At 38.2% G+C, this 144,179-nt stretch overlaps 3 protein-coding genes across 3 annotated transcripts in view; 1 reads left to right on the top strand and 2 right to left on the bottom strand.

The window, feature by feature from the left end:
- Positions 1 to 46,991, bottom strand: part of LOC140227983 (unconventional myosin-XVIIIa-like) — a 200,681-nt gene extending 153,690 nt beyond the window's left edge. Inside the window, exons 1-3 of the mRNA XM_072308365.1 lie at positions 46,861 to 46,991; positions 41,664 to 42,906; positions 17,365 to 17,586 (exon numbers count right to left, since the gene is read on the bottom strand). Of these exons, the coding sequence (XP_072164466.1) occupies positions 17,365 to 17,586; positions 41,664 to 42,767 (1,326 nt within the window). The 5' untranslated portion in view covers positions 42,768 to 42,906; positions 46,861 to 46,991. The remainder of the gene's footprint in view (positions 1 to 17,364; positions 17,587 to 41,663; positions 42,907 to 46,860) is intronic.
- Positions 46,992 to 70,547: 23,556 nt separating this feature from the next.
- Positions 70,548 to 86,752, top strand: LOC140227073 (cytosolic arginine sensor for mTORC1 subunit 1-like). The gene is made up of 9 exons (XM_072307503.1): positions 70,548 to 70,806; positions 76,727 to 76,800; positions 77,885 to 78,081; positions 79,047 to 79,173; positions 79,702 to 79,834; positions 83,305 to 83,409; positions 83,985 to 84,067; positions 84,549 to 84,643; positions 86,172 to 86,752. The coding sequence occupies exons 1-9, from the start codon at positions 70,697 to 70,699 to the stop codon at positions 86,268 to 86,270; spliced, it is 1,023 nt and encodes a 340-aa protein (XP_072163604.1). The 5' UTR covers positions 70,548 to 70,696; the 3' UTR covers positions 86,271 to 86,752.
- A 13,481-nt stretch (positions 86,753 to 100,233) lies between these two features.
- LOC140227071 (hydroxyproline dehydrogenase-like) lies at positions 100,234 to 134,975 on the bottom strand. The gene is made up of 10 exons (XM_072307502.1): positions 134,519 to 134,975; positions 128,304 to 128,491; positions 123,198 to 123,333; positions 121,248 to 121,349; positions 118,185 to 118,259; positions 111,168 to 111,314; positions 108,858 to 108,987; positions 104,515 to 104,665; positions 102,948 to 103,036; positions 100,234 to 102,625 (listed from the first exon to the last, which is right to left on the bottom strand). The coding sequence occupies exons 1-10, from the start codon at positions 134,945 to 134,947 to the stop codon at positions 102,438 to 102,440; spliced, it is 1,635 nt and encodes a 544-aa protein (XP_072163603.1). The 5' UTR covers positions 134,948 to 134,975; the 3' UTR covers positions 100,234 to 102,437.
- Between the last annotated feature and the right edge of the window lie 9,204 nt (positions 134,976 to 144,179).

Below are 144,179 nucleotides of genomic sequence, written 5' to 3'. Positions count from 1 at the left end.
TCAAAACTCATTAGAAAAGAGACATAAAAAGCAGGCCTCTACAAAGAGTTATCTCCTAATGCACCTACCTACAGTAGTGTACTGAACTCTCAGCAACCTGCTGCCATCATCTCATGTAACGTGAAACAGATCGGTTAAAAGGCAGATCTTGATTAAAGCTATATGGTAAACAATGTTCAATCGGTGTTTAAGTACCATATGCACTATTATATTTCGCAGGATTTTTATTTTCGCGAATCTCATAAGTTGGGTGCTATTCGCGAATTTAACAACAAATGAAAATTTCAACTCTGATCCTGAGATGAATGTGATGTGCACATGTACATTTTTCCTCCCATTGCTGTACTCCACGATCAATAATTAAACCTCCAGCGAAATTGTCATTGCCCAATTTGGAAAAAAATTGGATAGGATAAATATATGGCATACCAAGTACAAATACTACTACTACTGTAAAAGGAGGAATATTCACATGCATTTTAATTTTGCAAATTTTGCGAGAGCTAATATCCGCGAAATTAAAATGCATGCGAACGTTCTTGTCTACACTATATGCATTGAATGTCAGAGGCAACTCGCGAATATTTCATGCCGCGAAAAAGGCCGTCGGCTCCAATTCGCAAAAATGTCATGCAGTGAAAATATTGTGTTTTACGGTATGTCGGACACTGCTGGTTTTATTTGGCTTGCATTCTGTCATACAATGAAAATGAAATGTGACATGACTATTTTTTGCACCATATTGGTGACACATATGTGTGTGATTATAAGCTAACAGTCTTTACATGCTTTGACAAAATGTCAGCTGCACACACAATACAAACAATCAAAGGGAGATTCCCATTTGTGAATACCTTATGACTATTTTTGGAAACAAAAATGTCTTGACTGTTTACCACCAGCCTAGCATATTCCATTTTGTAGACAAATATATCTAGAGTGTTCTCCACAGGCCTAGCACAATCTAGAATATTCTACATAACTGTGGCAAAACAGTCTGATTCAAGGACTTAAAAATCAAAGCTTTGCTACATACAGTTGTACTTCTAGACAAATCTTTTGACAAACAATCAATATCCCTCAACACAAACTAAATAACACATGTGTACTTTTCAGTGTATAATAGACAATTATTATTGATGACATTGCATTAAACCTCAATGTGCTTCAAAGGGTTAAACCGATGCCCAGGGTTTGGTAAGGTCATGACTGCAATTGATCTGTCTGGGTAATCTGGCATGATTAGCACAGAAGGCTAATAAAACTTCCTCTGCCATTGACTGGTAAATCAGATTGGTATGACACAATGGGTCATAATATGATATATCATGTCAATCAATCAGAAGCCTAATGCAACATTGAAGGACATGGCAAAACCTTTAAAAAAAAATCTTGGAAAACAGCTACAATAGGGCCGTTCACACACAAGGGAAAAAGTGAGATTTAAAAATCGATTTTCTTATCGCGATCAAAATTTCGAAATTTTTTCCTGTGTGGACAGAAAAATTTCACTAATTTTCGCGATCCTAATCACGATCCAACTTGCACTATTAGTGCGATTTTTCAGAATAATCGCAATTATTTTGCAAAGCATCGTGTGTGTGAGCACGATCGAGATTCGGAAATCGGTATTTTTAATTCCATCGTTCGTAGCGCGTGAACGTCAACATTACTGGGACTGCGGGGTCAGTCTTCGGTCATGCAAGTTTCACGCATGCGCAATTTGGCCACTGATCGTTCTTTCCTTGCTGCGAAGTGCGATTTTCCTTGTGTATGAACGGTCGAAAAAAAAAATTGAAATTTGGATCACGATTATAATTTCGATTTTCGTTGTGTGTGCACGGGCCTAATGTATGTGCACAAGAACCAGCATAGCTCTCACACAATTCTTAGACTATTGAAAAGGTGTTCAAAGTACATTCTTTTTACCTGTATCTGTGATAGTGTGAATAATGTTACTTGATCAACCGCACAATCCTCAACCCAAGGCAAAGTTCAAAAATATTTTCTCTATTTCTTCATTTCCTTCTTTAGTTCTTCAGTTCTTCATCTCAATGCTTCAATGTTTTTATTGATACACCTTTTCATTTATTTAGCTTCTCATTCTTTCATTTATTCATGTATTCACTCACCTGTAGTTTTCAGAGTTTGTTTTTTGATTGGTTAACTCATTTACTGAGTGGGGCCCATTTAACAGTGACGAGTACTGAAATATGGAATTAAAATCTTTAAAAAGCAACCATTCAAAGATACATACACAGGACACAGGGTATGATAAAGTTTGTCAACAGCAGGTACATAGTTAAGACTGTTTAGCATTCAATTGCTCTAATTGATGTACAGTCAACCTCATTTATGTCAAATCCACAGGGACTACAAAGAATATCCTTCAGCTTACAAAATAAAATCAACACTTGTTTAATGTAGTAATTCAGGGTAGAACTTTTTATTTGACTTAGCCAATTTTTTACTTGTGTGAGGTCGACATAGGCGAGGTTGATTGTATAATATTACAGAAGAGCATAGACTCCATAAAACGAAAAGGTTCAAAGTTCAAAGTAACGTCACCAAGGAAATATTTCACAAGTGGGAGACAAAACAGCCATAATGGCAGTTTCTAGTGCACTTGAATCAGCTGAGGGTATGCTGTATTCAAGCTGGGTCACTAAACCGTAATATACCATAAACACAATCTTCACACATTGATTGATGGTGTACTTGTATTTACACCGAGCACTGTAGAAAGCATGTGGTCTTTGTGAATGCCGCCTCATTTCACTGCATCTTGTGACATAACAAGACATCCTGCTAAGAGATTTGTGTGTATAATTTCTTTTTCACTACAGGCAGCAAATTCCTTCACAACTCATCATTACAGCTTGCTCCAGTGCAGCTGATCTTGCAGTGTGAACACATTCTTACACCAAATAGCAGCTCAGTCAGTGTACCTTGATCAAGGCATCATGAACAGCAGTTAGTTGTAACAAGGAGGTTTTATACTGTACATGGAGTTCCAACTGGCTGTAATTTATTCAAACGTTGTCAGATTTCTATTGATGTACAAAAGAATTCCACAGGTGCCATGTGCCTTTGATGATCAATGTTCCAAGCTGCCGTCTTGCTGAGCAATCTGGAGATTCATTTTGAACGTTATCATAATGTTGGCCATATTTTGCTTATCTATTTATTAAATGAAACGAAATTTCACTTAATAATAAAGCATGTAAAACAAAAGTCAATTCCGTTCAGAAATTTGCGCAAAAGTGTAAATCAGAGCTGTATTATGATAATAATTGTCAAGATGAGGAATTTGTGGAAATTTTGGATGAAGTAGAACAAATTATACATAGAATTAATCCCTCACACATATTGTTTGGAGGGGATTTAAATACTGATTTTTTTAGAAATTCTCCACATTCTGTTGTTTTGAAACAGTTCACTGACAATGTAGGTTTATCTATAGGGATTGATGTTGAGAATGCAATTGTTCCTTATACTTTTATTGGCAGGAGATCTAATTCACGAATTGATCATTTTTTAATTTCCTCTGCATTAACATCATCTATTATATCATGTCATATTATAGACAATCACTTAATATCAGACCATGTTCCAGTTGAATTGATTATTGATGTGGAGGTAATTTACAGTGATTACCGGTATGCGCATAGACCAAATGTACAGAAATTAGTATGGGAAAGAGCCTCAAATGAACATATTTTACAGTATAAAGCTACTCTGGATAATATGTTGGATAGGATTGTCTGTAATAAGGATGTGCTAACCTGCACAAATGTACATTGTATTGAGCACCTTGATAATGTAAACAGTTTATATCAGGATATCATTTCAGCATGTATTGATGCTTCTGAATTATGCATCCCCAAGTCTGGTCCAAGTAAGGACAGTCAGGCAAGTAGGAAATGCGAAAATATTCCTGGTTGGAGTGAATATGTTGAGCCCTTAAGACAGGAATCTCTTATGTGGCACCACCACTGGAAGGCATCTGGTTGCCCCCATGTTGGTGAGATTGCTGACCAGCATAGGTTGAGTAGGGCTAGATATCACAGAGCTGTTAGGAAGGTTATTAGAGACTCTGAATTGTTAAGAATGGAAAGTATGGGTGCTGCATTATGTGATAATAGGTATAGAGATTTATGGAAAGAGGTTAAGAAATTAAAGGGAAAAAATAATTTATGTGCTAATACAGTTGATGGTTTAAGTGGTGAGGAGAGTATTGCAGAGATTTTTAGTGCAAAGTATAATGGTCTTTATAATTCAGTACCATATGAGTCTCATGAGATTAAGGATATTTGTGAGGAAATTGATAAGAAATTAATGGTTGAGGGGTTAGAGAATATGGTAACTGTTAATCATGTTAGAGAGGGTATAGCAAAATTGAAAAGTGGTAAAAGTGGGGGCGATGAGGGTATGTATTCTGATCATGTTATAAACGGAACAAACTCTTTGATTGTTTGGTTGACATGTTTATTTAATTGTATGGTAGTTCATGGAGTCTGTCCGACCAGCATGTCATGGGGCACCATGGTTCCTATACCGAAGGATAAAAGAAAATCTTTGGCTTGTTCAGATAATTATAGAGCCGTTACTCTCAGCAGTATTATTGGAAAGGTATTTGATTGGGTGATTTTATTTTTGGAAAAAGATCATTTGAGAACCTCTGATATGCAATTTGGATTTAAAGAGCACTCATCAACAACTCAGTGCACATTTGTTATGTCTGAGGTTATCTCTTATTATAATTACAACAGAAGTGATGTATATGTCATGTTATTAGATGCATCTAAGGCATTTGATAGGGTGAATTATTCAGTACTTTTTAGAAAGCTGTTGCAAAGGAATATATCTCCAGCAATTTTGAGGGTGTTGGTGAGTTTATATATTAATCAAATGTTATATGTAAGATGGGGTTTAAAATGTTCAGATAGATTTTCTGTGCAGAATGGAGTAAAACAGGGTGGGGTATTATCCCCTGTATTGTTTTTGGTATATGTTGATGATTTGTTTTTAAGACTTCAGGAGAGTGGAATTGGATGTACAATGGGTGACAGTTATGCAGGCTGTCTGGGTTATGCAGATGATTTGTCACTATTAGCCCCAACAAAAAGGGGTTTACAAAAGTTGATAGATATATGTGAAAATTATGCTCAAGAACATGATATATTATTTAATGGTAAGAAGAGTCAGTTTTTGATTTTTAAGGGAAAAGGCAACCCATTTATAGATTGCCAAGTTTTAGTGAATGGTACTTCTGTCTCTAATATTCAAAGGGCTACTCATTTGGGACATTGTTTGAGTACTGTTGATCAGGAAAGTTGTGTACATGAAGCCATTGCTCAGTTTTGGAGAAGTTTTAACATTTTCAGATCGGATTTCGGACATATTTACTCATCTTTACAGTGTCAGCTTTTTAAGCAATATTGCTGTAGTTTTTATGGTTCACCTATTTGGTCTGTTTTGAGTAAGGGATTTAGTGATATTTGTATTGCATGGAGAAAGGCTCTGAGAAAGATATGGAAGATAAGTAATAGAACTCATTGTGATCTTGTGGCTGAATTATCTAATAGTGTTCCCCTTGAGCAAAAGCTCGTACAGATTTTTATGAGATTTCATAGCAAAGCACTTCATTTTGGTTCAAATTTGCTGAAATCTACCATTAGGGTTGCATGCCTAAATCCGAATTCTATTTTTTGTAGTAATGTGAAGGAGGCTGAGCGCCTTAATGTTGGGTATAACAATATCAGTTTAAATATAGACAGTGAGTTACAGTGTAAAGCCCAGTCAGTGAGGGATTTAGTAGACATTAGGGATGGGGTCAAACATTGTGATCTTTTTAATCGAACCGAATTATGTGAAATTATTGATTCTTTGTGTTTGACTTGAAACGTGATTTTTAAATCTGTCAATATTTTTTTTTGTCATGTTTATTTATTGTATATGTGATTTCTATGTTATTTGATTGCCTTTAATTGTGCGAATAAAAGATATATATATTATGTGAAAATGTTTAAAACTGTACTATCCTGGAAAGCTGGTTTTATCACTTTTCGACTTAATTTCCCCAAATGAAACTAACATATAATAATCTTCAAGTATAATTCTTTATTGATAATATATATATCAGATTAGTGCCCGCGTATGCCCAGTCGAGTAATTTTCATTTTCATTTTAGCATTTTCCCCTCAATTTCTGTTCGTGCATCCTCGTGTCTGTACCACCTAGCTTTTATAAGAAGGGATAGCGAAAAGTAATTACCATCACAAAGACATATCTTCCTTTGAAAGTAGCTGGTGATTATGCAATGAGACACGACTCAATTGTCTATGTATCGGCACGGCAGATCCTGTTTGGCACATGCTTCAAATATTTTTGAGCGGCGGCTTCGAACATAGATCAAAGGGAATAACTCTGTTGTTACTCCATCTCTTCAACCTCCTTGGTTGTAAGAACCTTTTTACATCTGTGCAGAAGAACAAATCTGCCAAGCTCAGAATACATTCTCATATTAAACCATGGCTTCTGGTAACCAGGCGCAGCATACAAAACCCTAGGAGAAACTACCCGGTACACTACTGGGAGGAAGACGATTAATTACCCCACAATGCATGATATAATGTACACATAGCTGTGGCACAGCGTTGTATGACCTCAGAACTTGAGGTCACTTGCTGAACGAATGTTTGCCCATGTCAAAGATGTATCAAGTAACATTAAAATGGCTAGTTGATTCAATTCCTACAACACAGTGCTTTATGGCACATCCACATACATTTGTTCTCACTGCTGTAAAGCAGAACGCTTGGCTCTCTTATGATTGTTCTCCATTGATTGCAATTGTGTCCATTGCATTACTACACATAAGAATTGCACATCAACAGCTGCGACTTTTTTTTTTTTTTTTTTTTTTTTTTTAAACTGGGCCCTGGGTGTGTTGAAAAAAAAAAATACATAGGCCTATATATATTTTTTTTTTTGAAAATTAGAGGGTTACAGTAACATAAACATTGTATACACTTTGTATCATGGTAGCACTCACATTATAAAAAAAAAGGTTACAAGTAATTTGGAACTTAATGAAAATTAATTGAATTATAAACTAGACTTTACCAAGGATTCTAGCATTTACTGCTTTTGGAAAATGATTTAATAAATGGTCCTGGAAAACAGGGCTGTCTGTATAGATAAGCCTTTATCACAGCCATTACGTAAGACTATTCTAGGACACACATGTCTTACTTGCACAATAGGGATTCATATGAAATACAATGTACAACTGTACATTACAGTCTCCTAATGAAATTGATACATTTACTAAAAAGAGTTACATGTAAGTTAGTAAGGGGGGAAAACAGCAAAAAAAAAAAAAAAAAAAGGCTTAAGTCAAGGCTAGCTGCATATCTCTACCACACCCCCCCCCCCCCTCCCTTTTAGTTGACACCTTCTGGTCTATGCATTCACACATGACTTGCTGTGTAGCACTAAGTGTGATTCAGTAGAGTGTGAAACACCATGCATCATTGTGGGATAACAGCATGACATGATGCTAAGCCCACTGTACCTACAAGTGGTATTTGTCTGCGATTACACTGCCTACCCTACTATAGGGAAGAAGGGAATGAGAAGCAGACAGGAACTGCTTTTCATGGCACTGCTGATATCATTGCCCATCTGAAGGATCTCTTCTTCAAGCTATGACAGAGCTATGTTGAGCTATGACTTGCCCAAGGTTCAGAGAAACATGGAGTTGAAATCCTGAGAAGCAATAATACATCATATTTTCATATTTATAACAATGCCCTGAATAAAAGCAGTCCACATCTGTTTTGAATATCAAATAGAATTGAATAAAATTTTACTTGGTCAATAATGATCTCCCTATAAGGTAACTAAAGCTACACAGGCCATAAATGTTTCCATTGCATCAGATGAGGGTCACTTCTCATGTTATGGAAGCCAAGCATTTACATTATATGTATTGAACATAATTTTGTACTGCATGCATATCAAAAGAGGGAAGTTAAGTACTATGGGACTGAAAGTAATTGCTAAATTCACTAATAAAATTTCAACCAATCAGAATCAAGGATTCATCAAATGAGGTTTACAATGCTAATGCTCAATAGCACTTCAGTCTCATCACTGCTTAATATGAAATGTGCTCCTTAACTTGCTTCTGGACAATGAAAACAAAAATGCCTTTAAAAAATGTGTGACCTCAACCTTGTATGCCCTTCTTCGTTTTTGGGGATATTTAACAAGATATTGGTGAATAGCAGATGTGAATATCTTAAAGGTCATATATCGCTTTGGGATCAGAAAATTTTGCATAGTTGAAAAATAATATCTGCGAACATTATGTATGAAATCTTGCAGTAATATACAGGTCACAGCGGTTGTATGTTTGTTTGTTTGTTTGTGTGTTTTTTTTAAAGAGAAACTAACCCCATTATCGCTCAAAAATATGCTCCCATTTTTAACTGCGAATGATGGCTGGATTTTTTTTTTTTTTTTTTTGGGGGGGGGTCCAAATAAATTCACTGGAAATCTATAATATTTATTCCCCTCCATCCTAAAGAAGTGTAAAGTTTTATTATTCGTGGAAAGGTTTGAATTACCTACAGTTGTACCTTTACCAATGTACTAACTTGTGAAAGGAAACTAGCTGTCAGTGTTAAACTTTAAAACTAAATTTTGTTGTTCTCTTCCAGAGAACAGAATAAATATTGTCTATCATAGAAGAAAGCATTTGGCCACTTGGTAAAGCACAATCAAGCATATCTATTCCACACCTTATATGCCTTAAACACATCTCCTAGATATGTTCTATTTGAGGATCATATTGCTTTTCAATACATCCCAGCATCAACCATTCATTCCACTGATCTGAAAGCTACATTAGATGCCTCTAGATCTATTTACATGACATGTGATGTCACAGCCATCCCAGTGATGTTATATGAAGCATGTGACCTATGTGTCAACTCAACACCACACTGTAATCTTACATACATTGTAAAGACATTTGTGTGTACCACACCTCAGAGCAACATCGAAAGAAATCAGCAGTGATCATGTGGTAATTTATGAGTAATAATGTCACGACCATCGATTAATGCACAAAACTTAGTCTTCTGTATATGATGTGGAATGTCCAAAATATAGGCAAGAGATCATGGAGGCAAAATAATATTGCTAGATATCGCATTTGGGGAAAATCATCATTCTTCTTTTTTTTTTTTTAGGTGATCCGAGTATCCTCTCGGATCACCTTCTGTATCTGTACGGATTCTTTCTTTTTTTTCTTTATTTCTCCCCAAAAGTTGTGTAGAGGTTAGCTCAGAAAGTGCATTGCCTATGAATGTCAAACTTATACCATATATGTATCGTGTCTTAAAGACGGCAATCGAACTAAAATCAAAGTGATCAGTCGACCGTGACGTCACCATGACGTCATTATATGAAAACACATTTTCATTCATATCTCATTATTGGAATGGATTTTTTCAATGAAATTTACGTCACATAAAGTTCAATTAAAGGGAATTCTACTCATCTTTTCGAAATTCATCCCATCGTTAAAAACGTGCGCGTACGCGCGCGTTGAAATATTTGTATGCTCCAATCGAGCTCAAAATTTTTTTGCACACGTTTCAGACCATTTGGAGCATTTTTTGAAAAATTGAAAAAATCGGACGGACGCGTACGCGCACGCGCATATACGCACGCACAGCTCATATGCAATTGAAATTTCCAGTTTTTTCACTTTGATCGGATGTCTGAAATGTCAAGAAATATTTCTACCAAGTTTCAAGTCAATCCGACTCAATATGACGTCATATGGGCCCGTCAAAGTTGAAATTCCGCGCGCGCGTCAATGGCGATATACAGTGCAACAATGCCAAAAAACTGCCAATTTTAAATCCGATTTTACTCGTCAGGATGGACGGTGACCCCCCATTTTCTTTACATATTCTGAAAGCTGATGAGTTGTACATGTCATTTCATGGGTTGGCAATGCTGGAAAATGATTAAAATATATGAAATTTCTTAATAAAGTTAAAAAAGTAAATTTTCAAAATGACGTCATCAAATTTCAAGTTTATTCAAGCATATCTCACTTATTCTTTAGTTGATTTTCGTCCAAATTTCAATATGTTGTAGCTTATTAAATGGGCTTTCAGATATATAATAACAACAATTTGATTGGATGACGGCATCACCTCGTAACAAGGGATTAAAAGTAACATTGTTAAATTTGACCAGTTTACGTGTTATCTCTATGGGAGTGCAGTTTTTCTGGAAATGAAAACTGACATGACTATCTTTATCGAGCACTAGCTCACTTATGCTTCGGTGAATTTCTCCCATATTTTAGTATGTTGTAGCTGAGACTTTGGGCTATCGTAAGTGTGCCCTTCGTTTTTTCATACGGAGTCGGCATCATGCCCAAAAACTTGGTTGAAATTAAAGCTTATCTTCCATGTATTTTCATATTCCTTTCTTTCTGCAACTTTCTTTGCAATAACTCAAGAAAAACAAGCTCTATCAGCCCAATATTTTGCACATGTTTAGTTTATGTCACGTACATTATTTCATAAAATAACAACTACTTGATCGGGCACCTTCTTGGGTATGTAAATTAGGGTCAAAGGTCAAAAATGTTTCATCCTGTATCTTGGTGAATACATGTCTTATCTTTCCCATATTTTGCATACGTAAAGACCATGTTACAAGAATCATTTCACAAAATAACCACTTTTTGCTCAGACGCCATCTTGTCTGTGCAAAGTAGGGTCAAAGGTCATATGTACTTCTTTCTTTATCTTCATTATGACTTGTTATCTCTGGAATTTTTCTAGATGTGAAAATTGACATGATTGTCTTTATCTACGACTAGCTCACTTACCCTTCGGTGAATTTCTTCCAGATTTTAGTATGTTGTAGCCAATTTAATACTCTTTAAGTTCTATTTATCAAAAATTTAATCGGATGATGTCTTCACCTCGTGAAAATGGATATAATGTAACCTTGTCAAATTTAACCAGTTTACGTGTTATCTCTATGGGAGGGAATTTTTCTGGAAATGAAAATTGACATGACGGTCTTTATCGAGCACTAGCTCACTTACTCTTCGGTGAATTTCTCCCAGATTTTAGTATGTTGTAGCTGAGACTTTGAGCTGTCGTCAAGGTTCGCTCTATTTTTTCATACGACGCCGAGATCACGTCAAAAAACTTGGTTGAAATCAAACTTATCTTCGATGTATTGAGATATTTCTTTCTTTCTGCAACTTTCTCTGCAATAACTCAAGAAAAACACCCCCTATCATCCCCATATTTTGCACATGTTTAGTTCATGTCACGTACATTATTTCATAAAATAACAACTACTTGATCAGACGTCATCTTGGGTATGTAAATTAGGGTCAAAAGTCATAAATGTATCATCTTGTATCTTGGTGAATACATGTCTTATCTTTCCCATATTTTGCACACGTAAAGACCATGTTACAAGGATCATTTCACAAAATAACCACTTTTTGCTCAGATGCCATCTTGGCTGTGCAAAGTGGGGTCAAAGGTCATAATATGTACTTCTTTCTTTATCTTCGTTATGACGTGTTATCTCTATGGGAGGGAATTTTTGTAGATGTGAAAATTGACATGATTGTCTTTATCGAGCACTAGCTCACTTATGCTTCGGTGAATTTCTCCCAGATTTTAATATGTTGTAGCTGAGACTTTGGGCTATCGAAAGTGTGCCCTTCATTTTTCATACGATGTCGGGATCACGTCAAAAAACGTGGTTGAAATTAAAGCTTATCTTCGATGTATTGAGATACTTCTTTCTTTCTGCAACTTTCTTTGCAATAACTGAAAAAAAAACAGACCTTCTCACCCCCATATTTTGCACATGTTTAGTTCATGTCACGTACATTATTTCATAAAATAACAACTACTTGCTCAGACGTCATCTTGGGTATGTAAATTAGGGTCAAAGGTCATAAATGTATCATCCTGTATCTTGGTGAATACATGTCCTACCTTTCCCATATTTTGCACACGTAAAGACCATGTTACAAGGATCATTTCACAAAATAACCACTTTTTGCTCAGATGCCATCTTGTCTGTGCAAATTGGGTTCAAAGGTCAAATATACTTCATTCTGTATTTTCGTTAGTGTATACGGAATTGTGTACCATAGATGTCAGGTCTGACTACCTTTTCTAAATGAGAATCCAAACATCACACGGCCAATGTCCACTAAACACAGATGAAACCGGTATGGTCATGCCTATTGGGATCAGGAAACTCAAATCGTTGATTTACGAACAGATCGGATCACCTAATTTGTCAGTGTTGACAAATTCCAAGTCTAGTTTTTTTTTACTTTTCTCACATGATGTGCTTATTCCATCATGGGGGGGGGGGGGGGGGAAATAAAATCAGCTGAAAGTAAATAGCTGCATGAAAGGCTAATACCAGATTTTTTTTGGTTTGTGTGGCCGGCCAACAAATTTCATGGTCCAACTGATTTGTGGCTTATAAGCAAATATTTGCACTCCTGCGGAACCATTTCAAAGGAAATGGAATTTGTGGAAAAGATGGCTAAATAATGGGACTACCTTTGTGGACTTTTTATTCTGATGTACGTATAGGCAAAAAAACAAAAAAACAAAAAAAAACTTTAAAAGAGAAGGAATGTCCCTGGGTTCAATGTACTTTGACATCCTGCTAAGCAGGGGAGCAGAAATCTGAAAGATCTCAGGCAGTGTTGTATCAACATTACACAGCGGATGAGATAAATAATGCTGCCATGTTCTGCTGTATCTCCTCTTCAATGAGGTTAACCTTCAACCCACAATTTCATTTCTCTTCTGTTTTCTTGAGAATGCAAAAATTGTGATTAAATACCATAAATTTATGATACCTATTACATCAATATATCAATAAGGCTTTGCCCCTGTAACCCAAGAGTTGACAAAGGCCACATAAACATTGTGGGGTTGTGTGTAATCCTTTCACCACAAATAAGCAAATACTGTAGACTGCCTGCATTCCATTTGCTCCCACAATTACCATCCCACACAATACCTGGCATTTCTACACACAACTCACTGATATTAGTATAGTCCATGCCTGCTTCACACACAGCAGGCAAAATGAAGAAGACCAAAAAATGAATGTGACCACAAAATCACAATCTAGCATCTGACCAGGATGTCCAATATTAGGCACAGAAATATGAACCTGGCAGATACTTTTATTCAGCATATTATCTTGCACACACATCATATGGGACACAACTGAACTTTACACAGATTTATGTTGGCAGTTAGTCAGCAATACTGGTATTCCCTCTAAAGTGAGACTTCTACAAGCTAATATGTGAATAGATTTGGCAAAATATTGAAAAAAAATACTCTGCATTTAACAAGGCATTTGTAGATTGTTGTTGGATGCTAGAACACTTTCCACAGAATTTATAAAAATGGTACTCCTACAAATTGTATTGACATCACTGTCGGAATCACACAAACTTGTACAATTTTATGAACTTTTACCACATTACAGAGCTTTGTCAGTATCACTTTAATATAATATATTATAGACTCTATCATAATGGTATCTTCTTTACCCCCCTGAAAAATTACAATTCCTTTTACACACACATAGTATTCAACACATGTTGTGTAATGAAATTACAGAAATGTCTTATCATTTAATTCACTGAATACAGATTCTTGGAAGATTTTGACCAAACAGAAACTACCGGTAGGTAATAAAATACGCATAGCCAAGCCAATATCTGCAGCATTATTGCTACAGTCTCTGAATTGAAGAATGCAGCGATTCCCTCTGTCTGCCAGCAAATACGTACAACACCGTCCCTTTAAAATTGTAATCTAGGTAGCGGCCATGTCCAGAAGCTTGGACACACATTGGGGAGCCCTAGCGCACGCACATGGCCTCGGCCAACCAATTCACATGTCGGCCAAATTGAATGAGACAGCTTCCGCTGAGCAGACTGGGTGTTATTTTCAGACTATCCACTGGAGTTCTGTCAACAGCCACCGAACATGGCTGATAATATCAAACCCTGGCTCTCTCTCAATGGAAGGAGATTGAAGATAAACCTTTGAAGAGTCTTTTTGATACTTTATACAAGTGAAATTTGAAATTCTTGATCATTTTCTCCATCGATTCCTCTCCTCTGTGATTTATAATTTTGTCACTGGCATTGTTTAACATAAATTGCATTGCCTTAAACTGAAATAAAAGATTGTATATTTTTTTTAGTTTGATTTCATAACGTGATCAATGCATGCAAAATTTTTCGGGTATGGGAGCAGAGAAAATTTGTTGATGTTTATCTTTTGACAAAAATAGTGGTATCTACGTATAGATGTAATAGAAAGGTGCTCCCACCTCCCTGGTTGTAATTATATCATTGAGTACTATCATTACTTATATTGCATGCAGTATGGTTGTATTGTCACCCACAAGAATTTTGCAAACATTGTGCAGGGTGGTAAGTTATTGTGATATTAAAAGGAGTTATATGATATCAAAAAGGAGAGTTAACTGTGGAACCCAAAAAACAAAACAACTAAAAAGTCTTTTTGATACAAAATAAACACATCATGATAACTACTGTAGTGTGCTATGGTTTCTCACACTTCCTCCATGGATAGCCAAATGTCTTTCAGTCATTTCACAATGGAGTTTCTGCTTTCCAATACAGATTTATTGTAGAATGATATAATAGAAGTCAATGTTTTTTTAATTTAATTCAATTACACTTTATACACTTTATGTATATCCTCCGTAGATCATACAAGATGATAATCTTTTTCTCATATTCTTCTCGGAAAGGGCAGCGACATCTCTGCATTGGAAGCATATTACTCAAGTTCTGTGAGAACTCAATTGGCGGTCAGAAAAAGAAAACTAAGAAATACCTGTATACTACATTATCACAACTTTGTGAATAACCCAGCTTTACAGAGAGGCTGGTGTCCACTCCAAAATTGTAGAGTGATCTTAATGCATGAAATATCCAAGCATATTCTCTCGATGTCTATTCCAGGTATCTCCTGTTCTATGGTAAATACATCAGGGCTGCTGCTGCTTGCAGTGATTCAAAAACGTGTTCCCTTGTACTAACACTGCCTTCGCAGACTGGCGCTCCTTGCAGTCATGCTGTTCCGCCGCTCTTACTGGCCCACTAGCAAATTGAACGTGTCGAGAGTGTGCTAAATAGATCACGAGACTCTCTCATACTCATCTCTTGTGTATTTCTCTCTCTGGCCTCATCATTTATAGGTAGTCTAGAGTACCATGTATAGGCTAGGCACTCATACTGATCCTTAGCACCTAAACAGTGTCGTTCTATCACTTCTCCTTTCGGTGTGAGTATTCTCTAAGCACACTTTTATGTGCTTTTATACCCTATAGAGGCTGTTTAACATAAAAAGATGCTGTTGAAATGCTAGATATAGGCCCTACCGCTTTGCTTCTTTGTAATTCCAAAGAAACAACAAAGAAATGCTGTACGTTTTTTTTTTCCGTATCTTTGAGTGCCTGAAAGGCATCGTCAGACACCATCAGGGTTTGAGAGAGATCTAAAGAATAATGCCGTTCAAATTCAAGACGGCCTTTGTCCCCATGAAAGTCAATCGAAGTCTACAAAAAATTGGAAACCTTCTGTACGGCATAGGAGTGCTTGTGAATGCATGCTCTATACAATGCATTAGAGCTTGTATACAGATCAACTGATAGAGGTGCTGTCAAAATTCCTGATACTGAAGTGATAGTTCAGGATGGAATTGCTGATATTGTTACAAATGTAAATGGATGTCATGGATTTATGGTCAATAATGCACTACAAGTCACCATAAACAGTTTGCATTACGAGCACAGCGATATAATTCATCCTTAGTGAACCACTTAACATGGTCTAGTCATCAGATGATTATAATACAAATGTTTGGCAATTTGGGTCACAAAGAATGTACACTGTATGACCGTACTTATGAGAGCTTGGCAATGTCTATGATCATCCATCCAACAGTCCAGCCAATACTTGTCAAATTCTACAATAGGGACATTCACATTTACAATGAAATATCACGGTATTTGGAGAAGTATTTTGTATTGTGAATGCAAATACCTCGCGAAATACTGCACAAACTACCTCATAAAATACCATGTTACTTAGAGTGGTAATCCGAAGTTCGCAAAGATTAAACATGTAACATTTAAGTGTGAATCCTGTCATAAAGTACCACCCTTCAGACAGTGGTGTATTCTTCATGTGACCAGACACATTTCCCTGTCTTTTCAATGTGGGAGGGGGAAAGTATAACATGGAGATGTGCAGTCCTTATCTCAGAGAAGTAAATTTTCGGGCCAAAAATACGTTATTTTGGCAATGAGAACAGTGACAACTATTCACCACGTATCTATGACCACGGTAATTCCAATATGAATGAATGCAATGCCTCCCCCCTCTTCTGACTCTAACAGACAATACACATACTATACACTGTAGGGAGTATGTTTGTTTGATACTAAATGTATGCAATGAAGTCAAACAGTGTTTTGTACGCAATCTGGGTTAATGAAGCCACAGCACCATTCCACCTTTTTTTGCTGTTTTTTTTTTGTTTTTTGTTTTTTATCACTGTACCTCATGTTAGCATTAACACGAAATTCTCAGAAAATGACATCATAATTGTTCACACAGTGCCGTAAACTGCCAATTACCGAATGACTGCATGTGAGCCAATAAGATCATTGCCAACTTAGGTTGGCTTACCCTTATTCCAGCTCACCACACATGCAAATAGAGAGCTAAGAGTCTGGCATTTTGGAGGAAAAATGGCCATTCTTTTTGAAACCATGAATCTGGTCACTTAAAGGTATTATTTACCACTGGGAGCAGTGATTTAAAAAATGTTCGAGTTAACACATTTGACAGAATGTGCAGGCCAGTTGTATCACAAAACATCCTTCCGTACAAAAATTTTGCAGTAAAGTCTAAAATATAAGAAGATATCACTATTTTTCTCACTAAACCATAATTGTAGACAGTGTATTCTAGAAACAATTTGATAATAACTATTGTTCACATTTTATATCTAATAATACTTAACGTTTATTATACTGATTAACATTTTTGCATTGGTTATTTCTATCCCTAACTCACATTTTAGAACTATTTTTGAAGCACTAAAACTGGATTTTTGTTAAATCTGCAAATGGTAAGTAATGCCTTTAAAGTAATGATTTGTGGGACCAATGATACGAGAGTTTGAGCCCAATCCAACGGTCACTCACCTTTTCCACATCAGTTTCTTCCACCTCCAACACCTCCTCACTGAGGTCCAGCTTGACCTTGACTTTGCCATCACCGGTCAGTTGGCTACCCTCCTCTGTCGACTCGCCAGAGGGAGTCACTGCCAGCCGCTTGGCTGCTGAGAACCCTCCACGGTGCACCAGCCATACCCGCTCTGCCTGCAGCCACGCCCGCTCCTGGTCCAGCTGCTCATCGGTCTTGGCCTGGAGTAAGGAAGCAGACATTAAAGGGTTTTAACATACTGACCAGAGCAAATACAAGTGGTCACTATGATTTGACCTGAGATGGACACATAGATCATACCACATTAACTACTATACACCGTGAATGTTGTCATACATCTTGCATTCCAATCAAAAGACAGATCTACCAAACAAAAGTTTTCATGTGACAATGTATAAGAAAGGTGTCCACCCAACGAAAGTTCTTATGTGATGTACAGAGGTTTGGAAGAGAAACAAGAAGTGTAAGGATTCTACACAATCAGCAAGCTTTTGTGGACTTTGCGGAGCAGAGAGAGAACCACTTACACATCTTCATAGCATATTCATCTCTAAATTCTCTACAGTTCTAAATATCAGTGGGATAACTCTATCGATAGGGGAGCTGTCAGTCTGCTCCGAAAAGCCAAAGCAGACACACTCAGACAGGGTGTCAAAAACTCACATACCCAGTAATGCTCATCCAGCATTTAAATGAAATGTCTTCAGAACAGAGTTTCAGAGCCACAGTGGATACTGTCCACAGAAGTCCCACATGAATCTTCAATGTGTGAAACTCAAATGACCATAAGGCTGCCATCTTGCTGCCTTGATTAACCCACTGAAGACTTCAGTCCTCTAGAATACTTGGACAGCTGTCTATCCAAGTATTCTTGGGGACTTGAACAAAATCAGCTCGTCCTCAATGGGTTAAGACCTCAAAATGCCCTTGTTCCCCTAACATGGTCATGGTCTACAGCTACCAACCTATTATACTGATAAAAGACCATATTGATACACAGTTGAAAAAAAAAAACAATTTTTTTTTTCAACATTTATAAATTTATCTAAATAATTGATTTACAAAGTATGTACATTAAAAGTACGTAAAAACACACTGATTATTCTATGTTTCAAGTAATCGTCGTCGCAGCATACTCTGTTAGAGCTTAGCTTCCCTTACGGCAGCATGGTAGAAACATCTATTTCGAGTAATAGCCATGATAAAAGTCATAGGCATATAATGTACACGGATAGGATTCATACTCACAACCTCCTGACTGCTAGACAGGCATCATATCTACTAGCAGGAGCTCGACTATCTTGCTTTCGCTTGATAGCAAGTGATGGTTTTGATCCCTGATAGCAGTGGGTACTGCTTATCTATTCAATTCAAAGATTTTTCACTATAAGTTGATTAAATTGAAACTGATTGAAAAATTGCTTTTCAAAACAACTTAGACACAAGAATCATTAATTTGATTCATATGTTGGTTAAAAAACAGAAAATTGTACATAATGCATGACATGTAAAATCAATTCTTAGAACAAAACTTTTTTTTTTCATTTTGATTATTGCTATAGGAGAAGACAAGTGAACAATGATTTGTGACCCATCATCAATGTTGTTAAGTTGTGAAGCTAATGTATAATGCTCATCGACAAAAGTAAAGTTAATCCTGTCATAGCGTATGGCAGGACTTTCATGTAAGATATCGATGGCATTTTATGACCGTGGTCCAGAGAGGGTTAGAAAGAACGATCAATCTATCACGTCCATTCAAACCATGCTCCTCCCTGCACCCCTTCATGTGCAATCAATACCCCGATTCTAGGCCAGCCATTCCCAGTCGATCATCACTTGCTTTACATTGTAAATGCATCGTGCATGTGTGCACATCATTAGGTATGTCCTAGATGCAGCGGCTGGCACATATAAAGTACAAATGAGTAGAAGATTGATCTCAGGCATGTCCCCATCGGGTCACGGGAATAACGCTATCCTCTCATAGGAACCTCTCATCCTAACCTTCAGACAAAACACCATCCTCTCTCTTTGAGGAAATATACTGTAACTACTAAACTAGGGAAAAACAAGAAAAAATACTGTAGAAATAAGAAATATGTGTAGCTCTTTTATGTTGTAAACATTCGAACATTTAAATGCATAAAACAGTATTTTTCCCATACATCAATATGATAGATGACGACCGCAAAATATGACACGATGCTAATCAACATCATTACTGTATGCGCTTTGCAGTCTGGTTTCAATCCTTTTGTGGATAAATTCAAAAGGATACTGGCAGGTATCTTCAGAAATGGAGTCTTAGACAACAAACAGATCATATCTAGCAAGGTACAAGTGAGAATGCAAAATGTGATGTTGTACATTCTCTTTGCAAGAATCGAGGAAGAAAATTGTCAAGGATGTACCAGTACAACAAAATAGGTTTATAACGAGGTGAAATTGTTTTAAGATGTAAAAAGACCTGAAACATGGCTGTCCTCATGAACATGGCTCTTCTTCTAGCTCTTCCCAAGGATATCCTCCACTATAATTTCTAGGACAGACTGATATTACTAAGACTCCTGCAGAGCTCTCCGGAAAATAGTGAACTGTGAGGCTAGGACTGAGTGAAACACAAGGTGGGTCACTCATTGCTGTTTTAATCTACATATTGCACAGTAGATGGTTTAACACTCCCTGGGCTATTGCCTCACACTGTCATTGACTCTGTGCAGCACCAGGTGGCCACTGGTAGTAATGGGGTTACTTCCAGTGTGTCGTCTTCTACTTATCAATGGAAGGGGAGGAATTTGAGGAAATGAGGAGTAAGCTGTATGCTGCAGTCATTGAATGAGGATGGAGAGCGAAATCAGCTTAGAGGGGTAAATACCAAACCCCTCTGAACAAATCAGAAACAAAGCGAGAACAGGAGGAAGAAATGAGATTCAACTCTGGTCATTCTGTTTGCTGTGACAGGTTGCTTGATGCATGGGTTTGGCAGTCCAAAAGTTCTACACATCACTTCCAAGTGTCTACACAACTGATACAGCAAGTCACAACTCCTAGACAACTGAAGGATGCTAACTCTTAATTCAGCTTCAATGATGTACCGAGCACTTTATAATACTGTAGTAAGTGATATTTTCTTTTTGTCCAGCACAAAGTGTACTCTGTAAGACTGTATGTGAATTAACATATAATGGTTCATCCAATGTGTATTTTGTGGTGGATGTGCAGTTCTTTAAATACAGTAGCAATTTCATGCTTCTTGGAAAAAAAAAAATTTGTATTTATATGTTCCCATGTCATGACAGCCTGATAAAATTGCTGAATATACCATGTGCAATAACATACATGTACATGAAGGCAACGTTGAGGTCTCTAATATCTAAACATGTTTATACTTTGTAATTCATACAGAAGAGAGTTATAAAATATAAAACTTTTGATGTTTGCACAATCATAAAGTTTCATACTTAACCACCAAGCCATCTTGTTTGTGGTCTTCTCAGCTTTAATTTTAGAATATCATTACATGGAATTATCACTTTGAGCTTTGTTAAACACAAGAGATGTGGCACAGTGTGAATTCTTACATATCATAAGTAATATCTAGTCAGCTTGAAACCAAAACATGTATATAATCACGGGGGATACATTTGTATAGCGTTTCGCATCTCTGTCGAAATCACGCAGAAGCATGCATTCTTACATGAGACTCAGTCTCCCGTCGCTTGGCTTGTCTTCGGGCGTGTACCTTGGCTGCGCGAGTGTTTGTGGCGTACGTGGCAACGGCGCCCCCAACACCAAGCCGCACCTTCAGACTCGTACCACTGGAAATCATGCTGGCTGCTCAGAAGACGGTCAAAACTTTTTGTCGATTGTCCTATCCAATCAGAATGTGTCTTGTCAGTTATTTCTGCTTCTCTAACGTGCAAAGACTAGCTCTATTTTTTTTTTAAGTGGTTACCAAAGTGCACTGCAGTGATCAAAGTAGCAAAATGTCATCACATTGTTCCTTCACTGTCATTTGGAGCAAATTACATAAAATATCTCCATCCGTGTTGTTCCACAAAGACCTCTATGCTTGGACCAAATAGTCCCAGGAAACTCCACTTCTCCAGTACTGGTATCCAGAGGTCTTTTCTCATTGTATCACCAAGAACAACTTCAGAAGCACTCTATGCCTCAAAACCATACTACTAATCTTCCACATAGAGCCTCCAACACAGAGCCTGCTAAAAAAGCTTCATTCATTTACTCCACATTATTGGCATTAGCAGCAATCATGCAAGGCATATAGAATGTTGTTACAATATGCCGGTAAGGGTCACTGGACTGAGCAATTACTATTAGGCTGTTAATCATTTACAACCATCAGCAAATTAATTAACAATGTGATTGAGCTTCAAAAGGTGCCAGAGAGTCAAAATTGTATCGATACTGTTCTTCTCCAGTCTGAACACATGACTAAAAGATACCATCACAAGTCATTTTTATCTCCACAAACTGAACAGTTTAAGGAGCAGTGCATCGCTATGGAAACAAGTTACCTATCATTTCTTCTTTCATCTTTGTAGCCTTAAAAAAGGGGTATAATTTATACATCAAAAGTGTTTTGTCAACTATTCACCACATGGGGAGGGGGTGCCAATGCTGTTAATTAATCAACAGACTGTAAACCAAAGAATTTATAATACAGCTACAATGTACAATGTTTATTGCAAGGGCCATATGTTACAATGTGAAAATGCCACTGATATTGTTCTCTTTGACATTTCTTTAATCACTTCAGTTGCAAATACTGTAACTATATACATGTACAATATCAAACATACTATATTCAGTGAGAGTAACAAATGTTTGCCTCTAGATAGATAGTTGCTGAGCTGGGAGGAGATTTTTTTTTGACCTGGTATAGAACTGTCACCTCCTCTTACTGACAAAACTGCTCAATTCCTCTTGACTGAATCTCCTCTGTGTCTTCTAGCATTTTTTCCAGCCTTCAAAAAACAGAACAGGTGCATTGAGTCAGCTGAGCCTCATGTTTATGTGAAAGAGAAAGAGGGAAAGAGGAAAAGAGAGCTACGCTGTGTCATTACCATGGCAACATGTATACATTTGGGCAAGGGGAGAAATCGGAAGAGGAAAAATACACAAGTGATGCGTATGGGAGGAATATCGGTATCGACGCCTAGCAGTCCAGTGGGGGTGTTAAATGATCACTCAAATGCAAATCTATGCGGGTACCAAGGACGAAGACGGAGATGTTAACAGAGGGGGATTCTGGGAGCTGCAGAAGATTGAAGGAGGCTTAGGAAGGGAAAAAAACTCCAGTCTGAATTCACTTAAAAGACATCACGATTCTACACTTATCGATCCGTTTCTCAGCTAAAATTGAAATGGAGATTTGTTTGTGGATTCAAGGCAATGCAATATTGTAGATTATTACGAGATACAATGTAGTTTCATTGGCACTGTTTCTTGTGCTGTGGTTTTCAGAGCTGTTGACTGTGAAGTCTAAAACTGCAAATATTGCTACACTCAGCAACACTATCAGTGTGCTGATGTGATACGGAAGAATATGGCTGACAAAGACTAAGCACAAACACAACAACACAAAGGAAATAAAAGGCAATTGTGCCTCTGGATATATATCTTTTTATCCCTCTGGGCTCCACAAGACTAAGAATACACAAATTCCCTTCACAGGAAAAGCAAATGTCCATATTACTCCAATGCCACGAGCTGCATCAAAGTTTGAGGATTGTATTCCATTCTGAATTACACCAATGCCTTTCAAACGAGCACATCGAACCTCCGCACATCCATGGAGTGTAATTTCCTATTCGGCATGTGTGTGCTGCACTCATACGGCCTGTGCAGATACCAAGACAAGTGAAGAGGTAAGATCCATCCAGGAATATGCAAGAGAAAGAGGACCAGGAGGCTGTCCCTCCCTTAGGAACCACATCCTCAGCAAATGCATGATATCCAGTTATTCTTCCCTGTGTAGTTGTAGGACTGCAGATTCGCATGGATATTGTTCAATCCCGTAGACCGATGACGCTGCTTTTTATTCCCAGCGTACAGTGTATGCGCACTTCTCCTTCCAAAACATTTTCCACCAGTCCAACATCCAAGAGAATGCATCCATGCAAATGTCAGGAGAGGCACATCCTCCTGCTCATTATACACACATTGTATGGTAGCTGTACATACAGGGACTGATGAAGAGGCTTAGAAGGGTGCAGGCATCCGGGCGTGACAGCAGGGTACAAGAATTCCTTCCTCCGGACGTCAAGCAGGGAATGACTGATGGAGACAGGGGGGCTAGCTAATGATGCCCACACCTTAACAATGCTGTCAGTGGTGATGATTTCCTACCATGAATGTAACATTTCACTCCGTTGTCACCCCATCACACAATGACTTTACATGTCAAGACAAATGAGCCTCACACAATGTTTTTGCTTGATGCTCCTCCTATTACAATTGTAGTTGCTGTACAAACAGTATGGTAATTGAGATGAATCCCAATCATAGGAGTGACACAGCGAGTCAAACAAAGCAAGCGAGATTCTCCCATCAAGGCGTGTGCTATCGCATACATCCATCTGTGCTCGCAAATGAAAGCTAATGAACAAAGTAAGGTGTATGCCAGCACATTGCTAGCATTGTCCTCGTTGCCAATGCCGAGATGCTGGGACTCCTCGCTCGGCTCGGGGGCAGTCATTCTTCCGCGTCGTGAATAATTGAGAGTGACATGCTTTCATTACTGGTGCTCCAGACTGATTCCTCCTCGGACTATCATCTTTCATTCATTCGGTCAGGTCTACTAACCATCTCAATTGGTAGGAAGTAGTCATACCACCCCCTTTGTGCCACCAAGCTCAAATAAATTTGACGAAGATAATCGTAACTCATCGTACGACATCTTGTGATCTTACTTGCATTTTAGGGTCAAGAGAAATTTATACTGGTGACAAACTAAATGTTGAGGGAAATATCTAGTAGATGATCTGATACAATGTCATGATGCATGCAGTTCCCATGCTTCTACAAATGCGAAGATACAACAATGAAAGCTAAGAAAGGCAGGTACAGGTACACAGTAGCCCGGATGCCTTCCCAAGCAAGGTAATCACAGGCAAATATGCCCTCAACATGCCCCATGCCTTACTATGTCAACTGAATTCCTGGCAGGTGCAGCTTAAAAGCACCAAGCAAAGGCCAAAAGACAGGAAAGAATGTATAATGTCAGCATCAGTTTGCTGCCATGGCAACAACATCATCAAAATTTAGTCTGCAGCAGAATCCTGCTAAAATGCTAAGATGGTAAGAGAGCTGCTTTTAGACCAAACGGGCAATACACTTCACAAGTAATCTCACTTCCCTGCATGCTATAATACCATACAAATGTAAGTGAACAATCCTGCCTCTCCTCTGATAGAGATGCTTGATGGTTTAGGGTTTAATGAATCCCAATCAAGGAACTCATTTGCCTCATTTCCATCTTCCCCCTTTCCCAGGCATCCTATCCCACTGGCTACATCACTGCGGAAGACATCGTACATGCCAGGTGAAACACGAGAGGGGCTTGGATATTCGGGCAATGCTCAGTGCGGGCAGATACCAGCACTGAGTAAATGATGATGGAGTAGGTATCAGTTGGAAAAACCCGGTCGGTGGAGGTTAATTCCAGGACTCCACACGAGCCAGTCAAGGGGTAAGGAAGCCTTCTTGGTCCAGGGGAAAGATAATCAAAACATAGTGATTGAAATGTTTGCCACAAGATATGATATCTATCACTGATCTGATGTTAGGAGGAAGTTGTCAGACAGGTAAACATAAAGACAAGCAAGTAAAAAACTGTAGCCAAAATGAACTTAATTGGGATATGACAAAAGGGAAAATTATAGGCATGTTAGGTATACATGTAAAAAAGAGGAATGGAGTTCAGAAGAAAAAGAATGGACCAGATATAGAATTTCCTTTTCAAGTCAACTACTTTCAAATCAATTCCATGAAGGGAGGAAAGAGATATATTCCGTTATAATCATGCTAAAAGAGTTTCATTAACTTCATAACTTGGAGACAATAGTCAATGATATCACCATGCACAGGTTGACAGGGACCTTTAACAAATAACCAAAAACATACAGTAATACTACTGGATACTACAACTGTACATACATGTTTACATACAGTGTACTCTACATAGTTTAGACATACTGTAGATAAGAGCATGTAGGATGCAGCCCTGACTAAGCTTTAATGAGGGCAATCTTTTTCAGTCATAAATGCACTCATGTCAGTAATTTTATCACCTGTGTAGATCTCTTCAGTGGTCTTCTTACCTAAACTATACCTGCAACTTTGGTTTATGTTTCCTGTCGAACTTTACTTACATAAAATATCATAAGCAATAAAAATAGTTTTATAATGATACTCCTGCACATGGCTTAAGAATGTCACATGTTAGCTCTTTGGTTTAAAAGCAAAACAAAAAAAGTTGTGGCAATTCATGATTGTATAAAACAAAAGAATGCAAATAATACATGTGAGTAGCATACAATACTTGGTCTCTTAGCAATATCACGGCATCATTCTTTCTTGCTACACCTGCATCTGATGTGAATACTATTCAACATTATGCAGATGACAAAACAACTTACATTCTGATGTTCAAAAATAAATGCAATCCACAAAGACTAACTAACCTTACGTCCTACCCTAGTATGAATGTATCTGTGTATCTTGCACTCATTAATGGTTTTCTTACTTGACTTCCTTCTATTCAGAGTTTTTGAAAAGTGTGTTGGAAAATGAAAACCAACCTAAAAACCATCTACAGCATTCACTTTTCTTATTGAGATACCATGATAAATGCCTTTGCATCCTCTATGTCTAATACTGAGAAGTGAGAAAGAAAAAAAAAGTAGAAAAACCTAATAACTTCAAATGACGCTTCTTATTTCCATCAACACATCTTGATAGGTCGCCAGCCTAGAATATTAATATCAGGGAGGCGGTTAGGTAATGGCTAGCACACAAAAAACCTTCACGCTCTGGTAAGATGAACGTGATTCCATATGGGCATTAGTGAGAAGCTACTGGGTATAAAGACACACTCAATATCCTGTTACTAAAGGTTTCTCTTTTTTTTTTTTTCTAATGGCTTCTAATTTGATAAACATATCATATATCAGGACTTCACTGTAGTCACTGATACAGGAAGCCAGCTGGACAAATTGGAAGCTGTAAGTAACTTTCCGAGTGACCTCTTTGTCGTAAGGTACATGCATGTTTTTTTGTCTTCTAGCTCACTGAAATCTGGTTATCTTCTCATACAAGCACAGCAGTGAATAAACTTTACCATAAGTTATAATTACAAACTCATGTGTACCACCGCCGTACCTTCTTATGATACTTTGTTCTGCAGCACATGCATTGTAAAACATTGTATGGGGTATTGAATACAACATTGTAGGCTTGTGGCAAAGAAAAAAAAAAAAGCAGTTGCTGTAGAAACCAAATGCCAATAAGTCAATATGTGTGCATAGTGATGTATTGTGTACAGATTAACCCACTAGCTATACATAAGAAAACTACATGTATGTGCCTACAGGGAATGAATGATTTTGGAGTCAATGACTTAACCATCAATCTCCTCCTACCCCCCCCCCCCTTCCACCTCCCCCACCTCCCCCTCCTTTCCTACTTTACTCCCAGCATTATTACAAGGAGTGAATAACAGGTTAATGAAGCCTTAATTTAGAAAGGTCAAGGGCAGAAACTGGCTGTCAGGATGGGCTGTGGGTAAGGTGTGGGTGGATGATTCAAAGAAGACGCTCAGAGATAGTGTTCGTTCACCGTGTCAAGATTTCTGTGAACAGAAACAACTCTGCTGGTATGCAGACAAACAGTCTATTGCTGATGAAGTGACAAGATATGATCAGCAATATCTGAAAAAGTATAGGTAGGCAAAGGTTGTCAAACAAGGACCTTATACTGGAAAGGGGTTTCCCCCAGAATATGACACTAAGGTCCAGAATATGACACTAAGGTCATAATCTCAAGTGGTTGCCGATGATTAACATTGTTACACTTGTTTTAATTTGTTTCATTCTGATATCACATCATTGTCCTGTCAAAACCTGTATGACATGAAGGAAGAGGAAGTTGTTTTAAACAGAAATTTTATAGTTCCTTAAATATTTGTCCTGGCAATATTTTGAGGCTACAAATGAAAGGCAAAAAGAAGAGCTACTTGTAAGTTCAAAATTATTCACGAGTCATTTTAAACTGTACAATTGCACAGGACTCTGTAAAACTGAACTAAGCAAACATGTACGGTGCACACGATAGCATTTTTTCTGGTCAATCATCATGGGTTATTGCCCATATAAGGAAGCGTATGAAGAATCTGAATTCCATCGTTCTACCCCCACTATGGCTCAGTGCAGTGATTTATGTAAGAGACAACTGTCAAACAACATAGCTGGGACTAAACAACTTGGTTTGGAAACAAAACAAAACAAAACAAAATGGTTTAGACTGCTAGCCCAAACCGCCTCCCTTATCTTGTCACTACTGACTCATCTGGGTCATCAAACTATTTGGGAAAAAACAGAAAGAAAGGGGGGTGGGGAGAGAGAGAGAGAGAGATTGGTTCTTCAAGTGTCACTGTCACTCTGCATCACTTACAGGAACAGTCAACCTACAATGTACAGACTGTACCACTGTACAATGTACAGTAAGAAGGGTATAAATTTGCATCTTGTATGAACAAAGGGAAAGTACATCTTGCAGTATGCTTTATACAGAACTTTGTGAGAGCATCAAGTATCATCTAAATCACACTCCACACTTGCATGATTATTTGAAAGCACCTTGAAATAGTTGTCTGGGTCGTGTAATCAAGTTGTCATTTGCACGACACTGTTGATTTTATGCAAGCACGAAATTTCCCTTATTTTGCATTCTTTCTATATGAAATACATTGTACATGCATCCCCCACATTATCTATCTTTTTACTCTGTGCTCTATAAATAAATTCATAAGGCTTCTGAACCTTAACTATCTTTCAATTAAAAAAACAAACACACACACACACACAATTTCATTTAACTTACAAAATCACACCGTCTTTTCATCCCTAGCCTTATAAGGCAGGTGTCTAAAAAGAAGTGCCCTCACAAATAATTGAAACCAAGGCTCAAAGCATGAAAGAATTGGTTGTATGTAATTTGTGATGAGGTAAATAATCCCTCATGCAGTTTCAATGCGTATGGACATTGTGCAATGGAAGGACCTTTACTCTGACACAAGAGATCTGGTTGTACACCTTTACTGCATACATGTAAACTGCATTGCTTTACCAATGTCTACAGTACATGTCCACTTCATGCACACACAGCCCCTTTATGGCAAAGCGTGAGTAATGAGTTTTGCATTTTCTTTAACTAATGAACAATGTACCGTCAGCACGTGAATATATTTTGGAATACTGAAATATGTAAAAAAATACACTTCATCCACAAATTTATAAGGAAGTTCTCGAAAACTGTCCCTGTGTGAAATATTCACTGCAAGTAATAATACAATGTAAACTTTGTGCCACTGCAGGTGCACAAAGCATTCAAACATAGAACCTGGTATAGGAGCCATGATATACATTGTACAAGCTAAGTTAATCTCAAGACTACACATACTGTATTAAACCTCTTATCATACAGGAGGCATCAACAACCTGGTCCTGAAGAGTGCAGGTGAGGTCAAATGAAAAAAATGGACCCAAACAGAGGTTATCCAGGGTCACATCAGCAATCAGAGGTCATATCAGGTCACACACCAATCACAGGTCATCCCAGGTCATAAAACTGTTATGACACTAATTGGAGGACCTGCAATTCAGATAAGCCAGAATCCCTGGCCCAAGGCAGTAGGTACAGTTTACAGTTGTACTGATTGACTCACCAGCCAATGTTTCAAATGAGCAATACTTGACAAGAATAGCTGTCATTCTTTGCCACAGCAGACAAAACTCAGTTTGAAGTGGTTTAGATTTGTAGGGGAAAAACACCATGTGACAAGAATAGTGAGGCAAACAATGATTTTTTTTTTAATCAATTCATGTGACTCCCTCTTACCCTGTATATAAACAGGGAAATTTGCATACTGTTCAGTAGATCTCTTTTCAATGACCTGTACTTTGTATGTACAAGGCCATGATAGTTGTTTTAATACAAAATTGTAGGTACCTGTACTTTTCCTTTGATACGGTATATAATTCTATAAGTCTTCAATGATTTCAAGACATGATAGAGAAATATAAGGTAGGCCTACATGTATCACGGTATGAGCAAAGAAGTTGTCATACAGTGTAACTCCCTGGTATAATGTATTTTAAGCAATGTTTTGTACACATTGTGTAGGTTATCTATTTGCAAGACAGTATTATGCTCAGTGGCTTGTACACTGTACAGACTGTACATGGGAAGGAGAAAATACCTGATTTCACTAGGCTGATTACAGACATGCTCGTCAGTACACATGTACTGTGTACATCAGCAATCAACAGCTCTGGGGGGTGGGGAGAGCTGGAGGAACTAGCAATAACAACCCTGTCTTCCATGATTGGATCATGGTAGCTGCTTTGTCTCTCTCCCCCGATGTGACTTTTATCGCATGGTGCTGATGGATAATTTTCAGCCCCTTTGGGGTTACTGCAACATGGAAAAGTGTATCTCACCTGGAATGCAAAACAACTTTACTTTTATATACCCCACATTCCCTCCAGCAAAAACAAAGAAAAGAAATTCAAACACACACACACAAAGACAAAGAAAAACCAAAGACCTAAACTAAACTAAAACAAACAAAACAAAAAAGGACAGTAATGAGAAAACAGGAAGAACACTAAAATAAGAAAATAATTTATGAATATCAGTTTTCTTTTTTTTTTTAAAACCAAGAACTCCTGCACATGAAATAGTAACTCCATAAATGCAGAGTAAACACATTTATGGCTTTCCGCTTAATTCTTCATGTCATCACATGACAATTAAAATGGCACAGGATATACGCTGAATTCAGGCAAGTTAAAAAGTTGACCATCTACATGTATCTGGTAATAAATACTGTACTATCTTAATCTATTAGAAGTGTGCATATCCATCTATCACTCCAAATCTACTTGTAAAGATCATGCTTTGCTTAAAGGGACTGTACAGTACTGGTTGAGGTGGGGATTCATGTTTTGAACATTCCTAAGTGAGATAATGAAAAGCCTCTTATGAAATATGAAAGGGCATGTAATTTTAAGAAGGATTCAACGTTTATTTCAGGGTTCTCGCCAGGAATTTCTTCACGCTTGTCGGCATTTATGCGCGCTGTTCTGGGGGTGGGTACGGGAGGGGGGTTCCCCCTCCCTCGCGAAGCGCGGAAGCCTTCGCTAATGCTCAATACAACACAGATAAATCGCCGCTAAAATGCCACTGAATGCGACATTCTCACGGAGATGTAATGAACGTTGCGAGGGGCATATTCTCACAGAAACAGTGCAGAAACTCCATACCTTATGTTAGCGGCAGTTCCTAAATAATACCGGTAAATGAAAGAGAAGTAGGTGCCGATGGTGGAGGTTCCGATTTCTTTTAGGCCTTTCCTGTTTCACTGTTGCAATAATTAGCCGCCTCTGCATCGCAACAACGCGCGCCGTGTTGCTTTCTCGCCGTCTGCTCGACCACGTGGTAGGCCTATTGCATGCAGATGCGCGAGAAGCGATCGAGAACTTTCGGGACATCGTTGCACTTTCCTTTCTTGGTATACTGCGGTAGTTTGGCCGTGACATCAAAGAGATATCCTACAATTTTAAATGTAATGATGGTCATTATTCCGAAGGTTTGTTTAATCATAAAATGAAACGATTCATTACTGAGTACTTCGAAGGTTTGTAATCGAAAACAACAACAACACCAAAGGTCGGTACTACAGATGAATGTTCAAAATAAAACTGATTTCGTTCGAAGATTAACAAGCATTATTTCTTTATCATTTTCCGATCAACGAACCTTCAGAAAGGAATCTATCATCTATCATCGTTATTGTTTCAGAATAAAAAACCTTCAGAATAAGAAAACACTGTTTTGGGGCCGTTGTTGTATTCCGAAATTATACTGGCAGAACATTCAAAATAACAAAACTGATTTCGTTTGGATATAGACAAATATTTTCTCCTTTATAATTTTTCTATTAACGATCATTCAGAATCAAGAATGTAGAGTATTATTTTGCCATTATTCTGTCGGAGTAACGAACCCTGAGGGTAAGAAAACTATAACCGTTTTCATTTCTTCTTTATCGTTTTCCGATTAACGATCGTTCAGAATTAAGAATCTAAAGTATTATCGTTATTCTTTCGCAGTAACGAACCTTCAGAGTAAAAGAAAACTAACAGTTTTGGGGCCGTCGTTTTATTCTGAAATTTCACTGACGGAAACGTTCGAAATAACAAAACTGATTTCGTTGTGAAATGAACGGACATTTTTTAAAATCATTTTTGGATTAAAGAACCTTCAGAATAAGGAATATAGCATTGTTTTATCATTAATCTCTCGGAGTAACGAACCCTAAGAGTAAGAAAAGTGCAACTGTTTTTTTGGGCAGTTGTTTTATTCCAAATTTCACTGGCAAAACGTTCGAAATGACGCACTGATTTCGTTTTGAAATTTACGGACATTTTTCTTTATTCAATTTTCGGTTAATGAACCTTCAGAATAAAGAATCTACAATTTATTATTTCATCATAACTACTTCTGTCGGAATAACAGACCCTTAGAGTACGAAAACACGCTGTTTTGTGCCGTCGTTTTATTCCGAAATTTCACTGGCAGAACGTTCGAAATAACAAAACTGATTTCGTCGTGAAATGAACGGACATTTTTTCTTAATCATTTTTGGATTAACGAACCTTCAGAATAAAGAATCTAGCATCATTTTATCATTAATCTGTCGGAGTAACGAAAAAAAAAATGAACCTTGGTGGCGATAACTGATGCTGGTGTAGAGAAAAACAAAGACAGCTCGCTCTAAAGATGCTTCCTTCTTTCAGTTTATTTTCTCCCCAGTCATTCTTATCGGTCTCCTCCCATGAACCCCTGCCATGCACGGACGATGAACAAAACAAAATGTTACCGATGCTGCAATGAAAAAAAAAAGAAAAAAAAGAAAGAAACACGTCCTCGAAGCAAATTATCTACACTTTTCAAGTTGAAAATGTTGATGTTCGTAATGAAGAATAAAAAAAAAAAAAGCACGACCTCAAGCAGTGGGGAAACTTGATATCATGGCTTGTGGAAATTTCCACGAAAGCCAGGTGTCAGATAAAGAATGTCGCGCGTACTGCCACCTTGCGTCAGTAGTCGTAAACAGCGTGTACATAGCATGTAAACCAACTGGGAATATTGATGAATGATCAGCCATTTATTTTCTGCCCATGAAGGCCCCCTAACCCACCTTTTAACAAACCAACCCAGAAGCACGTGGAGCATTACGTACGTTGAACTTGAAAGACCATCATGACAGAATTACTATAAATTTCGGCCCGGAGAAGGAAAATGGAATATTCACGAATGACGTTTACAAATCCATGGAAATTGAAAAGGCTGAAATGGAACGCATAACCCACTGAAACTACCAAAACCTAAGTAACAATTTGCATTTGCTTACTCCATCGCACGTTCTTTTTTCTTTTCTTTTTTTAAACGAAAAATGGAGTTAATTTTCTCTCTGCGGCAATGCTTTGAACGCATCTAATTTTGCATCATTGCCGATGGCCAGCTTCCTAAAGAATTGATACGAATCCTTTCAAATATACGAAACAAAGTCTAAAAATCCTGGATCCTGGCGGTGAATTTCGATGGTATTATAAATCCTGCTCACTATCAAAATTTAATCATCAATAGTTCCTTGCGCCATTTTACCAACCAACTGTAACTGTTCCTGAAAATTTCATCCTAATCTGTTCCCAAATTTTGACTTATTTTGCGAATAGAGAGACAGACAGGCAGACAAACTAACAAACCAAAGCAGCCAAAAAAAAACAAAAAAAAAAACAACAACCTTTGGCGGAGGGGGGCATGCATTTCATATCGTTTGTTTTTGCGTAACCCGACAACAAGCGTGACAACAAGCGAGCACGTGTCAGCCTTCCTCGGCCTCCTTCGGCCTCCGACCCTCTCTTTCCGTCCTCTCTCTCCCTCTCACAATACACTGTACCGTTGTACACGCAGGCAGTGGCCGGCTGGGTGCTTGTGCATGTGTGTGTGGATCCCAAATCAGAGCGCATGTGAGTGAGCAAGTGTGTGATGTGGTGTGTATCAGCTAGTACGTCGCTCTGTTGTGTTGAGCCGCGTTGTTGTGATCGGTGCGGTGACTGCGTAGATAAATTTTTGCGCTTGTATAAGTATGTAAACTGCTGCTGCTTTCAACATCTAGCATCTTTTCTAGCCAGATAATAAAGACTGAAAAAGGCGAGAAATTGGTCCGAACTTAGCTCGTCAAGCAAGTTACCCTTGTCGGCAAGTTCACGCGTGGTGTTACCCTTGTCGGCAAGTTTTACCCTTGTCGGCAATTGCTTCTTCAAACCGCACGCTTGTCGGGGCCGACAAGGGTGATATACGCTGGCGAGATCCCTGTATTTGATGAAAATTGGTTTTCAAATGGCCGAGATATCCAAAAAAGTGCTAATAATAAAAGGCGACATGCCACAACTTTATTAGGATCTCTTTGTTTCACCTTGTTTTTGGATATCTCAGCCATTTCAAAACCGATTTTCATCGAATAAACGTTTGATACCCCTTAGAACTGCATGCTCTTTGACATCTCATAGAGTGGTTTCTGAATATCCCGCAAAACGTTAAAAGCTAAATCCTCACCTCGACCAGAACTGTACACACCCTTTAAATCATACCAGGTGTAGCTTTTAAAAAGTACAACTGTACGATTCATCTAGATCTAGCCACCTACCTACCAAATGCATACGAATACAACTCTGTCTCTTGCATCTTTCTTGTAAAATTGCTGAGGAAAATCAAAGCTACAGTGCTGTAGTCATCCTGGTATTGGAGTTGTATATTTTTTCACCGTTACCATCATATTACTTTCCTACCCTACACAGCTTCACTGCTATTTGATGAAGCATTAGTTTCCTCTGGATGTTGCGCATAAGCTTGCCTCTTTAACATATATGAAGGTCAAAAGAGAATGCACACCTGCAATATTCCATGCATCATTAAGTCAAGTCAATAAAACCTTTCCGTTCTACAGCACACATTTTGTACGTGCATGTATTCATACAATGTACACTATTGAGCCTGTGCCGTGTTAGCAGTGGAGGAATCCCCATGTCCTCATAATGGAAGTCAATATTATTCTACAGTGAACCCAGAGAAAGAGAACAAGCCCTGTATCACACAGGACACAATGAACCCCTATGGCCAATATGCATCATCACTGATGTCACCTTAGAGGTAGGCCTACATAGTATAGCAGATAGCACTATCAAACATTGTGCCTGTTTCAAACTAACATTCAGGAATTATTGCAAAAGAAGATAAATCCTCCAGTGTGCACAAGCAACAAAACTATAATTTTTTTACCCAAACTCTTCATTCAGACCTTTATCGCTCTTATACAGTACTTGGATAGCGACATCTTGTATTAAGTACAGTACGAGAAGAGCTGGTCCTTTAAAAATATAACTTGTGTAAAAACAAGTAATCCTGGTATGTGCTTTCTGTTTTACTTGCAAGAACCAAAGAACAATTGCAGCTGTTGTTTGATACAGTGTACAATGTTCATGCCATGGAGTACTAAAAAACATTGTTTTATCTGTGTGGATGAAATGGGAACTACAGTACAGTACGACTGAACAAGTTTTCTTATGTGGATAAGATGGGCCACTACAGTACACGATGTACCTGTGTTTTGCATGTTGCAATAAAAAATGGTCTGTGTATGGATGGCTATTTTTTCTCTCTCAAAAAGTTGTACCATTCACGGCCACAAAAAATAGATTGCACACCATTACAATCATTACATTCAATGGCACCAGAATATTTCAGTGAGTCTTTGGTAAGGTACGCTCCCTCTCGTAATCTCAGATCAGCTCAGAAAAATCTTCTCCAATGTCCAGTCATCACAAAGTTTTATGGTGAATGATCTTTTCTAGCTCACACTGCTCCCACACTGTGGAACACTGTTCCATGTTATAAGCACAAACTGTGTACATTTCTCATATTTGACTGATTATAAAACTGGCTATGTAAATTGCAGTTTGCCTTTTGTTTTGTCCTTTTAATGAGCAGTACATGAAGGTCTCCTTTTACAATCACATAGTGCTACTGTGAATAACAGCACCGCTGATGGCAAATGTTGGTTGCTGTAGCTTTTTGTCTAATCTGGCCATCAATACAGAAAAAAAGGCAGGTCATTTCATTGGCATGCACTATATTGAATAGCCCCAAGGGGAGAGTGTTCAGAGCCTATTGATCAGACCCAGTGGGCTGTGGCAGGCAATACAACAAGACTCATCGAGGGGAAAAACTGCTCCACCGACAGGCGTACAAAGCGGGACCAGTTCTTGATACCAGTCCTAAAAATGTCCAGCCCTACATACTACATTTGTATGCATGCATTATGCAGCTATACACGTACAATGTAGCTGTGTGGAGTACCAGCTTCCACATTGGGCACATTGGGGCGTGAATTCTTTGAGGTATCACAGGAACCCATCCAGATCCTATGTGAATCACAATATCCTATCACACCTACATTGTACACTCCTCCATACAAGAAGCTGTCGAGCCAACAGTTGTGAGATATTCAACTGACATACTATCACTCTGAACTCTACATTAAAAGTGCAGCCCTAATCTCCAATTATCTTACAAACTCCTTATATTAAGTATGTTCGCACTGTCATGGCTACATGTCCAAAATGCAATACATGGCAGTACAAAATGTACTTGTCTCATAACAAGAACACATCATTTTAACTTCAGGTCACCAAATGAACAAACCCCTGATTTTCCTCCTTCAAAGAAGTGCTCTACAGTAAACACAGCTAAAATTGTTCTAAAAAGAAGAGGCAAATGAAGAATAATTTGACACCCTTACTCTTGTATTACCTCCTTACAAACCAATACAAATCTCCATGCAGTTAGGTTCTGAAACAGAAACTAATAAAAGTCTATTTTTTCATAATCTTATTTTTCTTATTGTATTAGTGCAGTTGCTGGATATAGGGCCTACAGCATGAATTGCAGCACCTGGTACACATGTACAGTACATGTAGATATACTGATGTGCTGATTGATACTTTGAAGGAAGATGTAGAGAATATCTGTCCAACATCTTCTTTTTTTTTTTGTATGTTCATAAAGCATACTATACCCACATTGGCCTGTAGACAACATTTTTTTTCTTTTCATTTGTTAAAAGACAGATGGTGAAAGCCATACTCATTGCATTATGCTTTAAAATCAATCCGTGGACCAACAACTTTGTTTATAAATGTGACGTACACTGTAGATAAAGCTCCTGATCATCTCTTGTGAGAATTAAAGGTCATTGCTTGTAATACCAAAAGCTGAAACAACATGAATGAGGTCATCATAAAACCCACAGCAGGACACAGAAAAGTCAAGCATAATAAGAAACAACACAAAAGCTGATGAACACCCACTGAATCATGGGGAGTATCATTGTAGTCTACACAATTTGCATCCTCTCATAAAATCAAAAATAACTTTATCGCATCACAAGGTTGCTTGCTTTTGATGTGTTTAGGCTGCCTTAAAGATAATATCCTGAGAACAAGGTTTTGTAAATAACTGCAGACACAGTTGTAGATAACAGCATTTCTTCTTCATAAATACCATGAAAAGATGCTTGAAAAAAGGTGATGAAGAGCTCTGTATGGGATACCTCAGTAACTGTCTATGTATAGTGCTGTTCTCATTGAAGTCAAAGCAATGTGTTTTGCAGGTGGTGATCCTGACTGCGGCCCAAATTTCGAAATTTTTAGAGTGAGAACAGAAATAATGCATTTCTCGCGAAATTTGGGTCTCAATCCCAATTGCACAAATTTGTGCTTTTTGCAAAAAGACATGAACTTGAAGTCATGCAGTGAGAACGCTGACTGTAAACAATTTTATATTGCACAGTATGTTGTACTGCATGTGTCATTCCTTGCTATTTTTACTGTGCTGTGGCAACATATCTTTTTAGTTGTTTTCATTTTCATTCTTTCCTTATGTTTCTTCTTTTTTTTGGGGGGGGGGGGCAGGTACATTGTACTGTTCATTGTACAAATGTGCTTGTAAATCACAGGAAATTTACAGTGGGATATTTTAGTTGCATACTTCCAAGCAACCAAGAAGAGTAAATTCATTCCAATACTTAAGTACCACTTATACACACAACTGTAGGTCAACTTTAGTACAAACACAAGCTCTCTGCAGCATGCTTGAACAGGGAATGATCATATTGCAAAGACAGAGAGTGATCAAAAGGTGAGTAAACATGCCCCATGGGTCAATCTGGTGGGGCTGTCTCCCTCATTGCCTGAAAGAAGACACAACCCCCTTGAACACAAATCTTTTATCTGCAAGCATTAGCACTAGCTCTGTGGCATTTGACACTTATGTGTCATTTAGCTGATTCACTCTGCGTATGTAGAAGATTTACTTTTCTTCCTTCTAACAGTCAAAATCGTAGAGTGAATCACCAAACATATCCTAGCTCATACTGGAAACTTTTGAAATGGGTGATTATACATTGTACAGCTCTTGTTTAGCCTAGTCATAGTCTTGTGAATATACAGGTACAGTATAAGATCTCCAGAGCACTGTCAAGTCACAACTGCTTTAGTGAAATTCTGTCAGATTTTCAAGAAATACAAACTGTTCAGTCTTGATACTCATGTACTATCTACAGCATATAAAATTGACTGATTTTCCACTTTTAAGTCAACTGCTGTACAAGTATGAACAAGTGTACAATAATGTAGAGTAAAATGTAGGAGGAAATATTTTTGTGAGCCATAAATATCAGTCAACTTGCAAAATTCGGGAAAGTAAAAACAGATAATGAACAACATAAAGCTGTATAGGTACAGTATTTTTACATCAGACTGTCTCCAAGTCAGAAAGTTTAAAATTAAGATTGCGCTCACTTCATCTCTTTACAATGCACTTTTCATTTCTGTCAACTGGTTTCAATACAAAATGTTGCTACTCTTGTAAGACATGTTTCCTACAGTAATACAAACCCTCCAGATCATTTTTCCCCCTTTAGATGCTTGCATACTGTCAACTGCTGACTTAGAATTACTGCAGATACAATGTATGGGGTGAGAGTCCCAAGTCTTGGGCATAGTGGTATACAATAAGCATGGACAATCACTCAAAGCAGACCCAAACATTGAGCCACACAATAGACTTGAGTTGTAAATGTACACTGCACAAAGGCAGATACAGTAGTGTACATTCCTATGGTCGAAAAGCCATACGAATCGAATGAGAACAGAACTTGGAGGTAACTGTATACAAATGTACACTGTACTTAATAACTGTGCTTCAAGTGTGTGCTTAACTGCTATTGTTCAAAATCTTCAGTAAACCCTTGCATAATCTATCATTACTGTGGCATTTACAGGTAACCACTGCTCAGTATTTGCTAGGGTGACCAAATACTTACAATGTAACTGAAGAAAAGCAGATCAGGCCATGTCTCAATGCAAGAAGCTTTTGTACTTTGAACATGTGTATGTATGTATTTAAAGTCCAGTGATTTGATACTGAAAGAGCTGAGGCCATGAAGGTAGTACATTTTTGTAAGCAATGCTATGCAGTGCAATACATTGTACAATATGCTTACAAGTACACATACCTGTACACTGTACACTACAAAGTACAAAATGTACAGGTGTACAATGTAGTTACTAGTTCCAGTAATTTGATAAATATGCATCACTCTGAATGCATTATTGTAGTGTAACCCACAACAGGACACTATCAGAATGCTCTTCTAAATCCTCTGATTTACCACGCTGATTACATGTACAGTATTGTAAGTCTCATACTACAGCTGCTATTATCTGGCAAAGTTTGGCAGTTCATTTTGTTCTGAGATACAATCATGTACAGGAAATTCATACTACATTAATATCTAAAAGGGAAGCCTATCTACGGCTGTATGTCTTACAAATTTCTGCAAATTCCTACAAGGGTTTCTTACAGTTAAAAAAAAAAAATGTGCATTGATAGTTTCTATCGTTACTTCATAGAATTCATATAGCAATAACACTGATGTTCAAAGAGAAGAAATTTGACAATTTCCTGATTCTACTGAAATTGAAATTGTGTGAGCAAGTTATGCACTGTATGTGAGTTGAAGGGTCTCAATATCACCAAGCCCCTTTACACTGCAAAACGTAACAGGCTCAAGCAAGACTTACAGCTGTAGGCCTACACTATGAAAGTGTCAGTACACTGGATAATAATGAAGTACACTGTAACTGTCTTTTAGTTTTGACAAGCAATAAAGACTGATAGCTTCACATCCTGATTTCATCAACTGATAGAAAACTTCCCAGTTATGATTCTGATCACAGTCACAGATCAGGAAAGAAATGGAATTGGCCAGGTATATAAACATACATTGTAATGTAAAAAGCTGTTAATGATTGTACAGCTGATCTGAAAGTATGAGTCTCTGTATCATACTGTGTTACAGTGTATATCAATGTGTTTTATTCAGTGCATCCTATGTATTAGTTACTACAGAGTAGATCATATGGACATTACATCAACACTTTTTGAGAAAGTAATGCTCCATATTCATAGCTCACAAGGTGTACACATTGCGCAACACAGATTGACTCCGGAACAAAATATACAGTACAATTTGTACATTGTATGTTTAATAGCCATTGCCCACTTGAACAAAATTCAGGGGACTTTCATACAAGAAATAGATGCTGCAAGTTCACAAAGGGCACAGATGAGCTGAAAATTCCTTTTCTTTCATGGAAACTACTGCACCGTATCTCCCATGAATGAACACTACACCCTTTAGTAAAGTTTGGTCATGTAGTGAATCTATGTGTCAAGAGTGTTTTCTGGCTTCAAGGAGAGGGCAGTGCACTTCAGAGAGCCGCCTTCCTCTCATCACTTCAACGGGACCGGAGCATTAATTTGCACTCGACATCCACCACTTCATTTGCCAGCCTAATTTGCTGACAGGTGTGAAAGTGAGTAATTACGGGTGACACTGGAGTAGCGTGCACGGTGCTACAAAGCTGCAGCCGTGGTCTCAAAGCTAACATGCAAGACTCACCAGACTTGCACGTCATTCAAATCATGAAACACAAGAGCAGGCTGCTCAAGCTTTGTCACTCATTCTGCACTGTCTTCTCCATTCACGTCATGTTGGCACTTTTCCCTTTTTCTCTCCAGTGAGCCCACTTTGATCATGAGTTGTGTACGTAACAGTACTTTCACAAATATTGCCAAGGACTACACTGATTCATGGTGAAATGTTTGAAATAAATGTTACTAGTAATCAAAATGAATAATAATCTCACACCTGTATGGATCAATTTTGGCACAAGTGACTGGGATATTCTTGGAATATTCAAAAATTCCAAAATATCATGTTCCCAGTCCCGAACCTTAATAATGCCTCCGGCACCACTTCGTGGCGGAGGCATAAAAACAGGAAAGCAATTCCTTTGTGGACATTTGGACATTCATAAAAAAATTAAAGCCATTCATAGGTACAGACTGCATGTATCAATTAGATTGTCTTATAATTTTCATTGTGTATACAATTTAAAAAAAGCTATTGAAAAATGAAATGTAGGGACTTGTAGAGAAAGCAATACACTGTTGCCTTTTATTGGCAACTCAAATGATACAACTGTACAAGAGTTACCGTATATCTCATCAAAAAAGTACAATGTAGTGGTCACATTGTATACTAAATTTTGATAAAGTAGAATGCTTTAAATCCTTTTCTCCCTTTTTGTAGGGTTTTATTGTTATGGTTTGTTTTGTAAAAACAACCCAATAAACTGTACCACACTATACGTACAACTGTACTCTTGTGTAAGAGTGAGAGTTGCTGTCCTTCATTGCTTTTTACTTTGGGTCAATAAGGAATACGGGCACTGACACGCCAAATACTTTTTTTTTTTTTTTTCAATTTGTTTCTTACCTTCCTGCCCCCTTTATGTCTGAGGCTGGCACTCCTGGCCAAGGAGCCCGTCTTCAGAAGTTGTTCCTCCAGGTGCACTTCAGAGCCGTCCATCCCTGAGCGCATACTCAGCTCAATCAACTCTGGGATGGGCTGCACCTTCAGTGTCACAGTGTCTCCAGACCCGCGGATCATCTCAATAATGCTATCTCTGGGTGTATTCTCTATGTTAACTCCATTAACTTCCACTAGACGGTCCCCGGGTAACAGTCCTGTGGCATTGTCGCGCTGCGTAGAGCTCGGCTCCGCAAAGTGCACCTGCCGACGCGAAATGGATCCGTTAGGGCCAGACCGCTCTTCAATGTTGGTCCTCCGCAGTGTGAATCCGAAGCCTCCGTTGGGCTGGCGGTTGAGTATGACATCTCTGGCACGTGGTGGTTTAGGAGGGGCCACTGCTGGGAGCTGCAGGTCCACATTGAAGGTCTTCTCACGAGGCGGCTCAGGGATCGGGTGTCGCATCTGGAAACCATGATCTCCATCAACTTCATCGGCAATTCTCTCGTTAAAAGCAGTATTCTGAGCCAACACCTCAGCATCGTTGACTTTAATGGCTACCTCGCTAACGGGAGTTTCCGATGCATTTCGCAGCGACGACTTCAATTTGAGTATGCCTTTTCCCTTGGATGATTTCCGTTTCTTTTCATATGATGGCTGCCTCTCATGCTTTGCTTCTTCAGTTATGTTTTCCAAGGGTGTGGTCACCGGGAAGATTCTCACATCCCCTGTGCTCCCCTTCTCAAACCCAGGGGTGGATGCACCACTTCCCTCACTGCCACTAGGGCTGGTCAGTGAGCCGTGCTGGTCAACACTCCTCTCGTTGACCCCAAGTTCTATCGCATGCTGCCCATTGCTCCGTTCCTCTGGCACGCTGTAGGATCTAATGGGCAGGTTGGCAGGCACAGAAGCCTTGCTGCGGGCGCTCGACTTCTTGCCCGAGAAGATACCGCGCTTGATGTCTTCAAGGCGAGTCAACTCATCCTGGGAGAGCTCCTTGCTCCTCTTCGAATCCTTCTTCTTCTTTTTAGGCTCTTCATCCTTTCGCTTCTTTCCCTTGAAACTGAACATTGTTAAGTACTGTTGGTCTCTCTCCTTCGCATACGATGCAATGTAAAAGTTCAGAAGGCTGAGGCTGTTATCAGGGCTTCATGGGTAGTCCATTCCACTCACTTGCAAATGTTCATCCAGTTCTCTTGTACCTTTCCACCTGTGCAGAAAAGTAATAAACATATCTATTAAATACACATCGCATTTTAGGTGAGGCACAAAATAAACAAAACTGTATGATTCAAAACACATTATTAAACATTGAATCCACATGCAAGGGGAGGGGGGACAAAGAATATTGCAGAAAAGAAACTGAAGAAGATTTCTTCTAATATATCACAGAAGGAAATCATACAAAGTAATGTGCCATTTATAAATGATTGTGGTGTGGAGATGATGAATCTACACAAAGAAAGATTAGGATTCTTACACTGTAAGTTTCTGGCAATTTTCTATGTTCTGCACAATATCAATAATCCATTTTGAGGGGGAAGGGCAATGTAGAAGATTGTTTTCTAGTTTGTCGCTGGTTTTGTGTCAGTCATGAATGAATGATTATTGTTAAGGAAATATTTCATGCCCCCGTTCAAGGAAGTTGCAGTGTACATAATATGACAGATTGCTGCACATTCATGTAATGTATGCCCAAGTGTAAATATCATATGTACTAGTACATTGCAGGTCACATCCTGTTTCACACACACAGTACACCTGATTAGGCAAAGGTGTGCATGGCATATGACATGAAGTTATACATCATGATTGGTAGGTAAATATCCAATGCTTTTTGGCTGACCGAAAGTAAAAAAAAAAATCAATGGAACAACTCCAGTAAACGGATGTCTCAGAGATGAGCAACACATTCTATCTTTCATTGGCATTTTGGAAAATAGCAAGAACATGATGGTGCAGCTAAAATTGGATGCACGCAAAGAGAAACCACTTTCTTTTTTTTCTTTTAACTTGGCCTTACTGTTAAACCAGAAATTTTTGCATGTATCAAACTTTCATGAATTTTCTAAGGAGCCAAGACTCCTAAAAGTAAAATGCATGCAAAAGTTCTGCATTGCATTGAATGCCAACTAATGCTGTTACATGCCATTATGATTGGCAATTCTTTGAAAGTTTAACTGCTGCATAGACCGTTGGCTTCAATTCCCAAAAGTTTCATCTGCACTGGGGCAGCCACAAAAACACAAGATTCACCTACCAATTGTGATGGCATGCACAAATTGCATTAGAATTTCCCGTACAGTGCAGGAGTAATATTGTGTGTATCCACTATCACACCACTAGGCGAAAGTGATCTATAAACCAGTCCCTACACTGTAATCATGTCCGCTATACCACGCTAGCTCAGATGCCAGTGAAGTTTTGTACTTCCTCATAAGTTATTTTCAAACATGTACAAAATAAACTCACTGTAAATATTTCACACCCTACAACAAACAGTACCCAACCGTAGCACGGGTGGATTTACTTGATATCCTTTTTGCCAAAATGTAATCTGGTCACATCTAGTCAAGCCAATTTATGCTACTTTTGTCTGTCAATTTTGTGAAATTACATATACTTGCCTCACAGTCTGCAGCAGAGAACAGTTTTGAAATCTGATTTTTATGAAATTCGAGTTCTTTTGCGAGCTGTTTAAGACAGCCATTTTCTACTGCAGTCAAGCACACAATGCGAATTCTGCACACAAACAGGAGCTTGTCAAATGAGATTTGGGAAAATTTTCCAGCAGCTCTGGTTCGCAGCAGCTCTGGTTCGCAGCAGCCACATTTCACCAGCATGCTGAGCCAGAGCAGCTGTGTGTGCGCTTTACTGCATTCCGTGCATACACTGTACACATGCAAGCAGTGTCGAGCGTGCCACTCGATGAATACAGTATAGAGGAAAATCAGGACACATCGAGGGGTCAAAATGCTGTATTTTGCACAAATTTTAGCAGATTTCTATTTAAAAAGAGTTTAAATGTCTAAACAAGGCAAGTACAATAGGTTTGTAACTACATTTTGTAGATCTAGGTTCTATACTGAGCATAAATATATCTACCTGCAGAACTTTAGTTTTCTGGTAGTTTTGACTAGGGTCCAGATATCTAGGTCTACACAGTTGCATTTGTTTCTGAATCTGAGTCTCCTTTCATACATTTCGGTCAATCACTTGAATCACTTGAACTCAGTCACTTGAATTGAAAGCTCTGTGCTACACTCATCACAAGCAGTTGGTCATGGTAGACGTAGGTCCCTATACAGTGTACTCCCATTATAACGAACACCGTTATATATCCTTATAACAAAATTCTGGTTACAACGAAATTACAATTTAGGCCGCAACATAATCGGCTCTTTGTTTTTTATCGTTTATTTGCTTGGTTACACAAAATTTCTATTTAACGAAAGTAAACTGCCAGTCCCAGAGACTTCTTACAGAAGTCCACTGTAAGAATTTGAATATAATTTTACACACGTAGCAGCACAGCTGTTGGTAGGATTTACCACGTACAACAGCATAGCAGCACTGTAAAATCATTCTGAAATGTGTAAAAGTGCCAAAATAAAACTGCAAACAATTAACTTTTTCTCTCACTTTTTAGACTTGGTTCTACGTATTTTAGGTTTTGAAATGTTTAGGGTTAACACTGTAAGTTTGTGCGTGAGTGCCATCCAGTGACTGAAAATCATGAGAGTTCTAATATTAGAATCTATATCATGTTGATGAGATAGTGCAAAATTACTCTAGAGCCTTGCACAACGCGATATTTTTGAAGGTAAGTTAGTCAAATTCATAACATCATTTTGAACTTTGGCATTTACAGCATTGGGTTGAACCATTTAATGATGGGTATGTTTTGAAAAATGAGAGAAAATAAGGGTAGCAGCTCAACAGTGACAAAATGACTGTCTGATGACGACCCTATGAGAGTACTGGCGAATAATGGCGAACTGCATGTGTTGCGTGTGCATGTGCTGGATTGAGAAACTGAGCTACCAGGGAGGGCACGCACGCATGCAGGGCCGTGCGGGTCTGATGCAGTGTATTATTACACATGCAAGCTGCATGCTGGCGACTCATCACTACTGTAGTACAGGATCTAATGTCAATTACCACTTGGTCACCACTTGCATGTATTTCCTATGCACTCCCAGGTTGGCGAACTTACGACAGGCACTCTATTATAGTTCGCCGCCCATAGTGCGCCACATATTACATTGTATTAGCGCATGTGTTATACACACACTTCAATGTAGGATGCATTGTGCCAAGCATTGTGCATCATCGCGTAAAAATTGAAAAACTTTCATCTGCCACCTGAAATCCATTTAAAATCAGAAACATTCTCGCATTAAAAATGGTTTTGTCACCTGTTAAGTGTTACATACAATGTATGGTAAAATACAGGATTACAATCATTTGTGTTTTTATGGAGGAAAAAGGTCAATTAGGAATGTCTTTTGAGAACAATGAAAACCCGTTGCCCCAGCTGATCTCCGATCATGGTGCGCATTAGAACATGAGATGTGAATGTCTGGCGACTTTAGGTAGTGGCGACTTAATGGTAATCGACGTTACTGGTACTCTCGTGGGGTCGCCAGATGGACAATACCAAAAACGTACGTTTTCCCTCATAAATTTATGTGATATTTTCATCAAAAACTGTATGGAAGAGAAAGGTGAGAATTTTAATTTTAACATGACGAGATCGTCAAAGTAATGATTATAAATTTATTCCACAGAGACTGCATCTGGCTTCACAGTGTCAGTGATGCCCGGAGGAGAGCGATATTACCAAAATCATCAAAAAATAAAAGACTCCTCCGGAGCGATGGATCTTTCTGTCTACTCTGGACCGGGTTTAGCATGTTTAACTGCTGGTTCTTCTAGACACTAAAGATTTACACTGTGGAGTGGTGTTGACTGTTGTCCAGCAAATGAGTGATGCCACTCACTGTACACTACGTATAGAGTGAGATACGAGTACGACACCTGCCCAGACATTCTACTAGTCTACATCTCTGCCTGGAGTATGGAGTATACGCTCCGGGCAATACAACACTGCACTACGTTCTTCATGAAGTACACACGAAAACAACATGTTGACAGGTCTTACCAACGACTAAATTTGAGTCTGTATTTCCAGTCCAGCACTGCAGACGTTTTTATACTAACAAATGTGTTGTCGGTGCAGCTCAGAACAGCAGGAACATCAGGTAACGTTAGCAGACATGCACACCTTCGTATACATGACATGTCTGTGTGTATAACGGACAGTGCGCGAAAAGGGGCAGAAGTACCCCCCTACCTGTGTTTCGTACACTGTGTAAGAGTTCTGTGGTTTCGTACCCCGAATACAGTACCTCTGGCTCTCTTACACACACCCACTCAGATAAGCCCAATACGCTACGAAGTTCGTTCAGTCCGAACCCATCCGGCGTGTAACTGCTGTAGCATGCAATGCATTAGTCTGGCTTCCAGACCCTCTGCCCATACTATTTCGCCATCCATGATATTAACGCCCTCAACGTCGAAAACTAGTATAGTTTAAGTTGATTTTCTCGCGCTTCCAGACCCTCTGCCCATACTATTTCGCCATCCATGATATTAACGCCCTCAACGTCGAAAACTAGTATAGTTTAAGTTGATTTTCTCGCGCAGAGGGTCTGGAAGCATTCGTCTTGGAGTTAATGGATTCCGCCCGATTTTGGGCGGAATCCATAAATCTGTCAGCGCTCCCGTCCTCTGAAGCGCGAAATTCGAATTATCCTGCTCAGCGTGTTATCAGAGCCGGGTGGTGGGAGGACTCTCCCTACTACCTGTGTGTTGGCATTGCGGCGTGTGTGTACCAATGGTGTGGATGCTGTATACTGTACTATGCAGGATGAGGGTTATGGTATACATTCAGGGAGGCGTATATTCTACCTCTCTGCACACGAACATTCGGACTTTTTTGAGATCTAAAGTAAGGTCGGATGGAAGAATCGGCAATCGTAGACAGTGTGTACTCCATGATGTGTATTCCTAAAAGTTTTCGATGTTTTTGATTGTTACTCACGTTTTTTCCTGTTTACTACTATAGATGCGCACAATGGTCAAGTGAACTATGTTTCCAATAAAATTAAAGCAGACCATTTTGTGTCATTGTGTCTATCGACGAAATCAAAAATCACATAGGGAATAGGTGTCCAAGGAAGATTTTTTTTTGTTTGTTTCTTCATTTGTGCTGGGCTGTTTTTTTTTTTTCAACTAATGTAGGGCCTATAGTGCAATACAATCAGTAAAGTTAACAACTGCGAACCACATTTCCCTTCCTTCCTTTACAAAGTATCTCAATCACAGTATTTTAATGCATAACCATCTGAGTCGTTTTCTCGTTTCCACTACGTTGTCTAATGGATTTCTTTTGTAGGCTCCACTTGGGGAAAACCAGCAACATTTTTTTTAACCTTTTTTTTTAGTAGGCCTTATGAGTATGAATGTAAAAACCGGTCTAATTTGACTACTAGTATACTGAATCCTACAAATAAAGCAAAATTCACGGATCTTTGACCAATGAAAAAATACAAAATGGATGCATATTTTGATAGAAACTGGCAATTTCAGATACACATTTTTTTCTATATGTGATATTGAGTTCACTTCAATGATTTAATCTTAAAGGGTGTGTACAGTTCTGGTCGTGGTGAGGATATAGCTTTTAACGTTTTGCGAGATATTCAGAAACCTTCTAAGTTCTAAGGGGTATCAAAAGTTTATTCGATGAAAATCGGTTTTGAAATGGCCGAGATAACCAAAAACAAGGTGAAACAAAGAGATCCTAATAAAGCTGTGGCATGTCGCCTTTTATTATTAGCACTTTTTTGGGATATCTCAGCCATTTGAAAACCAATTTTCATCAAATAAACATTGAATCCTTCTTAAAATTACATGCTCTTTCATATTTCATAAGAGGCTTTTCATTATCTCACTTAGGAATGTTCAAAAGATGAATGCCCACCTCAACCAGTACTGTACAGTCCCTTTACGTGGAATGCAATCATCAGCTCAATGTAAATGAACATTATCTGAGGTCCCAAATCTTTCCGACATTCATCAATGTGCGAATTGGTGCTCAAATATCCAAATGAACAGCATCAACATGCAGTGAAGTATTTTAATATGTTGCTTTTTTTTTGGGGGGGGGGGGGAAGGGGGGATGGTTTGGGTTTTTTCAGAGAGAAACAAGTTAACAATTCATGTAGACATTATTGTTGTTGTTGTTGTTTTAAAGAACGAAAGAAGAGAGAGAGAAAATGGGGCCCTATACAAATAATTTGCCCCAGACAGCACTTAACAAAAAACAAACATTATAAATCTTAGAGAGATATAATTGTTGTTCTCATGATATCAATGATCATTTTCGACGAACAATGAAAACTCTAAAGAGGTTTCCCAAATCAGGTATCCGGAATTGTGAGTTTCAAGGGCATCTTTGTGGATGAAAAAATTGAGGCCCTCTAAAAAAGCAAAACAACAACAACAACAACAACAACAAAACCCTGCAAGTATAATAGACTTGATTGTGGCGATATTGATTGATGCACAACGCCTTCCGCTGTATTTGTTCGTATAACGTTAAACTCATACTTAAGAGTCAGAGCGATGAGATACATTACAAAAACACACACAATTTCTCCATCTGAAAAGCATAGTGCTTCCACATGCTCTGTAAAATATATTGATGACAAGCTATCATTATTGCGTAAGGCAGGCTAATATTCGGAGAAGAGCTATGATTCAATATGACCTGTGCACGGGAAAAATATTTTTAAAAAAAATTTATTCAAGCTAAAAGTATCTGAATTGGACATATTATATTCTTTAGATTTTTGTCAATGCTTTCATACGTATAATTCTCATTGTTATAATTCGTTACGTTCCGAACAAAGTTCGCTAATGCGAATGATTAAGTTTATTATTCCGAAAGTTTGTCAGTGCTAAAATGTAATAAGTTTCGTGAATCAAAAATTTATGATTAATCCCAAAATGAATGCAGAGTCGTAATTCTTCAGAAGGTTTGTTGATCAGATCATGTTTTTCGGAATGACGAACATTATTCAATATCATCAGATGATATTGAATAATGTTCCTTATTCCGAAAAAACTTAATTGGGTTCTTTATTCCAAAGTTTCGTTTATCCCAAAATGAATGAAGGGTCGTTATTCCAAAGGCGCGTCAATCTGGTGATGAAATAGGATTCGTAATTCCGAAAATAAAATATGTTTTATTTTTTCAGCGAAATGCGGTGTTGTTATTGTTAAGATACTATATAGAATATTACGCAATGAAATTTAAGGGAAGAGCACTGGAATACAATTGGAATTTTGGATTGCATTATTGATAGAAAACGAATATTTCCTCTTTTTCCTCCGTATCCCACCTTTCCCATATACTCTATAGCCAACATCGTCATCGGGATGAACCATTCTTTGCCACATTCACCATTCAATTATCGGAATCAGGAATGTAACAACATCAATATTTACAAAAGGTCACACAAGTGCTCGGTTTTTCCCACCTCCCTGGTTATACCACCTATATGGCCTACATGCTTACATCCTATAAGGTCCAAGGAGCATATCAACTAAAGACATGCATATGGTGAAGTGGAGAAGTTTGTCGTCGAGGGATTAAAAAGCAAAAATTACAGGATGGAGACCAAAATTAATAATTGGTTGTGGTGTGCCATCATAGTACCGAACTTATTTCTGTTCTCTACTTATCTACACTCAATTTTCATTTTGCATTGAATGAGGTAATAAAAGCAGCCAACTTGCGTTGCTTCTTATATATAGAAATAAAAAAAAAACAATTAATAGTCTTACGATGGGGTGATAATTGTCTCTAAACATATCATTTGCCATAAACTTGGCACCTGTTTCTTTTATAGAAAGTTTATTATGATTAACTAATATGGACGGGTCTCTGAGCATATGAAAAACAATGAAAAAAAAAGTACATGAGCATCTTTTGAGAATTTGAATTGAGGCAAAATATTCCACAAAACCGATACTTTCCTATATACAAGGGATAAATCTGCAATAAGCCGAAAAAATATATGAGTTACATGGACAAATCTATATCAAATGCTAGAGCTTGTCATATCTTAATTATGTGAATACAAAAACTGTAAGTCAGACTCTATTATTGTTTGTAACGTTTGGCCGTTAATTTTGTTGCATGATGACCTTGGGAAATGAAGTCTTTAAGCTGAAAATATCCAAAACCAAGCTGCAATGATAATTCATTATGATTGCACTGTATACGTCCACTTGATATATGCCAGCAATGAACCATGTTAATTGCGACTTAAACTAAATAATTAGTATTCTTTCTTGCATATATACCCATGGATGTTCTTACTAATCTTAGCAAAACAAAGCTTTTTAAGGGGGGGGGGCATAATTGCCCACTTGAAGCGCATCATGCTTCAAACAATGGCCTTCTGTCAAAGAAATATTCTTTTAATTATTTGTTTCATTATACATAACCACTTCAGACAAGGTTTTTATCATCAAGTGACTTTAGGAAAAATAAACTGGAAATGAATAGATGTGGCTCTTATCGCGCGTTCTTTTAAAAACTGGTCCCCCCTATAGATGCTATAAATGTTGCTAAATGAATGGATGCTGGAGCATATAGTGGTTAGAAGTGACCTTGTACGGCTATCAAGCGGGCTATTTCAAGGGATAGGAGTGGTGTATGAAGACATCTTATGTTGAGGGGCCACAATACCCCAGCTCACCTATACATGCAAGTGTACTTCATTTTTCTTGTGTGGGTTCATACATATCCCGATGTTATTATCTTGGTGATTATCATATGTGTGAGATGAAGAAATACTAGTAAACAATATCGTTGTATTTTTTAAGTTTAGTCAGTTGCCGCAATGTTTCCACGAGAGGGACACGATATTATGAAGACAAGAACTGATCGGAAGAGCACGTTGCTAATCATCTGTTTCTTTTTTATTCACTAGCTGCTATTAAGTTATAGAAAGAAGGGTCTGAACTGAACGTATTCATCAGCAAACACGAACATAAAAAATACATGTACATAGAATAATACATTATATATCACATGGGCCGCCCACCCACAACTCATCTCCACATACAAAGTTTTTACAAAAAATTTTGCGCAATACTCCGCTGCACTTTCTTTTTTCGACTTCATTTTTCGCTCTTTGGATGCCATGTGTCTTGGGCATGGTGTATAGCTCCGTGCATAGTGTGGATATAGTGACTTAAATAGGCCCTATCAGAAACAGGATTATCGCACCAGAAAACCTGCATGGAAATACTCCACGGACAGTGGATGCATGCATGTAATGTATATGGAGAGTGTCCTTGGGACCTCTGGGTGAGGATGCAGGGGTCACTAACGTGACCTCTTCCTTATTACGTAATGACTCGCTCACTGGGGGTAAATTTAGGCTCCTCCCACTTGAAGCGAATGTGCCCAGACCCTTTGCCTTCGGCAAAGGCGGCGACTTCGTCGCGGGGCGGCGACTTCGTCGCCGCGGAGTCCAGTTGGCAAAGGGTCTGGAAACCAGACTAGCAATGCATCAAAGAATCTCTTTGGCATTATGGTGGCGTGCGCCAGCAAGTGGCGATATTGGGGGAACGCACAGTAGCTAGCGATCGCTCGCGCGAGCGAACAGCAGAAGCACTAGCAGCACAGGGCTAGCTAGCCTAGGGTACTTTTCCCCGATCCCCACACCTTGTACCAGGCCACACACACACGTACACACACACACAGCTGGCTTGAGACGACGACGGGATATCCCCGAAAGCGGATCAGATACGACGGCCTTCCGTATTTTACTTGAGTGTGAAATTGAGACAAGTTACCGACACTGCTTGGGAGGATAGTTCGAATTGAAGAAGCTGAACGGTAATTATATCAGCTATTTTTGTAAGAAAATCGAGAGGCCATGCTACGCTGACCTCTGCTGAGCTCTGCTCTGCCGTACAACTTCACCAGCAGTAAATTACCTCCAAAGCTCTAGCTGTAGTCCCACCTATTGGTATTTCGTGTGCTGTTCGTTATTCCAAAGATTCGTTACCGACGGCCGACGATACCAGATTACCAGTAGACAATCTACAAGTAGGGCCTAACTTTAATCCGAAAATGCAATAAAAGGTTCGTTTATTCAAAACATGCACATTCTGTATGATTTACCTAAATGTTCGATAATTTGGACATTTGTGACATTACTTATTCCGAAGGTTTGACGGTTCCCGTGAATCCCAGTTTGTTAATCGTAAAATGTAACGTTAGACCCTCTCTAACGTAGTAACTAAACTTTACATCTTCATGATCTTATGAGTTATGGGCAATTGTGCATTTCACGCCCTATATTTTCGGGACCTCATTCGCCGTATGCAATGGTGATATCCCATGAGCCACCATGCACTGAGCGGCTGGCGAGCTTCTTTAGCTGTATGGAACGCCGTTTGACAAGTGATAAGGTCACTAAAAAAGCCCGCCTCACTCACTGCGCTTCTGCTGCGAAGCTGATCACATCGAACTGTGCGATCGCGATTTCGCGTGCCTTTGCTCTCCGGGGCAGGATTATGGAGCTTTACATAATGTTTCATCGCAGAAAATTGCCATGATTATGGGGCAAAGTGTGAGAAAGTTGGCAGTAGTCTGTGATACAATAGATTCCATTTGTGAATATCCTAGCTTGCGCCAGCTCACAACAGTTACGTGAATAATAGTTTACTGTATGCCTCCTTCATCCATCCCAATCCGACCCCATCACAAATCGCGCAAACCAACCACGCGGGCGAGGTTTGTGTGTGTGTGTGTGTGTGTCCATGTGGTGGCTGCCCGTAAATAGGTAGCTAGTCACACTTCGCACGGTGCCTGGTCGGGCTCGTTAAACGGTAAATGTGTAGACAAAATAAACACTAACAGACTGACGAATCGGGATAAGATTTTGGTTTTTTAATTACATTTCACAGAATAATTTCGCCAATGCCGCGAGTGGACATATTTCCTCTGCATGTAAGTTAATTAGTGATCCACTGCTACAGATATAAGCAGAATTCATTCATTTAAAATCATGATTGAAGCACGGAAGTTTACCACTCGTTGCGTTCCGTTGTGTGCCAATGCACAGCACCCTGTTTGTCTAGGGTCTGCTCGCGCTCGATCACGCCGTGCCACCGCGCAGGGAAGGGCGTTAGAGCAACCATGTGGCGTACCGTAAGTGCTTTCATCATGCACACACATGTTGACACATTCACACACACTGCATCCCTACGCGAAATCTCACACACATGCACACAGTACAGTGCCGGAAGACACGCTGTCGAACCCGCGGTGCCTGATAGGTACTCGAATTCGCACGCACTACTCGATTAGGGTAAAATCTCGCACCGATAGTATAGGGCCGTAAAGTGCACAATTAGTTATGTACCGTAGATATTCTATTTTAAATCAGTAATAAATATTAATATTCGATGATTAATCTGAAAATGAAAAAGGAAATGAAAGAAGGTGCATAAATTAGTCTTAGTTATCCTACTTAAATACTAGATTTCTACAAACCCAAGGCTTCGGAATTAAATTTTAAGGCTACCTTAATTTAACCGAGACTAGAATATTCTAGACTAGACATCTGGCCTATAATTTTATGTCATTCTGCATGATCAGACTGATGGTCAAACCACTGCACTGTCTTTCCCATCTTCTCTGACTTTGTCCTTTTGCTGTTTCTTTTCTGTGTCTTTTTTTTTCTGATTTCTGCCCATTTCTGTTCTACTTCTAACATCACATTTTGTTACTCCTGACCACCTCAGTGTATGATGCTTAGTCTAGTGTATGTACATGTAAATCTACACTCGCCACATTTATTTGTTATCATTATTTTTAGAGGGCTATTATTAGGTGATCCGAGTATCCTCTCGGATCACCTTCTGTTTTTGTACGGATTCTTTCTTCTTCTTCTTCTTTTTCTTCTTCTTTCTCCCCGAAAGTTGTGCATCGATTAGCTCAGAAAGTCCTCTTCCTATCAATTTCAAACTTATATCATATATATATCGTGTCCCAAAGACGACAGCGCAAGTAAAATCATAGTGATCCGTCGACCGTGACGTCACTATGACGTCATTATATGAAAACACATTTTCATGCATATCTCATTAATAGAATGGAATTCTTCAATGAAATTTACGTCACATATATTTCAACTCAAGCGGATTCTACTCATATTCTCAGAATTCATATTTATTTTAAAACGCGCGCGTACGCGCGCGTTGAAATATTTGTATGCTCAGATCGAGCTCAAATTTTTTTTGCACACGTTTCAGACCATTTAGAGCATTTTTTGAAAAATTGAAAAAATTTTACGGACGCGTACGCGCGCGCGCATATACGCACGCACAGCTCATATGCAATGAAAATTTCCCGTTTTTTCACACTTATCGCCTGCCTGAAATGTCAGGGAATATGTCTACCAAGTTTCAAGTCAATCCGACTCACTATGACGTCATACGGGCCCGTCAAAGTTGAAATTCCGCGCGCGCGTCAATGGCGATATACAGTGCAACAATGCCAAAAAACCGCCAATTTTAAATCCGATTTTACTCGTCAGGATGGACGGTGACCCCCCATTTTCTTTACATATTCTGAAAGCTGATGAGTTGTACATGTCATTTCATGGGTTGGCAATGCTGGAAAAATGATTAAAAGATATCAAATTTCTTAATAAAATAAAAAGAGCAAATTTTCAAAATGACGTCATCAAATTACAAGTTCACTCGAGCGTATCTCACTTATCCTTGGCCAATTTTCACCCAGATTTCAGTATGTTGCAGCTTACTAAATGCTCTTTCATTAATATAATAACAACATTTTGATTAGATGACGGCATCACCTCGTAATATTGGATTGAAAATAATCTTGTCAAATTTGACCAGTTTACGTGTTATCTTAATGGGAGTGCAGTTTTTCTGGAAATGAAAATTGACATGACTTTCTTTTTCGAGCACTAGCTCACCTATGCTTCGGTGAATTCCTCTAAGATTTTGATATGTTGTAGCTGAGACTTTGGGCTATCGTAATATGCCCTTCATTTCTTCATACGGTATCGGGATCACGTCCAAAAACTTGGTTGAAATCAAAGCCTATCTTCGATATATTTTCATATTTCTTTCTTTTTCCAACTTTCTTTGCAATAACTCAAGAAAAACATACTCTATCACCACCATATTTTGCACATGTTTAGTTCATGTCACGTACATTATTTCATAAAATAACAACTACTTCATCAGACGCCATCTTGGGTATGTAAATTAGGGTCAAAGGTCATAAATGTTTCATCCTGTATCTTGGTGAATACATGTTCTATCTTCCCCATATTTTGCACACGTAAAGACCGTGTTTCAAGGATCATTTCACAAAATAACCACTTTTTCCTCAGATGCCATCTTGTCTGTGCAGATCGGGGTCAAAGGTCATAATATTATGTACTTCTTTCTTTATCTTCGTTATGACGTGTTATCTCTATGGGAGGGAATTTTTCTAGATGTGAAAATTGACATGATTGTCTTTATCGAGCACTAGCTCACTTACCCTTCGGTGAATTTCTCCCAGATTTTAATATGTTGTAGCTGAGACTTTGCGCTATCGTACGTGTCCCCTTTGTTTTTTATATAATGTCGGGATCACGTCCAAAAAAGTGGTTGAAATTAAAGATTATCTTCGATGTATTTTCATATTTCTTTCTCTTTCCAATTTTCTTTGCAATAACTCAAGAAAAATAACCCCTATCAACCCCATATTTTGCACATGTTTAGTTAATGTTACGTACATTATTTCATAAAATAACAACTACTTGATCAGACACCATCTTGGGTATGTAAATTAGGGTCAAAGGTCATAAATGTTTCATCCTGTATCTTGGTGAATACATGTCTTATCTTTCCCATATGTTGCACACGCAAAGACCATGTTACAAGAATCATTTCACAAAATAACCACTTTTTGCTCAGATGCCATCTTGGGGGTGCAAAGTGGGGTCAAAGGTCAAATATACTTCATTCTGCATCTTTGATAGTGTATACGGAATTCGGTACCCAAGATGGCAGGTCTGACTCCCTTTTCAAAATGAGAATCCAAACATCACACGACCAATGTCCCTAATCTTAGGTTAAAACTCGAATCATTGATTTAAAAAAAAAAAATCGGATCACCTAATTTGTCAGTCTTGACAAATTCCGAGTCTAGTTGTTATTATCATTGTTATTATTATTGTTATTATTATTATTATTATTATTATTATTATTATTATTGTTATTATTATTATTATTATTATTATTATTATTATTATTATTATTGTTATTATTATTATTATTATTATTATTATTATTATTATTATTATTATTATTATTATAATTATTATTATTATTATTGCGAATGAACTGTAGTTCTCCAGTCGGGGATGCGGACAGGAAGAACTCTTAAACAAAAGAAGAACCATCTTCTAGTCTTTCTACATCTACTACCTTTGGAATAGCAAACTTCTTTTTTTTTTTTCATTTTCAGATTAGAGAATCTTTAGAATAGTGGTGCTGATATAATTTCTTATCTATGGAGATGCCTCAAATTCTGCAAAACCAAATTGCACCAAAATCTTGGGATATACTTGTTAGCTTATTTCCAATCACTTGTGTAAATTTGAACCAAATCAGTCATTAGGAAGCATTGATATCTACGTCCACTTTCATGTCGTTTTGATCTTTGCAAGCGATCGCTGTTTATGTACCTGCACAATCTGAAACTGAAGTTAGTCATCTAATATTATATAACAATTTTTTTCAAGTAACTGGGAGCAAAAGATCAGTGTAGAGTCAAAATGATTTATGGCAAGTTGAACGAAGTCTGCTGGGAAGTTCAGTTCCTAGATCACACAAAGCCCCGCACATACAGACAGAAGGACACACACACATACACATACACACATTTCTCAATAAGTGTGACTCCTAAAACTTGCCAAAATCATTGTAGGCTTAGTAGATTTTTAGCTCGCAAAGAGTGATTTCGTTTTGAGTGATGATATTGACATTTTTCAAGAACCACTTTGGTTCAGATTTACAGTACATGAATGATCAGAAATAGACTATTTGATATATCGTGTGATTTTAGTGCAATTTGGTTCAGTGGAATTTTAGAGATCTACATGGATACAAAAGTACATTAGCACCCGGAATAGAAAACCTTATTCTATTTCCCGATTCAGATTTACCAATTAACAAACCTTTAGAATGACAAATCTTGGCAAGAGTTTCTTTTTTGGAATTTTCTGGAAAGCAAACCAGAACTCTTAGAGTCTTAAAACACTCCACCACCTCTTGCCACATGTGCGTGCATGCAATCCTGCATAAGTTATAAGGGTAAGACAGTGTAGAGTTGGGGTGGCTGTATCAAAGGGAACTCTTTCCCAAATCTTAATTTTTATTTCATGTTCGGATTAACAACCTTTGGAATAACAAAATGTCACCAGTATTTCATTGCATAGTTTCCACATATACATGTGTGCATGCTCAGTAGTGGTACACAGAATAGATCTTGATCGATATGACTATAGCTTACAAGTAGGTCTCCATTTAATTTGTAAATTCAGTTCCCCTGAGGGAATGCCAGTAGTATGTTGCCCTCACGGTAATATAGGACCTGAATACTGTAGACTGTGCAGCCCTGATTTCTCAAAGTTTGTGAACTGGAAGTCTTATTCCCACCCCCCCCCCCCCAATTATTTGTATGCATGAACTGTAGCTCCCTTGAATTTGATTTAGAATTCTAGCAGTGTTGCATGAAAGCAGTTAAGCAAGAGCGACAAAGCGATGGCATGACAAGTCTTTTAGTTTCCCACCAGTTACAACAGTCTGAACGATATTAAGTCTTTTAACACAGAGTTTTTGAGGAAACTTTTAAGTTCAAGCATCTAGAATCCCTAATTTTTAATGGAGCTAACTGAGGATTTTCATTAACGTGTTTGAAGGATTTAATTTATCTTCAAAGTTGTATGATACCTTGATATTCTTGATACATATTGTACACTGGATAAAGAAAAAATGGATTATGTGCTGTTTAAGAATCAAGAATATGAAATATTTTTCCCCACACTAGAAAATATAAAACTGCCTAGTTTGTAAGCTGCTGTGTGTCCTATACCCAGGTACACTGTACATGTGACCAGAACAATTCTTATTTATAGAGGTTCATACATGTATGCTATTAAGATGGCCCGCCAACATTCAGACGGTCCTTGTTTCAGTGAAGATTATCAGATTTTTTTTTCAAGTATGTGCTAGCAATGTATTTTTATGCCTCCGCCACGAAGTGGTGCCGGAGGCATTATGTTTTCGGGTTGTCCGTCCGTACGTCCGTTTGTCCGTCCGTACGTCCGCTTTCATTTACGCGATAACTTGAGTAATATTTACTGGAATTTGAAATCGGCCAAAGGTCAAGGTCAAATCACGACATTGTATCCGTTTACGCGATAACTCAAGACTGGATAGAGCAAATTTCACCAAACTTTGTTGGAGGATGATGTATAATGGGACAATTACTTGATTAGTTTTTCAGTGAAATAGGACAGAGGTCAAAGGTCAAAGATCAAGGTCAAATCCTAAAATTTATCTGTTTACGTGATAACTCGAAACTGGATGAAGCAACTTTCACCAAACTTGGTCCAAGGATGATGTGTGATAGGACAATTAGTTGAGTAGATTTTATTGACATTGGCGAGAGGTCAAAGGTCAAACGGTCAAGGTCAAATGCTACAAATGTTGCAATTTCCCCCATATCTATGCAATGCCCAAAGGTATTTTTTTGAAACTTGGTGTGGACATGTACTACTGCGTAGAGATTCTCCAGAGAGAGCTTCATGTCATAAGGTCAAAGGTCAAAAGGTCAAAGGTTAGGTGAAAATGTTGCAATATCACTTTTCTCGCAAATGGTTCAATATATCTTCGTGGAACTTGGTACATACGCATGTACTGACTGGCAGGGATTATCTAGGGAATTTAGGGGTCATGGGTCAATAGTCAGGAGTCAAAGGTCAAGGTCATCTCCTCAAAATTTTACTATTTCCCTCATATACTAGTGTATGCAATGCTTGCATTATTAGTTTCAAAAATTAATACATGCATTACCTAATGGAGATTCTCTGGGAAATTTCCAGCCAGAAGGTCAAAGGTCAAAGGTTAAGGGTCAAAGGCCAGGTTTCAATGCCCCCCCCCCCCAAAAAAAAAAAAAAAATCAATTTTGTACCGTCATTACACTCTTTCTTCATACCTTGGAAATTACTCAATGCATAAACTTATAAAAAGGTCTGTCAGAATTCAAGTAAAAATTCTCAATTCCCCATATATGTGTACCTGCACTCTTAAAAAATTAAAGCAAACCCAGTTCAAGACATTTCTGACAAACCTGTCATTTCAATATTTTGCCAGTTATGTGAAACTGTCATGGGTCACACATTGTGAAGACATTGTACTATACGCCTATTGGGAGAATCATGCATTATGGCGTAGGCATCAGTTGCCATAGCGACATTTCTAGTTAATTTCTGTTTTCGTGAGTCTTTGAAATTACTCAAGTAGGTAAGTATCTTAGCATTTGAATGACTGTGAGTGTTAGGGACAAAAAAAAGTTTTTTTTCCTCAAGTGCTTTTGAATAACTTATACTTGACTATCATATCTAATGACTATTCTTTATTGAAAAACAACAATACACTATCATTAGAAAAGGTTATGTATTTTCCATCTGCAGATATATCTTTTATTTTCAATCCACAAATGTTTATTAACTTTGTAATGTCAGATATTCCCAAATCTTATTTCCTCAAATATTCTTCTATTGTCTTCATCTCTTTGCCTGCTTATTGATGTCAGATGCACAATAATTGATCCAAATATGCACGTACCAAGGCAGTCTAATCATTTGTAAAATATTGCAGACCCTCTCTGAGACTAACCAGTAGAGGGCAGCAGACATGTTAGGGATTACATACTTCAGAGCTCAGCAGAAGGAACAAGTGCAATTCTGCATTGTGAATGAGATTCCTGGTAGAGTTGGGTTAACGTCCTTAATCGGCCCCGAATTATAGAGCTCTGATAGATTTATAATGCTAATTTTGTGATGAAAATGTCTTCAATGCAGTGTATGTGTTGTTTCTGTGGAGTGCTTATAAATTGATGTTGTGTTACAATGTTCACTTCTCAGTATTTTGAAGTTCAAGAGAGAATATGCATAAGTGAACCAGTGTTATATTCCTGTAATATTGACTAATTGAATGTTATTACCAATATTGTAGGTAAACTTTATTTAAGTGTTCACACAAAAATGAAGTCTCCAATAACAGTTTACTTGCCTGTGCTTATCGCTAGGTCAAGTTGTTGCGTACACAAAATACAGTGTAGTTTGAGGGGCACTGTCATTTCAAGTACACAACATGCTGGGGGGGGGGGGGAGGGGTCTTGGTACCATTCGTCAATGCTACATATTATAGTTTCATATCTCTAGAAAGAATTCTCAAAAGGTAGCATGACCATGTGCACACAATTGACACAGATGAAGGGAACCGCAATATTCCTTCTTGAAAATTTCATTTTAGCTTGGCACATTTGTTAAACTACTGATTCATATGCCCATGAAACCTATTGTATATGAATATTTCATTTCATATCAGCATTTTTGTTTTAGGTCAACACACTACAAGCTTATGATACTTTTATATTACTGCTATACTCCAGATTACAACCCTCTGTTGTATTGCCTCTTCCATTTGCCTAGTCATCCTGACTCGTAATCTATTCACTTTTCACCAAGTGATATCCTCATAACTACTCAACAGTTTGTTACTGAAGTGGGTTATAGGACTACTGTGTGCTGAAGATGCTTCTAGTAGATCATTTTTTGTTTTGTTTTGGTCTTCTTCTTTTTTGTCACCACACCTGTCAGCATTTTTTTTTTTTTTTTTTTTTGGTGAACTCATGTCATAACTGCAACACTTCACTCGGTGCAATATATAAGCTTTAGTCTCTTTTGTGATTGCTGCAGGCAAAGGATTTTCCCTGACACTGTGTTCACTTACATCAGCTTTCCTCCAAGAGTTAGCGTTTCCTCAGAGTTACAGCTGTGTGCTCTGCCTTGAACTTGAGGTGAAAATGCCATTAGATCTTTCTAGTGATTGAATTCCTCCATTTAGACTCTAAATAGATTTGAATAAGATTTATTAGTGGAAAAATGAGCAAAGAAAATGGGATTCCATCGGGATTTGAACCCGAGACCTCTGGATGCTAGCCCGGTGCTCTACCAACTGAGCTATAGAAAGCCCTAGTACAGTGTTCGTCCCAGAAACCCTGAATTCTCAATTATGTACAATTGTATGTGGTCAGTTCAACCTGGTTTCAAGCTCACATATGCAGAAGTGAGCCTGTGATGGCAGCAAATGAGATGAATGGAGATCTATATAACAGATCTTTGAGGTTGGAGATCTTGGTGTGTTAACTCTCATGAAAGAGCATGCACAGCTATTTGCAGCTTGTAGATCTGTCGGTTTTAAAAGAATGAAAATTCCTCCATAGAAATGTGTATGAAGTACTCTACACTGTACATTAAACCACTTGAGGTATTTCAAAAGCAGAACAGTTTCTGTATGAGGAGGATCTCAATCTGCTGTGGCGGTATTGCTCAAGTGATTAGACCCTGATCACACTTAAAACACTAGCATCAACAGTGTGAACAGGGCCTTTAGTGAATGTGATTAAAGTGCATTGCCCTCACTCAGAGAGACATAGCACTGACAAGAGGGTCAAACGGATCACATCCTTACAGTCCCATGGTTTGGTTTACCCAAACAACTCATTAGACCACATTTATGACACCGCAAATTATTTTGGTGACACGTCCTTCCAGTGATTATGTTTGGCATAAACCGTAAACCAGGTAAAAGCAGAGTGTCAGACAGTGGCAAATAGGGACTGTAAATTACCCAGACTCTGGAAGAAGTGCTAGATTGGGGTAAACATCTCAAAGCACTGTCTAGTGATGTAAGGAGAATCTTGAAAGTAGCAGTTAAGACAGAGACCATTTGTGCTTGTGTTCATGATTTCAGTCAGACTCACAAGGGAGGGAAAATGAAGGAAGACTAGGTTGAGAATCCTGTGTGTAGATATTCGTTTTGAAGGTTTGAGTACTAAAGTGGTTTTTTTTTTTTTATAGAAAAGTAGCTCCTTTGAAACTGATCAATATTCATAGTCATATCTTTGTCATTCTTATTTTAGTCATACAGTAGAATGGCTCATATTAGTGCTTGCTTTATAAAGCTTATGTTTCTAAACTGGCATTGTCAAACTGCAGTGCTCTTTACACATGGACAATGATGGGTGCAGTTCGCATTTTAAAATCTGAGATTCAGTGAAAGATTGGTATTTCATGAAGTTAAGCTTTTAGTTTCAGAATGAATGTCAGTGTGAGTGACAAATGTCATCTTGATTTATATGCAGGATGCACATTGAGCCCATTGTATAAATTTGTGAAATAATGTTGTTTAGAGATCACTGTAATGACCAGGCATTATGCATGGTCATTATTGATTGAAAGCATGACAGATTGCAAACATTGGGATAGGAGAGAAAGTTGTCACTTAATTCAGGTCACTTGATGCATGTACCTACTTGTAGCTCTCTCTTTTATTGTTGCCACATGCTGGGTTTCATGTTGTCATGGGAAACCACAGAAGGATCTGTACCACTGTCCTCATTTTTGGATGGCAGTCCACACTGTGATTCTGTGTGTGCTGTTCAGCTGATGTGATTCCAATATGTGTTTCTGTATGCATGTAACATAATATTTTAGGTGAAATTCACTGAGAGTACGTGTAGGTTCCACCCAAAATTTAGAAAACAAAAACAATTAAACAAAATGGGACCTGCATACAATATAAGTGTTGTGAAATATTGTTGTGGGTTGTGTTGTGAAATAATGTTGTGGGTTTCTTAATTTGAACACATTGTGCAACTTTGTCAATGAAACTGGACAAATGATGTTCAAATGGCTGAAGAAAACTCTCAAACATGCAAAAGTTTTGAAACTTATGCTTTAGCTATCATATTTGTTATCTTTTGATAAATATCACCATATCACTTATATGACAATTTGTAGCTGAGGTTATAGATTTAATGTGGCAACATTGGTTAGCAATTGCTTAAGAGGGAATCAGGAAGACACTGAAAATAAAGCATTATAGAGAGGTACTGTGCCAAAGACATGCTTTGTGTATCATTTGAATGACACATGACCAGTGAAAATGAAACCTGCCACATTTTTTTTTCTTTGCATACAATGTTTATTTCAATGGATTTTTAAAATTAAGTTAAAGGTTGATAGTTGATTAGGAAGCTGTGAGTTTGAAGTTAAGTAGGTTATCAAATTTAGTATCAAAGGCTACCTCAATATACATGTAGACCAGTGTCTTAGTCATAAGACAAAATATCTTTTGCCTTGTATTTATTTGGTACTCTTCCATTTATGCACATACAGTTTGTATGACCCCAAATTAAGATTTTCTTGATTTTGTGTGGTATAGAATTGAACCTTTGTCTTCAGACATTGTGAAACTGCACAATCATACATTGTATACACCCATCTCAATGTCAAGTGACCAGGTATGTCAACTACAATATGGTTGTAGAACTTGAAATGTCTTCAGGGATCACAGCATGTGGTTCTAAGTTTTTAATTATAAAACAAACAAAACAGTGCAAGGCATTGGTATATTTTATGCATGTATAACAAATGTTTTTTACAATTAATACTAAAATGTAGGCATCTCAATCATAGGGTAGAAGTTTGCTTGTTTGGACTAGCTGACAGTGACATCACACTGGGTTTTAAGTCCAGTAAATTGTTTTGTTCTCATGATTCTGAAAACAAGTATCCAGGCATTTAAGGGACTTTGAAGATACATATAAATTCAACTGTGTTTTTGAATCAAAATTTTCAAATGAGGAATTACAGCATGTAAAGATTTCCAAGACTGTCATTAAACAAATTGCTTTCGTATGGGTTTCCTAGCAGAGCACTGTTGTAAGTAATAGTTGCTTCACTCATCAGTAGATAAAACTTGGACGATCACCCACACCGAGAATAGGATGTTGAACAGGATCCCACGTAGGCAAAACCAGTTGGTTCACTGCTTTCCAGAAATGAAGAAGCAAAATGTTAGTAATCGCAAGGTATTACACTGTGGCTCTGCAATTTACATGTAGTATGTATAAACAAGAATACTTGAGTGGCAACTTGCCATGGAACATATGGCAGTGATGTGATAGAAATGATTGTTACCCCTGGAGCTCTGGGTGAAAGGTTAGGTTTGGGAATTGTTTGTTTGTCTGCCTTTGAGCTTCATTACTTCATAAGTAATGGAAAGATTTTGATGAAAGTTTCAGGATATGTCTGTTCTGGTTAAAGGGAGAAGTGATAAGTTCTGGTGGTGATGCAGATCCAGGACTTGATATGAATGTACATTGATACTGAAGCAAGCATTAGCAAGACAAACAAGTCTTAATTGGATTTAAAAACAAACAAACAAACAAATGACTTTCAGTGAAACTGTAATATAAAAGAAATTAATCAGTGAACAAGTTGTGTCTGTGTTGTACTATTATACCAAATTGCATGAAGTATCTGCACAGAGTTGAATATATGTGATATGTGGCAATGTGTGTAAACAGTGAGAAAAGTGTCATAACACACCTAATTAGCATATTGTTTGATATATTCTATGTTGAGGTTAAGGTGTCATTTAAAAGAATTTGTGACTGTAGAGAATGGATGGAAAAGGTTTTGCAAGAGTTTGTTGAACCACATGATCAAAGTAGGTTGATATTCCAATAGAACCCAGAAAATTGTAAACAATGGCTTCTATGGTTGACAGAGGGCCTAGATTCTGCTCCATTTCCTGTTGTGTTGATGAGATAAGGCTGAGGTTCCGCTGGACGGGATGGAAGCAGGTACCTGCAAAAATATTGACTAGAGCAAGCGGTGAATCATTGAGAAATTGCTTAACCAAGATAAGAATTGTTGTGTTTATCTATTGAGGATCACCTTGCATGACCTTATAATAGGGCTATAACCCCTTAGATTAAAGTCACAACTCCATGAAACACTTGCAATTTTGAGTCTCAAAAATTTGCTCCGTATACCAGGGTCAAAGGAATTTTAATTTCATGTAGTTCCTAAGTAGACCGTGTGCTGAATTCATTTTGATATTTTATGCATAACTCACAAAGGAATCCCTGTGGCAAATGCAAAGCTACATGTAGACTGAGGTCCCCAGAGGCTTGCCTGACATGGTAGCAAAGTTAATGTGCCTGAGATGCACAGCCTGCCCATGGAAATCCATCAATAGTGTGCCATACAACATGAGAGTTGGGTACAGAACAGATGTACTTGATTGTGCTGTAGATTGTGGAGTACAAGAGCGAGATGTCATACACAGTAGTAGACCCTCATGATGATGTTGTGTATATTTTTTGTGATGGCCAAAATATGTATTGAAGATGTGTGACAGGTAGACTGGATTCCTGAAGAAATGATAAACTGAAACAGTTCCTTTGTGTACATCTTAACCCAAGGAATTTTGTGTAAAAGAAAATGGCTGAAAAAAAAAATGATTTCGTTGTCTGTGGTCAGCAAATAGGCAATGCTCATTATACTGCATATCCTACCATAGAGAAAGACATGATGGAACTGGATGAATTCAACAGAAATTACAAAATTTGCCAATGTTGGAAACAAAAAATAATAAATTGTAATCTTCTAGAATGTGTTGCCAAGTTAAGGATCGGTTTTAAATGTAGAGATTTAGGTGCTTTTGTTGATCCTGCAACTGAAATAAAGAGTAGTATGGTATGTGACCAAAATAGGGCTGAAATGAAAAAAAAAAAAGGTGTGAATTCTGTCTTAAGAAATCATAAAAGATGATAAAAAATAGAATGATAATAATAATAATAAAAATGATGATAATAATAATAATAATAATAATAATAATAATAATAATAACAATATTAATAATAATGATAATAATAATAATAATAAGAAGAAGAAGAAGAAGAAGAAGAAGAAGAAGAACCAGTAGTGCCTTTTCAAAATGCACTCAATAAAGGGCTGCGACAATTACAACAAAACACAAAAAATCAACTATATTAAATTTACTGAACTAAACAAAAGAGAAAAAAACAAGGCAAAACATGTAACAACTTTTTGATGTGATCACTTATAACCAGCTATACAGTATTATTAAGAATAAAAAATATGAGGATGTTTTGCTATTGGAACAAATGGGTTTTCAAAAGATACATATACATGTACATGCAATCACAAAAATGTGATTTTGGGTATTCTATGGGTTAACCCAATGTTACTGCTAGACTGAAAGCAGTGGGAAATCCGCCTCATACCCACATCACTTCAGATACTACACTCTCTCCACTTTGTACAAGTGACCTTGTGGGTATTGGTAACATGCATGTCTATGAGGATATTTCAAGGCATGAAACCGGTAATGTGCTGTAATGGGAACATTTCTAGGCATGACTCCAGTAATACCAGCCTGTATAAACTTAGCATATGATATCAAGAGTTTCGATTGGTGCATCGCAGGAAAGCTCCTTTGCACAGCTCTCATCATTTCTTGAGGAGATGTTCAAATTTATTGAGATAACACACTCTCATGGAAGAATACACTACACGTTCTGCAATTTCAATTTTTAGAAGGATACATTAAAAAACCCAAGTAGCTTGTGTCTTCCTTGTCCAACATCTTCTGTTGATTGCCCGTGGCATTGTTGGTTTTTGCCACCCAGTCTTTCTTGCATCATTAATTTTGATTATGGATGTTCATTTTAAAATGAGTACAGGAAGGAAAAAGGACCTACAAATGTATGACTTTATTGTTGTTTGATGTGCCTTGTGCTCTCCCAGTGAGCTGTGTGCAGCCAACTGTGAAGAATTAACCGAGTGTAAACTCTACCCCATCGAGAGCACAGCCTGTGGGCAAATAACTATACATCCATGTGTAAACACAGCAGACCTGGTAAACCAAAGAAAACTGTGAGGGAAAGACTGCTGAGTCACATGTGGACTGTAGGGCAAGGCTACGTGTGGGCATGCACGTCTTGAGCGGTGGTCGGCTGCCTGAACTCTGGCCATTGAAGGAGACCAGGCACCCAGTCAGCTGTATAGGACTGAGAAGGGACGGGTACATAAGAAGTAAGCTTGAATAGCAGTCTATAGTGGGACAAGCATTACTGTTCAGCAGGGTGTGAACACATCCCAGGCCTGGTGACATTTCTGCCTCCCCTGACCTTTTAGGCTGACTCGCTTTGGTTGCTGCGCGTTGCTGTGGCAGTACTGCAGAAACTTGATGCCTGCTCAACGTATGGATGCTCCTGGTGGTGTGATGTGTGAATCAATTGTCAACAGCTTGGTGCTGGTGTGAAAAGTGAAACTGAAGGAGGGCTGGAATCACCTTCAGTGTGTATGAAACATGTAGATTTGACTCGTCCAGGCAAAGGTGCCAGCCCCGGGAAGACAGAGCCAAGAATGATGCAATACTTATAAGCTACATGGGTGCATCAGTGTTGGTTGTTCATTCCTCTTACAACCCTCAGCAGTGAATGGAAAGAACTCTGGAAAGGCAGGATTTTTTTTTTTTTGCGAACAGTCCTGACATGGCTGTGGTGTTGTGATCATTCAGGCACTCATTCACAGGGTACCAGATCGGAGTCGCTGCCCAAGGAGCTGGGGATAACATTGGAGGGAACATTGTTTTGTGTTTGTTTGTTTTTTGTTTTTTGAAGTTGTGCCTCAGAGTGTGCTGCAAGGGCAACGCCTAAGAGTCGCCATCGTGTGAGTTGCAGTTCATGAACTTGTTTTTTCCAGGAACAGTTTGTACCTGTCATGCTGACATAATATCTTTTGCTGGTCTCGCTGGTGAAAATACAGGCAGTAATACACATTTTTATAGACATGATGTATGACCTATTCAGTCCTGAAAAAAAAAGCAAGGATAGACTTGCTGGTAATCATGTTAATGGTGTCTTGTAGTATGTCTGGAAATAATTTGAGCTGGTCTGTTATGCTACTTTACATGCAGTAATATGTACTGAATATGCCATACGTTTTTCGGTTGGAAGGGGGGGGGGGGGATGAGGGATGCTTGTGAGCCCTCTAATATCTGTGAAATACACAAAGAATCAAGATTTGCCCCAGCAGTAACATAATTGCCACGTACACCATAAGACTTTTGCTTTCACTGCTCTTTTTCTCATTCCATCACTCTGGTTGTTGATCCTGAATTTTCACGCAAATCAAATGTAAATGCTGTGATTCTTTATCATTGTTCTCATGAAACATAGATGAAATAAACAAAAATAAAACAACCTGTGAAATTGCCATGCCTGTCCCAATTCACACAATATTGAGCTTGCAAAAAAAATAAATAAAATAATAATAATAATAATAATAATAATAATAATGATAAAAATGAAAAGTGGCATAATTCACTATCTAGCTGGAGATGCTGTTAAAGTCCCTGTATTGTGGGGATTCGTGGAGTGGGTAAGTAGGCTAATTGGTTTGGGTATAAATGGAGAATTTACGTAGCGAATTGTAGACAGCGTTGTCAAAGATCTCTGTATGTGAGTACACACACTGCCAATGAATCTTGACTGGAGTCGACCATTATCAATGAGCATAGGCTTTGATGCACATATATAATATACAATTTGTGTATTCGTTGACTGGTGCTATTCATGGTTTTCCAATGTACCCAGGTGGGCATCAAATGAATCAGTTCATCCATGAACAACCACGCTAGAGTAATTATGGAGTAAATGACTAGACTCTGTATCCAGTCTTTATCTCAACAACTTTCATTGGCATTTAACAAAAAAGAAAAAATGTTGGGTTGATGGTGGAAGACGTGGTACTTGATCAATACACCAGCTTCTTGTCACTCAAGTTGTGAGTTTATGTGGTTATGACCACAAATAGGATATGGTGGTAAACAAGGAAGCAGACTGCATCTTGCCATGAGTGTTAATTACTTTGTTTGTTTTTTCTTAATCAACCATTGGTGCATTTCAAAGAAATATAAGGAATACTTTCCACATTCTCAATTCTATCTGTGTTCAAATAAATTCTCTGTACATGATTTCACAAGAAACCAGTCTATGAAGTTGCAGAAAAAGAACAAGCAAGTAGCTTGAGACAATAAAGGTATTGATCATACTGTGTTGTGTATCAGAAGCAAATATTCCCAATTCACTTTCTAAAACTAATGTCTGTGAGAGAAACTTTATGAGTACATGTAATTACTGTATGTTGTAAAAGCCTCTATTAGCAGCTAGTCAACAAAGCCAATATGATGATAGGATTCATGTGTAGTGTATGATCAGTCATACATGATAAGTTATTGATGATTTCATTTGAAGTATAAATATCGTAAATACCCAGAGTTACAACATGGGACTTGAATATGTCATCAAGTCAACAGCTGTCTAATGACAAGCTCTCGCATAAAAAAAAGAAGAAATGGCGAGAGAGAGAATATGTTATCTATGCAGTGCATATATATGCAAATGCATATGTACAGCTGTATGTGTTTGTGTGTGTGTGTGTGTGTGTTTTATGTCTGTCACATTTTCTGATTCGAGTCTTATTCTGGTCTTGTGGTTTTCTCCTACCAGGTTTGGTGCTGAGCTGCCCTTCTTGTGTTTCTGCTGAGGGGGGCAAGTGTGTGGTGGGACAGCAGTGCCCCCTCTGACCCCTACCCACCTCCAGTTTGGACTCGGCCACGCCCACCACCCCACCAAAGGTGGCGCCATGGAGCTCCACATCTTGGAGCATCGGCTTCGGGTCGCGACCGTCAAGCGGTCAGATCTGCTGCCCTTCATTGGTTCTTTGGTCAAGCTTGCACTTCTCCACGAACAGAGGTAAGAGTTAATTCCCCCCTGGAACCACCTGCCCCCTCCCCCCCCCCCCCCCAAAAAAAAAAAGATTTTATCGAGAACTTATCTATTATTTCATGTGATGGCAGTATCAGGCTCTTCAAAATCCTGATTATCGTACCAGTGCTTCCTGAAGGATTGAATCACAAAAGGCTGTATCGTATCTCCACTTGCAAGCATGTGCTCAAGATAAGATTGGAAAATACCTTTTCTGTGAACAAATAGTACCTCACAGTGGTATGCACGGGCTTAGTGTGTATTTGGACAAGTTTGTTTGCACGATATAACTTTGCTGCATTGCATTTCATGTGATGTCTGCATTCATACAAATATTCATGAAGGAAAAACAAAGATTTCAAAAATATGTGTGTTATTTTCATGAAACTGAACATGCTGATTTTGATTTCCTTAATCTATTTGTGAGCGTATTGACAAGAATTTTTCTGTACTGTAACTATAGTATACTTGCCGAAGAGATACAATCAGACCTGCACAACCAATGTTTTTCGTTGACTCTAATTATGAGCACAAATAAGTGAATAAAAAAGTCTGAAATGCTTGAAAATCAGGACAGGCAAAACCTTAATATGGCTTCACAGTGATGGCTGAGGGATCATCGTAATGTGCAAGTGTCACTGCATTGCATTGTAAACTGCTACTAAAGCCTCATAGGCCCGAATTCACGAAGGTGGTACAAATGAAACCATGGTTTAAACCATGGACAGAAACCATGGTTTAAACCATGGACAAAAACCATGGAGCGCCAAGTGCCGCATGGAATATTTCATTACAAAATCAGTCATTTCGTCGTTGAAATGAAATATTCCGTGCGACACTTGGCGCTCCATGGTTTTTGTCCATGGTTTAAACCACGGTTTCATTTGCACCACCTTCGTGAATTCGGGCCAAAGTGAACACAGTGGTACCAGTTGTGTATCAGGGAAGATGAAGAGGCAAACAATATCACACACCCATTCGTATGCAATTGCGATTATGCATGTGTCTGGAGCCGACGACCTTTTTTGAGGCACGAAATTTTCGCGAGTTGCTTCCAACATTCGATGCATATAGTGTAGACAAAAACTTTCACGTGCATTTTAATTTCACGAATCTTGGCTCTTGTGAAATTGAAATGCACGTGAATATTCCTCGTTTTACAGTAGGTAAAGAACCATGTTAATAGCATGTTGAATGTTTTCTGATGAGTTCCTTTGCATTGCATGACATGCTGTGGCATTTTCATGGCATCAGACTAAATCAGAACACCACATAGACTGTGTATGTAGTGTATTAAAAATCATGGATGTTTCTTTTCCTATATGTACAGTCCAGTAATAATGTCATTTAATTCCCGGGCTGCCTCCAATAAACCGTTTCGGGAATATGTATTCAAATTCTGTGCATGCTGTTGTCCACAAAAGTTGCCGTTAACCATTGCAAAGCTTTGCGTGCCCAACCTAGCAACAACTAAGTGATTCCAGATGAATGAAATTGTTTACTAGGCTGTAGAAAAATAAACATCCATGAATTGTCATGCATTACAGAAATATAAGTTCCTTAGGCAGGAATTTACTTAGCATTCTTAAGTTGTTGCTAGGTAGGGCAATCCTCCTGTAAGCTTTGTTGTTGTTAAGACAACCTTTAGTGAAATAGAATTTGAATTCTGGTACATGAAAGAAATGGCTACATCTGTGTCACAGGCTTTTGTATGGACATGGCATTGGTACAACTTTCAGGAATTTATGAAGTATTTTCAAAGAATACCAAAAAGAAAGAACCGAAGTGTAAATATTTCTCAGAAGTTCACCATAGCTGCATCCTAATCAATTCTGAGAAAGAACCATAAGTCAGATGTAGCATGCAATATTGAAATGCCACTTCCCATCCCGCTCATCCCAATTGCTGTTACCCTCAGCTGATACAATGTATGACTGTACGAAAAGATTGTTTGTTTTTGTTTTTGTAGGTCAGGTGCATTTCACTTCAGTCCAGCACCCCTTCCTGCAATTAAAGCAGAATGCGGGATGAAATCCTTGTTGCGTGGCAAGCAGCAACTAAAGTGCTTGATGCAGCTGTACAAAACAGATTCATAATTTGCCCCCAGACAACCAGCAGTAGGCATTGAACAATAGCAACCATGCATGTGTGCTGTATGATACAAGGAGCCCTTGAGTCTGTCCACAATAATATACAATGTGATGCATTCAACCATCAATTGAGGACTCTACAAGGGATATTCATGCTTTGAAATGTGTAAATTCCCTCAAAGAAAGGGAGAGTAGATTCATATTTGTGTCACTATCCATAATGGTAAATATTACATGTACATGTGTATTAAAGTTGTCGGCTCAATTCAGCTCTAGTATGTAGTATTAAAAAGGTTTCAGAATGGCAGGGGACTGTAAGAGTGATCATCAATCATATAGGCCTATTTGTAGCTCCCATTGTACTATAGCTAATATACTCTCAGTTGCTATTAAGTAATCATATCACACAGGTCTGTTGCCATCAAACTGTTTTCATTTTGAATACATGTATCTATAATGATTTTGCTAAACGTTCAGGTCGCTGGCGCAGGGCGGCTCGTGGGCAGAAATTTTTGGCAATTTTTCAGGAAATTTATGTATGGTAGCCTGTATCTTTTGGCAGAAAAAAAGAGAGAGGAAATTGCCTCCTTATTGGGAGCGTGGACTTGTTATTCAAACCATAAACGGGTGAGTTGATTAATCAATCAATAAATTGATGAAATGTTGATTTCATGAATCTAATTGGTGCATCATTAAATCTTGGAAAGAATTTTAAAATGAATGGCAGTGAATGTCTCCTTTCTGTGCGACTACTAGCACACACTGGGATGCGCATGTATTTTTTTTTTTTCTCGACCTGACTGTTTAGCAAAAGCCATCTATAACACTTTCCTACAACATGTACCAGGATATTTCTTAATGCCTGTCATGAATTTGTGCATGAGATGTTTCATTTCAAGCCAATGAGAGTATGAGCCTGGCTGTTAGGGTCTAGGAATTTGACACCAAACCTTGAACCGTCCCAGGGGCTCATATCCAGGGTCCCTGGGAGGTCAAAGGTCACTGGTGCTGCCTTCCCTCAAATCGTAAACATATTGAACAGCAGCCCCCAACAGAGCATAGACTGTCATACCATGGACCCTACCGTCCATGGTCATACAACACAGTGCAGTGTGTACACTGTGGTTTGCTCATGTACAATGTATGGTATATATGCAGTGTATTGTCTGCAAGATTATATGCTCTATAAATCTCTTTGAGGGGTCATAAGTGGAAGAAATGCAGCTGCTGCTATCACTGTGTCAACTGTATGATATACACAGATACACACATCATACACAAACAAAAACACACATGTGCATAGGCCCTACATGTTATTTTCTATTGACCAAATGTCCATAAAAATAGTAAATATATACTTTTAGCTAAGCACTGTTTATGAATGCAATGTTGAATATAGTGCCATAGTGTCCATACTTGTGGATAATATTGTGAAAAGAGAAACATTCACAGCAACAACAACAACAACAACAAAAAAAAACTTTTGTCAGCTAGAGCCAACATTTTTTGGTTTTTTTTTTTTTCACAACCTTGAGCTTTCACAAATTGCCACTGGCATTCAATGCATTGTGTAGAAAAAAAAAAAGAAGAAAAAAATCCCAAATCTTGGTTCCTTGCAAAATTTGTGAAAGTTTTATGCACGCAAAAATAGTTTGCCTTTATTTTCCACTTAGGTCTATACAGTATATTTTTGCCAATATTTACTCCCAGGTATTCATGATCTATCATTATCTCTCCCAGAAGATGATTTGTGGCCATATACACGTAGCCTGCTGGTATTATTACTGTTTTTGTTAAATCAGTATCCTTGCATTGAGACATGGTCTGCTGTATTATAAACAGAGATGACAGTTTTCATGTAGTGACTAATCTCAAAAGAGACTAAAGAGTTATTTTTGAGTGGAAAGAAAATCTGTAAAATCCACAAGGTCTTTAAACCCAATCCAGGGTCAAACCAAGGTTACAGGGGAATGTTATCTCCAGGTCAGTTGTATTATTACTTTTTTGATGGATCTTTGTTTTTCACAGCTTGATATACAACTGTACATGTGCAAGGGTTTATTCAGGAGTCATTTGATTTTTGTTATTCACTTTTTCCACACCTTGGTATTTCTTGTCTTGAGGCAACATCAAAACAAAAGGGATGATAATCATGAAACAAATATGTTTATCTAGCTTAAGAGAGAGAATCATGTTTCAAAATGCGTTTGGAATTTCATGTACAAATGTGGTTTTCAACGCGATTCTCAGGTGCTGCATTTATTTAACCGTCATATAATCACGATTTGAGGGCTGTCACTACGCAGCAACTTTGTGGGGTTTACTTTGTGGGGTCAACACGGGAAGTAGGTTCTAGGTCAACTGAGGTGCACGCGCTTATTTTTTACTCGTGCAAAAATATCCACTTTTACAGTATACTGAACTGTACATACTACTCCGGCAGGCTGTACATATCATATACATGTAGTTGCATGCTCTCTTTCCTGATTTGTTGTGCATTTATTGAACTTATTCCACATGCCAAGGATGAATGAATGAAATAAGCATGTCAGAGAAAGAGAATCAGCAGTATAAACAATGGCTATGAAAAAGAAGGGAAGAAAATTGAAAAGTGTGCACACCCTTTTCTCCACTTAGAAACAACTGGAAGTTGACCTGGGCAGTTTGAAGATATAAACACATTTCAAAACGGCGTTGCATTTATCTACTTGCAGAAAGGCAATGATGGTCTCAAACACGTTCTAAATCACCCTTTTTTTTTTGGGGGGGGGGGCGTTTCAAATTGACATTTCTAAATGTGATTGAAAACACGGTTGCATCTATCTATCACCTGAAAATGTCTCAAATATGTAATTGGGGTTGTGATTTTGCCTCAGGATATTACTAGAAGATATCTTAGCTACCTTTGGAATGATGAGATTTCTCAATGATGGTAACCTATTGATATACATGTAGTTGTGTGATGATATTTTGCAGTATTTGTCTGACTATATTTTCTGACAATACCAGATTCTTTTGTTTTGTTATGCTTTGTTTTGTAGGTTAAATACATGTATGTGTAAAATAAGCCTTGTCTATATTAATTTGTAAACAAACAATCAAGTAGGCAACTACATGTGGGAGTGAATAGTGGTAAACTCACAGTGATATGCACATTGGAGAAAGTAACCAATTTTTATTGACACTCAGAAAAAATGAAGACAGTAAAAATGTTACAAAACTACATTGATAGTTGATGGGCTAGGCATAAACAAGAAATGTATAGGACATATAGTACCACATGTATGATTAAGATATGTTATGATAGCTTTGTAACTCTCAATGGCTGATAGTTTGAATAAGGGTTTAATGTCACATTTTACAATATGTGTTTGAGTAGTATTTCATTCAAGAAGAGTGTGCATATTGATACATATCTGAAATGGCACCTTGGATTATGAAATGTGTGTAATCTTTTCATCTAAATTTCATCAGTAATTCATGATAGTAAAGAAATGAGCAGCCTTTCATTTCACAGAATAAAAATAAAAACCTTCACAACTGTGTTATCGTTTTTCTTTTTTTTTCCTCTTTTGCAAAATCATTCAATGAAAAGTGATTGAGAAATAGATGAATAGATAAATGTATACAGTGTATACATTGTCTATATAACGTACATGTTATATGCAATGTTTATGTCTACGTGAATACACTTGTGTATGTACATCATAAGTACCTGGTAGATGTACAATGTATAGCTACGCTTCTCCTATACTTCATGCATTCTTTTCTTACTTTATTTTACCATCTCTTTCCTTGTGTCAACATCTCTCCTCCAGTAAAAGCAAGTTCTTCAGCTGCACCCAGACCAGCCTGGAGTTCACCATCATCCTGGATGAGGAAGGCTTCAAAGGTCAGTTTGGGGATGCGAGAATAATTGATGGTGATTGCGCTGCTCTCCTCAGGGAAGTTGGCGAGGAGTGAGGAAGTATGTCGAATATATGATGTTTACAGAGAAAGCATGGAGCTACTAACTAGTAGCTCCATGGAGAAAGTGTCCTCAAGAGAACAATCGTGAGGTAGCCAATCATCCTGTCCAGGGACCCCGTTTCAGGACGTTTCGCAGTTTCTGAGTCTTATTGCTCTCCTGTGATTGGTTTGACTGATCAGGCGACTTTTACGAGATGCAGTCAAAATCATAGAAAGTGTTCCTGCTGTAAGGAAACTTGGGCCGTGCTGTATGGCTGTGCTCAACTGATTAATATGAGCAAACACATGGATCTACATGGTGGTATTTGACTCTTTTGTCTACCTTAGTCATACAAAAGTGAAAATCATATATTATGATGTTAACAGCTACTGTATTATTTGGGTCATACAGTTTGAACCTGGATAGTAATAGTATTGGTCAAATTTTGTTTTGGAACTAGGTTTGTTAGCAAACAGCCTTCTGTTTAGTGCCAAACATGAATGTTTTTATGAATAAATGAAAAGTGAAACAGTGGCAGGGGTGTCATTCTGTTGGTTTTTAGTGGTAATTAACAAATGAATACTAGGAAATTGAAGTCATAGAGGATTTCAGATTTGATTGCTATCAAATGAGTAATAAGAAATATCTAGTGTAGTTTCATGGCTGTCAGCCTCAAAATAGCAGTTTCGGTCTCATTTAGCTCTTCCGGCTTTCATGGACACATTTTGAACAAACAACTAATGCATATTGTTGAGACTATTTTTATGAAAAATTAACTCATCCATCCTTGCCTTCAAATAATTTCATTAAAGAACAGACTGGTACTGTAAAACCACTGGCATGTAGGGCATTGTGAGAAAAAAACAACTTTCATATGCATTTCACTTTCACATATTTTTTATTTTAGCTCCTTGTAAAATTCACAAAATTTTCATTCAGTAAAGATTTCTGGTTTTAAAGTACTTGAAATATACAAGTTAAGACTGAGATGTGTGTGTGTGTGTATCATGTTTGTATACCACTGCAGCGCTGCCGGAGCAGGCCCAGAATCTTGGCATGGTGATCCAACCCAGTACTTGGCTGGTCCTGGAGGCAGGAGCCGGCATTGGAGATGAAGACGAGGGCGTCGGCATGACGACGATAACCAGGAACATCATTGTACCGCTGGCCAACCAGCACCTGTCCATCTTTTGCCTGTCCACTTGCCAGACGGACTATGTATTGGTCAGTTGAGTTGGACCTCGCTGAATTGTATGTAGCATGCATGACTGTACGTGAAATAGAGAGAGCTATGAACAAGTACTGACTACAACCATGACCCAGTATTTGTGTTTAGATTGTGTTACCATTTTCAAAGTTCGCACACAAAATATACTGGCCTTACCAATCAGAAGTTCATGCACACTTTCGTAACAAAGATCGCTCAGGGACAAACGAAAGTTTGAGTGATATCTGAACTGACAGGTGACACATTCCTGTTGGTACTATAAAGTCATATGGATGAAATAAAGTGACAACAAAAAATGTGTGTCATCTGTGGTGGGTTCTGACTTTAGAGCCACATCCACACACAGGAACTATCAGTTTTTCATCGCTTTTTGCATCATGATGCAAATGCTGAGTTTACGACCATTAACATTCAGCAAGCAAAATTCTAAAAAAAAAAATATTTTGGCTGCGAAAAGAGGCACTTTGAATCTCCAAACAAACAAACAAGAAATGAAGGTTTCTTCATAGGCCATTCACACACACCACGCCATACAAATTATCATGAGAGTTTGAAAAAAAAAATGAAGCTGGACCGATTTTCTCATTGTGATGCATATCATGTGAGTTAGAAATTTTTTTGTGTGTCCACACACAAAAAAGATAATGGGTTTCACTTTGCAAAAATTGATTTAAGAAAGAAGCAAGCATTAATTTAGGGTGTGAACAGGACTACTGACTTACTGTAAAGCGAGGAATGTTTGCGTGCATTTTAATTATGTGAATTTCGAGAGCGCCAAGATTTGCGAAATTAAAATGCATGCAAAAAGTTCTTGTCTACACTATATGCATTGAATGTCAGTGGGAGTTTGCGAAAATTTCATGCCGCAAAAAAGGCCATCGGCTCCAATTCGAGAAAAATTCATGCCATGAATATATCATGTTTTACAGAACTCTTCTTCCTGCTATGTTTGTATGTGAAGGTAAAGGAAGAAGACCTTCAGTCTGTCATCCAGTGTCTGTCACCAGACTTCAGAGTCTACAGGGAGGTGGATGGGAACACAGAGCTAGTGACAGTCAACATGTCACACAACGGTGTCAATGAAGCAGGTAAAGTACACCTTGGGGATGTCATTCACTGTGTGGTACAGTAAATGATTGATATGATGTAATCAGAGCATTCGGTTTATGTCCCAAATTCTCTTGATTTGTTCAATCTGTTTGCTTCATACCGGGTACTCCATCTCCATGAACGTTACTACTTTCAAATGTACATATCTTTTTCTTTTCTTTTTTCAACACTGACGCTGTGAATTACAGTAACATTTTGCCTTGTTATCTCTTGGTACTTACCTATGCGTACAGCTTTGTTTTCATTCTTGCTGCAAGTCAAAATGCTTTGGCAGGAGTTCTTGCATAATTTAGTGTATCTCCTTTGCTTCTCCATATCTTACTTTTTCTTTCTGTCTGTTTGTCAATATCTATCATTCCACCTTTTTGTCTGTCTGCATTTAGAAAGACAAAGAGATGAAAATGTAGATCAGTATTAAATCGATACATTCTTACATACATCGATAGGTATATCTATGAATGTATTGTATGTGTCTAACATTGTGTGTTTTCTAAATCCCTCTACAGCTGAGGCGAAGCCAGCCACCATGTATCCTCTCCACTTTCCGTCCAACCACTTCCTGGTGACCAGCCTGCAGCCAGACGAGCTGCCCAAACTGACCAGTTGCCTGCTCCAGGTCCTCTTCTATCCTGAGACCTAGTGAGTTCCTCCTCCTCCTCCTCCTCCTCCTCCTCTTCATCCTCCTTTTCCTCCCCCTTTTCCTCTTCCAACCCCTCCTCTTCTTCTTCCTCCTCCAACTTCTCCTGTTCTTCCCCTTCTCCTCTTCTACCTCCTCACACCTCCTCCTCCTCCTCCACCTCCTCCTTCCTCCTCCTCCACCTCTTCCTCCTCCTCCTCCAACTTCTCCTTCTCCTCTTCCTCCTCCTTTGATTTTTCCTCCTCCCCTCCTCCCTCTCCACACCACCTCCTCCTCCTCCTCTTCCCCCTTCTCCACTTCTTCTTCTTCTCTTCCTCTTTCTCCTCCTCTGTCTCCTCCTCCTCTCTCTCTCCTCCTCTGTTGACTTTTCCTCCCCTCCTCTTCCCCTTCTTCCTCCTCTTCTTCCTCCTCTTCTTCCTCCTCCGACTTATCCTCCCTCCTTCCTCTTCCTCCTCCTCTTCCTCTTGTTCCTCCTCCTCTAAATCCTCCTCCTCCTCTACCTCCTCTTCTTCCTCCTCCCCTTCCTCTGACGATTCTGACAACAATTAGAACAACTCCAACTCCTAACTCGAACTCCCAGCCTTTGTCATTTTCTTGTTTGTAATTCTTATTTCACAGTCTTGTCAATTGGTTAAACCCCCAATGTGTTCTGCACAGGTGTCCACTAAACCCCTTGTCAATGAAAAGGGATTAAAAGATCCTCTTAACCCACTGAAGACTAGTCCCAAGTATATTTAGGCAGGTGTCTATGGGAAGTCGGTGTTGTAGAAAAATCAGCTTGTCCTCAGTGAGTTAATAATTACATCAGTGTGGCCTCTGTGTGTGACTTAAGTACAGTTGAACCTCTCGTATCCGGACAAGTCGGGACCGGGGGCTCATCCGGATAAGGGATTGGCCGGATACGGGAGACTCAATGCTTTATACATGAACATATACATACACATGTACTGATGTAGCCCATTGTAGTACCACATGTAGTAATGTGTATACTGCAACCTTTTCATTGTTACACTCAGTTAAACAATTGTTAAAAGAGACCCCAAAATAGAGGTTCGTGTTTGCAAGAATGAAATCATTTTCTTTTATAAATTCTTGGAATGATTTACCTAAATAATTATTAAGAAATGTATCAAGTAGATCTTGAAAATAAACCGTACTCGGCAAAGTCGACTGTAGGTCGCCATTGTTAGATTGAGTTGGGAATCCCTTTCCTCCCGTAATTATTTTAAAAAATCACGGCGAGATTGCGTCTGTATAATAGAGAGATCCGGATAAAGGGAGGCCGGATAAGAGAGGTTCAACTGTATTGTTGCAGGAGATAAGGTTTGCTTAATATATACAACATGTATATACAAGGCTCATTTCTTTGTTGCTTTATGAAGAGTGAATGAACAAAATGGCACTTCGGTGCCTCATCAAATTGTGGTTAATCACCAGAGACACTTTTAGGGTTATTTGACTCTTTGAACCTGGGGAAAAAAAAAGAAAAAGATTTTGCACCATTCTCTGATACCAACTAGACATACAAATCATACATTGACACAAATGTCCTTGAATGAAGGTATTCAAAGACTTGTATTGCACTTGAGGGTGGCTGAGTGATTTCATTTGAAAAAACCCTATTCATTGCAAAGGCAAGATTCTGTGCATGGCTTGATACCATGCATTGTTTCTTATTCATTCTTCTTAACACTGTACATTGAATACTTACATTCAGTTGGGTGAGACTCCTGTGTATACAAATTTTCTTTCAATGTTCTATCCCTGGAATGTGAATGTTTGTCCTTGAATGTAACTTGCAGTGTTATGCTGGAGAGGCAATTCTACGCTATATTTAACCCTAATCCCACCGGGTTTATTGAGGGACTTGAAACCACCGGGGGGGGGGGGGGGGGGGGGGGGGTTGCCTTTTTGGCCCCCCTTCAGATCTCGGTCGTTGATCGCAGATCCTCTCGAAAATTTGCACCAAGGTAGAGGCCACTGTATAGTTAGATTTTTCACATTTTAGTATATGTATTTTATATTGATTAATTTATGCTAATTTATGCAGAATATTTTTTGGGCCTATAAATAAAAAAATAAAGCTCCAAGACTTCTAATTTTTGATGAACATATTCTTTTCAATATCCTCAACAATAATGTTAAAGCAAAAATTCGGCTTCATAATTATTTCTTATGTATTTTATTGTTTATTGCATTTCTTATGTATTCCTTTGTTTTTTACTTTTTTTTGTTGTTACTTTTTCGTCAAAATTTGTCGCAAAAACTTTTAAAAGCATAATCAGGCTAAAATAAATCATTATCAGCCATTGAAAATAAAATTGTTTATTTTTATATGAATTAATTGCAAAAACACAATTTGCATTGGATTTGTACACAAAATCATGTTTTTGAGCAATTTTTGGGTCAACGAATTTCTTTCAAAGGGGCGTGGCTACAAAACGGTATGCCCGGGAGCGACAAATTTGGTCTCAAAAGTTGCGCGATACTTGAAAGAAAAAAGTCATAAAATATCGCGGCGAGAACATCACACGTTGCGGGATAATCATGCTAAACGTGGAGGGGGGGGGGGCCCTTGGTGGGAATAGGGTTAATGTTTAGCAACAGTATCAGGAGATTTGTGTGGGTTGTTTTATGGAGTCCTTCAGTATATTAGGCCAACACTTCTTTTCTTCTTTCTGCACAGACGTAGTCTCCATATTCTTCTTCATGTATGAAGTATTTTGAACTGCCAATAAGAAATTCATTTGATTTACTGTTTTGACAGATTCAACAGTGACCTGTCAGACATGGAAAGGAATCACAAAATAGCACTTCACATTCACCACCAGTTAAACATGATATGAAAGATATCACACAAGGCACAAATCTTGTTTTTGCCCTTAAAGAGCACATTTTCTTCAGGCCAAGACTCGTTATTAATGTGACTGACAGAGAATACAGTCAACCTTGTCAACGTAAAATCGAATCTATTTGGACTGAAGAAATACCTCTGACTGAGAGAAAATTTGTCTCAGCCTATTTACAAGTGGTCATGAATTAAGCTGATGGAGTAACTATTTCCCAGAATGATCCTTTGAAAACAAGACCCACTGAAACAAATATAAGAACAAGCAACCCTATTAAACAAAAATCAAGAGCACATTCCCTAATAACCCCACTCCAAACGTCAAGTGTCAAAATGGAAGGATGGAAAGTCCATTATTATACACAGGACAAAAATTTCACAACTTTCTGTGCAGTTTCAATGAAACTGTTGCTGTTTTGTTTTTGTTTTTTGTTTTTTGACATTGCTCTTTGTAGATACATTGTAGGCTTCTCTTTTATACCACTCGCTAAGTACTGACAGAGAAATGAAATCTTTTGGGAGAATGATTTTGTTCTGAATAGTGCATTAGGAGAGCATATGATAAACCAATTGTTGTATTCATTACTCTGACTGTTTTATATTTTTTTTTCTCTCTTTCTACAGTGACAGTATAGAGACGAGCCCGTCATCCAAGAAAGAGAAATTTGTGTCGTATTCTCTGATAGATGACAGAATATCATTGGTGCTAGATGGAGACTTACTGGACAGGTGGGTGCAAGGCATTACCCCTTCTCTTCCTTTTCCTCTTTAACCATAAGATTTTTAGCTACGTACTGTGGTAAATTTTAATTGATGGTACTGCTGTGAATGTTCAGCTCACTTTCATATTCTGACCTTTGATGGCCTTGAGTAGGAAGATTACCATGTGACACATACACGGTAGCAGCCTATGGTGTACGACTCAGTGTGTGTAGAGCGTCACTGACATGATGTCATGAAGAATATATACTATCAAGGAGTGCACCTCATCATCTTATCAAGCCTGCTGCTTTATTTGAAATGACAAGAGTCCATGTCAGTGTTGTTGATGATGTCATATTATCTTTGATAGTCTTACAATGTATATCAGTACCTCAATCTCTACAATGTTTATATGGGTTTTTTCCTAATGTGCGTGTGTCTGTGTATACTTGTATTTTGGTATGCATCGAGTTTATAAACTTGTGGTATCTATTAAGGCCTCTGCGTGTTTCTTACAGTAACTTGAACCTCTCTTTGTACATCACTTAAATACAAGCAATCAAATTGTGATGATTATCTCCTTTTCTTTTTCTTTTTCACAGGTTTCCAGATAATTGTATATGTGTAGATTCTTCCAAGGAGAGATGGAAAATGGTGAAAACTGGCGTTCAGAACCTTGGCTTTGGTAAGCCTGCTTTCATTGCTGGAGTGGATGTGTTTCATTGTGGTGAAGGGAAAAGTGTGTGCATGTGCATGTGTCTGTGTGTGTAAACAGTGGCTTTGAACAGGAAAATGTTTCAGTTTAAATTGACTGCTAGATAATAGCATTTATCCAGAATTCTGTTCCGGGACATGATATACTTGTATAGTGTACTTGTGTTAGCATGCTGTCAAAAAAGGAAATACAGAATATGTGTTTTTAAGTGACTGCAGGCGTGGAGTCTTGTACTGGAACGGAGAAGTGTACGCGCGTGCGTTTACATTCACATCGGGATCAGGGTCAATATTTTCGCGTGTCTTTAATTTCCTGAATAACACCTGACTCGTGAAATTTGCGAAAATAAAAACCTCGCGAAATATTCGGCGTATACAGTATTTGTATATTATGTGTATGGAGCAACATCTTGTGTGATGCATTTGGTGTTGTTGTCTTTTCTTTCTATCAGAGGAGAGCGGGATAGTGGCCCAGGTAGCCAAACCTCTTGCCAGCGAGGACATTCCTATCTTCTATCTCAGCACGTTTCTCACCGACCACACCCTGGTATGTTACTCTTTGGAGTGCAAAGGTGCCTGTAATGTCTTCCCCCTTCCCCCCCCCCCCCCCCCCCAGGGGTGTATCCAGGATTTTTTCTGGGGGGGTCGTGATCATAAATTTTTGGACCTTTTTGCAATGAAAGATAGAATGCAAAGAAAATACGGAAAGGCGCATGCGCACGCCTTCGAATGTCCCTGATAATACTAGCTATAGGCCACATACAGGAATATACTGTATATATATTTTTTTTTTTTTGGGGGGGGGGGAGGGGGCAAGAGTATGTTCAATATTTATGGAAAACACTGAAGCGAGGGAGCAGATGAGCAGGATGAGAGTGTGGCCCACATGACGGATATTTTTCATTTTTAGAACTGAAATTCAATAATCTGGTGCACTTTTTGGTGGGAAATACTTGGAAAATTGTTTATCAAAAAGCAAGAAATATATTCAAGAATAATCAAGGGGGCTGTCACCATTTTTTCCAATCTGTGTGCGTCTTCACTGTGTGCTAAGTCAGGGGAGATGGACAGAAGGGGAGGGTGTGGGAGGGAGTGTCCCCCTCTCACACAGGGAGCTTTTGCATTTTTAGAACTGGAATTCAACGATCTGGTGCATACTTTTGGGGTTAATATTCAATCAAAAAGTAAGAAAAATTAATATTTACAAGAACGATGTGAAGGGCTAAATTGTGGTGTCTGACACATTTTTCTTTACACCATGTCTGCATCCTTTCACTGTGTACTATGAAAGTCTATGGAGATGGACCGAAGGGGGAGGGTGTGGGCCTGCACAAAGGAGATTTTTCATTTTTTGAACTGAAATTGAACGATCTGGTGCACTCTTATTTGGGGAAAGGCCCTCAAAAAAAAAATTGTATTTTGCAAAAATGTGGACCTTCTGAAATTTTGGGGGGGTCGTACGACCCTCACGACCCCCCTTGCATACACCCATGCCCCCCCCCCCACCCCCACCCTTTCCATCCTTCTTTTACAGTGAACTTAGGAAATGGATATTTTCTTCATGTTGAAAGTTTTTCATTTCCACATCATACTGAAGGCAAGGTTTGTAAGTTCAAGTTAAAGATGAAATATATTGATATCAGAATTTAGATGATCTTAGTGTCGAGACTGAGACAGTTACATGTGTATTTATGTAGCACAAAAGATAGCAATCAGTGGAGAAAGGTATTCATAGGACTGCAAAGAATCATTCCCTTGATTTGTATGGTTTGATTGACAGCAGTCTAGTATTTATGAACACTGAAATCTCTTTGTGTGGCTTCATGTTTTGAATGGATGTATGTGACCAGTTTCTTGATGAAGTTTGTCTGTGCCTTGTCTAAGGGACAATAATATAAGGTACAATTTTGTATCTGCACAAAGGACTCAAAGAATAAATCTTGTCATTATAATTATGATAACAATATATTTATATAGGGCATTTTCTATGTACACGTTTAAATGCTGAAAGCATGGAATGCCATGACACTCTGTGACATGTTATTACAAGTGTCTGTTGGTATGTTCACTTACAGGTTCCAGAAGCAGAGTGGGAGAAGACGCTGTCTGTGCTGTCACAACGTCATCAAGGTGGCCCTGAGGAACATGATGACATTTCAATAGAAGATCCCTAGATTGGACAGAGGAAGAATCAAACTTAAAAGCACCATCACAGTATAAAGAGGAAGAGATAGGGAACAGTTGAGCGGAAGAAAGAAATGAGGGAGAAAGCTCACGGCTACAGTGTTTTTAGTCTTCCCTGACCTCTTACTGCCATCAAACTTCCTTGGACTCTTGGTGATCAGCCATTCCTACTCGATGCTTGTCCCTGAAGACGTTGAGTTGAAGGTTCTGATTGCATCTGACAGCTGACCTGGGGGACATGTACATCACTACTAATCTCTGTACTGGTGACATTTGGATTGGTTGGGCGTCCACAGGCATCGTTGGCTAAAATTGTACATGCTTGGGATTGGCCAGGTTACTCTTGACTTGAGGCTTCATTGCCATATTTTGTTTACCGTACTTGTATTTCATTATGTTGGACGATATGTTTGTCAGTTACCTGTAGACTCCATCACTGGTTCTATGGTCACATGATATAGTAGATACACGAGATGATACATGACTGTCTTGATTGAATTACAATATGAGTCAGTGCCACCCCCCCCCCCCCACCAAAAAAAGTAACAACAACATGATCAAAAATATATTGCCAAAGCATAGAATTGTTGTGATAGTAAATGGATATGTCCTGAGCTTTTGCTCCAAGAACCATTTTCTTCATTTTTTTAATGCATCCATAGAGAATTTCAGAGTGCAGTCATGGGCTGTGATCAAGACTATGGTGATGTAGTAGCCAATAGTAAACTGAACTTTGTGTGGAATGTTAGCTGGCTCACAGACTTAGAGCTAAACTCCATCTACCATCTGGTCATGATGAATTATTTTCTTAGAATGAAATGGAACCATGAAACATTGTTTTGGCTAATCATGAAGAATTACCATGTCTTCAAAAAAGAATGATATCTTATGGCATCGATAATCCTTCCAGAAATCACTTCAGCCTGGAGATATTTGCAGAGAGCGGAACTCCACAAGATTGAGAATAATACCACGTCAGAGCTTTTTTTCTTTCTTTTTTTAATACAAGAAGGTTTATAGTGTCTCGTGCAAAGAGAAGCTGCATATAAAAACAAAAAGCTCTGTTTACCCGAGGTAAGTCAGTTATCACACCTTTGCTGCTTCATGGAGCAGAAATCAGGTGGTTCACTTTATTTTTTGATTTTCTTCCCTGGCATCACTTTCTCATAATAGTACACATGACACACTGTTTTGAAAAAAAAAAAACATCACTAATTTCACATTAACATCTTGAAAGTTACATGACGTAAAGTTTTTTCCATCTATTTTGAAGCATCTTTTTTTTTTTTCTGATTATCATGCAGAGTACTTCTGGTTCTTTAATGTCTGAGTGTTTGCTGTTGAAATTATGTCTTTATTTATAATAGTATTTGAATAAGCCTAAACACCTAGCAAAGTTGACAATCATAAAGAAGAAATATTTCTGAGATTTTGCAATGCTTTGTGTCTGACATGGACCTAGAAACATCAAGGGAGACTCATTCCTGTGCAGCAGGGTAAAACATCAAGGGAGACTCATTCCTGTGCAGCAGGGTAAAACATCAAGGGAGACTCATTCCTGTGCAGCAGGGTAAAACATTGGTGGAAGTCTTCCATTCTTATCAATCCTCCTGGTACTACCATCTTCGTATGCTATAAACATTGCATACAACCAGGGGGTCACAGATATTTAAAAATTGATGTTAAAAGTTAAGATCAACTTAATTAAAATTATGGTATGCCACTAGTTTCCCTTTTCAATTCTGTTGAATGTTTTCAGAATCTGCTTCAAATTGTTGTCAAAAGTTGCAAATTCCTTGTCATTTATAAAAAAAAAAAAAATGATTTTGTGTATTGATGACTGCATGAAAAAAAAAAAGACTTTAGTATTTTCATTTGGCAGTTGAATACCATTGACACACACAGCAAACCACAATTTTAAGTTGATCTTCACTTTTAAGATTGACTTAAATTCTGTGTGAAACATTCCCAGGTTACCGATGGTAGTCACAAAGTTAAGGGGCATAATATATGGTTTTGGAAATCATTCAACAACAAAAAAAAAACCATAACTTTGCTATCTGTACATGATGCATGCATGTTGAGAGTAAGGGTAAGACTAGAAAATTTACAAAATATGCAAAGTTTGACAATGAAATTACTGATGCATTATTCTAGGCATTGCTTTGAAGAAAGATGATCTGATTTACAGAATGCAGTCTTTGAGGAATTGCGGGGGTTTATTATCAGATTTAGAGAAGGTGCTTGACTCGTCAAAAGAAATTTCAACTATAGATATGTGGGGAAAGTGTGCACTACTGAATAGATATTCAGAAAAAAAGTATTACAGCCCTTTAACAGCTATTGAAGTATGGGCTGCCTATATATGTCACCCTAAGATGTGCCAGTATATTGGTTTTCAGATGAAGTCAATTAATGCAATAAACAATGAGAGACTGAGTAACAATTTTTAATGGAAATTTGGGAAAGTATGTTCTGATTTGTTGAGAGACACAAGTTGCTGAGTAGAACTGGACAAATTCTCCATGGTTTGCACTGAGGGCATTTAATTTAAAGAAGACACATGGTAGATATACAGTGTGTAAGTGGGCATCACTAAAGTTAGTATATTTTTCTATCTCTAAACAGTACTTCAATATACTGATACATTGTTTATCCATGTTAAGTACTCCAACAGTATATGCATTTTTCTTTAGTGAAGACCTGTGGCAGGGTATAATGTTGATGCTTTGCACTGTACTTGTTGATTTTTTATTAAATGTAATGAAACTAACATGATGACGAATACTGTGGACTATGACAGTTTCCATAAGTCACGGGGTATCGTTTGACTAGACATGCTACTTCCAAAAGATCTTTCTTTCCAGAGAGAAAAATAAAGGAAAAGGTCTTTTTATGGAATGATTTCATGATGTAAACTTGATTTAAAAAAAAAAAAAGAAATGTTGTAGACTTCAATGAATTTGGTTGATTGTTACAAAATAGATGAATTTTTCCCCCTCAAAATAGATGTTTCAAGGATACCAAATATCAGATACATGTTCCAGAATAGTAACCATGCATTGCAAAATCAACAAAAAGTCACTAGAAGAAGTTTAGTTACAGTTAAATTTTGAAAAGAAAATGGGTATCTAAGCATAAAAGTGATATGTAACGCATCATGCTTGCATGCTCCTTACAAATCAAAACTAATGGATAGATCATTTATGGAGGAATGATCCTTTTGAGAGTAGGCGCTTTAAAGTAATGGCTTTATGCCAATGTACCAAGTCATTTCATATTGTGTATTGAACAAAGGGGAAAATCAAAACCCAAAATGTACACTCCCAGATAATGTACACGTGTACCTCATGGGTAAAACATGGGGAAAACCAAGCTGAGACAGCAGGATAATTCTACCAACAACAAAAAAAGTTTTTTTTTTTTTCCTGACACAACTTATTCATTGTTCTCTGCTTTCAAGCTTAGAATTCAGATAGACCCCCAAAAAAGCAAACTTGTCAGAAAAAAATAAAAACCACAAACACAATATCAGCCAACACAAGTGAACCACCACTTGTTTTCAAGCAGATCAAGCCATATAACTTGTTGTGTCTTTGGGTTGTGTGATGCAGGGTTTCATATTGATTTCTTCCTTTTTGAGTGTAATTGTTCATGGGGCAATGGCATGAGCATTCCTCTTAGATACATTGTAACTCAGCCCAACACGGTCTGGTTACACAATGTTTTAATGTCAAGTAGCAATGGAGCAGCAGAACTTCAGGTAGCTATGCAGTATGAACAATTATTGTCATGGTGATTACTGAAGTAGAATGCGTCACTTGTCCATGTACATGCTGTTAGACAACATAGGAAAAAGGAAGTTCACAAGTAAGATGTAATGTCAGTGTCCTAATCAGTTAAAAGCTGTCGTAGATATTACATATATTACATGAATAAGTAGTGTTCAGATTGGCTGTAGAAAAGAAATTGATAGTGATAGAATGTAATGGAATTAGTATCTCCTTGTCATTGAAACAACACAGCCTTCAGATGATGCACCATCCCACATGTATCTGTGTAGGAATTTTTCCTCTTTTTTTTTTTGTCGGGAGGGGGGGGGTACTTTAGGTCTTCAGGAACATTGTTATATCTAATCTTATTTTTCTGATGTACTCACAACATCCAGTGTTTTATGAAATGTGAAATATGCTGTGAAATGTGTAATCCTCCAATATTGGGACAAGATATTTTACAGTATTGAGAGTGAAGTAGCCAAAACTCACTTTGGGCTTTCACAGAAACTCATGATCACTGCCTCAAAATGTGCCATGAAGGACCGAAAAAACAGCGATACTTTTTGTCATTTAAAAAAAAAAAAAAAAAAAACTGATGTGGCACCTGTAATAGACTAATAACAGTAGCAGTAATTTGGGACTTTGGTGGTGTTATGGTTTTGTTTTTGTTTTTAACTCAACCAAATATCAGTATTGAACATCTACCTTTGAAGTGTACCTAGAATGTGATGCTCCCTAGAAAACTTATGCAGTTGATGAATCTGACAACAGCACAGTAATCTAATGTTTGCTTGTATGCTGCTCTGAAGAAATATAACACGCAGTAAAGTAATTCCATAAGGAGAAGTGACTGAATGACAACGATAATGGGCCGAATGCATAAACGCTAGCAATTGCTTGTGCTAGCCTTTTACTCGAATCCGTATGCATAAAAACAAGCAATTGCTTGCGAGCAGAAGCTTTTGCTAGCAAGCACAAGCAATTGCTTGCTGCCCGCAAGCAATTGCTTAGAGACCAAGCATTTGCTTAAAAACGTATGCATAAAACGGACCTTTTGCTAGTTGTTGCTAGCAATTGCTTACGATTTTCCAAGCTCTGTAAAATGAGCTTGTGCTTTTGCTTAACCGGAACGTACCCTTTTAAGTATCCTTTTTATATTTATGAAAGAAAGACCACACTTGTGAAGGAGTGGTATAAATCTACAAGAAATTACTCTTAAGTAGTGTAAGAAACTTTTTCATTTCAACAAGAGGAATTTCCAGTGGTTAGCACGCAAAATGTGATGAAAAACAGGTAGGATGTCTGACTTCAGTGGAGAGCAAGGAGACTTCTCTCCGCGTGCGATCTGGCAGTGATGAGAATCAGCCAGTAATACGTGTGTGTGTATAGATGTGTGTGTATGTGTGTGTTTGTGCATTTCAAAGCTCTTCTGCTATGTCAGGAAATGTTTCTGCACACACATGCCCTTTCAAATACTAGTACATGCTGCCACACTCGCCTTTGTTCTCGTGTTCGCACAGGCGTGACTTCCCTTTTGTTCAAAACGCAAGCAATTGCTTGTGCGGGACAAGCAAAAGGTATTAGCATGAGCAGAAGGTTATGCATATGGAATTAAGCAATTGCTTGAGCTAGACCTTTTGCTAGACGAGCTTGTGCTTTTGCTTGAAGCAATTGCTTACAAGCAATTGCTTGTTTTATGCATTCGGCCCATTGATTTTTTTTTTTTTTTTTTTGATAAACAGGAAAATGTGGTTCTCTTTGTGATTGTTAAAATTTGAGAGAATGATCTGTCAGTGCAATGATGTATTGTGCCAAAGTGTAGAGATTAGTCAAGAGTTCTAGGAAACCTTCAGCCAGACAGAGAACAAACATTTGCTGCAAGTCTGTTGTACATGACGTACTTGATAACCTGGCACAGAAGTCTGGTGTGCAGTAATCCATTCACCCTTTTCTGTGCTAGGGACTTTTGACAGTGTGTGCAACACTGGGAGACTTTCAGTGCCAATCGTCACTCAAAGTATACAGAGAGTTACGATGCATGCTTTACTCCCGAGTACACTCCACTCCATACAGGGGCGGATCCAGAGGGGGACGCATTGGTGCGCGCCTCCATTATTTGGCGTGTGTGCCCCCCCCCCCCCCCCCCCCCCCCCCCCCCCGCTTTAATTTTGCAAAGGCTCCTCCCCTTTATGGAATTCCTGGATTACACCACCCCTGCCATACATGTTGATCCATAACTGGTACTTTATGGTGGGAGCTCAGTATGGGAGCTCAGTATGGGAGCTCAGTATGGGAGCTCAGTATGGGAGCTCAGTATGGGAGCTCAGTATGGGAGCTCAGTATGGGAGCTCAGTATGGGAGCTCAGTATGGGAGCTCAGTATGGGAGCTCAGTATGGGAGCTCAGTATGACTGTAATAGTATGGGAGCTCAGTATGGGAGCTCAGTATGGGAGCTCAGTATGGGAGCTCAGTATGGGAGCTCAGTATGGGAGCTCAGTATGGGAGCTCAGTATGGGAGCTCAGTATGGGAGCTCCGTATGGGAGCTCCGTATGGGAGCTCAGTATGGGAGCTCAGAAGAAGAAGAAGAAGAAAAACACACTCTTTTGTCAGTTTGTTCTTCATATTTATACATTGTGTTCAGATAAAGAGAAAATCATCTCTGTCCCAAACACCTCATGGTTTTCTGACACTAGAGTCTTTCTCTTTCCCACTCTTTCTCACTCACTCTATCAATGCCTTTCTCCCTCCTATTTTCTTTCTTTGTTCCATGGTATTGCCCTATCAATCACGCTCAGTGCACCCCTGGTACATATTATGCTTTGTTTAACTCTTTATGTGCCATGGTGGAAACCCCCTGTGTGCCACGTTATTCTGAGACACAAAGGTAGTCATGCTTTGAGAAAGAATTCTGTTTTCCAATTTGTATAACTTCTACAAATTTCTGTTAGGATGGGCATAATAGTTGGCAAAGTTAAAGAGGAATGCCAAGCTTGTCTCGATTTAAATTGTATGATGAATCTATTTTCAATTTTTCTTTTGAATGACCAGTTGCTACATCACTGTAAAGGCATGACTTTTGCACATAAAACTGTGACAGAAACTTAGAATGTACGAGCAAATCTAGTTGGGAACATCGCTTGATAGTCGATCACCACATAGAATGCAAGCCGTATATGAGAGGAACAAAAGTACGAGAAACGCTTTCATTTTGCCGCGGGATTAGCAGTAATTAGCGGTTTATCGATCGGTCTTGGCGGCTTTGTTTGTTGAGCAGAATATGCGAAGTTGGCACGCCGTCGACTGAGTCGGACGTGCGAACGTGGCACGTAAAGAGTTAAAACAATGGGACAGTGTACCAGGGACACAGGATAAGATACATGAGGTGTTGCAGTGAAACCACATTATGCTTGCATTATTGTGTCACATTCTTTACATTATAGACACAGCCAAGTTTTCTATGAAACTGGCGTACTGTTTGCAAAATTCTTGCCGAGCAATGATCCGTTTACAAGTACATGTACTTTGTTTTAGGTCTTTGCATCAAACCTCTTTTCTGTTTATTCAACCTAGGTGTGACTGTATGGCCAGATACAGGTATTTGGCCACAGATTCTACTGTGCTTTTGCACTTAGCAGTAGTGTCAAGGCCATGTTCTGTGAAGAATTGTACTGTGAGGTGAATATTGGGTGCAACTTGATGGGCCACCTTGCACTGAATAAAGCAAAACATAACAGGAAGTGCCATTACTGCAGTAATCAAGATGCACTTGCGAATAAATGTGTTGTTTTTTTTTCCTCAGTGCCTTATAGGTCAGTAAATTGTAATGGTTTGTATTTCATAAGCGTAGGCATACTGGCTGAAATATGTGCTTTAGTGGAAAATAAGGCATTAAGCCACGAGACCATTACTAGTAGTATTTGGATTGGATATGGCCCAAGAACTGACTCAGAATCCTGCTAATTCCAATGTCCCAAGAAGGACTTAAAGTGACAAACTTATGACACTCGAGATTACTCTTTTCGATTCTTTCTACTTCTTCTGTTTCTTGAATACACTCTTCCTTTATCAGTGCTTACTTTCTCCCTTTAATTCCTTATTTTCTGGCCAGTAATTCTGTAGTTTTATATCCCACTTCCGATCCTTTTGTCGCCTATCATATTTGCATATTTTTATACAACAGTACTCCTTTCATTTCCAGTGCACAATGGAAATGGTTTACACCAGGCTTCTGACATATTGGTTTAGTATTTGTTTGGTGCTATGATGATTGATAAAAACATCATTATTTTGAAGCTTTTCTCATTTTTTTTTTCATTCATGTTGTCAAGTCTGTTAATACACCTGTACTTTGAATGTGTTTGTGTACAAGTTTGTTGGTGCTTTATTTATATATAAAATTTCCAAGGAAATATAACAAAAATGATGTAACTTCTCATGATAAGCATTGATCTGTGATTTTTTGATTAAGACTAGGATGAAGGCCATAGAAACTGTTCATGTAGATTAAGTCGGTAGTTGGATTTGGGAATACGACCAAGCGTATCAAAAGCAGGATGCAAATATATCAAGAAATGCTGCTGAAAGATACCAAAGATGAGGAGTATTTCTTGGTTTGGATCGTGTTCAATGATGTCTAGAGTGAGAGTTACTGGGATGGCTCCCGAAATTTATCTTCAAGGCAGAACAGTGACCTTGTATCTTTGTATATTTTGGCATGATACCTATTAAAGCTTGTATAGTATATAGAACTTTGCGATTCTCACAGTCAGTAAGTGACCATTGTAATCAGATCCTGTGTTTACCTGTGATGAGGCCATTTAAACATGTATATCTGCAGCAGGCACAGAAGCTCATTTCATGACATTGTTGTTCATTTTTTTCTTTTATTCACAGCTGTGTGAAAATGTGTAGTGTGACATGTACATGCAAGGTATTTAGACAGGAAAATTACTTGAGAAGTGACAGTTCGAAAATCAAATGACTGAAATAATATTGAAGTTCAATCCAGTGGGTAAGAAAATTGTGATCTTTATTGTAGAAGCTACAAACCCATCCAGCAGCTGTTATTTTTATGTCCACTAGTTCTCCAGTAAGTTTTCATACTTATTTTTCCTTTTCTTTTCCACACAATCCAAAACCAGAATATACAGAACAAGTATACCATACTCTCACATCACTAGTAATTTGCCTTAGGTTAAAGGGACTGTACAGTACTGGTTGAGGTAGGGATTCATGTTTTGAACATTCCTAAGTGAGATAATGAAAAGCCTCTTATGAAATATGAAATAGCATGTAATTTTAAGAAGGATTCAACGTTTATTTGATGAAAATTGGTTTTCAAATGGCTGAGATATCCAAAAAAGGGCTAATAATAAAAGGCGACATGCCCCAACTTTATTAGTATCTCTGTTTCACTTTGTTTTTTGATATCTCAGCCATTTCAAAACCGATTTTCATCAAATAAACTTTTGATACCCCTTAGAACTGCATGCTCTTTGACATCTCATAGAGTGGTTTCTGAATATCTCACAAAACGTTAAAAGCTAAATCTTCACCTCGACCAGAACTGTACACACCCTTTAACAGCATTTGATAGGTTAAGAAAATAATTCCCTATGCAGATCAGAGCAACTGTTACTTTTTGCAGTATTTATTACTGTTTTGCAAAAAAAAAAAAAAAAAAATACTACAGGCTTCATGGAAAATACTGTTTTTCCAAAATTGTATTACTACAGTGTACACAGGTCGATTGCAGGAAAGGTAAAAAATATTGTTTTGCCACCAAAAATACACCTTTTAAACCCTAGGAACACTGCGATGCTGTTTACAAAGTTGGCATCTGTGCCAATGTTGTACAATGTAGTCTATTTGATGTTCAGCGGCAAAGCTCTTTCTTGGCAAATTGTTTATTTGTTGTGTTTTATTTTTTCATTACTCCTGGGGCCCCATTTCAAAAAACTTGTTATCAGTGACAACTGCTACATTTCTTTGACAAATTTTCTCTCAGCCAATCAGATGCAAGGATTTCAGTAGCTTGTCACATCTATGACAACTTGTCACTGATGACAAGTTTTATGAAGCGGGCCCCAAGACCCAGCTGTATTTCTGGACATATTCTACGTGTGCCCATTGTGCCAGATTCATATTCTGTGTGTATATTGCAAGTGATAGAAATTATATTCGCCAATTCTTTCTCTTTTGCTTGTGTGTCCCTGCCATAAATGTACATTTATTAGAAAGATGCATTTATTTTCAGAGCTCTATCTTACCTTTATGCACTCGCCCCATTGCTGCTGCGATGTGCAACAGTAAAATTACCAGAGTGACCAGTGTGTGTTATGTTTACAGCGTGTTATGTGTGACAAGTGAATAAAAGGACGAAATAAACGTGATCATCCACATGTGTGTTGCATGCTTAGTTCTCTTTTATGCTTTGTTTTGTAGATGTTTGACAAAATATGTGGCATTCTCAAAGAAGAGTCAGAAATCCTCATGACATTGTTTAAGGGGCGATTGTCTCTATTTACCTTTTTAAGGAGAATGAATCTTGAATATATAGGGCATAATTATGTAAATTGAGGGAATGCTGTAGTATCAGAAGAAAACTTCAGCAAAGTTTTAGGAAAATCAATCTGTTTGAAAGTTTTTGAATTTTTTAAGCTTTGGTGCAGCCGTCGCTGAATGAGAAAACACTTTGTGATGTCATTTATGTACAGTGATAAAAAGAAACTATCAAGATAATTCAATATACAGTCAAACTCGGATACCTCGAAGTCGTCGGGACTGAAGAAATTGGTTCGAGGTACGCGAATTTCGAGGTACGCGTACGTCGAATTTTCTTCGACTTATCCGATTTTTGTCGATGTTCAACATGGTATCTGTTACAGTGCCTACCGATTGTTTGTATGCTTGTCAATTGGATTTGAATCGACTTTAACATGAATGAATTGAATGAAAATCGATGTTCTTCTTTCATCAGTGTTTTCTGGTGGACAATTAAATGACTTATCACGTCACCATAAAAACAAAAAGAAAATACCGGTACGTAATCGAGTGCAAGACAGGGTTGCAGAACATGCGTGCTGAATGTACATTGTCGCGTCGGCGTAGGTACCCCCTCGATCACTATTCGTATTTCCTCCTTTTCTCTCTCTAAGTCATCATCTCTTACACAATATCCAACACATAAATCACAGTCTTAGCTTTGCAAACTATTAAAATTTCGCACAACTATGGGTGTACATGTAGCTCACCAAGACTGTTTAGAGCTACAGGGAGCGACGGCAATGTCGCACCGCTACGCACCGGTCTTCCATGTGTCTATACCAGCAGCACTCACAGTCAGCAGACGATACCGTTAATCATTTCCAAATGTAAAAGCAACGATCTGTTATTTATTTTAGTATCATACGGAGCAAAATATTACTGTTATTCATTTCTAAATTTCCAAGCAAATACCGGTACCCGACATTCGTTTTACTATCATACGGAGCCCAATATTACTGCTGTCCACTTCCAAAAGTGAAATGAATTATCTGACAATCATTTTATCATCGAATGGAGCTGAATGTTACTGTTTTTCATTGTTGAACGTCAAGGCAGACATCAGACATTTATTTTACCATCAAACGCAGCTGAATTCTAGTGTTATTAATTTCGAAATGTATAATAGCAAATATCCGACATTTATTTTAGCATCGTATGGAGCAGAATGTTACTGCTATTCACTTCCAAATGTAAAAGCAATCATGATTGTGATATTTATTTTGGAATCTTCCGGAGCCGAATGTTCTTGCTATTTACTTTCGAAAGTAAAAGCGAACATCCGACATTTATTTAATCATCGTAAGGAGTTGAATGTTAATATTATTCATTTCCGAACGTAAAGGGATCATTCGACATTCATTTTAGCCTATTCCGGAGCTCAATGTTATCGCTATGTACTTTCGAACGTAAAAGCAAACATCCGGCATTCATATTATCATCGTACGGAGTGGAATATTATTATTTATTTCCGAACGTCAAAGCAAACATTCGAAATTTATTTCAGCATCTTCCGGAGCCGAATGTTATTGCTATTTACTTTCGAATATAAAAGCAAACATCATACGGAGTTGAATACTATTGTTATTCATTTCCGAACGTCTAAGGGATCGATCGACATTTATTTTTGTATCTTTCGGAGCCGAATGTTATCCTTGTTTATTTCCAAACGCAAAATCAAATATCTGACATTAATCTGAGCACCGTACAGAGCTGAATCTTACCGTTATTCATTTCCAAAAATATAAGCAAACATCCGACATTTATTTTAGTATCGTATGGAGTCGAATATTACTGTTATTCATTTCCAAAATCAAAAGCAATCATCTGACATTCATTGTAGCAACTTTCGGGGCCGATTGTTACCGCTGTTCATCTCCAAAAGTAAAGGCAAACATCCGACTTTTTTTGGTGGCCCGACGTGCGTTTTGGTGGCCCCGGGCCACTGTAAGTGTCGAGCCCTGAATAAGTGCAGCACAGTACATGAAGGATGGGCTACTTTAGTAGTGAGTAATATTGCAAGATCAAATTCCGGCTATGGCTTCTGAGGACAGTGCTATTACTGTAATCATAAACATTTACCGAAGAGGATTGTTCGCATTAAAAAAAAAAAGCGAAACAATCTTACGGGGCCTTGACGATTGTGCCAGAAAAGAAAAGAAAAAAAAAATACCGAAAACTCAAAAAAGATTCAAGTCAAAACAGGGGTAAAATACATGATGATTTTTTTTTTTTGTCTGAAAATCGTAAAGCGTATTATTCCGTTACTTCAAAATTTATCAGAATAAACTGTTGTTAAATCATATCTATGCTAAATGCTAGGCCTATACTTCCAGATCATATACCACACTATTTTCATAATCGCATTGCTGGAAAAAAAATATTCAGAGCTTGCGTTCTCGGGGGAGAAATAATGAAACAAACTTCGTGAAAGGAAAAAAAAGTTATACAAAAAAAACGCACTAGCTGGAGATTGATGTTTGGACAGTGGACCGTGATTAATGCCAAAGTTATAACTGTCAACACCTAATTAAAGCAGGTGCGCCACGACGGTTAAGAAATGTACGCGCACGGCATGACTATCACGATCGCAAATCAAAACAGAGTGGTCAAAGAAAGATGATGGGCAGAGCGTAGTGCTATTGGAAGCACTCCATTTGCACGGCTGCTATATGCATACCGTGTACGTGTGTAGGTACAGTAGGTGTTGGGGATTTTCCTTGTCAGCTGTGTACCGGGTATTTCTTTGAGCGCACGATCGTTCTGGGGGCTCAGAATATTTACAATCGAGTTTGAAAAGATTTGTGACATGTCTTTGCTGTCCACACGCGCTTCATCGGAAATGCTGAGTGATGTTTGCAATTTCAATTCGAGCAACATGCTGGGAAAAACAATAAGTTAATTAAGATCGGGACAGGGGATTTCCCTTCGAGGTAAACGAACTTCGAGTTAGTTTTTTCGAGCTACGCGAATTTTAACACACGAAAACTCCATAGGAACAATCGGGACTTTCATTTTGCCTCCGAGGTAAGCGATATTCGGCTTATCCGAGTTCGAGGTATCCGAGTTTAACTGTATTTATAAACTTTTCGAGCAATAATGAAAGAACACTTGACTTACCTCTTTCAGAAAGCAGGGGGAATAATATTACCAGTCGAAGGAATGTGTACAATGTACTTTTCATAAAAAATGAAATTCTGCGGAATTATCTTTGTTTTCTTTATATTGTTCATACGTGATGTCACAAACTGCTCATTAAATGATTGCTGCGCCAAAGCTGAAACTTTTGAACAGATTGTCCAATTTTCCTCAAACTTCGCTGATGTTGTTCTACTAATATTGCTGCATTCATTCAATCCACTTGCATATTTGGGTATCACTCTCCTTTGCTGGAAAATTTGGACACACCATATATCTCATGGTTACTTGAATTGTGTATTCAGCATTCCTTGTTTCATATGGATGCTAGCGATAAAGAGTGTGACTTTTCTGAAGGTATAGTGAAGGTTATAAAAGTTTCTGTGCCTTGAAAGTTAACAAAATTTCCTAGTTAAACTGTGTATGCACAGAGGGGATATGTATCAAATAGTAATGCACATACACGCAGAAATAAATACCACAACACACTGTGTATTTTGAAATTTCCTTATAGCTCTTTATTCAGCCGGTAAATATTTGACTTTATGAAAGTATAAAATAGTCATAAAATAGTTGTCTCATTTGCGACAAGTTCATTAGAGATCTATTCCTATATTAAGACACACATTTATGGCATCATTGATTAGTCTACATAAGAGAGGTGACCTCTGAAATATTAGTACATGTGTACAAGCTCTAAGTATATCAATCATCACTTTCAGTATGTACAAAGGAATTTCAGTTAGTGACCTCATGCAAAGTCTAAACATCTTTATAGGATTTTCTGAAATCTCATAATTTCTCTGCACAATAGAACGACACAAACCACCGAAAATTAATCTTACAGAATGTTCACACACAGCACGGTGGCAAATACATGTACAAGTAAATCCATGATGATACAGATAAAAAAGGGGGAAAAAAAGACCGACTCTGCTAAATGGTAATGATGACAGACCACTTGGAGGACACCAGCCTATAGGAAGTACTGACAACTTACCGCAAAGGTAGTGCCTCATCCTCGCAATGCTACAAATAACATCTTCTGGAGACTTTACTTCCCCAAATATGCTTGAGGTTAAACTGGCAGTGGTGGAAACAGTACCAGGGCCCTGTTTCATAAAGCTGTTTGTAAAGTTACGCATGACTTTACGAACGACTGGAATATGAAGTGCCAATATGTGTGTCCATTTTGTTTTTCCTTACATTTTAACAAAGTATGACTGTATGTCAATACGTCATCTACATTGGGGCAAAATTACACTGTCAATGTGTGTTAAAATGTAAGAATAATCATTATCTGCAAATTTCAACTTTAGCTATTGAAATCAACAATGATTAGGAAACCCACTTGGCTTGCAATTTTAAGTCATTCATAAAGTCATGCATTACTTTACAAACAGCTTTATGAAACAGGGCCCAGAAGTGGCAGAAGTAGATGTAGATGCTGGAAAAACAGCAATGACAACAGTGATTATAAGGACATATAAGTCATCAATAAGGACATTGATGCCATGATATTTATAGCAAATGATAATGCTATCTATACTCAACTTACAATTGTGATGTTAGTAAATTTTATATACCTCATAATTAAGATTCTTATCACTGATTGGTCAAAAGTACATCATGTGACGTGGTGCAGTTACGTCTATCACTGCCTAAAAGTTTTGACTTTCCCTCACTTGACCTACGGTCAATTAAATGACAGAAGGCCAAAACCCTGTGATAGTGTAAATAAACCCTCCGCAACTTTTGCATACATAACAAGTACATGTAGACTTCACACAAAGTGTCCGCACCCTTCACAATTAATTCACTTTCGATTTTGTTTCAAAGGATGCACATTTACTAGGCTATACAACATATGCACTATCATCACACTATGGACCAGGGCACTGATTCGAAGTGTGTTGAATGCGGAGCCGGAGGATTTGGAGCAGTTAGTAGTTACTCTAGGAAAGTAGAGACAAAATAGTGGCATAAAACATTGACTAGTGTTGAGGCAATGTCTTTATCACCAAGAATTCAAAAAGATTGCCTGGCTGGTGCTGGTACAAACAAGTAGAGATAAAATACAGCACACGTAGTACTAACAAAGAAGTGCTATACATTAAAAAAGCTACAAATGTTAGCTTTTTCCCATCTCACTGGAACACGCACATGACATATTACAACTCCTTAGTAACAAATATAATTTATACACTACTGTCTTTTATAGCAAATATTAGACCATAAGATAATGCACATCTTCACTTTATTACATACCTTTTGTCCACGATCACAGAATTCCAAGTCAGTCCCATTTTGGAAATGGAGATGCACATCCATCTCACATCTGTTCAGTTTCTAACCATGAGCACAGAAGGTGTATGTTTGTTTGTTTTGTTTTTTTTAATTCAATTCCATTGTCACTGTGCATTTCATGGTTGAAAGTACATGTACAGTAGGCACTCAATGTGTTGATCATGAAAACACTCAAACATTGCCATTTGAACATGATATGATGAGAACTGTCATGCACAGCACTACATCTGTCAGTGAACCCTCTTGAAAAAATGACAGCACTGCCATACAGTCTATAGCTGAACATGGGTCCAAGTTGTCAAGTACTGCCCTGGTAGATCTGAACCATTCAGTCTCAGTTGCAGGCACGTTGTGAGATGTATTGGGTGACAGACAGGCACTAATGGCAAGGATCAAGTGCTGGTAACCTTTTGACTCCGAGAAAGCGTGCGGCGGCCAATCTCCTTGCGCAGCATGAGCTTCTCTTGCTTCAGACGGTGAAACACGGTCTTGTTCTCGACAGCGCGCCGCGACATGTTGGCCATCACGTCCCGGCATGGGCCAAATGGAATGGACTTGTAGGTCAGGTATCCAGATTGGCCTGTATTTAATGGCAAAACACAAACACAGCTCACCACAATGATTGGCATAAGTATAATGCTGTGCATTTGCATAAATAATTGTTAGAACTGTATTTGTTTCGAGTGAGATTTGGCACTGAAAATGCAAGAAAACATGGAGAAAATTGTAAGCCAGCCTTACATGTCCCGATAATAAAGAGATCACGAAATGTGTTGTTGGATAACTGACATTGGCCTGGAAATATGTAATATGAAATAGACAGAGAGACAAACACGGCTTTACTTTCTTTTTTTCTTTTTTTTTTACATTAAACTAACCAAATCACTCTCACTTATACTTACCCAATCCATATGATACATGATCACACATTCCCATGAGTTGACCAAACACAACACTGCCTTCCCCAGCTGGCAATCCAAGTTCCCACATCCTTAAAGAACAAAAACAAAAAGACAAAAGAAAAACAATGGGATAGCAGCAAAACATATCTGGATAATTTTACGGTTATTAATTGTTTCAGAGCTTATACAACGAGATTTAAAATGGAAAGAGAAAGTGCATCTATTCTATAGAGGGATTTTGTAATTTTTGCTAAAAGTGAGGCGTAATACCATTAATGCTACACCCACTATAATAATCTATTCATTTTCAGAAACTAAACAGAAAAAAAAGAGAAAAGGAATAATTTGACTGCAATACAGTTTGGGATGGCTCTACTTTTTAACACAATCAATATTATTTTGTCAGAAGTATGGCCATTCATTTACTTTCAGATGAAGGTCACAGACCTCGCAAACATTCTGTCAAGAGTATAGGTCCTTCACTCACTTTTAGATAAAGGTCAGTCACCTCGGCAAACAATCATTACTAATCAATTCATTTCCCATTATAACAGACAATGACACCACCGACTCTTCATGGCTGTGAAGTTATGACAGGACAGACGAAAGAAAAGGTAGAGAGAGGGATTGACTGTCAAACTAAAAATTTGAAGCCTCAGCACTTTTTTGATGCAGAGGCATATAATTCATACACACAAATGTTCCATTATCTGCTTACTCATATCTATCACAGACCAAAATATCAATACATCAAAGGCAAAGTGGGCATCCATTATTGAGCTGAAACATGTTTTCCAGACAATCTGTTCAAAAGTTATGATTTTCTGAAGTTTCTGCTCAGTCACATCTGGATGAGAAGACTACTATAGCTTGTGATGTCACATGTGTACAACTATATAAAGAAAGTATAAAGAAAATGCAACATATTTTCACTTTTCTTGCATAACAAAAGAACACTTGACTTCTCTCTTTCAGAAGGCAGGGGGAATAATATTACCCTTAACATACATCAGTAACAAGTCAAAAAAAAATGTGCATTTTATTCAAAAAGTAAAGTTTTGTGAAATTCTCTTTTTATTTTCCCTATATTGTTGTACGCATGTGGCATCATACACTGTAGTAGTCTTCTCATCCAGCAGTGATTGCACAGATACTTGAAAAAGTCATAACTTTTAATAGATTGTTGGATTTTCTCCAAACTTTAACTGATGTGTTCTACTGATATTGTTGCATTCACTCAATCCACATGTATATGAAGGTGGACTTGTCCTTTAAATCTGACTGATGTGTTTGACTACCATTGCTGCTTCAATTTCTCTGAAGCCATGTACCAGTTACATTGTAGGCATGAATACTTTATGTATACCAGGTATGTGTGATTGTGACTGATATCAAAGTATTTCATATGCAAAATGTAAAACTCTTGAACTTATTCTACTGCTTGGTCTCATTTAAATGAAATTGTCACTGTTTCTTTTGAATAACTTCTCTTTCACTATTCAGGCCAAACTGAGTGTAATGGAGTGAAGTTGTTTCACAGCCACACCTCAGTATTTCTGCCGCATACCTTTGCACTGCTTTTTGAACCGAATCTTCATTGTGAGTGGCAATGATGAAATTGACTCTTTCGCCACTGCGTTCAGCGACCAGGTCCATGAGATGTGCCACCACGCGGTCATACATTGTGTTTGTGGCCTCGTAGGTTGGATTGACAGGATCTAGCAGGTGGAGACGTGGTCATCAAGCATTAGGTTAAATGTCAGATGAAAATATCTTCTAGACAGTAAGGATTTAATCTTATCTATCAGATGATTGCTTTATCAATATGGAAGTAAGATGATACAGGAAGCTGAACTTCCCTGGCACTATTCTTTCTTATCTGTTTGTCTGTTTCACTATGAAGGTGTAAGAACTATGAATCTACACATCCACATGTTCTAGCTTCTAGACAAATCTAGATCATAGACAAACTGGAATAAAATTAAAATACATTGCAGATCTAAACTCTGATCTATGTCATTTTCGATGTCACTGTTTCATCATCATCAGGGATAGCCAGGCACCATTTACTAGGAAAATGAAGGGAGACATTGTGGGTATAATAGCTTGCCAATGGTTATAAGCAACTGCTATTGAGCCTTGACCACGAAACCGCACACACAGTGATTACCAGAGTTTGACAGCCATGTATTGTTGTTGTTTCAAAAGAATTCAATATATCATTATAGTAAATAGGTAAAGTGAAATTTGCGTTGTGATTGGTTGAATAGTATCACGTGATTGTGCAAAAATTCCGGTACAGTACGTGGCACGACTGTGCCACTATACCGAACGCTTACAGCGCGTGTCTACGCATTATGTATGCAGAGATTCGCGCAGGGCCTTGGAAGGGACGTAGTAGGACAAGGCCAAGCATTTCAACATATGCGCGCGTAGAGCACTGGATGCAGAATGTAGGAGTAGAGTTTATACGCGAGTCTGCTCTGTGATGTGCAATATGCATACGCGGCTGTACTAGCGTCGCGCTGTGTACATAAACTACAGTAGGTTGCAGTTAACTCTGCGTGCAACAAGTGCAGCGCCGGCGGTACGGTGAGTCTTTTTAAATCTAAATTAGGGCATAGACCTACGGAAAATACATGTAGATCGAGGGACCTATTTACTATAACAATTAGTGCATGTTCTATTGATGCACCAGTACTGGACTATAGAACTCCAAATACTAAATTATCCCTCGCGCAGTTCTACTCACCTCGGCCTGCGGCCTCGGGGAAACAAAACAGCACTCGGGATAATTTAGTGTTTGTTGTTCTCTAATCAAGTATAGTGCATCATAGAACATGCACTATTTGTATAGTAGCCTTATCTTGTCAGGGTAGTGTGTCATTCATGAGGACTGATGAGGCATAAATCAATTTCCTGTTTTCTTTTTAATATCACAGTCCTACTGCAGTGACTAAAATAGAAAGAAAAAAAAATGTTGCAGTAAAAGGTGTCAGTGGGTAGATTACAGATAGCTTGCAAACTCTCGATGGCAGAGCTATGGCATAGCAAACAAACAAGTTTTGCTAGTTGATTTCCATTGTATTGGCACACAAAGAAACTACTGTATTGATTTTCATTCAGTCTGCCACCTGGGTATTAACACATACCATATGTACAGTTGTGTACATTCAATGTTGAAATAAACCACCATCTGTTTATGACAACATTCTTTATACACACAACTTTGTTGTGTTTGTTTCCATGTCTTTTTTTTAACTCCATGTTACTTACACTTACAGTACTCTACAAAATCATGTTCACACAGTCTGCACTATCATTGATAATAACTGTCATTCATGAATGTCAAATTCTCTAATAACTATACAAGTTAAGTTCACATGGTGCTTATCATCAATAATAGGACTCATACTTTGCTAACAACTACATTGCACCTGCATCTGGTGCTTTACAGAGGGTGCCCTGATTACCAATCTGCAAGTATAAAAACCACAAGATTTCTTGTGTTTAAGAGCATATAACAAGTGGATAACTTCAATGTAAGCTTTAACTAAGCTGACATCTACCAGTTTCATTCACACTGTCCTTGACTCAAAGTTAAAGACCCTGATTGGAGCACCGACATATCCTAAAAAGTTAGCTAACTTCAAGTTGAACTTAAGTTAGGATAGCCCCTTGTGAAGCTAACAAATGAATGACAGCAAGGACAGCAATAAGAGCCAGACATTGCCCACTGACCAAGGATCGACTGACCTTAAAGGGATGGTATAGTATTGGTGGAGATGAGGATTGGGCTTTAAACTTTTTGTGAGATTCCATGCCACTCATGAAATAGTACAGACCCAGAAGGAAAAACCAGTTACAACCAGTTAGAAATTTCAACTGGTTCCAGTTGATTTCAACTGGAACCAGTTACATGCAACTGGTTCCAGTTGACTTCGTATGGTTTCTAATGCATATCAAGTGGACAATCGGTACAAGTACATGGGATTTTATAGGAACCAGTCCCCACAACCAGTTGATAAGTGGTCTGTGCCCATGTTTCCAGCTGCACCAGTTGCTACCAGTACAAACCAATAAACATTTTTAACGGGTCTCTACTGGTTTAATTGGTCTTCACTGGTTGCAACTGGTACCAGTTGAAACCAGTTGATACGTTGATGTCATACTGGTACAAGTTTATACCAGTTGAAGTTGCACTGGTTACCAGTTGATACCAGTTGATCAAATCTTATTATGTGTACAAGTTGATACTAGTTGAGGTCTTGCTGGTACCAGTTGATGCTAGTCCAAGTCTCACTGGGTACCAGTCAGTTGATACCAGTTGAAGACTACTTTTTGGATTCAGTTGACTAAACTGGTATATTATGTGCCAGTTTGCCTTCAGTTGACTCCAGTTGAAGCAATTGAGTGGAATAAACCAGCACCCTACCGTAACCTAAAAAGATACTATACCGGTACTGTGGCAAAATCCAGCTAAAACATGTGGATAAACTGCATGGCCAATTTTGCACCAGTCTGAACATACATATTTAATTACCATGCAGTTGACTCAAAAAATTGAAATTAAACAAAATTGATAAACTGTCATACCCACACTTACAAGTTGCCTCTAGAATGCTACGGACAAAGCTGGGACATTTCATACCAGCTTGTATTACTAATAAACATCAAACCAAAGAAAAATTAAACAAACAAAGAAACAAACATTCTTTAAAATCAAAAATGGATCCTTGTGGTACAGTTGGTACAAACTGAAGTCGGTTGACGTTCCAACTAGCAAACTACCCACGTATATGTAGACCAGGTATGTATGTGTACTTGTGTGTGTGTGTGTGTGTGTGTGGGTGTGTGCGTGTGTGTGTGCCAGTTTGTGTGTAAACAGTTTGTTGACACTTTATTGAAAGCCATGTATCTGACTGGGCTTGCGTATCAGTTTATTCCAGATTAAAACCCATTAACCATAATACCAGTTGATTCCAGTTGGTTTCTACTGGTTCCTACTGGTCATGCATATTCATAAGCTTTTCAAATTCTCTTGGAATGGAAATAGATAAAATATAGTTACAATTGTTTTCATGATTGTTTATTTCTACAATAAACTTTGAACTGAGTTAAAAAGTTAATTAAACATTACTGTTATTACTGTTGTGTTATTCACAATTTCAACTTGTGTTATGAGGAGGCATTCATTTTTTGATATCAAAAGTGTAATTTACTTGGTAACCACATCTTAAACCATTACATCTGTATAACTAAATGGCATTATATAAACTAGAAAAGCACTCTGAGAGCGCAGACCTCTGCCAAGCAGGCAGCTCATTTCCACCACTGATCTAGATCTTCCATAGAGATATCAGTGATTTCCACCCATACGTACTTAGAGGATGCTGAAAGTGTTTAGTGTGTTGAAAGTTGCCCGATTTCCCTCAATATAGAAGCCTTTGTTACGTCATAAACCCTTAGCTGCACGGCGCGCCTCGCCCTAGCAGAAACTAGAGCATGCACTTTAGTGCGCGCATGCAAACCTCAGATACGTGCAGCCTGAACTCCCGAGTTCACTGACCCTACCTGCCAAAATATCAAAAATCCTTCATAAATTCCCCAAAAATTCTCGGATCACTACCAAAAGTTAATCGTTTGTTACTTAATATTCTTGTGTCATTCTCAACCTTTCCTGCAAGTTTAATCCCAATCTGTTAACTACTTTTTGAGTTATTTTGCACACAGACAATCTAACTAACGAACAAACAAACAAACCAACGGTAACAAAAACATAACCTCCTCCCTTGGCGGAGGTACCATAGGTTATAAATGTGATATGTTAGTCTCAACTAAAACTATACGATCCCTTTAAGACCCTCTCAGCAACCCCTCTAAACCAGTCCAGCAGAGAATGGCACAAACCTGTCAGCCCCTGGGCCGCAGCCACAGTCCGCTCATAGTCCATGTAGGCCCCCCTCACCACTTTGACACCAAACTGAAATCCTTCTGCATCAGCTACTGCTACACCAGCCGTCACATTCTGCATTGCACTCTGCCAGCACAAAGTTAATTAAATATAATATATAAAGAGAGAGAGAAAAAAAACAATACAAATTGGTACATTTCAGTTCTCCTCGTTTTCCTCTTCATTTTCTCCTCTCCACCAATGGGGAAAAGCTCTTTGGGCTCTTCCATAGAAATCAGTGATTTCTACCCATAGGTATACATGCCGAAAAATCGACCGATTTCCCAATAGAGAAGCCTTTGTTACGTCATGAACCCTTAGCTGCGCGGCGCGGCTTGCCCTAGCAGAAACTAGAGCACGCACTTTAGTGCACATTTGAAAACCTCAAAAATGCGTAGCTTGAACTCCCAAGTTCATTGACCCTCCCTGTCAAAATATCAAAAATCCTTCATAAATTCCCCAAAAATTCTCGGATCACTACCAAAATTTAATCATTTGTTACTTGTGTCATTCTCAACCTTTCCTGTAAGTTTCATCCAAATCCATTAACTACTTTTTGAGTAATTTTGCACACGGACAAACAAACAAACCAACAAACCAACAGTAAGGAAAACATAACCTCTTCCCTTGGCAGAGGTAATTAACTAAGAGGACCCATTAGAGGTAAAAGGAAAAAAAGGGACCAAATAAATCATAAGAATCTAATTCACCAAAACCACCAATGAAAACAAACTGGATGAAGATGGCAACAAGCTCGGGTGAATACTTATCACAGAATATTGAACAAAAGAATCGGATGTGAGGTGCAATGGATGAACACATCCTGAATAGGAAAGGAATGAAGGTGATGAGAGAGACAGATTAGAGGTCACGGTGAGAACCTTAAGACCTATACAAACTGAATCACAAATAGCGAACTGAAATTGAAAAAAAGGAGATATCCAAAAGGACACTCTAATATCAGCTTTGCTGTCTTAAGCCAGAGTTACACCAGAACCGAATTCTCCCACATAAATTTGGACCAATTCTGCTCGAATATGGCCTGAATCGGATGGATTCGGTGGATTTGGAACCTATTTGTCTCATGATTCTGGGAGCTCCCCAAATCACAGACGAATAGGTTCCAAATAGGTCCGGAATCAAGAGCAGAATCGCCGAGAATTGACCCAAATCAATTTTGGGCATCCCGAATAAAGCCAAATGCCAACCCGAATAGTGGTCAGAATCAGTCAAATGTGGCCAGAATCGAGCCGAATAGTGGCCTGAATCAAGCCAAATGTGGCCCGAATGTCCCGATTACAGCCAAACAAAGCCGAATGATGACCTGAATGTCGACCTGAATCGGGACAAATATGGCCAAATGCACCGAATACGAGTCCTCCCTGCACGCGCATAGCCAATCTGGTTATATTTGCGAGGCTATTCGGATCATTCTGGCCGCTCATTCAACCTATTCGGCTGCTATTCAGCTCACTCGCCTGTATTCTGCTCTGTATTCGGGTAATGATTCCGATGGATTTTGGGAGGTATTCGGGGCATGCTGCTATGGGCAGATTCAGCTCTATTCTTGATATTCGGGTCTATTTGGCTAGAATTTATACGAATGATACGATAATGATACGAATAGACCCGAATCTGCCTTGAATGCCCCAAATGCCTCCCCGAATCCAACCGAATTCCATTCGAATACATCCTGAATGTGGCCCAAATTAAATTTGTCGGGGCCACATTCGTATTTTGGAGGGTATTCGGCTGATTTTGAACATTTCAAAACGAGCCGAATCCCTCTACGAATGTTCCAGAATCCCTCCCGAATTTTCACCCTTTCAGGGAAGGAGAACAGAATGCTCCCACATCTACCCGACTATGTGTATTCGGGTGGAATCGCAGCTGATACGGTTCCGATGCAACCGAGGCTTTACAGCATCATACATTGTTCTGCCTCAATGAGTGATGCCAGAGTTAAAGGCCCATTTACACAGAGTACCGTACGGCCGGGCAACGGGCAAGGTTTTTGCTATGGTGTGCCAAAAGGAACCATGTCTGGTTCCATTACGATATCACTTGCCCACTCATAAATTTATTACAAAATTAATCTTTTACTGTTGATTTTGTTGCCTTTGATTTTGATTTACTGACTCTTTTTCAACACAACCAGACATGGTTCCTTTTGGCGCACCATAGCAAAAACCCGGTCCATTGCCCATACTTACTACATAACTTGGCTTTAATAAATAGCTAGCATCCTTGACCGCTCTGAGACTCACCTTGAGGTAACACTGATACGTATTCCAGACAATCGGCTGCGAAGCATTGTACTTTTTCATCAGAGCGAAGGAGATGAGGCTGATGGCCTCGTTGGTACAGAAAAATTCAGCATCAACCAAGATCCGTACCTTTTTTTGCAAGGCCCTCTGGTTCCCAGCAAACAAATGGAAGAGTTTTGTCGCAAAACTGGTTAAGTGCCATTTCAAAACATTCTAAAGTTTTTAAAGTCCGTCATCAGATAGAGTAAAATAAAGCCTTTCCAGTGATACCTCACTTGTTACATTGCAAGAAATATTGTTGAAGTTATGATTACAGTTATCCCAAATCTTGTTATTGTTCTTTGTTCTTAACTAGAGATTGTAATTTGTCATCACTGACAAATTAAGGTGATCCGATTTTTTTTTAATCGATGATTCAAGTCCTGATCGCAATAGGCATGACCATGCAGGTTTCATCTGTGTTCAGAGACATTGGCCGTGTGATGTTTGGATTCTCATTTAGAAAAGGGAGTCATACATACATCTGCCATCTTTGGTACCAAATCTGTATACACTATAATGAAGATACAGCAACAAGTACATATAACCTTTGACCCCACTTTGCACAACCTAGATGGCATCTGAGCAAAAAGTGGTTATTTTGTGAAATAATGTATGTGACATGAACTAAACATGTGCAAAATATGGGGGTGATAGGGGCTGTTTTTCTTGAGTTATTGCAAAGAGAGTTGCAGAAACATAGAAATATATCAATACATCGAAGATAAGCTTTAATTTCAACCAAGTATTTTAACATGATCCCGACATCACATGAAAAAACAAAGTGCACGTAACGATAGCGCAAAGTCTCAGTTACAAAATATCAAAATCTGAGAAAAAGGGTAAGTGAGCTAGTGCTCCATAAAGACAATCATGTCAATTTTCACATCTAGAAAAATTCCCTCCCATAGAGATAACACGTCATAACGAAGAAACAGAAAGAAGTACATATGACCTTTTGACCCCACTTTGCACACACAAGATGGCATCTGGGCAAAGAGTGGTTATTTTGTGAAATGATTCTTGTAACATGGTCTTTGCGTGTGCAAAATATGGGAAAGATATAACATGTATTGACCACGATACAGGACGAAACATTTATGACCTTTGACCCTACTTTACATACCCAAGATGGCGTCCGATCAAGTAGTTGTTATTTTATGAAATAATGTACGTGACATGAACTAAACATGTGCAAAATATGGGGTTGATAGCCATTGTTGTTGTTGATCTATTTCACAGAAAGTAGAAGAAAGAAAGAAAAATAAAGAAAAACTTTAAGTTATTTTACAGAAATTTGAAGGAGAAGCATAAAAAACCAGAAAAAGATAGTTAGGAAGGGAGATTAAGACTAACTAAAGAAAAAGAAGAAAAAAAAGTGTTTAAAAAAAAAAAAATATTGGCAGGGGTGAGCCTCGAACCAGGGACCTTAGGATTACGAGTCGGATGCACTATGCACTGACCTATTTCATGCTCCATAGGCCCTGTGTATTAAGCAAAATGACGCTGCATCGAAGCCACGTGCCATTTTCAACCAAGTTTTTTGACGTGATGCCGACGTCGTATGAAAAAACAAAGGCCACACTTACGATAGCCCAAAGTCTCAGCTACAACATATTCAACTCTGGGAAAAATTCACCGAAGCATAAGTGAGCTAGTGCTCGAAAAAGATAGTCATGTCAATTTTCACTTCCAGAAAAACTGCTCTCCCATAGAGATAACACGTAAACTGGTCAAATTTTACAAGGATACTTTCAATCCATTTTTACGAGGTGATGACGTCATCCAATCAAAATTTTGCAATTATAAATATGAAAGTACATTTAATAAGCTACAACATACTGAAAACCGCGTGAAAATTGGCAAAGGATAAGTGAGATACGCTCGAGTGGACTTGAAATTTGATGACGTCATTTTGAAAATTTACTTTTTTTACTTTATTAAGAAATTTGATATCTTTTAATCATTTTTTCAGTATCGCCAACCCATGAAATGATATTTACAACTCATCAGCTTTCAAAATATGTAAAGAAAATGGGGGGTCACCGTCCAGCCTGATGAGTAAAATCGGATTTAAAATTGGCGGTTTTTTGGCATTGTTGCACTGTATATCGCCATTGACGCGCGCGCGGAATTTCAACTTTGACGGGCCCGTATGACGTCATATTGAGTCGGATTGACTTGAAACTTGGTAGAAAAATTCCTTGACATTTCAGGCATCTGATAAATGTGAAAAAACGGGAAATTTCTATTGCATATGAGCTGTGCGTGCGTATATGTGCGCACGCGTACGCGTCCGTCCGATTTTTTCAATTTTTCAAAATATGCTCCAAATGGTCTGAAACGTGTGCAAAAAAATTTTGAGCTCGATTGGAGCATACAAATATTTCAACGCGTGCGTACGCGCACATTTTAATAACAAATATGAATTTTGATAATATGAGTAGAATGCACTTGACTTGAAATATATGTGACGTGAATTTCATTGAAAATTTCCATTCCATTAATGAGATATGAATGAAAATGTGTTTTCATATAATGACATCATCGTGACGTCACGGTCGACTGATCACTATGATACATTAGATCTGTCATCTTTGTGACATGATACATACATGGTATGATTTTGAAATTGATAGGCAGAGGACTTTCTGAGCTAACCTCTGCACAGCTTTTGAGGAGAAATAAAGAAACAAATAAAGAAGAAGAAGATTAAAGAATCAGTACAGATACAGAAGGTGATCCGAGAGGATACTCGGATCACCTAATAAGCTCTAATCACAAAAATCTCACATTAACAAGAATGGAGTTATCGCTGTTTTCTGATCAAACTCTTCAAATATGGATCCAAAACATTATCATTATGAGGGTGTTGCTAATTCCTCTCCAATGGATGATGAGTGTATTTATTATTATGTTCGAGTGAACATGAAAAAACAGGGGAAGATTTGAGCAAACATAGCAAGCAGAACAAACAGTGTTAGAAGTCTCAATATTAGCAATAGAAATAGTCATGGAATTCTACAATTTGTAGTTTCACATTCTTTCACAAATTGGTGATTTTGCTCACACCCTGAACTCACAACCACACATAGAGGCAATTATCTGTTGACAGCGGTGTAATTACACTGTACATTAAAAAATGACCATTTTTCTGTTTTTGTTTTATTTTTGTCAATGATTTAGCAACTATAACTTCTTCCTGGTCATTACCGCTAGGCAATTACAACACTACGGTAGTTTTATTTGAAGGCTAAAACTTTATTCTCTTTAGTTTCAAAGAATTTCTATGCAGGCCAGTGGAAGACACGAAAGGAAATAAAACTACCATAATCAAAGGTTGTGACTAAGATCACCATTTAATGAAGACACATGAAATTGGGGGGAAAAAATCCTTAAACTTTTGCATTAGACTGGTAAAACTTCAATTACCGGTACTGTTTATTTGCATTAATTCAACTTATGTAACAAATTCAACTTGAATGTGAGGTCAATTCTGCAATCTCCTTTAATCTATACTGGAAGAGAACTGGGTCAATAAACTCTTGCCATCAGTGCTTAGATCAGCAAAAAGATCAGTTCCTATTTGCTTTTCAAACCACACATGGGAAGTGGTTTCTAGGGCACATTTGGCCTCAGGATTGACACACTGTACGCTATATTGACACACTGTATGCTATACTGTAGAGGGGATGTGAGATATGGCTATCAAAGTACAAAAATCCTGTAAATACATTGTATACATGTTCAGGTCATGCTGTGTGACATAACCTTAGTAACAATGTCATAATGTGTGCACTTATAGCATGCAGGCACATTATGTGCAAAGTTGACAGCATGCACAATTGGTACATTACCGAGGGCAACCAGTTACTGCAATGACAGATATATATGGCAATGGAAGATTCTTGGATGGATGAGTAGGTGGCATTATCAGATTGGTAACTTTGTTTTGGAAAAAGCTCTAAAATGTACAAAGTGACACAAATTTGGACTCCAGTTTTAATGGGTAAAAATCAGTTCTGAATTATAGATGTCAAGTTTACTTCTTACATGGCAAAGGCTGAAGCTCTGGTTTTGTGTTTTCTATCATTTGCATTTTTAGATGATCTCTAATGTACTGCACAATCTGAATATTCATGAGTTCATAAGCATGACAAGATTGACTATACATGTATTTCTGTTCTTGTGTTTGTTGTTACGACCAAAATCACTCTGAGAATGATCGCACAAAAGAAACAATCAACTAATGTTCAGGCGGTTTATTAACAGTGATATTGTGGGTACAGACTCATAATCGGTTTTCACATCAGTACAATAATGATAAATAAAACAATTATAAACTCCGGTAGTGGAATCACTTACACGTATCTGAAATCAGGTAATCCTTTAATTGAAAAGGTCCAAATGCGATGTTCGATGCACAAATGAATAATCCTTGATGAATGATTCCTCCGACGTAACTCCAGAGGCACAGGTTGCATGAATCCACAGTATAAATCCGGGGTAAAATCCGCGATATATGTCCACAGTATAATGTTCGCAGCGAAACGTGCAGAATCCAAACGTTATGACGACCACGTCCAGTTGATGCGTTGAATGATGATTCACTTTATAATGTCCAGCGAGGAATCCAGCCCGTCACAGCTTTGCCGTAACAATGTCCGTTGACACTAAAATATGGAGTCTATCTCCAATGTAAGCAAATTAATTCTCTGCAGGCAAAATGTCTCCCAGGCCTTATCTCCACAAACATAACAGGTCAGCAGGTAACACAGGACTGACTATAACAAGTCGCTTCAGAGCCAGAAGTGACGTAACTCTCAGAGCAGAGGTGTTGGGTACTCCGCCTACCTCAGAATTTCTCCGGCTTATATACTATCAATTCACCCCTTTCTAGTACATTCTGTAATTTTCTCCAACCTGGAGCTACACACGTGAATATTCTAGCAAGTCCAATTTCCAGGAGTCCTGGATGACTCACTGCCTAACTATGTGCATAACATCATTGCCAAAATTAACTACCAATCACATTGGGCTACAGGGACAGTGTTTCACTCAGCCAAATATGTACATGTGTAAGCACTTCCTAGAATTTTCTGGAATGGGTTAAATCATTCTAGATTGAGTGAGCTATAATGTATTTCCTGTCACATGCATGTACTGTAGTTACATTGTATACAACCTAGAAAATTCTGCACTGATCTGGTCAGCCTGTATGTACTATATCTATATCATAGAGAATGTTCTCCATTGATCTGGTCCACCTGTGTACATACACATTAAAACAACCATGCATATACAGTTGTAGTACATCATATTATGTACATAACTACTAGTGTGTACATTTGTGACATTGTATAGATATGAATCGAAGAGTCTGTGTACACATAATTGACGCACATAATTATATTCTAAACAAACATAGATATATATGGTAGTACATTCAATGTTACATAATTCCAATCCAGGCACTGTGACAAAAGTTTGTAAAGATATAAAGAACTGTTAAAACACGGAGTTGACTGGTAGGAAATCAGAGAGCTATGTTGCCCTAATTTGACAAAAGAATGCAGGTGGCAAAAGATGATTTTGTAGCAGATGGGCAAAACATGTTTCTCTCTCAGATATATGTGTGCAACTCCTTCCTTTTGACCCATTTTTATTTCATAATTCAATAGCCAGTGACATTATTTTGCTGCAGACAGGTTTTAAAAAGTATGCCTTAAACCTGCGCCCTTCATGCTGTCATACTGGTAGATAATTGTTTCAGCAGCAAATATCTTTACAACCTCACCGAAGTTGAACCAGTTGAAATCTGCTTGAAGAAAAAACTGCACTTTTCATTTGTAAGCTGCTGCATAATAAGTTACCACCATTTCTATGTGATGAAATAACAGTGAAAAAGGATGCACATTACCTAAGAAATTCACACGATATCCTCAAACTGAAAAAAAAAAACAATTACAAACTTCATGAAACACGGATGTATTCATACTGGTATAAGCTAATGATCTCCCCAAAAAATATAGCCAGTCTGAATTCCTTTAAAAATGTTCTTGATTCAGTCAAGTGCAGCTTCTTTTATACATGTGCGCTAAAGCTAATATTGAAGTGTTTGATTTAACCTGAAGAAGATAAATGATTGTTGTTATCTTATCTTAGTTTGCTTTTCACAGTATGTTTATTCTTTGTTTTGTTATGTAAATGTGTAGTTCTTTCTTTGTTGATATTTGTATAACCTCTATGTTTGAATTGATTTTGTTTTGTTTCTGTGTCTTTGATTTGTTCTGTTTATTGTCAACTATTTTGTTTCACAGCCTGTAAGAAAAAAAAAAGTGCCTCTTGGCTGATTGAGGGCTTTTAACCCAGTGACTAAAATAAAATACACAAACAAACAAACAAAATGAATGAGAAAGAGAAAAACTCAATCTCAAAATAAAAAAGAATATCACTTGCTTCTTTTTATCAAAGTAGCGCAGTATTGCCAAGAGATTACTGGGACAGCAAAACCTTCAAATGTGTGATGTGGCCATAAGGCTGTGATTATGGATTTGCTAAAGAACATGGTTGCACTCAGATAAAGCTTGATTAAAGTCCCTGAACATTGATTCTCAGAAAACAGAAACCAGATAAACATGACTTTGAGAACATGGGCTTCAAAGTTCAAATGCAGTTAGGCATGATAGAGAAAAGGCATTGAAACATATCATGTTCATTCAAAATGCAATTGTAACAATTTTCATTAATAATTGAATCTAAGTTCATATTACAAAAAAAAAGAATAAAAATGTTAGCCTGTAGGAAGGTGGTTAAACTATCAGACTTTTTCTATTTCTAAACCAGCAGCTGTAATGTTTTGAACATAACAGAAACATGATGATGGTTCCCGAGGTTATGCTATGGATTCATAGAGATGTATCTGAATATCTCAAGGTACATGTAGCTCATATGTATTAACAGCTGAAGTACACCTACCTGTAAGATGGCATCAAACCGCCGAAGAGCAAGTCTTAAGTGGTTCATTTCATTCTCTGTCAGCTCTGGGATTTCCTGAAACATGATTACGACAAGCCTTAATCTACATCTCATCTTTTCAAAAACACTTTTCATTCACAGTCTGAATTACAAGCTATCAACACAACATCACAATCACTCCATTATGATCCATTTTCTAGATCTATGTCTTCACAACTAGAAAATCTTCCACAAGTCATATACTACAGGGACGGATACAGGAATTCTTTAAAGGGGGGGGGGGCGCAACTAATATTTCTGGTGCCACTTCCGGGTTTCATTTCACTTTTTTTCTTTTCATTTCTTTTGATTTTAACGAAAAATTAAGGGGGGGAGTGCACCGGTTGCGCCCCCCTCTGGATCCGCCACTGTACTACACTCATAGATAACTGAGATGGTCTCCTACTCATGTTGCAGGTCAATGAACTGGATGGGATTGGCACTTCCAGAATTTATCGAACATTTTTATTTGATTTCCTAGCAGGGTTAAATAGGACAAGCCACTCGAGACCTCATGCCAGCTTCCAGAGGGATCACTTTAATCTCTAATCTATGGATTTACCACTCAGCAGCACCTCTAGATATACATGTCTGCTTAGTCATTTCATTACCATCAATAAACTGTTACTTCACAATGTCAATAGAATTTTGTGGTTGTGGGCCTGAGAAGGTGAAAAAGAAGAACCTTATCAGGTGCACAGACTTTCCATTCTGAACAGTGAAAGACAAATGTGCCAGGAATATTTTGTCAATATTAAACAGTTGATACAGCTCCATGATTGGTCAAAAAGCAATCACATGACTAATACAACAAGAATCAAAATTGTTATATAGCGAGAAGTGACATCAATGTAAGCTGATACAATTCAAGAATCTGACTGGCTGCCGATGGGGCTTTAACATGTATTTATGTAGGAAATATCATAAAACATATATTGCCTTGTCTATTCAAATGCAAATTAAAATAACAGTTGGCAGTCCCTTGGGACTTCTAAATACACTCCCCTTGAAACAATACTTTCCCTCAGCACTTCACGCTATGAGAAAATGTCATCTCTGGGGAATATCTAACTTTTACAGGAAAATCTGGTTTAATATTACACTTCAGTAAAGGCTACATTTCTATACTAAAATGTATTCTGTAACAAAGAGATTCATTCAGAGTGATGACACTCCTGGGGGCGTGTCATGTCAGAGCACAGTTAATAAGGGCATCATATTAGATGCACTATCCACTCCAGCAGGTTTAATATGTGACCCTGCATCACAAAACCAACAAAAAGTTGTCAGATAGAGATTTTTAGATAAGGACAGATTCTGTAAGAGCAGACTCTAAGCTTTAAAATGATGTATAACTCAATACAAGTGGACTTACCTAACCTATCTAAATAGCATAAAGAAAGCACACATTCTGGAAGACTATTTACTGATAAAAGCTCAGGCTTTCAAATTTAGGATTTATTCAAGTACTTGATCTGCACTCTGTGCAATGAATGGGACAAAAAAAAAAGAATGAAAAACTCTGTGGCAACCACAATAAAGGTATTATAAATCTAAGCTGAAATTTTACTCACTAATTAATCCTATTCTATTCCTGACTGATACCAATTTTAAATGCAGTTAGGATATAAATCCTTTTAAGAGTGATCAGCACTGATAGTGAAGGGTGTGTAAAGGATCTTTTAGAAATGAAAAGGGGCCTCTGAGACATGCTAAATCACAATATTCTATTCTATTCTACAAAAAGTGTTCTATAAAAACTGCAAAAACACAACTTCCCAATTGTTTTATGATCCCAAACTTTAGAATTATGTAGGCGAAGAATTATTCTTTCAGAAAAATATCAAAAACTGAATATTGACTGGGTGGACCAACGTCACCTATTTAGAGTCTTCACGTAAAATCAAGGTGTGCTACTTTTGGTTGGTTTAGTGATGCACAGTCACATATATTTATGTAAAATACACACTGCATTCCTGTGTTAATGGTTTCCTAAGTGTTTTTACTAGCTAAATATACATTTTTTTATAGGATCTATACACTACATTCATTAGTTAGCTTATTAGTTGCATCCATACACACAGGCATATATAAACATGTAAATTTTTTGCTCACCAACTTACACTCTGCAATAACACAATCGACAGTCTTGCATTCAGCGGTATTATACAAATGATGCACAGGATAGAGTGCGTTAGTGGAGGCGTATAGTGCACTCGAGGGTATTTACAATTGTGAAACATGCACGAGGCGAAGCTGAGTGCATGTTGCACTACATTGTAAATACCCGAGAGTGAGCTACGCCTCCACTAACGCCACGAAATAATCCTGTGCATCATTGTTTTATAAAATGGGTCGAAAATTCGAAAACTAACAGCATTTTCCAGCGTTTTTCACGTACCTTTGTGGGTCAAGACGTCCGAAGATGTTCGTCCCAAACATTTACGCACTTCGCACTCGGAAATCCCGCACATACGGTATAAGTATGATGGGGGCTTGGGTTTCCGGACACTTAAGTTCCTGCATGAAAACTTACTTATTTTACATAAAATATGCACCCTTTACCTTAAAGACTTGATATAGACTCCTCATATAGGCCTACTAGACAACATACTCTGAAAACGGCGTGAGAATTAACCTGCTAAATCGTTGGATTTGCCCTTCAAAGTGACTCCATGTCCCACAACGCTTGGTCTACTGTACTGTTCAAAGTGTACGTACCTGTATATAAGAGTATACGTACGCCACACAATCTCATGTTATGCACAAGGGAAGAAAGGCCGGCTGGCCGGCAGCCGGAACTAGAAGTTGTTTATAGGATTCACAGCGCGTACTGTATGTATGCATGCAATTCAAAGGAGCTGCCGCGCACACAGATGATCGGCAATAGGATTTAACACGCAGTGCGATGGGACTAGAATAACCAAAGCACACGTGACTCATTTCAGCGCTTCCTATTGGCTACATTCTTGAACCCATTTTATAATGAAAAATATCATGTATGCTTAACATTACATAACTTGCCTCCAATTGCCCATCCAGGCCACTTCTAAAATTGGCAAGACCAACCGGATTATCAGTCAGGTAATTGTGGTCCAGGCTCCTCAACACCTCTGAAATTTTAGCCTGGAATTGAACAAATTAAAAACAGGCATGTGATAAGAAAACACAAATCTGTCATTTTGGATCCACAGAATAGGAGCTTTGAGAATGAAGGCATGTTGAATGAATGTTATCAATATTATGCAAATAATGAAAGCTTATGAGTGCAATAGAGAGAATATCTAATGAGGTAAAAGGTGAAATGATCCATCCATTACAAGGCACAACTTTGATGGATCAATAATTTCATCTTTCACCTAATGTTATTCTGTCCATTGCACAAATGAAACTAGAAATGTCGCTACTGGCATAATGCATTCTCCTAATAGGTCTTTAGTACAATGTTTTGACAATGTGTGATGGACAGTTTCACATAATTGGCAAAATATCAAAATGACAGGTTTGTCACAAATGCGTTGACTGTTCACTTTCCTTGAACTAGGTTTGTTATATTGTCTATGAGTGCAGGTACAGTATATGTATTTGGGGATTTGAGGATTTTTACTTGACATTTGACCCATTTATAAGTTTATGCATCATGAGTAATTTTCAAGGTATGGAGAAAAAGTGCAATTTCAGAATAAATAGTAACATTTTTGCACTTTAGCCTGGCCTTTGTCCCTTGACCTTCGATGCATGACCACAAAATTCCCAACAGAATCACTGTCAGTTAGAGCATCCATAAATACAGTGCATGCGTACTAAGTTTCATATGATGATACCTTGAGTCACTTAGGAGATATGGCGGAAGAAGTGTACTTTAGCTCTTCCGCTTGACCTTTGACCAGTTAACCTTGACCTTTGACCCCTGACCTTTGACCCGTGACCCCTAAATTGCCTAGATGATCACTTCCAGTCAGTACATGCATATGTACCAAGTTCCATGAAGATACCTTGATCCATTTACAAAATATGGAGAAAAAATGAAATTTCAAAATTTTCACTTGACCTTTGAACTTTGACCTGATGACCCATAAAACTCTCTCCAGAGAATCTTTATTTGGTAGTACATGCATACACTAATTTTCAAGAATTTTCATGTGTGGGGAAGAAAGAGGGAAGGCTCACACAAATGTCTTTCTCGCTGTAATATTCCCTTTAATCCTATCACAATCCCACAAGATCTGCAATTTCAATTCGGAGTGTTTGTGTCCTTTATTCACTGACCAATGCATCGTCTGACTTGCTTTCATCACCAATCTACAGTGGCATCCTCAAACTAGTGATGACTGATTAGGGCTTACATAATACAGTCCCATTTTAGTTATCCAGTCACCACTGTCCCATATCTCTTTATTATCCCTGCAGGCACTGGTACATGATTGTCTGCATTATTTTCAGTGAGAAACCGGGCCTAGTGCAAGGCTCAACATTATCGGTACAATGTAGCTCTGACTCACTGAAAATTTATAGAAAGGCTATCTTATGGTTGGCCTGATCAGACAGTTGTAATTCAAAATAAATTTGTATAATATATTTCTTTTATTTCAGGCCAGTACATGTTAATATGGGTCACAAAATTTCAAATTCAACTATCTTTCAGTGACCCAAATGGGCCACAAGAAAAAAGAGTGCCTAATGTATACCCACAGCACATCTTCCATGCAAAGCTTTGTACCTAGGCATATCTCACCTATCTTGGATGACCACCAGTCCCAACGCGTCCAGATAACTGAAGTTGCACTGTATTTGAAAACTAAATAGTACCCCATCAGTCCACACATGGGACTGTGGCACTGTTGTACATAACTGTATCATTTCTATGCATCACTCTCAAGTTTGGATGGCTAATTACTAAACACTGATGAATTTAATGGCTCTATATGTTTTGGGCAACATTGTCAAAGGTAATGCAAAGAATTCACAACTTACCAACACAGAAGGTTTAACGTATGAGGTCGCTTTCAGCTGAGAAAGTAGGGGCCGACCCGGTATGCCTACTTCAGCTTGCATGTCAAGACACAGCAGCATTGTGTTAACATTTCCATCATAAACGTCTTCCCTTATCCTAGGCAGGAGAGAATAATATAAAAATCTCAGAGTAATGTAATATTATACATGGCAATATAAATTCACTGTATCCATGTTGGGTATCTAGATTTATCAATGGTGAGAATGCATAAATAACAGTATGGTAGAATGTGGTCTTTTGAATGAATATATTCATGCTTCCTTTTCAGCCTGGCAAATTATATTTTTTCACATATTTGGAACAATTTGAAACATTCAACCCACAATACAAATATTTCTGAAGGGTATATGTTTTTCTTTACTTTTGCTGAACAGATAACATGAATCAAGGTACCAAATGCAATATTTCCTATAATTCTAGAGATTGTCACAGCTTCAAAGAGTATAAGTCTTAACAATTTAAAATTAGTTTAATAATCAGCTTGATAAAATGAGATAAAACTCATGATTCATCTCCATATCAATAACATTATGAAAAGTATAGCACTATCACAACACATCTGACAGTGACATTATGTCTTAGGTATTTAAACTAGAAATATCACTCAATGTGATTAATACCCAGGGCTACCTAACACTGAAGGAGTTAGCTCAACCAGCAATTACTTTGTATGCCTTTTATTGAAAAACAAAACATTGTTACCATGGTAATGTATTGTTCAACATTGAATAAATGTACATTTTGCTCACTGATAGTCACATGTGCCATACAATGTATCTCAAGTCAAGTGCTCAAAACCTGAGTAAGATGAATAAATTGACAATTTCTATGATTTTCATTAAAAATGTTGTCTCCATGGCAACACAATGTTTGACATCAACAAAAAATATCTATCATAGCCGTCACATGTGCCAAATTTCAAGTCAAATGCTCAAAAGCTGAGGGAGTTTGGTGAATTCACATTATTGTGATTTTCCTTCAAAATATGCTGTTACCATGGCAAAGCATTTTTCAACAATGATGAAAGATAAATTCTGCACATAGATCTAGGTAACATAGTGGTAACATGTACCAAATTTGAAGCCAAATGCTCAAAAACTGAAAGAGTTAGCTGACTCCAATTTTTGTATGATTTTCATTCTAAATATACTGTTACCATGGCAACACATTGTTCAACAATGACGAAAGATGAAGTTTGCACATCTTTGTACTATAGCAGTCACACATGCCAAATTTCAAGCCAAATGCTTGAAGACTTAGGGGTTAACTTGGATCCACAGTATTTTTGTATGATTTTCATTTAAAATACATAATGCTGTTACTATGGCAATACATTGTTCAACAATGATTGAAGAATGAATTTGCACATGATATAGCGGTTGCATGTGCCAAATTTCAAGAAAAATGCTCAAAGACTCAGGGAGTTCATAAATCCATCTATAGGTGTTTTAGTATGATTTTTCATTGAAAATGTGCTGTCACCATGGTAATGCATTGTTCAACAATTGTTCAAACAGATTAAGTTTGCACATCTAAGCACCATAGCGGTCAAACGTGTCAAATTTCATGCTAAATGCTCAAAGACTGAGGGAGTAAGCCGAATCCACAATATTTTTGCATGATTTCTAGTGAAAAAAAATGTTGTTACCATAGTAACACATTGTTCAACAATGACAAAATATCAAGTTTGCACATGTACAGTGTACTATAGCAGTCACAAGTGCCAAATTTCAAGCTAAATGCTCAAAGACTCAGGGAGTTAACTAAATCCAAACTCACTATTTTTGTATGATTTTCATTCAAAATATGCTGTTACAATGGCAACACATTGTTCAAGAATGATGAAAGATTAAGTTTGCACATCTATGTATCACAGCAGTCACATGTTCTTGTACCATTTGAATTTCTAGCTTTATACTCACTGAGGGAGTTAGCTGAATTCACAATATAAATTTTTGTATGCTTTTTAGTGAAAAAAATGCTTTTACCATGGCAACGCATTGTTCAACAATGACAAAATATTAAGTTTACCCAACTACATACCACAGTGGTCATGTATTATATCACATTTCAAGCTATGCTCAAAGACTGAGGGAGTTAGCTGAATCCACTATACTTGTATGCTTTTCAGAGAAAAAGTGCTGTTACCATGGCAACGCATTAATCACCAATGACGAAAGATTAAATTTGCACATCTACATACTATAGCAGTCACACATGCCAAATTTCTAGCCAAGTGCTCAAAGACTGAGGGAGTTAACTAAATCCACAGTATTTTTGTATAATTTTCATTCAAAATACACTGTATGAGCACTGTTATCATGGCAATGCATTGCTTAACAATGATGAAAGATTAAAGTGTATCTTTGGTCAAAAAATATTTTTTGATATGTGAAAGAGATGCATTTTAGTAATCTGTTGCACCAACAATCAGGAAAAAATTTACATACAAATGAAGAAAAAGTATATTTTGAAATAGAAAATAAGAACTAAATCAGTGAGTCTGAAAGGAAAGACTATCAACTTTCTTTTGTTCTCAGGAACCAGCAAGGGATTAAGGAACCAGCAAGAGATTAGGCAGCCTGGGAACAATAGCAAAGTTATAGGACTTCTTTTCAGACCCATTGGCTTTAGTGGTATGTTTATAACTTTAAATGTATTTTCTTTGCAAATATTGAACTTTTTTTTTTCTGATTCTTGGTGGAATAGGTTACTGAAATGTAGCTCTTACACAATATCAAAAAATATTTTTTGGCCAAAGATGAACATTTACGTACCACAGTGGTCACATGTTCCACATTTCAAGCTATGCTCAAAGACTGAGGGAGTAAGCTGGCTCCACAATATTTTTGCATGTTTTTTAGTGGATAAATGCTGTTACCATGGCAATGCATTCTTCAACATCTACAGAAGATATGTTCTGCACATCTACATACTGTAGTGGTCACATGTGCCACAAATCAAGTCAAATACTCAAGAACTCAGGGACTAAGGTCAATCCACATATGTTTGTATTATTGGTACAAAAAAAAACAACAACTGAGCACTGTTGCCATGGCAACAGATTCATTCACACACTAAAAAAAAAAGGTGTCTTGCATAAGTACACATTATACTGATACCAAATTTCAACTGATTTGCTATAAAACTGAGAGTAGGTTGATCCACATTTTGTAAGATTTTTTGAAAATTTGCTGTTGCCATGGCAACACATTATGCAATACTAACACAAAAAGGTGTTCTGAACATCTTCCTTTGATAACAGTCACACATGCCAAATTTGGGGTTAATTGCTAAAAAAATGAGAGTAGTTCTATCCACAAGTTTTTATGAAGATATGCAACACATTATGCAATACTAACAAAAAAGGTGTCTTGCACATCTACCTTTGATAGCTGTCACACATGCCAATTTTGGGGTCAATTGCTCAAAAAATGAGAGAGTAGTTCCATCCACAAGATTTTGCAGTGGACCAACTGCCCCACTGCCCGACCAACTGACCAACCGACTAACCAACTTACCGACCGACCAGCCGACCGGCTGACCGGCCACCCGACCTCAAGTGATTCCTACCCACTTTGTGTTGGTGGGGGTATAAAAAAAAACAAAAAAACTAGAAATGTCACTAAGGCGACTGATATATGCCTCCGCCATAATGCATGGTTTTCCTAATACAGGTGTAGGTCTATAGTACAATGTCAGGTTTGTCACAAATGTGTTGAATGTTCACCTTCCTTGAACAACAGATTTGCTATATTGTCCAAGATTTCAGGTTCATGTATTTGGGGATTTGAGGATTTTTACTTGACTTTTTATAAGTTTATGCATTGAGCAATTTTCAAGGTATGGAGAAAAAGTGAAAATTCAGTATCAAATATTACAATTTTTGCATTTTAGCCTAGCCTTTGCCCCTTGACCTTTAAACCTATGACCCGAAAATTACCAAGAGAATCACTGTCAGGTAGAACATGCATAAACATATAATATTGTATGTAGGCCCTACTAAGTTTCATGATGATACCTTGAGTCACTTTTGAGATATGGAGGAAGTTCGTGAAATACAGCACTTTCACTTGAGCTTTGAACTTTTGGCAAGAAACTTCCCAGAGAATCTCTATTGGGCAATGGTATTATATATTAAGTTTCAAGAAAAATCCTGCAGGCATTGTATCATATGAGGGAAATAAGGACATTTTGAGGAGTTGACCTTGACCTTTGACAACTGGCCTTTGATCCATGACCCTAAATTCCCTAGATAATCACTGCCAGTCAGTGCATGCATATTTTCATGCAGAAGTTTTATGAAGATACCTTGAACCACTTGCAAGATATGGAGAAAAAAGTGAAATTTTAACACTTTCACTTGACCTTTGACCTTATGACCCAAAACTCTCTCTGGAGAATCTTTATTTGTTAGTACATGTATACACTAAGTTTAAAGAAATTAACTTCAGGCATTGCATAGATATGGGGGAAATCATGCAATTTTAGGCATTTGACCTTTGACCTTGAGCATGGCACCCAAAAGTTGATAGGCACAACTTCGCCCACTCATACATATACATGCCAAGTTTCATTAGGATACCTCAAACGTTTTTTTTTTAGTTACGCTGTCCACAAAATTGATTACGGACGGAAGGACGGACGGAAAACCCAAAAACATAATGCCTCCAGCGACATTTCTAGCATGGCAGAGGCATTAAAAAAAAACTGTGTCCCATTTGTCTGTCTTCACTGAAATCCATTTTTTATAACTTGTTGCCTCTGTTTGCCTGTAGGCCTACATTTCATTTTCCTCACATAAGAGTCACAGCAAATTTTGCATTTAATGCTCCAACCAATACGACCCTATTTCACGGTGAGATGATGCAACTGCTAGCAACAGCTACTGGCAGTTTCTATGGCAACACACAGCAAAGTTTCATCTCCTGCTGCTTACGTGAAAAGCTCCATTCTTGTCATTACTGCAATTGTTGTTAACTGCTCCAATGAATCATGCAGCTTTATCTTTCACCGATCCCCGACCTTTGCACATGCTTTCCATCTATCAAGGTGATGACACTTACTGGTCTGAGCAGTCCCCGACTTCCTCCTCAGCTGTGGTGGCCAGCATTGGCATGATAGACGCCTCTATGAACTTGTGTGCAACCTGGTGGACGGACTCTGGACTGGCAGCAAACTGGCCGTAGAAGGACGCCCTCATGATGGCAGTGAAGAATCGCTCTCCCAATACAGCCATGCCCAAGTTCATGAGCTGCAACATAATACACATTATAAAATGAGAATAGTGATGGTAATGATACAATAAATTGTGTGTGTGTTTTCGATGTAAATATTCTATCAGAAATGTGAATACAAAAGATATTTTAATTTCACTTCTATAAAAGTAAAAGCTCCCTTGTATGAGAGGTGTTAGGGGATATCCTCTCTCCCCCGATCGACCCCCTTCCCTGCATTGACTATTATATGGCTACATTTTAAGGATTGACAATTTTCAAAATATATTCCCCCAAAAATGTACAGAAGATCAGTGAATTGCAATCATGAAAGTGCAAAAACTCCCTCATCTGGGAGAGGGAAATACCTCTCCCACATCCTTCCTCCACTTGGTCTCCCCGAGCTATAGACTCGATTTACATATTTCTAGATATTCCACCAAAAGTGTGCAGCAGACAAAATATTAAAAAAAGAAGAAAAACAAAGCTAGAGAGAAATCCCATCAGTCCAGGCACATACAATCAGTGGCGGATCCAGAGGGGGTGCAGCCGGCGCACGCCCCCCCCCCACTTTATTTTTTGTTAAAAAACAAAAGAAATAAAAAGAACAAGGAAAAGTAGAAATTACGTGGTGCGTAATATATGTCCCCGCCGGAAGTAGCATTTTGTAGGAAAATGTGCAATATAGGTAAAAAATCAAGGTCAAAGAAGTCAGAGGTCAAAATTCTGTGTAAAAGTTTTGAAGCCCTCACCTAGTGCCATCACATAAAGCAAACGGAATCGAAATCGGGTTAGAAATGGCGAAGGAGTAGCATTTTGTAGCCAATGTACAATACAGGTCAAAAAATCAAACTCAAAGGTCAAAGAAGGCAAAGGTCAAAATTCTGTGTATAAGTTTTGAAGCCCTCACCTAGTGCCATCACATAAAGCAAACGGAATTGAAATCGGGTTAGAAATGGCGAAGGAGTAGCATTTTGTAGCCAATGTACAATACAGGTCAAAAATCAAGGTCAAAGGTCAAAGAAGGCAAAAGTCAAAATTCTGTGTAGAAGTTTTGAAGCCCTCACCTAGTGCCATCACATAAAGCAAATGGAATCAAAATCGGGTTAGAAATGGCGAAGGAGTAGCATTTTGTAGCAAAATGTACAATATAGGTCAAAAATCAAGGTCAAAGGTCAAAGAAGGCAAAGGTCAAAATTCTGTGTAGAAGTTTTGAAGCCCTCACCTAGTGCCATCACATAAAGCAAACAGAATCAAAATCGGGTTAGAAATGGCGAAGGAGTAGCATTTTGTAGCAAAATGTACAATATAGGTCAAAGGTCAAGGTCAAAGAAGTCAAAGGTCAAAATTCTGTGTAGAAGTTTTGAAGCCCTCACCTAGTGCCATCACATAAAGCAAACGGAATCGAAATCAGGTTAGAAATGGCGAAGGAGTAGCATTTTGTAGCAAAATGTACAATATAGGTCAACGGTCAAGGTCAAAGGTCACAACTGAAATTCTGTGTAGAAGTTTCAAAGCTCCCATGTAGTGCTATCATATAAAGCAAACAGAATCAAAATTGGCTCATAAATGACAGAGAAGTAGCAAATTTAACATTTTGATCACACACGGACGGACGCACGGACGGACGCACAGACACACACACGTACGGAGCCCGTTTCATAGTCCCCTGCTCGAACTCGTTCGGCGGGGACAACAAAATGAAATGAAACCTGGAAATGGCACCAGAAATATTAGTTACACCCCCCCCCCCCTTACAGAATTCCTGGATCTGCCCCTGTACAATGGACTTTATTGGTATACAGTTTGTTATTACATAGGTTCATTAATATGAAAATGAAACAAGGAAAAGTAGAAATTACGCGGTGCGTAAAATATGTCCCCGCCAGAAGTAGCATTTAGTAACAAAATGTACAATATCGGTAAAAAATCAAGGTCAAAGGTCAAAGAAGTCAAAGGTCAAAATTCTGTGTAGAAGTTTTGAAGCCCTCACCTAGTGCCATCACATAAAGCAAACGGAATCAAAATCGGGTTAGAAATGGCGAAGGAGTAGCATTTTGTAGCAAAATGTACAATATATTCAATTCAATTCAATTCAATTCAATATGGTTTATTGTGCAAGTATAAAAAAAATAAAAAACAATCCAGCAGCTCGAAGGCTGATACGGTTGCTTTACATTAGAATCATTAAAAAAAAAATGGAATGACATTGATAGGATAAGCATGCGTGAAATATGTTTAAAAAAAAAAGAAAAAAAAAAGACATAATACACATCAGACCGGGGCATCAGAAAATGGGATAGGTGAGAGTATTGCACAACAGGTAAAGAGATACAGTATGTACTTGTAAAGAGAATAACAAATATGGCAAGATGGAGACGAGCGGGCAAGGAAGTAAAATGTTAAAGTGGGTGAAAAATTTCAATGCATTGAAGCATGAGAACTACAAATAAAGATTGTGATATCGACACAACATCAAACGGAAATACATATTAGTTATCATACAAAATCCGTAAATTAATTATTTAAAGAAAAGGATAGAAAAGGGAAATATATTCAAATAATGGAAAAAAGGAGACGAAATTTTGATATAGAATTAAAAAGGGAAACCTAAAAATTATTGCCGGTTGACATATCAAAATTTCAATACCATTTAAAATGTGAGGATGTGTTTCCCATGGTTAATGAAAGGGGAAAATAACCGATTGAGGTGGCATAAAATATGACAGATGACATCACAAATGCATACAAAATCATACCATAAAACAACAAAAAAGTAAAATAAACCAACAAATACTTCATATTACATCATATCACACATACGAATGTCTTCCCTTAACCACGTTGACTTTAAAAACATCCAACTATTTCAGTCCTTCAAAACCTCACTATTTAAACACTGTTATTTATGCAACCAACCATGCAACTCAAAAGCTGAATAACCCTACACACCTCCTCAAGGTCATCCACAGACGGCGCCACCGAAACCCAACACACAAAAAATGCATATTAAATACCAAATACATTAAAATCATAATTTCCCTGTGCAATTTCATATTTCATAAATGTATTTCACATATCACTGTCATAGTTTGCTATACATACATTTGTATCAGATAAAACAACTCAAACTCCAGATGATCCCTTCCTCGGACTTTCCCTATGGGGGCGCTATTCATTACAAATCACACAAAACTTTTTTTTTTATTTTTTTAAAATGCATTAGAGCCATGATATCTGACGAACACCACAGGCAAAACTCCCATAACATAACAAAATTAATACATTGCAAAAATATTTTTAAATCATTTCTTCATATAATCATATCTATCATCTAATACCTGTGTTTTGTTTTGTTTTTGTTTTTTGGTGAAAAAAAAGAAGAAGCAATAAAAAAAAACCGAGTCATTCACAAATAAAACTACTACACTGTCCAACAGCAAAATTATTACAGCCAAAAAGCCCAATTTCATCTAGATATTATATTATTATACGTGAACTGAAACCGGGGGAGGGAAAAAAAACATCTCGGTCATTCTATTAAGAAAAAAGAAAAAAAAAAACAAAGAAAAAGGGCATCTCGGTCATTCCATATATCAAAAACAAATGAGGGCCAAGCGAGTATTAACACCAGTGAGCAACAGCACAGTGAATTAAAAATTGTAGCACAGTACCTGAAGCACGCCTCGTGTATTGCTTATAATTAGCACTTCATGACCAATATACTCAGTACACTCTTTATACACATTACTTGGGGTATCATGAATATCCAGTTATCAGTAATCAAGTATAAACATCAAAACCGAGCAGACAGCGATCACGTAATATAACAAATCAGAGTAAACATCATTAGCTTCTGTTGTAATTGCCAGAAGTGTGAGATATGGAATTATATTGATATGCAACAGTATGAGACTCATTCAAATTCACGTAACATTACAGATTGGAGTTGAGTAATGCAGCAAGATGAGGTATAGATGACTGTTTATACCTCTGAGTTCTACAGAAAGGTAAGTTCAAGTGTTCAGCGTTTCTCAGAGGCAAGTTGTAGCGAGAGATAGATCTACGAGTGGGTGGGAGCATGTTGCGGTGCCGCTCAGACTTAAGAAGGGCAGCGCCGAAGCGACATAGTAATTCCTGCCTCCTGTCCTTCAAGGTAGGAATGTCAAAGTGATTCAACTGTTGGCTGTAAGAAGTGGTGTTTGGGTACGTAATACACCGGAGGGAGCGTTTTTGTACCCTTTCGATAGCTTCGCTCTGGGCTGCAGTTATGCTGGATCCCCACACAGGCACCCCGAATTCTAGCAATGGCCTTACGTACATTACGATGCCATTTACACGTACCCGGTTCAGTTGTCTTTAAATGTTCGACTTTACTTTGATAGTGCTTTTTCTTGGTTTGTCGGATGGTGCGCTGGACTTTGTTTCGTAACTGGTGAAACAGAGTAGTGTTGCCACAGTCATGTGCGGAGTTTCGATCTGCTATCATCTGACGGATCGAGTCATTGAACCAAGGTTTATCAGCAGATTTCACCTTGATATTGATTTCCACAAAGCATCGCTTATACTCTTGTAATAGTGTACCATGCAGATACTCTACCATGTCGTCAGGGTCAGGAATATGTTGTAGTTCATGTCACTGAAACTGAGTGATCCAACGACCAAATTCCCTCACGGAAGAATCGCGAAATGGTCTCAACGAGTGTGTCTTCGCCCTTTCCGGTTTGATCATGTTGATTGCTCGAACTTTCACAACACGATGGTCACTCGTTGCAATCGGAGAATGAGTGCTGGGTTCCGCGTATCGTTCTGCGACATTGGTCAACACTTTGTCTAAAACTGCGTTGTCGCGTTGTCGCGAGTCAAAAAAAAAAAAAAAATAGGTAAAAAAATCAAGGTCAAAGGTCAAAATTCTGTGTAGAAGTTTTGAAGCCCTCACCTAGTGCCATCACATAAAGCAAACGGAATCGAAATCGGGTTAGAAATGGCGAAGGAGTAGCATTTTGTAGCAAAATGTACAATACAGGTCAAAAATCAAGGTCAAAGGTCAAAGAAGTCAAAGGTCAAAATTCTGTGTAGAAATTTTGAAGCCCTCACCTAGTGCCATCATATAAAGCAAACGGAATCGAAATCGGGTTAGAAATGGCGGAGTAGCATTTTGTAGCAAAATGTACAATATAGGTCAAAGGTCAAGGTCAAAGGTCACGACTGAAATTCTGTGTAGAAGTTTCAAAGCTCCCATGTAGTGCTATCATATAAAGCAAACAGAATCAAAATTGGCTCATAAATGACAGAGAAGTAGCAAATTGAAGATTTTGATCACACACAGACGCACACACGGACGCACACACGGACGGACGGACGGACGGACGGACACACACACGTACGGAGCCCGTTTCATAGTCCCCTGCTCGAACTCGTTCGGCGGGGACAATAAGGTGCAATGATATACTGTATACCAGTACTTGTTAATATCCTGAAGGTTTTATGTACAAATCTGAAAATGAAACCGAATTGTTGCTACTATCATTGTATGCTAGGTTTGTTAAAAAACAAAATAACGTTCATATAATAATATTCCAAAGGTTTGTTATTATGAAAATGACATAAGGTGGCTGGTCGCAGTTCCGAAAGTTCTTTAGTATGCACCATCATATCAACAAATTAAACCTCATTTCATTTTGCTGTCTTGACAAACCTTTGGAACAATGAATCTTGTTTAATTTCCATATTCCAGAAATGACCATTCAGAATATTAAATGTCCATGAACCTTATTTCATTTCCAATTAAGACCAAATTGACAAACCTCTTGAAATTTTCAAACTTAGTCAACAAACCTTATTTCATTTTTGGATTAACCAAGATCTAGACTAGTTATGACGAACCCCCAGAAATAAATTTTACCGAATTTCATTTTCAGATTAACAAACCTTCAGAACAACTATATCACCCATCTAGTTCAGCACTGTTCAACACTCCTTCTCTTAGACTCGATCTGTTCTAGATTAATACAATGTCAGATTGCATGTTTGTAGCCAGTCTCTTCCTAATAGTCTCTTCCTACCTTTAAGCTATTGTTGACAAAGACATCAAAGCTGCAAAACTGTAGAACGAGAAAACTCCTTGCCAGTTCTGAAAGTGACTTCTGACTGAAGATAACATCTGATTTCCGGAAGTCTATGAAAGGCGGTTGGTTTTCTCGATCCTCGAGGTTCTTGTTTCCATTATGACCGTACGCTGACAACACAGTAGTCATTCCACGTCTACGAGTAAAGGGAAGGCTAGATATTCTAGGCCCTTGGACTCTTCTTGCCCCTTCGCTGCAAGTCTTCGACGATACTGACGACGAGCCATGCCGGAATACTGCTCCTTGCGCACAAGAAGAAAAATCACGACTTGCCCGAAGCAAATACGTTAAGTTACCTTGAGCTAGAAGTAACCGAGGTCTGGAAGTCAAGCAAAAAACTGCGTTGGCTTTAAAGATAACACTCATATTTGTAACCACTTCTTGCTTCGCAAATAGGGAGATAATATTATTTATATTGTTTCACAATAACAAGACAGCAGCAAAGGAGCTCTTTGACAGCAGTGCTAGTGCATGCACGCTATCTACCAAAGAGGTTACACATAACCTGTTTTGCTATCTACTCGCTGTGCTCGCTCGGCTGGCTGCTCACGACTCGACTTCATTGTTTACATCGGCAAGCGCGGAAGTCATCTGGTTCTGGTTGTGTATTGTAGTTAGCAGGCGCACGGCACAGCAGTTTGCAGGCACAAACCCTTGTTTGTCGTAGAGGAGTCTGCACCAAGACTACCATTATGCACAACTTCGGCGGTAAGCACTATTTGGGCTCCCGTCCCGCTTCATCATGAATATTCATCATCTACGTGTATTCGTAATACATGATTTTTACATTTCCCGGCAGCATTTTTATATTTCTCGGCAAGACTGAACATTTTTCCATCTCCCCGCGAGACGTTTTTACATTCCCAAGAGGGTGGTGCGTGTATTAGTCTTGGCACATGCAGACTTCTAATACGACCAAAGAGATTTTCCCCAGTATTGACCACCGAACTAAAACATAGTGGAATGCGTGTTCACCCAGGAAATACGCAGCCACCAAAACTTGCTACCACCGCCATTTTGATAGGGCAATTTTTCCTTATATGGAGTGCACGCTATGTGGATCCAACCACTCTCTCATTTTGCGATTGTTCATGAACGCGTCATATCGCGCACCCCACCCCCACTTCCTCATCAATCGCGCACACACGGGTAACACGGGTGGTATTGACCGATTCGGGTTCGTTGAGGGCAGCAGACATTTTACGGCACAGGGCGCAGCCATAGTGGGTGTATCAGCCGACCCCCCCCCCCCTGCTCTCCCCCACCCAGGGGGCAACATGTTTACACGCACTTGTAACAAAGGTTCGCGCACTAAGCAAGCATTCGCGCACTCAGTACGAGACGCCTATTGGCTAAAGCAGTTTTTCATTCTGCGCGCGTGCTAATGTAGAGAGAGGGGTGGGGGAGTGCGGAGGGGGGGTCGGCTGATACACCCACTATGGCTGCGCCCATGCCAAAAATACACATAGCGCGTCACAGAATCGGTCAGTGGTATATGGTATGATCAAGGAGGTATGTTCATACCTCCTTGGTATGATGGAGACGCTCAAACAGCGCATATGCAGGGGAAGAATTGAGTATCGGCGAAGGAACTTCGGTAGAAAGAACGAGTTTCGAAGTTATCGGGGTGAATTCGATGCACCGTCTCATGCAAAATGCCATCTCGTCTTGCAATGTCACTCCTGAAATCAGCATAATTACTTTTTGTCTTCTCAAATTAAACGTGATTTTTTTTCATTGTCAACATGAATTCAAAATGATTCTTCCTGTGTTCATTCATTCAAGCAGATCGATTTGAGGGTCGAGCGTCAGATATTCATTACTTGAAAGGTGTATAGAACAGTCATACTGTAGCCTATAGCCTCCTTGCTCAACCCACAATGTGAAGTTGACATTGAGATTTTTTACGGAAAATTAAACTTATGTGTGAGAGAGATACTGTATATAAGCTGTTATTTTTGCAAGGGTTAAATTTTCGCGAATTTCGCGAGTCTCGGTTGAATTGCTAATTTAACAACATGCGAAAATGTCTCCATGCGCCGTGTGAATAGTGCATTAACATAAGCATCGGTGTCAATTCGCAAAAACGTCTCGCAAAAGTGTCTATAACCTTGTCAGCGAAATTATCTACGCAAAAATAACAGCATATACATTCGTAGAGATTGTGTGTTATGCTGAGACTAAGAAAAAAAATGCACTAAGATATAAATGTGTCTAAAAGAGAGAGACTTAGAAAGAGAGGAAAAAGATGGAAGAGAGGGAGAGAGAATGTGGCACAGACAGAATGAATAGAATTTACACGTATGTTACACCAATTCGACTTTGCCACAGAAAATTGGTAAATGTACTTCTGAGGGGGGGGGGGAGTACAAATGGGATATACTGTAAAAAGTGGGGGAGAGGCATGCCCCTCAATCTTTTTTTCTGGGGGATTGCCCCCCCCCCCCTTCAATCTTGAAAATTAATAGGACTGTAATGTATCACTCACATATCACTGAGTATTATGCATTGACCCCCTCCCCCAGCTCACAATTAATCATGTTTGTGTAGCCTGTTTGAAAAATTCCAGGATATTCTTGTAAATTCCAGGAGTTTTTAGTGTTGATTTCAGGAGGGCTGACTTTGGAAAGTGGAAGCACTGATGATTATGAAGCGATAAGACAGACGCAGGATCTTGCCTGCTTTTGATGAGCAACTGAAACTCTTGGCCTAACTTCTTTTAGTGGCGAGCATTATGCCTAAATTAAAGTGCTTATAAATGAAAAAACTTGATTTATTTACGGTGCATATGTCATTCTAGATTTAATAAAGCAATCTAGTATTCAACAGCAAAAAAACAAAAAACAAAAAACAAAAACAAAAAAAAACCCGCCGTAAACATGTTAAAAGAACTAATGTGAGTCCTCCGAATAGCCGCCATACAGCGTACACACAGCGCCCGTTCAAACATGATTTCGTTGACCTCTTGACCCTTTTATCGACTTTGTCAGACTGGCAAAAGATCGAGAAGTTTAACTCGAACTTGATCTGTGTCTCCGAAGCGCAAGGCCATTGTCATGTACAAACGTGCATTGTTACGTCATAATCACTAGCCACTGGACGGCGTACTCTTGCTTGCGCGCGTACCAGTGGCCCAGTATGACCGCTCCTAAGCGTGCACTCCATATAAGGAAAAATTGCCCTAACAAGATGGCGACGCAACACGGTAAATTTGGCTGCACGGTCTCGTGTATGTTGAGAATAGGGACACGCATTCCACTATGTTTTAGTTCGGTGAGTGGGAAGGGGGGGTCGGCTGAGACACCGCGTAATGGCGCTGCCCATGCCAGAAATACACATAGCGCGTCACAGAATCGGTCAATACGACCAACAAGGGTTTGTGCCTGCAAACTTGCTACGTACGCTACGCTGCAAAACACGTCGCCTGGCCCAGACTTGCGGAATGTAAAGGTGTCCGCCCTTTCCCCCTTGACGTACAGTTCCTCTGGCGGTAGTAAACATATAAACACGTATGGTTGGGGCACCACCTATCGACAGGGCACCTTCCCATCGACACCCTGCGTATCATGGCTGTTTGCGCGGGATTAAGTGTCATTAGCTATAAAAACAATAAAAACGAAGAAACGAAAATCAAACTCAAACAAACCAAGCTAAAAATTACACATCCGATCAGTAACGACGCATGGCTGTGAAATTCACGTGTATTACCTATGGCCTGTGAAATTCACGTGTATTACCTATGCTGTGAAATTCACGTGTATACCTATGGAGGAGAGGGGGTGCCGATCGCAAGGTTCCCTTTTTAGCTGCGCGAAGAACTTAAAAACGGAACGCACGCACTAAAATTGCGCTATTTTAAAACGGAGATTCATAATCAACGAGACGGTCACGACATTCAAAACTGCAGTATTTATGGCATATTTGAGGTAAGAATTAGGCGGATTTGTATTATATTTTTAGAATAAACAAGCTACAGATCCTTAGGGTGTCGATACGTGGTACCCCCAACCCTACCCCTTGAACGGAAGAACCGTTAGTGCACCAGTTTTCAACAGGACCCAGATTTCGACACCCAGCAGATAATTCTCATAAAATTTTATACTCAATACAAATGTCTGACTTCAGCAATCAACCAAGTTATCAATCACATTTCTAGTCTTATATAAACACCGTTTGTCACTTGTCATCATAATCCGACGGTAGAATATTTAGGAGAAAAGCAACACAGTGTCAGCAGAAATGTTAATGTCAGCCATTTTTAGGGGTTCAAAACAATATGACGCATTTTGTATACATCGCCGTAAAACTAAATTCACCCGTGCCGGTTATCTTGCTTTAGTATCAGTTTGTTTGCCAAATCTTGATGTTTGATTTCATAATCGTCTTTAGTAATTTCATGGCTGAATTCGTGATAAATGAGCAAACTTGTAGAAAGAGTTGGCTTTGAGAATGTGGCACCAGATTTCGACATTTCCATATCAAGACACGTTATAGAGGAAACAACAAGTTCTTGCGCCGGTATGATTGCTAGTTTGCGTCCACAATGCAGTGTACGCGTACTGTACGCGCCATGTGATTTCTGTGTGATGCGCGCTGTGATTGTGTTAAAAATGATGCTGGGTGTCGAAATCTGATGCCAGCGACGGCGTGACGGAAATCGCTTAAAATTGAACGCGAGTGCATTTAAATGGGAATTCGTTTAAGGCATATTATTATTGGCCTTTGTAGCTCAACTTCATATCGAAATTCCGAGGTAAAACGGTGCAGTATTGATGGTAAACAAGGAAATGTGCTAAAGTGTCGAAAACCGGTGCCCTTACTGAACTTGTGTAAAATGCAAGAGAACAGTTGTAGGAGATGAATTTCATTATAACGAATGTGATGCCTGTGAAGAAAAGAGGAAATTGTTAATTAAATGGTATTACTTTGAAAATCCATCCAACTTAAAATTTAAGAGACTTTTTCAAGCAAGAGGTCGTTGTGCTGATTTATATATCTCTAGGAATTTATAGATTCATCTTCCCATGACAAACAGATAGGTATTTCCCCCCCCCTTTTCTTGTTGTTGTTGTTGTTGTTTTTAATACTTGTTGTTTATTGTTATGGTTAGGCCTATTGTTATCATTGTTATATAATGGAACCTCTGAAGGAATTCCATGGGACCATGAAAATCACGTATAGGCAGTGGCGTATCTAGGGAAAACGGCACCCGGGGCAAGCGCGAAAATTGCGCCCCTAATTTCTGAAAAAGTGCTCAACCCCAACCCCATCCCGGTAGGGACTTTAAACAAAGTCCACATATGCTTTTTCAAGCACTTAAAAGGGGTCTTTTTGAGGGTGATTTAAATGTAATGAATTTTGATAAATTTTGGCGAGCGAGCCAGCCGAAAATTTTTGTATTTCAGCTTACAAAACATAGAATTCTTCAATCATTTTTTTTTTCTTATCAAATCTTACAATTCTAATCAAGATATAGTGACGGCTTTATAGATAACGATTTATACCAACAAACTAAGGACTTTAAAAAATACTCTAAATTAATGCGCGGGAGTGAGCCGAAATTTGTATATTTCCGCGTCATCGTCACGTTTTGTTCTTATCTTTTTTTTTTTAGATAAATTTTGGCGAGCGAGCGCAGCGAGCGAGCCGAAAATTTTTTGTATTTCAGCTTACAAAACATGGAATTCTTGTCATTTTTTGCTTGTTAAATCTTACAATTCTAATCAAGATACAGTGATGACCATATAGATAACGATTTATACCAACAAACTGAGTACTTGAAAAAATACTCTAAATTAGTACGAGCGAGTGAGCCGAAATTTGTATATTTTCGCGTCATCATTACGTTTTGTTCTTATCTTTTTGATTTTTTTTGCCCCCCCCCCCCGTATGTTAGTCGAAACCGTTGGCGTCCTCTTTTGATCCAATCGGCGATCGCTTCAGAACGAATGAAATTGCAGTCGCTGCTCCGTGTAACATTTTTCATGCTAGATATAAAATGACATGTGTGAACACAATAGACATTGTCATTTTGTCCGCGTCATCATCACGTTTTGTTTTTATTTTCTTTTTTATATAAATTTTGGCGAGCGAGCCGAAAATGTTTGTATTTCAGCTTACAGAACATGGATTTTTTGTGTGAACACAATAAACATTGTCATTTTGTCCTCGTCATCATCATGTTTTGTTTTTATCTTGTTTGATTTGGTTTTCTGCCCCCCCCCCCACCATTCTCCCTCCCCTCCCCCCCCCCCCCCCCTCCTTCCGGGCAAGTTTTTTTTCTTCTTCTTCTTCTTCTTCTTCTTCTTCTTCTCCTTCCTTTCATTTTTCTTTTCTTCTTCTTCTTCTTCGTTTTTTTCTTTTTTTTTTTCTTCTTCCTCTTGTTTTTTTTTTTCGTTTTTTGCGCCCCCAAGGAGTGGCGCCCGGGGCACGTGCCCCCCTTGCCCCCCCCCCCCCCCAGATACACCACTGCGTATAGGTCTATATACCTTGTGTCAGTTGTCCTGTGGTGCCTGTAAATGGAAAGGCCGTAAGTGAATAGAAAGTGTTTGAATCAGCAGGGCCACCTTTATTCCATGGGGCAGGCCAGATATTGGTACCACCTGAGGTGGCAAAACCTTTTTGGTGTCATTTTGTTTGTCGGCCATAGATATGCTTATCAAGCTATCCAAATGATAGCATTTCCAAATGAGTAGCTTAGTCATAGTAAATGCATTTTTAACCGATTTGGTCTCGTTGTACTAACCGCTATACAAAGAAGAGCACTGTCTTCAGTATGTTCACAGGTGTTCTGTTAAACGCGGTGCGCTTAGTCTTTATTCAAGACGGCGAAGGGAATATCCAAAGCTTAAGATACAGTGTATATCCTTTCATCTAAAAAAAAAACAACAACAAAAGCAATTCATCGTGAATGTTACCGTATTTTCAATTATTTATCATTTTCCAGCGAAAACGCTGTGGTGAAAACGCTAACACCACGCCAATGTCGCTTTATTTCCATCCAACAATAAAAGATAATGCAAAAACAATGTACAGCTACACTACAATACATTATAATGAATAATATTGTAAAAGAACAGTGTGATTTTTGTTTAAAACTTATGTATTTGTTGAGAGGGTAGTATAAAAACAGTATAGATAATCCCTTTTATGAGGAACTTTAGATATGATAACGATACATTGGTCTAGATAAAGACTAAGTGCACCGCGTGACAGCTGTGGACATCATAACCCTTTGGATATTCCCTTCGCTGCCTTGAATAAAGACTAAGCGCACCGCGTTTTTTACAGAGAATGGAAAACGCCACTAAACACAAAACAACAACAACAACAAAACATTTACAGTGCTCTTCTTTGTATAACGGTTAGTTTCGATTCAGAAGTATAGGGGTATAAAAACGAGACCAAATTGGTAAAAAAAAAAAAATAATAATCATTTATTATGACTAAGCTACTCATTTGGAAATGCTATCATAGCTTGATAAACATATCTATGCCCGACAAACAAAAATGACACCAAAAAGGTTTTGCCACTTCAGGTGGTACCAACAACCCATTTTTCGGGTCTTGGCCCATGGACTACTTCAACGATGTCAACAGGTTTTTGTGGGGGTTTTTTCCGAACACTTAATAACTAGGCTTCATTGCAGTATTGTTATTGAAACATTTTATGCTGTTTATAAACTTCGAGATTGTTAGGCTACCATGTTCTTGTCAAGGTTTTGAACAACAGGCCCAAACTTAGTTGAAACTTGAAACCCCGTGTTGATACAGACCTGCCCACTCTACTCTGGTTTCCAGACCCCTTGCCAACTGTACTCCTTTCACAAAATGCACCCCCGCGGCAGAACCATCCTGCTACTTATGTTGTTGTTTGAGGGCGGAAAGGAATTATTAAGTATATGAGCAGACGGTCTGGAAGCCAGACTAGCGCACAATATATTAAAGGGGCATTCCAGACGATTTTCATAATTTCACATCATGTAGTACATAAATCAACAGATCCATGTATAGACTTGTGGAATTTATTGTGGCCCTTGAGCAGAGAAACCAATAATCTGAAAATCTTAAACAAATTTCACTGAACAATGTTAATGACATATAGGAGCCTCACATATTTCAGAAATGTAGCAGTGTAATTCCATTACAATACAGCTTGCTTAACAAGTTCACCTGTGTAGAATCTATGCATACCTTCTTCTTTTGTTCTGCTTCCTTTATTGAGCCCCAACTCATGCATTCTTATGGTGAGGCTGCCATGTCATCATCCTTGTTCATTGAAATTTGTTATAAATTTTGAAAACATTATCATTCCTCATCCCAGTCACTAGCAATTCTGAAATTCTGTACCCAGTATAAGTAATTAATAGTTGTTCAAATGTAAAAGTCTGAAAATCTTCCGGAGGGTCCCCTTTAAGTATTTTGTTCATGTATACATTGGCTCAAAGTGCCCCGTTAAATCTTGCAAAGTGTCCGCTGCTTTTTATGGCCCTTATTGGAAGTATGCACAAGCAAAACGTATCGAGTCTTTTACACGTCTGTGTACAGAGCTGACGTGATTGCTATTATTATGTCTTTGATCTGGTTAGAACAAGTCTCAAGTCCATGCTGGAGTGGTTATTTGTGTGTGTGTGTGTGTGTGTGTGATTCATTAAGTGTTTTACAGGCTATTAATTCAAAGTAAATGATAAGCCGGAAAGTTTTGTAAGTGAAATTGTTATAAGATGTACGGAATTGAAATATAAAGGAATAAATGTAAATTTTGAATGGATACCCAGTCATTGTGGCATTAATGGAAATGAAGTTGCGGACAAAGAGGCAAAAGCTGCTTTATGTCGAAATATCGTTGATATTCAAAATGGTGTGAATATGACAGAATGTAAACATTTACTTAGAGAGTATTTTATGGGAAAATGACAAAAACGATGGGAAGAAGCAGCATCTCCACTTAAGCTGATACACACAAAAAAAAAAAAACAGTTCAGAAAACTTTCCAATGTTCGCTAAGTAACTGGAAGGAACAGTCTATTAATATGCATAAATTGAGAATGGGAAATATTTCTTTCAATATGATTTGTTTAGATTGAATATGCGTGAAAATGGAATGTGTCCGAATTGTCCACACTAACCCATTTTTTATGTGAATGTCCAAAGTATATAATAGAAGTATTCATAGCAGAAATAGATATCATTGCACTGATGTGGGTCATATTTTGCTGTTTGTATAGGAACTTTACTATACGAACTCAAAGCATGCATTAGGCTGCTTTCACATAGAAGTATACTATTCGGGTATTCGGGCTCGTTTTTCGAGGGCAAGCGAATAGCTTGAATCGAACAATAGGATTTCCTCACACCGGTTCACATAAGAGGGCACTATTCGAAAGTACCGAATACCTGCGAAAAGTATAGCAAAGTGGGAATCGAGCTTGTTCGATTTTCTTGCAGCGTATACCGTCTCTCGTTTATGAAATAATGACACTTTTGGTCTGGATTTGCCCGTTAGCAAATATAAGCATGTAGACCGACATTCTGATGCAGTTTAGAAATTGTTAATAAGATTTGCTGCGATGTAGGAGGAAGAAATCCTCACTACATG

The sequence above is a fragment of the Diadema setosum genome, chromosome 4 (assembly GCF_964275005.1).
Source record: "Diadema setosum chromosome 4, eeDiaSeto1, whole genome shotgun sequence".
NCBI classification, from domain to species: Eukaryota; Metazoa; Echinodermata; class Echinoidea; order Diadematoida; family Diadematidae; genus Diadema; species Diadema setosum.
This window is presented reverse-complemented; position numbering and strand designations above follow the sequence as displayed.

Excerpts from the sequence above, each read along its gene's own strand:
- LOC140227071 (XM_072307502.1), bottom strand. The coding sequence starts at position 134,947 with ATGAGTGTTATCTTTAAAGCCAACGCAGTTTTTTGCTTGACTTCCAGA. Across the intron at positions 123,334-128,303 it reads GTCGGGGACTGCTCAGACCA|GATAAGGGAAGACGTTTATG; the intron begins GTAAGTGTCATC and ends TCTCCTGCCTAG. Across the intron at positions 104,666-108,857 it reads TGCGGCCCAGGGGCTGACAG|ATCCTGTCAATCCAACCTAC; the intron begins GTTTGTGCCATT and ends TCCACCTGCTAG.
- LOC140227073 (XM_072307503.1), top strand. The coding sequence starts at position 70,697 with ATGGAGCTCCACATCTTGGAGCATCGGCTTCGGGTCGCGACCGTCAAG. Across the intron at positions 70,807-76,726 it reads GCACTTCTCCACGAACAGAG|TAAAAGCAAGTTCTTCAGCT; the intron begins GTAAGAGTTAAT and ends TCTCTCCTCCAG. Across the intron at positions 79,174-79,701 it reads CAACGGTGTCAATGAAGCAG|CTGAGGCGAAGCCAGCCACC; the intron begins GTAAAGTACACC and ends ATCCCTCTACAG.